This window comes from Amaranthus tricolor, chromosome 10, assembly GCF_026212465.1.
Source record: "Amaranthus tricolor cultivar Red isolate AtriRed21 chromosome 10, ASM2621246v1, whole genome shotgun sequence".
NCBI classification, from domain to species: domain Eukaryota; kingdom Viridiplantae; phylum Streptophyta; class Magnoliopsida; order Caryophyllales; family Amaranthaceae; genus Amaranthus; species Amaranthus tricolor.
Window position 1 is genome coordinate 7,674,148 of NC_080056.1, and position 119,961 is coordinate 7,794,108.

Consider the following 119,961-nt stretch of genomic DNA (forward strand, 5'->3'; position numbering starts at 1 on the left):
ATCGCAATCGAACTATTATTGTAAACAACACTTGTTACATGGGCAAGGAATCTCCCCGAGCAAAATTAATAAAGGCCTTAACACCAACTTTGAAATTTTCACTTCGATTCGAGCTTTTATCCAAGTTTTGTCCATTTCAATGTCTAGCAATAATTAAAACATCGTATGAAAATGACATCATCCCCTCATCTATGTTACCCATATTAATATTTTAAAAGAAGACTAAAATGGAACATATAATATCTACAATGTATTCAAATTGAAGAAACTAACATTAATTAGACTCAATAAAACCTAAAATACTTCCTTCAAAAGGCCTATAAATGGAGAGACTGTCTATCGGTGAGACTACTTCAAAACAATGAATCTAAATGCTAATAATTGTAATAATTAGACTACACAACCCATTTATAAATGGAGAGCATCTCACTGTGATACTGTATTGCACAACAATTTGTGCACTCATAATTATTTGCTAGTTTCTTTCTTCAATTTGTGAACTTCCCATGTCTTATTATCTCTGATAGTATAAATTATATTTCTCGATTGTCTTACCTTATCCTGAATCTTTCTCGAGCAGAGAAATTCTTTGGCCGCTTTGTCTTTTATGGGTATAAGTTATCGTCTTCCTACCCTTTCCAGACCCTGATCATCATTTCTTATGAGCGGGATACATTGAATACGATAATGATGGATCCTTTAGCTAGTGATGTAGAAGGTTTGTGTATTTTTTTTTCTAATGTTGTGATGGTTTAGTTCTTTTATAGGAGCAGTTGTGTGGTGAAGTGAGGGATGTCTTAATTGTATAGATGTACTTTATGCTTCAGCAAGTCTTTAGTGCAGGTTTAGACAATTTTGCATATTTCCAACGATACTAAATGACTCTCACCTAAGTATAGGTTGGTGTAACTTTACTTTTATAATAACAGAAGATTGTTTCCTTTTTTGAGGGTCGGAGGTCCAAAGGGCTCGGTCCCCCTAAAAATTTGTTTAGAGACTTCATATAAAACCAAAATGGTTTAAAACTTCTAAAGTAAAAAATGTCGGTGGGTTGAGAATCGGGTCTTACTTCAGTTGTAGAGCAGGTATCGCTTTACAAGAAAGGTTTTGGTTTTGAGTCTCACTTTGTTCTCCCCTTCTCCTCAGCTTACCCTATAATCTAAAAAAATGCGACTAGTTAGTAGTTAAGAGTATACTAATAGTATCATTAATTATTAACATTCTAGATGGCATTCTTTTAGTTTAGATTTGGCATATTCAACTCAGCACATGAGATTGTTAACAGATATTTGAAAAATCTTTAGCACTTGTTCTCCTGATTAGATAATGAATCAGTTTTAATAATGTCGATGCAATAGATATACCAAATCATATTTTCACATGTTTTGTATATAATACAATCTAGGTCTTATTCGAGGATCTTTATTTTGCAGTGATGTGAGCAATAGTAATGACGATGATGATTCAGATTCTTGCTTCTGTACAATCATGTAGATGTTATTTCGATACTAAATATACTAGTTTTTAGATAATATAGATGCTTTTTTTCGACGGTAAGGTAAGTTGAGAGATAGAAAAGACTCTAAAAAGGACACAACGTCGAACGCAGAATCTTATCTAAAAATGAAAATGTAAGCTCTAATTAAGATAAAATTTAATTCTCGTGTAACAATGTTATGCTACATTCCACGAATTTATTACTTCCAGTTGTGATTTTTGTTACATGGAGCCAACTTTAATTTTTGAGCCATGGAATAAATATTTGGACATAGGCGGATGGAGGTTGCGAAAGTTGTATAGCTTTTCCCAGCTAAATCAACTTTACGGAGTTTTCATGGCGGATGGAGGTTGTAAAGCCATTTTTATTTGCTAGATTAACTTGTTAAAATATAATTTATTCATAAAAAATAAATTATTTCATCTAACAAAATTAGATAATGGTCATCCAACCATCAATTACAGTCAAATTAAGAAATTAAGCTAAAATTGTTCAATAAGATATTTAACCAAACACTTATACTCCATAGTCTTGTTGGACAAGAGGAAGATGAATGATAATTTGTGTTAACGTTAAGAAAACGTTTGAGTTCCAATAAGTTTGCAATGACCGATTGAATTCACATTTGCATTTGAAAATGTCAAATTATGTGTGTGATTCAACCAATTTGATAGTAATAACATCAAATAAGGGTCAATTAAAATAACTTCCCTTTATGAGCAATTAAAATAACACACAAGCACAAAACTACTCAAGATACACCTTGGCAAGCTATGCCTGCTAAGAGAGGCTTTGATGCATTCAAGCACATAAATTGATTTTTATGTACATATATTTTTTATTACATAAGACCAAGAGAAAAGGAAGCTATTTGGCCCAACAAAAACGAAAATCATCTCTTTTTGATTTGTGTAATGGAAACAGGATATTCAGCTTTGTAAAACTGATCAGATTAACATTCAATGCTGAATTTTGAGGAAGGTGGGTAATTGATAAAAATTGAAAGCTACCTGCCTAATATAGTACTCAATTTGCTACAATTTAAACGGAGACCGCACACGGCAAGGATGAAACAAATTGGCAGGTAAAATCCCACAGGTAACAGGACTTTACGAAAGGATCTGCCCAAAAAATTGTGTATTAAAGTTCTATACTAGTCTATGCGTCTTCTAAACCAGAATACTTCAAGTAATTCCATTATCACACAAGACAACTATGAACTATAATCTGGTCTAAACATAACTTGCACTACTCTGACAATATTTCAAGGGCTACAATCGCGCTATGAAACTGTATCAATGGTCAAGTACACAATTCTTCAATAACTTGCAGACAGGAATATATACTCTACCTCAACTTCAAGAGCCCATTTCAGTTCGAGAAACCATGCATAACAAATAACAATTCTCATCCTTTCTATTTGACAAACCAAGATTTACTAGTCAAAATCTCCTAATTTAACAGTCAGAAAGGATCCTTAACTCAGTTTCAACATACCCTACAGAGATCAACTTATATATTTCCATCAGCGCACCACAACTGAATAGAAGATTAGAACTGAAGTGGACTTCCTTGGGTTGATCAATCTCACAAAATGCTAACCATCCGCAGCAAACTTGCATTTAGTTGTGTGAAAGCCCCTCACTTCAGAACCTGAGCAGCTCTCCTGTACAACACAAAGGGCAAATACAGGGAGAAATGGTTATGCCAACTTTAAAGCTTCAACTACCACTATGTTATCTCTATCCATTACCAACTGATCAACCCAACTTGTCTACAGCTCCAATGTCTACCAGTACGAGAAATGAGATGCTCGACTAAATCTTTCTACTTCATGTTTCACACATCAAACACAAGGTAACTACAAGAGAACTATGCTTATCAGCTTATCAAACACCATGCATAGGTTTTCTTCCTGCTAAGCAAATTCAACAAGGTACTTATATGAAAAAAGCAATTCAGTAAGCCCAAGGTAGAAAGCAACCAAAGAAACAGATCAATATAAGCTTATACAGCCTAGACACTTAAGGACAGTAATAGAGCAGCAGTAATAGCAAATAAACAACAATCAGCACACCAAATACATAACTAAACTCAAAACGACAATAAAATGAACAGCTAGTACTCTGATAAACAAATTGTTTAAAAAAAGACCATCAAGAACAATAAGGTGAACTACAGGAAATCAACAAGCCAACCATACAGCAGCATGCTTGAGACAGAAAGAGGATTCCCTCATCACTTGGAAAACAAACTTCCAGGGTCCAAGATAATTAAGCTACTGAGCTTGTCAATTTTAGGCACCACCATATCCACTATTGTAACCCATTTGTGAACCGGCCTGAGTCCCATAACCACCAGCACCATATCCACCATGACCATTAGCATCACCATATCCACTACTATAGCCCCCTTGCCTCTCTCCTGCACCACCAGATCCATTGTTACCGGTGGCCCCACCAGAACGATTACCTCCGTTACCATATCCATCACCACCGCCGTAACCCCCATATCCATAAGCTTGACTCCCATACCCAGAGCCTACACTGGGAGATTGACCAGTCGGGCCACCATTACCTGCACCAGCAGCACCCCAAGGACCTGCATTTCCATAACCAGCTGCACCATAACCAGAAGCTGCCTGTGCATTCCATGAACTCCTTTGAGCATTTGGATTCCCATACACTGCACTGGCAGGGCCTCCATATCCAGGATACGCACCATAGCCCATGCCAGCATTAGCAGGCGCATATCCATAACCCGCTGCACCATAGCCAGAACTATACGGTGGAAAAGCACCACCTGCATTTTGACCCTGCATATATCTATTAGAACCCATCCTGTTATCATAAGCATTCTGGTCACCACCAGAATTATAACCACCACCACCCCCACGGTTGCCCATACCAGGGTTGGCGTCCTTGGGTAGAGCACGCTTAACCTCAACTTGCTTCCCGTTTAAATCATGGAAGGTATTCTGTAAAACTCTATCTACTGCATCCTCGTTGTCAAAAGAAATGAATCCAAAACCACGGGGTCTATTTGTATTCTGATCATACATAATAACCACATCAGTTACACTACCATAGTTCTCAAAGTACTGCCGAAACCCTTCGTCAGTTAAAGTAGGAGGTAATCCTCCAACAAATATCTTCTTGGTTCTAATGTTTCCTCCACCTACGTCTCTACCACCATTGTTTCCTCTTCCAGAGTTCTGCTGATCTTCTCTTGACATTGCTCGCTTAGCCTCGACCTGAAGTAAAACTAAAACTTATACAAGGAACAAAGTACTGAAAACATTTGTTGCAATTTGCAAGCATCAAAAATCCTAATATAAGACAGATTTACCACCAAACGAGATAAGCAGTCCCAAATGTAACAAATGTCTCGCTTACCCTAATGCATTAAGTCCCTCCCACCTAGGTTAAAGTTTGGAGGGATGGAATCTCCGCAACCTTACCCCTAACAAAAAAGTAGGTTCCAATTGAGTCTGGTAGCAAACGACTCAAGTCCATTGATGTACAAGAAATTTTTTTTAAAAAGGGCACTAAAGAGAAATAGTAACAATTTTCTAGGGTTTGTCCACATACATACCAAAAAATCAAAATTAACGAACCAATAGATTAACAAATAAACAACAATATAAACTGAAGGGAATAAAAAAAGAAGACAAAGAGATTGGGAAATACCGTTCTACCATCGATGGTATGTTTATCCTGAAGAACTCTATCAACAACAGAAGGATCTGAAAAAAGAACAAATCCAAAACCTCTAGGTCTACCAGTTGTTTTATCTCTCATAATATTAGCCTGATAAACATCTCCATACTGCCCAAAATATTCTTTAAGCTTTTCTTCATCCGTTTCCCATGAAATCCCACCTACAAACAATTTCCCTTGATCTGAATCCATCCTTAATTTGTATTACGATCTAAACCTAATGTAAACAAATTCAAAACCTCTCTCTCGTTTTTCTGTCACCAATTAGATTGATGAGGAGAGAGAAAGATAGGGTTGTAGAGAGAGAAAGTCGGGAGAACTGAGAAGGAAAGATGATAAGGGTTTTGTTGGGGGCGAAAGGAGGGATGGAACTGGAAGGTTTGCAAGTGAGTAAACAATACGGGGTTTTTGACTATTTTGTGAGAAGGATGGATCAGATTTCCTTGTTTTAACGGTTAGGATTTTTCATCTTTACAATTTTTTTTTCCTTTCATCATCATTTGTCAATGGGGTGTGAACTCTCATCTCTACCCTCTAGATTGAAAGTAGGCATGTAAAACTAAACCAGTTGGATCGGATTCGGGTTTAGGTTCAGAGAATATATAAATAAGTTAGAAAATTAGATAATATAATATACTGCATAATATGTAACATCCCGTATAAATTCAATTCGATAAAAGAAATATATTTTAAATAAAATAAGAGTCCGAGTTAATCAAGAATGTTATATTAGAATAGTAAACTAAAGTTTAAATTGAAAATGACTTAGCGGATCGAGTTCTACTAGTGTCATCAAGGTTGTATTAAAATTTAAAATCTAGCAGCGGAAATTAAAGTAAAATAGTATGAGGCATTAGTTAACGGTAAATGAAATACAACTCGAGAGCGTTGACGCCTCTTATCCCAAAAATGTTTAAGGACTCAAAATGAAAGGTTTAAAGTTTGATCCTCCCACTTAAGCAAATTTTTATTTTTCACATGTGTAAACCTCACTTCCCGACCTGCAACTTAATTAACTACTAGTTGTTAACCCCAAGATGAACAACATTATCGCAGGATCGTTAAGATCAAAGGTGCAAGTCAGCAAAAATACCACCCAAAGTAAGCCATAACATTTCTTATAAGCTTGACCCATCATAGTTATTTTAGTTATTCTTTGACTAATGTCAACTTCATGGTTTCTGAATAATTCACTTATAAATAAGTTAGTTAGCCGTACTAGTGTAACTACCCAGCCATACTACCCGAACAAACCCGTCATACTATGAAAACTACCCAAACTCCAAGTATAAGAACAATACATTAGGGGGAGCTAACCCCTAAGCATGTCTCTATCATTAAGATGACACATCATACTTCGGTGCCTATAGTTAAGTGCGTATACCCCCGCGATGGCTCATAATGTCCCCATATACTGTGAGTGAAAACAATCCACCAATTGATGTCATACTACGTCCACTTATTATTTTAGTGAGGACATACTACCTCTACTTATCAAATTATTGAAATCTTATTTCTTGTTTAAAGGGAACATACTATCATCTTGTATACTACATCCATTTCCCCAATAAAACAATTAACGTGATGTAGTATTTTATTGTGTGTATGTACCTAATTTAGAAGACAAGAGCAATTCTAAACGTACTTATCAACTTCTAGTCACAAATCGAGATTCTACATGATTTAATCGTACATACTTGGAAAGCACATTTTCATGCTAACTTAAATCACAAACCACTCCACACACGTTGTCTCAAGTCATCCTATACTAATCACAAACTCATCGAGATCCATTTCCCCAATAAAACAATTAACATGATATAGTATTTTACTGTATGTATGTACCTTTAGAAGACAAGAGCAACTCTAAATATACATATCAACTTCCAGTCACAAATCGAGATCCTTCATGATTTAATCTTACATATTTGGATAAGCATACATTCATGCTAACTTAAATCACAAACGACTACACACACGTCGTATAATCACATTATTATACACTACACACACGTCGTATAATCACATTATTATACACACACGTCGTATAATCACATTATCATATTTGGATAAGCATACATTCATTGTATATCAATCACAAGCTCATCTTATACACTTCATATAATCACATTATTAAATTATAGTTTAGATTGGAGAATCTGTCCAAAATAATATGTTAGGACTGTCAAATTGAAATTTTGACTTCGCCATCGCGTTTTAAAGGTATCAACACCCCTGGTACTAAATTTCATAATAATTAAAGCACTGTAAGTATTTTTAACATATTTTAAGGACAAAAAGTCTCCGAATGGTTACTTTTTCGGTTAATTAAGACTACTTACGAAATTGTTGCAAAACTCCCTCAAATTTCTTGATATACCACACTAATACTTGCTCCCCATAATCCTTTATGATTAAACTATCAATCAAACCAATTTCATTTAAGGAAAAACTCACCTATGTTAATTTCTATTATGTCAATCGTTTTTTTCTGACCAATTCACAAAACTTTTAATCTACATAAATTTTTCCATCACCAAATATGAAATTTCTATGTGCATAGTCTTACTACCACAACACATACTTAATTAATTAGAATCTGATCATAATTTACATACACAAATCAATTCATAAAACAAAAACAATGTCACACACAATTTACATCAAAATTCCATGAATTATTTAAACTATACTACTATCAAGAACAATACTAACAACAAATAAAACATCACATATAATTCATATTTTCAAATTTCTTAAGTATATAAATCAGTCATGATAAAGATACAAAAACATGCTTAATTATATATTAAAAAAAAATTCATAAATCAAAGATGAACACTTACTTGAAATTGGTAAAAGATGAAGAAAATTCAATGGTGAAATGTTAGAGGTGATGGATGAAATTGGGGGAAGAGAAAGAGTGGATTTGCTTGATTTTTCTTATATTTATGGTAAAAGATAAGTTATTTAGCAAAATACTGTTAATCTTTGAATTTTCAAATGGATATTACAAAAATTTGAACACAAATCCTTGTATAAGACGGTTTTATTGTAAAACATACCTCATATTTAGGTTAAATAGTCCAATAATAGAAATTTTTTGTTTATGTGCTTCTTGTTTTGAGGTCGTCTTATAGTAAGAATGCACAAACCTCTCACCTTCACCTCCCCTTGCCATGACCCCTTCTTCAACTCCCGTTTTTTTATTTTTTTACACAAATTGTTGTATGATACGGTCTATTCGAGAGATGCACCTTATACATAGATCAAATAGCTCATCTCATACATATTATAAGAATATAAGTTCCTTATTTGAAGTCCTCTCACCGAGAGACGGCGTCTCACAAGAATAGCTATTTTTTTTTATTTGTTTAAGGTTTTGGGCTAAAGGTTTGGGTTGAAATTATAGAAAATTTGAAACCATTAAGCGAAAAATTAAAAAAAATGAACTAAATAATCTAAGTTTTAAAAATATTCCAAAAGTAAGCGTAAAATCCCAAACCTGAGGTTTGAAGCTATTCGCAGTACTGCGAACAGATATTTAATATTTTTTTCCTTAATTTTAAGTTGTTATTTGTTGTATTTGCATTAGAGACATTAGAATAAGTAATTACAAGTCAATGTATGTTTCAGGCGGCATGATTCATCGCTAAAACTCCGATCATTCGTAAGTGAAAGTTTGGAGGCTATGATAAAGTAATTAACATATATACACAACAAAATATATACAAATGTTTGAAATATACAACTCAATAAATATATATATATATATATATATATATATATATATATATATATATATATATATATATATATATATATATATATATATATATATATATATATACATAGTCGATCCAAATACACAAAAGTTAAACGTTAACGCTCACGACCCTCATCTACCCTATCCAACTGAGTTGGTCTCCTACGCCTCCTACGATAGTAAGAGCGTTCGGGTGTCGCTCTGGCAGTGGAGAGGACTGGTACTGTGATGGTTGTAATGGCCCAGCCTACGAGGTCCTTGCAACGTCAACGGAGTATGAATGGTTCATCCTCCAAATGATAGTCATAAGCAGAAGAAGAGACGTGCGTATGGGCAGTAGTCGGTGAGGACTCTGCAGCGACTTCCGGTATGAAGTGCTGGAACTGCGAGTCAACGAGCATGCCATGCGCAATCTCCCTCATCGGCTCCTCGTGGTTGTACCGTATCACTGCTGTCGCACCTTGTGCCTGCAATTAATATTTAGTTAATGTAACATTATATTATTTAATCGGCAACTTAATCATATAAATGCAAATGAAGACTTACAAATTGGGTCATCGTAGGCGCAGCAGGTGCGTAATGAGCTGCTACGAAGATGGCACGTGGTGTCATCCATCGGCACGTGATGGAGAGGAACCACGGCATGTAGTCCGGTGTAGCAGGTGAGCCATGAACATCGATCGGCGCACCTTGTGCCAGCAGCTCCAGTCTACCATCCCAACGAGCGATCTGACGCCAGTTGATGTCCATCCAGTGTCACAAGGCGGTGGAATGCCCTGTACCAACCCATATTGGCGCAGTATGCGCTCTGGTAGATGTACTTCGACAGTGTCGAAGCATATGAGTGGCACAGAAGCCCTCCACGCACCTGAATGAATCCCCAAGTGTTCAGGTATAGCTGCGTAGGCTTCCGCAGGGTATGGGTCCCACAAAAACTAAAATACATGTTATGAAAATGCAAGTGATTTGTTAATTAAATTGTACTAATGTTAATGAGTACCAAAATATTTACCTGGTTGGGTCGTAGCAGGTCTAACTAATCTCGGTAGAATCCGAGACCGGTGCCGGTGTGCTTGCGCGTCCGGCGTGCAAAATTCCACCTTGAATCGTACGCAACATCTGGTGGGGGTTGTGGTGGAGGAGCAGTATCACCACGACCAACGGTTCTGTAAGGTTGGCCGATAAGAATATGCTCCCACTCCCACAGCTGAACATTGGAAATGTAATTAGTATGTAATTCAACTACACCGGATTAGAGTTAAATATTAATTTTATTACCTGTTATATGACTATTGGCCCCGCAATCTCCATGACATACTTTTGGGCAGCACCACATAGCCTCCTATACAAGTATCCAAGGACTGCGGAGCCCCAGCTTTACTCGGCGATGCGCTCCCACGGGTCGTGAAGTAAAGTTAAGTAAAGGAGCTGTATATGGTTGTTTGTTTTATCAGCAAACAACACAGCTCCTATCAAGTATAAGAGGTACGCTTTGGTGTACCTCGAAATGGTGCCTTCATTAGCATCTTCGGGGAGATGCGAGAAGGTCTGAACTAACAACGTGCAGCGCAAACCGCGCCCCTGATCACTTCCGGTGGAGGGCGCTCTCCCAATATGCGATGCACCATGTCACGCCAGCCTGATAGCTGGCGTCCGGCTGTACACACGGCACGTCCCTCGATGGGAAGTCGCGTTAGTAAGGCTACATCAATCAATGTGATGATAGCCTCACCTAGAGGTAGATGAAATGTATGCGTCTCCTGACGCCATCTCTCGACCAGTGTTGTGATAATGGCACGGTCAACTCTGCCGTATGCAACGAGGTGAAATTCGTATAAGCTCGCTAACTCTAAGTACGGGATGATCCTATCATCGATCACCCATGGAACGGAATCTGGATGCTTGGTGCCTAGCGTTTCTGCATCGGACACCTATGAATATTGACATATAAATAAGTTACTTGTATGTTAGCATTAGTAAAATGCAAATCACAAGTATCGTACACCTAACCTGGGCATCCCAAATAGCAGTACTCCTGTGCTCATGCTGCATAGTCAAGACACTAGGATCTAAGGGTGCTGGAGCTGCTGGATCCATCTCCTCTACTGCTTTGTTCGCAGTAGCTTTAGTTAATATTACAATTATGTAATTATGTATAATATATATAACATATTACCTTGAGTTACAGATTATCATGCTAGTATAATATATATAACATATTACCTTGAGTTCCAGGTTCTAGTGTTGTGACCTTTACTCCCATAACGACGACAATTAGATCGTTTCTTTCTACCCTTACCCATTTCGTTGGCAATTCTCCTAGACTTAGGCCTCCCTTTACCCCGAATTTGATTGGGATCATGTCTAAGTTCAAAGCCCGTGTATTGCGGCCAAGACCTCTTATCGATCATTGGCATAAATGTAACACCCTGATATTTTTCCCGATATTTTTCCCCGATAAATTTAATAGTTTACTAGTAATATTATTGTTATTATTATTCTTTTTAGAAGAGTGTATTTTTTTTATTTGTTATTGGGTTAGACCATGAGATTTCAACTCTTTAAGGCAATTAAAACCATTTTAAGCCCAAACCTTTTTCCCTAACCTATCTTTATTTTCAAAAAGGAAAAAAAAAACAAAAGAGGGAAATGGCAAGGGTTTTGGCCGGCCATATGGGGTTTTGGTGGGATTTTGTAACTCCCATTTGGGTAATTGAAAGTTTAAGGCAATTAGCACATATAATAAATCTCACATATTTCCTTAATTATTTTCTTACCTTGTATCCTTTCATTTCAAAAAAAATTTGCAAGAAAACTCACTCAAATTCCTCCTACCACACGCCTAGTATCATCATCCTTCATCAATTGGTGTTTTGTTCTTTTGCAAATTGTGAGTAAAATTCTCAATCTAATTTTATTTTTAAGTTTTAATTTAAATTTCTATGATTATTATATGTGTTATGTTATAATTTATGATTAGTTTATTATTTAAAATTATTATATGAAAGTGTGAAGTACTTTTCTATCTAAATTAATGTATGGTTTTTAGGGTTTTAGATATGTATGTATGTGTGTGAAGGATTTGTTCGATGGATGATTGTAAAGTATGAATATAAAAATGGATGCTCATAGAAAAATGTATGTGGTGTTAGAAATTTATTTTATTGTTTAATAGGAGGAATTTATAATGTTGCTAGATATATATATATATATATATATATATATATATGTGTGTGTGTGTGTGTGTGTGTGTGTGTGTGTGTGTGTACATTTTTGTAAAAAGAATTATTGTTGAGGGATGAAAATTAATTTCATAGATGGTCATGAAAATTATGTAAATATTATCATTTAGATTTAATAGGAAATAAAGCATTGAAATTTGTATGTATTTGTAAAAAAAAAAAAATGACAAAAATACCGTAGGTTTTGAAAATGGTGAAAAAAGGGTGATTTTGGAACATTTTTGGCTTTGAAATTAGGTTAAAAATACTTACACTATGTTATAAATTATGGAAATTGGTACCCGGGGGTTTTGATGCCTTCCGGACGCAACGGTGAAGTCGGATTTTCAATTTGACAGTTTTAAATTGCGTTTCTGGACAGATTATGTATGCTGTCATGTTTTGTGCGTTTACCATATTATAGTATGTGATGAATGTTCATGATGTGTGTGGTATTCTAGGTGTGGTTGTAATTGTATGTGTGTGTTATGGTTGATTTGAGGAAAGTGTGTATGTGTGCTTATTTCCTGAATACGATTGAACCTTGTATTTCCTGAACCGGGAATTGAATAGGACGCTTGAGAGTTGGTTATCTTGCTTAAGGTATGTACACGCAGCGAAGTTCGCATTTAGTCCGATGTATCATATAATAATGGTAAACAAAAGTAAAGTATGGATATATAGTATGAATAATGTTATCTTTCCGAATAAATAATTTTGATACATTGTTTGGATAAGCAGAGGTAGTATGACCTCACTAACCTTAAAGTGGACGTAGTATGACGTCAATTGGTGGAAATGAATTACTCGCGATATATGGGGGCATTATGAGCCACCGCGGGGGTATGCATACTTAACCATAGGCACCGAAGTAAGGCGAGTGTCTATGGTAGAGACTTGCTTAGGGGTTAGCTTCCCCTAATGTAATGTCTCACTTATGGAGATTGGATTTGTACCGGCAGTATGGCTGGATAGTACAGTAGTATGGCTGACTAACCCTTACATAAAATTGATTATTATTTATTAGCGTGATTGAAGCGTATTTTTCTAAAACTGACAGCTATTAAATTAAATCTTTCTCTTGTTGTAATTAATCAATTGGTATGCGACGTTGCTGACGTGTACTTTTGGTCTTAACGACCCAGCGATGATGTTGTTTCCTTTCTGGGCGATGACTAGCAGTAAGTTAAGTTGCAGGTCTGGGGAGTGAGGATTGAACTTGGAGAAAGAAATCGTTAAGATACAGAAGTCTTGATAAGAATTCGAATAAAGTTTAAAGAACATTTGGTTTTATGAGGCGATTTCGTTCTCAAGTTGTAATAAGTAGATTTAATTTTACATACTTATCCGCTGCTAAAAATTTCTTATATCTAGTAGTTTATAATGACACTAATAGAACTCGATCCGCAAGCTTTCCTTGATTTCAAATTCGTTTTATAACTGCCTTCTAACATCCTAGTTTGACTCGGACTTTATTTACCTTTCTTAAAAAAAAGGCCGTCTTCTCTTTTCAAACAAATCCGAGTTTTTCCGAGATGTTACATTAAAGTAATGTTCGTATGTACTTGCATAACTTTGAGATGTATAGCACGGACCCACATACCTCTCATATGAAAGGTGTCGTTTGATGCAAACAGCAAGTATATGTGAACAAAGAAGGTGGTATATCTCAAGTTTGTTATATGTGCACTTCATTTGATTCAAGTCTACATGTTGAATCTTACCCCCCTTGGACGATCCTCTAGTTCCCCTCCCAGTCTTAACTTCGAATACACTACTTCTATAATCAAATGCGATTATGTCATGGACTTTGCCTTCTCAGTATTTCTATTGATAATCCTAGTGGCATGCGCTGTGTACATGTGTCCTCAAAGTAACCATGTGCTAGCACGTTCATGTCTTTGAACAAAGTAGTTGTTTACCCTATAAAAGGTGAATTCAACAAGTGTTGTCAAAGGTAAGAAACGTACACCCTTCATCACATTGTTGAAAACTTCAACTAAGTTCGTGTTAGTAACGCCATACCTATAACCTCCATCATGACACAATGAACACTTAGACATATCACCCACGTCATCAATCCAGAAAATTGCCTCTCGTTTTGCAGTCGCAATTACCTTTAAACCATTCATTACCTTAACTTGTTCTCTTTGTTCAGCTGTTTTACCAAACAACTTCTTCAACTGAACATTTTCATAGCACGATTGAAGTTGCTAAGCAAATGGCGTAAGCAAAACCTATGATAAGCATTAGGTGGTTGCCACTCCGGCTCTTCCATGGTTGCTAAAATACCAGCGTGTCTATCAGAAATAACACATAAACCCATCCTCTGTGTGACATGCTTACGAATACAAGCCATAAACCACGACCATGCACTTATATTCTCCTTCTCTACCAAGGCAAAGGCCAATGGAAAGATTCCCTTATCACCATCTTGGGCAATGGCAGTCAATAAGGTATGACGATATTTACCATACAAGTGTGTGCCGTCAATGGTGATAAGAGGTTTACAATAATTGAAGCCTTCAATGCAAGGTTTAAAGGCCCAAAAGACACGTTGGAAGGTCCTAATATTAAGTCTCACATATACACCCGTGTCATTGTCCTCCTTAAAATACCACTCAAGTACTAACCTCAGGTTGGAATGTTGCAAAGCTTCTAAAAAGCATGGAAGGAGTGAGTAAGAACCTTCCCAGGTCCCGTAAATGGACAACAAGGCTTGTTGCTTTGCACACCACGCTCGCTTATAATTCACATCCACACCAAAACGATCTTTAACCATATGCTGTACGACAGATACCTTAATGGATGGGTCTTTAGCAACACAATTTCTAATGACTTTGTTAATGACAGAAGATGTTAGAAGAGTGTGTCCAGCCGAAACAGTTCACTACCCAATACACAAGAACCATGCTTACCCTTATAGGTAATAATACGCCATGAAGATAAATAAGAATCAAACGTAGCCCTAAGTCTCCACGAACAACCCCGCTTGCACTTCAAGGTAAGGACAGTTTGGTTCGAGGTCTCCGTTCTGTACTCCACATTTCTGCGAATATGATACACTCTGATAGCTTCCAACAACGATTCCTTGCTATCAAACATCATACCCTTCTCAAACTCTCCGTCTTCGATGTATGTGGTATCACAAGCCCAAGTCCTCCATGAGTTGTCCTCGTCATACTCGTCTAAAGGTAAACAAAGGGCATAAGGTGTAAGAGGAATGATTATAGGAAAGTTTCCTAGGGTCATGTCATTTGCTAGCGCATCCTCATCGACATCCACATCGTCCTCAGAAAGATCGTCAATGAGCTCATTACTCTCATTTCCATCATCCCAAGGTCCCATCTCAGCAGTTTCTCCTAAGTTAACCATTGAATCAATTGGAACTTGATTCGTAGGGGGTTGAGAAAAAGTACAAGATGCGGAGGAAACGACAGGATTTACAGTTTCCTGAGTTAATATAGGCATAGGGGTAGGAGTAAGATTAGAAGCAACTACATTCCCTAATGGTACTTCTTCTATGTATAACTCCAAAGAAGGAATTTGGGTGGACTTTGAATGCTCCCACATAGAATCTATAGTCTCATCATCCTCAACAGGAAAGGCAAGCAATTCTCCACTCATGTCATATTTAAAGCTTATGTTTACGGTACTTCTAGTAGGGTCCAATCCAATCTTAGAACATATAAAACGTTTAAAGTGATTCAAATCCATGTTCGAATTGCAAGCAAACAACTTACGTCTTCCCCAACATAATGAACTTTGCCACTACTTTCTCGAATACAACCATTCCAAAAGCATACTATAGTCACGCGAAATGATGCCATTTTCTACATTAATACAAAGAAAATCAACATCATCATCAACTTCATGCCCATACAAGTACATTATATTCATTTAATTATAATTTTTTTTGGTCTAAAAATTATTAAAATCCATAATGTAAGTAAGGTCATACATATAAAATCAAAATAATAAATCAATTCATAAGTTCATAAATAATATTTCTAATACAAACATCAACATCAACATTTCTAATAATATTATCAACATTGAATTCAACTAATTCAACAACATTATTTCAAAAAACAACATAAAGCTATAAAAATAATTAAAAATTACCTTCAATACTTATGGATGATTAAAAATAGTCTTGATTTAACAACTAGTAACCTACATATGAAAAAATAAGAAAATTTGATTATAACCCTAAAAAATTACATATACACCAAAAAAACACAAACAAGTTTACCTTTGACCAAGCTAGAGTATCCCACACTAAATTTGAAGTACCAAATTGAAAGAGGAATGCAAGAATTGATGGATTGAATCAATGGTTTTAGAGGGAGAATGTCGAGTGTGAAGGTAGGGTTTTGAGAAAAAGGAAAAAATGGGAAAAATGGGAAAAAAACAAAAAAAAAAAAAAAAAAAAAAAAAAAAAAAACTGATGCGTGCTTTTGTGCAGCAGGTCTGTTCGTATTTACTAACTGCGAACAGCTCCAAACCACAGGTTTGGGATTTTCACATTAACTGTTGGAATGTTTTTGAAACTTAGATTATTTTGTTTATTTTTTTTATTTTTGCACTTATTGATTTTAAATTTTCGAAATTATACAAGTTAGCCCACATTCATGCAAAGGTGTAAACTTACAATATCACTAAAATTATTTTTAAAATATTTTTTTTAAATTGATATTAGTAAGTAAAATATTTATAAAAAAGATATCGTAGTGTTATATAATATGTTTTTGACAATTTTCAAAATTATAGAGATAATTTATACACATACATGTCAAAATTGAGCGTTTCTACAATTTGATATCTACAACTTTGTATTCTAATATCATACGTTATATGTCGACGTGTTAAAAAACCGTGCATTGCTTTGGTTTCTACACTAATAATCTTTAATGTTTTATGAAAAATTCAAAGAGAATAAGCCAAACCAATAAATTGTGGTGAATATCTAGCATACTAATTATCATCATACATTATACTAAAAAGTTTGAAAATTTTCAAGTGTCACAACTAAAGAAAATTGCCAAATGAAACTCATTTATTGATTAAAGAAAAATGACATGACTTATGATCTTAACTACGGATGTTCAAAAATATCCGGTTTTAAAAACCCGACCCAAATAAATCCGATATCCGAATTTAAAAACGGATAATTTACCCGGTTAAAAAATTCCAGATAATCGGGGTCGAGTACCCGATTTTAAAATCAAGTATTCGGGTCGGATACGTGTCACGTTTTTTAACAATCCAGGTACCCGGAATATATATATATATATATATATATATATATATATATATATATATATATATATATATATATATATGTATATATATATTAATATATATATATATATGTATATATATATATATATGTATATATATGTATATATATATATATATATATATGTATATATATATATATATATATATATGTATATATATATATATATATATATATATATATATATATATATATATATATATATATATGTATATATATGTATATATATGTATATATATATATATATGTATATATATATATATATATATATATATATATATATATATATATATATATATATATATATATATATATTTATGTATATATATATATATATATATATATATATATATATATATATATATATATATATATATATTTATGTATATATATATATATATATGTGTGTGTGTGTGTGTGTGTGTGTGTGTGTGTGTGTGTGTGTGTGTGTGTGTGTGTGTGTGTGTGTGTATATATGTATATATATATATATATATATATATATATATATATATATATATATATATATATATATATATATGTATATATATATATATATATATATGTATATATATATATATATATATGTATATATATGTATATATATAAATATATATATATATATATATATATATATATATATATATATATATATATATATATATATGTATATATATATAGACACACACACACACACACACACATATATATATATATATATATATATAATTTTTTTATACTTGTTTTGGAAAATAAAAACCCTAATGTAAAGTAAGATGGGAGTTGGGCCTAATGTATTAGTTTACTGTCTTACCGGCACACGATACCTCTTCTAATCACTTGCATTTAGTTTTTAATAGTTTGATATGGAACTTTGTGGTTGTATTTCAATGACTTATGGTTGTATTCTAATTTTTAAACTTGCTCTATCCCTTACCCCATGATTTGTCTTTTATGAATTATGACTAATTAAGTTAAGTCTTTTAGATTCTAATAGTTTGTCTTTTAGTATTTGAATTTTATATAAAAAATATTCTAAAACAAATAAGAGAAAAAAGCACATATTTAAGGAAATAAACAAAAACGGATATCCGTTTCCGACCCAGTTTAAACCGGGTATCCAGAATCCGGATACTCGATTTAAACTGGGTCAGAACCAGGTCGCATTTTTAGATACACGGATTTTCGGATTTGGGTCAACTCGGTACCCGATTTTGAACACCCCTTATCTTAACTACTCTACCATTAAAGTATCTTTGACGACTAGCATTTATTTATACTTAGATATAGTAAACTAGAGAATATAAAAAACAACATAATATATTGTTATCAATTTTCAAAATTACAGAGTTAATTTATATATATCAAGTTGAGTGTTTCTAGTGCATAATATCTCTGACTTTTTTTTTACTTATTTGTAATTATGTTAATTGTCATTTCATAATTTAAATTCAAATAATCGTTTATGAAAAATTCAAAGAGAATAAGCCAAACCAATAAATTGTGACGAATGTCTAGCATACTAATCATTTCAATTATTTGTAACTACTTTCTTCGTTCTGAAATACTCGCTACATAACAATTTTTAACACTGTTCATCATTCAAGTTTATTTATATATTGTGGCCAATGTGTTAGAAAAAAATATAAGCAAGTGGAATCTTGTTTGAATCATCTAATCGCATACTTTCGTAATATTAATTTTTTATAATTTTTAGATGTGCAGTTCAATATATAAATAATAAGAATAATACATTAAAATGTGTAAAACATCAAATATAGCAAGTATTATAGAACGGAAGAAGTATGTTAATTTTGGTTTCATAATTTAATTCAAATAATCATTAGCGTTTTATGACAAATTCAAAGAGAAAAAGTCAAAACAATAAATTGTAACGAATATCTAGTATACTAATCATTTCAATTATTTGTAATTGTGTTAATTTCCGTTTTATAATTTAATCAGCCCAAGAGACCCTATTTTTAAAGATATCTCTACGATCCAACCTATTAAAGATTAGTTAAATCAAAAAATAATAATAGGCTCATCAAATTAGAGATGGTTTGTCAAAAAGACTGTCTTTTACAAAAATTTGTGTAATTAATTCATATAATCGTTATGTTTTATGAAATATTAAAAGAGAAAAAGCCAAACAGCTCCACAAAATGTTGCAAAATGGCCATAAAATACCATCAAAATGTACTTTGTAAAATTATAGTTAGGTAGGTCATTGAATATAATAAAAAAATATTTTTATCCTTTAATTTATTTGTTAGATTTTTTTATGTTTTTGTTAATTTGTATAAAAATTTAGTGTCTTATGTATTTGATTTTATTTTTATCGTTTTATTGTTTTGTTTGATCGATAATTTATTTTATTGATAAAATAATACACCTGGTCAAATGTTGTCAAAATCATTGACCACATTTGACCAGATTAATTATTTTAATAATTAAATATTCTGACTAAATACGACTAACTATTAGTAGCAAATCGGTCACAAAATGCTTTTCTTGGTAAAATCAAGTCAATTTCATGTTTGACTTTTTCAACTAAATTCCTACTATCTTTTAGTTGGTAAATGGTCGGAATCATTAACCACCCTTTTCTGGAAAGATCGAGTCAAATTTGAATTTTGACTTTTCCGGCTAAATTCCTACTATTTATTAGTCGGAAAATAGTGGAAAAATAAATTAATATTTAATATCCTATTTTCTAAAAAAACAGGTGAATTTGGGTTTTTTGATTTTCCGACTAAATTTCAACCGCCTGTTTGTCAGAATGTTCCGACTAAAATCTAGTAGGAAGGCAGTTGGAAATTCTGACCAAATGCCCACCAACACCAGCGCTTTCAGTCGTAATTCCAACTAAATTTCAGCTAAAATTCCGACCAATTGCATTTTCTGAGCATTCTAATCCGACTGGATCAAGATAGTCGGAATTTAGTCGGTACCGACAGTTTTGGCAGTCAGAATAGAGTTTTTTTTGTAGTGAATTAAGTGTTTCCACCGCATAATATCTGTGGCTTTTTTTAATATCATTTGTTAATATATGTCGATGCTAAAAAAAAATCGTACATCACCGATTTCTACACCAGTTTCAATTATTTGTAACTGTGCTAATTTTCGTTTCATAATGTAATTCAAATAATCGTTTATGACAAATTCAAAGTGGATAAGTTAAAAAAAAATTCAAAGAAAATAAGCCAAACCAATAAATTGTGGCGAATGTCTAGCATACTAATCATTTCAATTATTTGTAACTATGTAAATTTTCGTTTCATAATTTAATTCAAATAATCATGTAAATTTTCGTTTCATAATTTAATTCAAATAATCATTAGTGTTTTATGACAAATTTAAAGAGAAAAAGCCAAAATAATAAATTGTGACGAATCTAGTATACTAATCATTTCAATTATTTGTATTTGTGTTAATTTCCGTTTTATAATTTAATGAGTCCAGGAGATCTTATTTTTAAAGACATCTCTCCGATCCAATTTATTAAAGATTAGTTAAATTAAATAATAATAATAGGCTCATCAAATTGGAGATAATTTGTCAAAAAGACTGTCTTTCATAAAAATTTGTATAATTTAATTCATATAATCGTAATGTTTTATAAAAGATTAATAGAGAAAAAGCCAAATACCTCTACAAAATGTTGCGAAAAGGCCACAAATTACCATCAAAATGTACTTTGTAGAATTATAGTTAGGTTAGGTCATTGAATATAATTGAAAAATATTTTTATCGTTTAATTTATTTGTCAAATACTTTTATGTTTTTGTTAATTTGTATAAAAATTTAGTGTTATTCGTATTTGATCTTATTTTTATCGTTTTATTGTTTTGCTTGATCAATAATTTATTTATCGATAAAATAATACATCTGGTCACCAGATTAATTATTTTAATAATTAATCATTTCGATTAAATACCGACTAACTTTTAGTAGCAAATCGGACGGAAAATGCTTTTCTTGGTAAAATCAAGTCAAATTTCATGTTTGACTTTTTCGACTAAATTTCTACTATCTTTTAGTCGGTAAATGGTCGGAATCTTTAACCGCCCTTTTCTGGAATGATCAAGTAAAATTTGAAGTTTGACTTTTCTGACGAAAATCCTACTATTTGTTAGTCAGAAAATAGGAAAATAAATTAATATTTTAATACCCTATTTTCTAAAAAATCAGGTGAATTTGGGTTTTTTGATTTTCCGACTAATCTCTGACCACCTGTTTGTCGGAATGTTCCGACTAAAATCTATTAGGAGATCAGCCTGAAATTCCGACCAAATGCCAACCAGCGCTTTCAGTCATAATTCCGACTAATTTTCCAACCAACTGCATTTTTCGACCATTCTGATTCGACTGTATCAAGACAGTCGGAATTTAGTTGGTATAGGGTTATACCGACTAAACACCGATAGTTTTGGGCAATCAGAATAGGTCTGTTTTTTTGCAGTGAATTGAGTGTTTTTACTGTATATAATATCTGTAACTTTTTTTTAATATCATTTGTTTATATATGTTGATATTAAAAAAATTCGTATATTGCACGAATTTCTACACTAGTTTCAATTATTTGTAACTGTGCTAATTTGCAAATTGTGGCGAATGTCTAGCATACTAATCATTTCAATTATTTGTAACTAGGTTAATTTTCGTTTTCATAATTTAATTCAAATAAGGAAAATTTACTCAGAATAATCCAACCTATTTACGATTTTCCTACAACAATCTCAACTATTGACTCACTTAACCTGTGCTGTTGTTGCTCTTGTTTTTACCGGTGCAACAGGTAATTTTCTGGCATTTAGTCAATAGTTGGGATTATTGTAGGAAAATCGTAAATAGGTTGGATTATTCTGGGTAAATTTTTCATTTTTTAAAATATTTATCTTTTTTTTATTTCAAAATGACTTGCTACAATAGGTAGCAGGTCACCCGGGTGTACCCAAGGCAAAGACCCTCCTAAGTTCGGATTATTCATGGTTAATCGATAGTTGGGATTATTGTAGGAAAATCGTGAATAGGTTGGATTATTCTGGGTAAATTTTCCTTCAAATAATCATTAGCGTTTTATGACAATTTCAAAGAGAAAAAGCTAAAACGATAAATTGTAGGCTCATGATTATGAGATAGATCTATATAATAGCTTATTTCTTCAATTGATTACATTAAGATAATAAGTAATCGTTTTAAGGTTACAAAAAATCATTCTAAGACTATAAAAAGTAATTATATTAAAATTATAAATAATTACTTTAACGTAAGACCGTCTTATTTAAGAATTAGTCTTCATATGAAAGATTAAAGGAGAAAAAGCCAAACAGGTCCACAAAATGTTGCGAAATGGCCATAAATTACCATCAAAGTGTACGTTGTAGAATTATAGTTAGGTTAGGTCATCGAATATAATAAAAGAATATCTTTAAAATATAAATTTCCTCAAATGTAACACGTTTTAATTTCCTTAAATGTAACGCATTACCGAACAATATATAAATATCTCCTCTATTTTATTATATTTGCTACTGATAATAATATTTTTTCACTCAATGTGAAATGATCAGTATTTTTAGAATGAATAAATTATATCTTTTTGAAGTATCCTATCCCAAACTATATTTTGTGTTCATCTTCGGAATATTGAGATTAAAACAGATTGTTGATCATCCTGTACTATCGATGTCAGGTTCTTTAATTGTACGTATTCTTCTATTTACTATATTTTATTTGTTTGTCAATTTTTTAATTTATGAAAATTATTCTGTATTCTAGTGTCCCATTTAATTTATACCAAGCAAATTAAATAAGACAATTAAAAACTAGCTATTAGAAACTTTATTTGATGACTAAGATATTTTTTGTTGTTTTGATTGAGTCAGTGATTTATTTTCTTTCTTTTTTTTGCGTTAAAATATGAAGTTGAAGACTAAGTTATTAAGTTATTAAGAGTATTATACTCCATCCAATTCAATTTAGTTGTTCCATATGATTTGAACATAAATATTAAGAAAATGAGGAGATCACTTTCAATAGTAAACTCATGTGTAATATTGGATGTTTTTAATGTTAAGAATTGAAGGGGACCACTTAAAATAGTAGATTCATGTGCAATATTGGTATTTTTAATATTAAGAAAATAAGGGGACCACCTATAAATGTAGATTTTAAAATAGGAATGAGACAAGTAAGGTGAACTTACCTAAAAGACAAGTAAAAAGATTATAGGGAGTGTTTTTTTTAGGGAAAGCTACTCATTATGTTCCCTTTTGTTTGTCGACTTAAAGTTTTTTCATTTTAGAAGAGAGAAATTCAAATTTGATTTTTAAAATATATAATGAAAATAAAATAGATATATGTGAGATCTTGTTAGATTCGTCTTGATGCAAAGAATTTTAATATATAGTTTTTAGAATTTTTTACAATGCGTACTAAGAGATATTGAGGCTCAAAATTTACTTATGCGTGCAAAAAATAAAGTGAACAAATAAAACGAACAAAGAGAGTAATTAATATTGACAAAAATATTATACGACATCTACAACAAGACTCCAAACGCTAACTAGAATAGCTCTATCATATAAAGAGAATGGACTTTATTTGTAATAAAAAACCAAAAAAGCAAAAATAAAGAGATTGAAAGCTTATCATCAATCATAATAAAATTAATAATAGTCCAAAATAAATTATAGAGATTAGGATTTTTTAGAAAAAAAAAAAGAGAGAGAGGAGAGAGAAAATTATTTCCCTATAATTACGTTACGTACGTACAATATAGCATCAACTCATCTAATACTAAGTTATACTCCCTCCGTTCTTTTTTGATCTTCTACATTACTATAACGGGTAGTTTTAAAAGTTCTTCCACTTTAAAATACTTTCTATTTTTAGAAAATTTTTATCCCACTTTTACCCCTTAAAACCCCCCTTTTCTTTTAATGTACCCCGTTTCTTTTATTTATAATTATTTTCTCTCTCATACTTCCAATAAAATCATTACTTCACCCTACAATTTAATTAAAATAATACCCACTACAACCTCATACTTCCAATACAATCATTACTTCACACTACTATTTAATTAAAATAATACCCACTACAACCCAAAGATTCTATCTTTCTTAATATGTGTGAAAAATCCAAAGTAGAAGATCAAAAAAAACGGAGGGAGTACTATTTAATGATTAAGATATTTTCTGTTATTTTAAATTATATTTAATTTGATGATTATATTATTTGTCATTTTGATTGAGACAAAAATTTATAATTTTTTGATTTAAAATTAAATTATAAATGAAATTGCATTATTTAATGACTATGGTCCGTAAATATTATTTTATGACTATTGTCAGTTGTTTGTTAATTCTGTCACGTGCATTTCGTATTTATGCAGATGATATTTGTATGTAGAGATATCCTAACACTAGCTAAAAAAGTGTTCTGATGAATGCTAAGAGTGTTGAATTATTTGCAAAATTTTAACGTCATTCATTCTAATAGACATATGAATCAAATTAAAATTTTTAATTTTCTTGAATATCATAATTTAGGTATATTTGGCTTAATTTAAAATTTTGAATTGCTTAATAAGGGTTTAAGTGAGGTATTTCAAAAAAAAAAAAAAAAAAAAAAAATTCTACCATTGGAGGAGTTCTTTAGAATAGCTCTAAAAAAGGTCATATACGTTTGCTATAGTTTTTATTTTGAAACTAATATAATTCATGGGTTAGTACTAATACGATATCTACATTATAATTAATAATAAATAAATACATTAAATTTAAGATTAAATAACAAAATATATTAATAAAATCACGATCGTTAAAGAAAATGATCGATACTTTTACATACTCTTTTTTACATCTTTATTTAATACAAATCTTTTAACATAATTTGATGTAGTTTTTCCTGTAGAATCAAATTGGATACAAATTTTGCAATTGCGCGAGCCAAGATATATATCTTTCTCGACAATATGAAGATTTTTTTTATCAGTAAATCAATATTTACCGTTAGCTTAACCCTATGACCTACTCTCTCGCATAAAGAGACGTAGAGAAGAGTTATTTGATATATGATTTTTGAGTTGAATTTTTAATGGCTTTATTGTTAGTTCGTTAAAATGTCAATAAATATTTTATAATTGACTTTTCAATGAGATAAGATGCTCACTTTTAGACTAAATGTAAAAGCTACTTCTATTAGTTTTTTTAATGGTTCTTGTTTATTGGCCAATTAAACAATCTATAGGGCTCCACAAAAATATCTAATGATCTTAAAAAATTGATGTTTGATCAGATATCCGATTTGAATCTTAGGATATCCAATTCGAAATTATAATTTGGATTAGGTAACCTATTCGAATAGTTGGATTCCGAATACAAACTGGAATATCAAGCACTTTCAAATAGTTGGACTTATGCAGCTAGTTTAAAAAGCCAACAAAATCAGCAAATACTTTCAATTAGTCAAAGAAGCCAATAAAAGCAAAACCATTAATAGAGTACACTAATTGTCGTGTAAAGAGAAGATGGAGTTTTAAAATGAACATATCAGAAAAAAAAGAAATAAAGAAATAAATGAGCTTATTGTAATATTTGGAATATTTTCAAAATAAAAATAAATAAATAAATCGATAAAATAAATATTGAAAAATAGAAAAATAAATAATTAATAATGTAAAATAAAAAAAAAAAAAATTGTTAAAACTTAAAACGTTACATGTTTTAACAAAAAACTAAATAAATATATAGATTTGTTAAAAAAATACTAAGAAACACGACTTAAAAAAACAGAAAATTAATTTAAAACAAAAAAAAAAGAAATTCAGATTTGATTAAAAATAAAAAAATAATTAAATTTGAAAACTTAAAGTACACCATTACTTTTAAAATTTCAAAACATCCCACCCACTCCCTAATATAACTCCTTATTTAACTCCATTATTTTTCCCACTCTTCCCTCTAATTCTAACCAATATTATTCCTCTATTATAAATTAAGCAATTTACTCTTTAAATTATTTCATCGTATCAATTTTCTCATTCTCATTATAATTCTTTTTCTCTCGTTAACCATTTTTCTTTCTTTATACCTATTATCAATTTTTTTTCCTTTATAATATTTTATTTGCAATCTTTAGCCATTATTTATCTAAAATTACAAACAACAATTATACTTTAAATGTCAAATTCATAGACGAAAGCTACGAGAAACGTATATTCATATTCTAGAGTCGTTTCACAAGGTAATTCTCAATGTCCATCCAATTAGGATTATCCCATTAGTATTACGTGATAGTTGATGTGTTTAAATGAGAAGCGTAATTTTGTATGATATTATACTTTTTATATTTTATATCAAATTATATTTAGTACTTTTGTTAACAGTTTAATTTATAATATTATTTTGATGAAATTTATATTATTATAATGATTTAAAAATATGGTTGAATTTAAAAGAGAAATATTTATGATATTAATTTCTATTGACACCAATTCATATTAAAATGGTGATTTGAAAAATGAGACTACAATTGAATATTATTGAGCTATATTTTTTTTTGGAAAAATTTATGATCATAAAATAAAACATATAATGAATGTTTGATTATGTGTTGGTGTGCTTGCGACTTATTATTAAAATTAATCACGTAAAGTGAAACACGAGGGAAGTGAAACTCTAATATTTGTTGTGATCCAAGTATAAAGGTGATGAATTGGTTGCCTTGTTTGGTTAGTATAGCTACCGACAGGTATTATTATTTCTGCTACGTGATACGATATTTGGTTTTCCTTCTATTTTTTGTGATCCAAGTAGAAGGGATGTGCACACTAGGATTACCTGAGACTACTCTGTTGACCTTGAATTATTTGAGGTGACGACCTCTTGATGAAGGAGGTATAGGGGTAAAGCCTTAGCCTACTGGCGTTTTCTCGTTCTCTCAAATTAATAATTGGATATATGTGTTTGTCATTATTAACTATCAAATTAATAATTGAATATAGGTTGGCCATTATTAAATATTAAATTAATTAATTGGTTAATGTGAATTTATATTATTTTCACAAATTGATTATTTACTCTATTATATAAAATTATTTTCAACTCCATTATACTTTATTTTCTTAAACTAATTTAAACTTAACTGTTTTACGGTATGAAGTTAGAATTACTCAATTTGCTGATTTTGAGAGTTTTTCCCTTGTTTTTCTTGCATTCTTATTTTGCAGGTTATTTATCGCGTGGGGTTTGTGGAGTGAGATTTACCTAGAAATTAGTTTTATTATATCAATGTCTCAGTTAAATTTCACTTTCATTGTAGAATTATTTAGTTCTTAAAGTGTATAAAATGATTTTATAGTTGTGTAGCCTTATATTTATTTCTTATCACTAATAGATGTAGTAGTAATGCTACCGTGAATAGAATTTGATTTAAGTTTTCTTTTAAAATATGTTTTAAAATTAGACCTAATTATGGGGTGTTACACTTATCATCAACCAAAAAATATTAATAGTAATCCAAAACTAACAAAGAAAATTAGGGTTCCAGAGAAAAAAAAACTAATTTTACTATGGATTATTATAGGATCTTTAGCTCTTTCCATGTTTATATTAATTTTTAAAAGTTTTTCATTATTTAACATCACATAATTAAAAGGATATAGAAAATATTCTTATTTTTGCATCACTACAAATAAAAGGGAAAAGGGCGATGTCATGTGGTCTTGCCATTTTGTTGTTAAATTGAAAAATCGGATTAGGCGACAATCGGGCAACGGAAAAAATGGATGACACTGATTTTGTAGACGCTAAAAGCAAAACGGATGCCAGGGCGAACATTTGAAGTGCATTCTACATTGTAATTCCATTTTCTAACCAAAATCCATCCTTTCACGGGAGGTGGTAGAAGAAAAAAAGCAGAAAGAGAGATATGAGTAGCCATGGATAACTCTAATGAGAGTTTTACGCCATATTTAGATAATAATTTTAGAGAAAAAAGAAAGAAAAGGAAGGAAAAAAAAAATAGGAGAATATAATTTTTATTTGTTTAGGAGAGAAGGGAAGGGAAGGAAAGGGAAAAAAAGGAAGATGAGATTTTTCAACTTTGAAAATATATATATCTTAACAAAAATCATCTATCTAATCCTTTCGAATTCTTCCCATACAAATCCCTTTCCTTTCATTTTGTTATTCAAATAAGATATTTCTCATCCCTCAAAATTCTTTCTTTTCCTTTCCTTCCATTTTCTTCCATCTAAACATAATGTTAAGGAGGGAGAAAAGGAATTGAAGGAGGGTTTCATTTGTTATAACTAAATGACATAATTAAAGCTAAAGTTCATTTAGGCTAATCATTTTCGATACATTGGTAGTTGTAATTTACAAAAACACAAAAACAGCCTTGAGGCAGTAGTTGTCAAAAGCCCATAAGTTGAAAATTATAATTTGAAAATTATTCTAATTTTTATTTTATGAGTATTAATTTTGTAATATTTTTATTTTCATTTGTAGGATGAAATTTGTGATACGGATATATCAAGCTTTTTTGATATGGATATATTTCAAGACACGGTAGGAAATTCTGATCTTACGTCGCATCCTACTTATCCCCAACACAAAAAACAAAAAATCTCTCATACCAACAACAATAACATTAGCACCAACACCACCTCCACAATCACAACCGTAGTCACAAACAAAATAAGCGGCAGCAACAACAACCATGGACAAGGCTTAACCACCAATATTCTTGATGACTTAAGGCCTTTTCCACCCTATTCTACTATCCCACAATGCAATCTCAACCCAACAAACAACACTAACAATTATTATCATCATACCCAGTGTATCCCGCTCATAGAAAACTATGGTCAGGGTTTGGAGAGGGAAAAAAGACGGCAGCTCATACCCATAGAGAAGAGTGCGGTCAAAGAGTCTCTCGGCTTAAAAAGGGTCTTCAAAGAGAGAGAAACTTGCAACTACCTAGAAGCCTGCAACTTACAGCCCATGTTGACCATGAAAAACAACACTAACAATGACCTAAACAAATACCAACTAAACTCTTTACATAGTGTTACAAGGCTTCCTATGGAGGCTAGGCCGCAACAATTTGGACCAACCACACCTTTGCCATTGTCAGTCCCTCCAGCACCAGCTGATACATCATCCAATGTTTCTTCTTTTATTGACCTTGGTTCAATGACTAATTCTTTCTTATCAGGGAATATGAATCATGGGAATTTCCTTGGAAGTTCGCCGCCAATGGGCTTAGAATTATCCCCACAAAGAGTGCTGGATATTCAATCTGCAAATACTGGGATTTCTGGCCTTGAACCATTGCCTTGTTATTCAGATATAAGTCTGAAGTATCCCCAGAATGTAAGCTTTATTTTTCCTAATAATGAGGTGTTTGGCAAACGGCTAATAATTAATCACAATGGTTGATTTGACCAGCTTATTTTGAACCTGTTGCTATGAACACGTTAGAGTATATAACATGGGGCCTCAGCCATTAGCTTAAGCTTTTGGTTGAGTTAATTCCTTGACATGGTACAGAGCCAGCGTGATAAGAGGTCACAGGTTCAAATCTCAACCACCCCTCATTGAAAGTGGAATATTTCGTATCAGGTATGAGAAGGGCATGCGTTGCATTCACACTTATGCTTTCGTGTGAGGGGTGTGTTAGAGTATATAACATATTTTGGGGCCTCAACCATCAGCTTAAGCACTCGGTTGAGTTGATTCCTTGACAGAGCAACTTGTTCAAAAACAGCTTATTCATAATAATAAGTTATTTCAACTTACTAAATTTCCAAACATTAATAGAAGGGTTTGACCATCCAATTCTTTATTTATATAAGAAAATGATAATAAAAAAATTTTTTTTGCCCTAATAATATGTTTTATTTTTGTCTTTAAGCAAACAAATCACTTAAGCTGGAGCTGATAGTTGAGGCTTCAGGATATATTATATATTCAAACTCGTCCCCTCACACGAGAGGTATGGCTAGCGGAATATTCTATGTTAAAAAGGCGGGTGAGTGAGATTTGAAACCATGATCTCATATCACGGTTGCTTCTAATACAAAATTCAACTAAAAATAAAGTTTACACTAGTGATTGAGGCCATGGTATGTTACCGGTTATATTATTGATAATCTAATGTGGGTTATGTTTGTTGCTTGAAGGCATTTAATGACGTCAGCTCACAGTTGGTAAGTGGAGCAACGAACTCTGCTCCTACGTTTAATGAGATACCAAGTTCAAAAGATCCATCCTTTATAGTTGAGAAATTGTCCAGTGAACAGAGAAAAGAGAAGATTAATAGATACTTGAAAAAACGAAAAGAGAGGACTTTCGGCAAGAAAATCAAGGTCAGTGAATTCTTTAGACTTCAAAGCCATGTTTAAACAAATATATATAATATATCAATTAGTCTTCTATTAGACCGTCAAATTATGAAACAAGTCTATATAATTAGTGTATTTTTTTAAGGGACCACTTTAAAATTATAAGTAATCACTTTAAGGTTATAAATAATCACTTTAAGATTACAAGTCAGTGTGTCTAGATCTTCAGCTAAAGCCGAGTATCGCTCTATGGCTGCAGCCACATGTGAACTTAAATGGTTGAAAGTTTTGCTTCTGAGCTTAGAGGTACATAATCCAAAAGCCATGAAATTATATTGTGATAGTCTGATAAGTCCTTTTCATGTTCCTACTACAATGCAATTAGCTAACATTTTTACTAAGGCTCTTGGTCATAATTAGTTTTAATTTTTTCTTTATAAGTTGGATGTTTATGACCTTTATACTCCAACTTAAAAGAGTATTAGAATTAATATTGTATTTAGGGTATATTACTCTGCCATTGTATAATTAACCCAATATAGAGAGTTTATTTTTGTTACATTGTTGATAATCAAGGGAAATAATTTTCTCAAACACCTACTCATTTAAAAGTGAACTTAACTTTCATTCATGTAACTAATTTCATTTATCTATGATATATTTATATAATAATTATTTAAGAGAATAAAAAATAATAATTTAATTCATAAAATTAATGTGACTAATTTTATTCTTATCGAATAACTCCATTAGTTTTTTAACATGAATCACATTTTTATGATAAGGTGTCATTATTTTGTTGGTCTTTTTTTTAAGCAAAAGTGTTGATCAATATTGTAATAATTGTTACAGTATGCATGCCGCAAAACATTGGCGGATAGCCGGCCTAGAGTACAAGGAAGGTTTGTCAAGAATGATGATTCTGGAAATTCTGATAGCAGAGACATCCGATGAGACGAATAAAATGTGGGTTAAATTATAAAAAATTGATATTAGGAAAGATGCGAATGAGACAAATAAAATAAGATCTTATATGACTATATTTTTTCATAAATTGTTGAGTGATGGGCTAAATAGCCTAATTTACACAACTTAAAGAGAAAATTAAAATGTGGGCTTTATATTTTGAGGTCTTTTTTTGAGAGATGGTCTCTCACAAGAATAGTTGATATTTCTTTTCTCGTATTAATAATAGTCGAAATGTGTAAATTACCATAGAATGATGAATAGTGTAAAAGTTGATTTGGTGCAAGTAATATAGAACGGAAGAAACATGATTATTTTAAATATTTTATATGCATTTTAATCAATTTATTAATTATACCAATAGTTGAGATTGTATGATTATGATAATTGGTTTTAAAAATTAATCTCCATAGAATAATTTATAAAATTAAGCAAATTCAATTAATAGTAAAACATAACTAGTGTCTACTCGCGTTTTTAAACTTGTTGAACAAATAATATATTACTCCCTCTATTTAATATTATTGGTTACATTTCAAATATTTTATACATAGAGAGCAAAATTTTTAATTAATTGACTTTTAATAGATATAAATATTAAAATTTATTCAAGTAGATCTTGTTGGATTCGTGGCGACGTATAAAGTCTAATTTGTATTGTTTATAATTTTAAAGTGTATATTTATAGATCTTAAGGTTTATATTATACTTATAAAATGTGAAAAAAAGGCAAATATAATCAATATTGTGAAATAGAAGATTATTTTTGAGGATGAAAAGAAGAGATGTAACTGATTAGTGTTTTTAACTTGAATGAATTACAGGCTGACATGAAAGCGTAGGATGATATGGCCTGGTAGATTGTTCAGATATACTTCCTGTGGTTATGAAATACTCACATCTAATTATGAAATGTTGTGTGGATAAATGTCACTATTAATAGAAAGTATAATAGAACAGAGGATGTTCAACATGTTTAACTGCATATAACCCCAAAAAGTTAAAGGGCTTTAATATTAGATTAGGTTGTATTTCATATTGAGTGTTTAAAGATATGAAGTTGTTAGAAAAATATCATTTTTAAAATTATACAAAACCTTAAAGTTTTTATCAATTTTGCTCACCCTGGAGAAGAAGTATTAGAAGTAGTATGAATTTTTTGAAATGCAGTTGGAAGACATCGAATTTTGAATTTGATGATTAAAAGAACCTTTTTTAGAGATGATTCAAAGAATCTTGAATTCATGATTCAAATACAATTTATTTTTCATGAGTGTGCGCTATCTAATTAGAGTCTGAGAGACCGTCTTCCGGTGAGAAAATGATCTCATAATATAAAGCTCATATGCTTATAAATTGTTAGGTTATTCAACACATGCATGAAGCGCGTTTCACAGTAACATCGTCTCATACAAGAATTTGTGAATTTTTAAGCACACTTCTCTTTCTATCTTTAATCAATATTATTTTTAAAGCTTGAAAAAGAATCATTATGGAAATATGGTTGAATTTTCAAAAGTCTAAATCAATTATCGATTAATTAATTTTACAATTACTTGTAATTGAAAATTATAAATATTAGTATAATGCTCAACTACTTAAATAAAGTATTTTATATATAAATATAAAATAATTGTTAGGGTTTAATTAGTTTTTTACTCGATGCTTCTTTAAATTTTTTATATGAAGTGTCATCCTTTTGTAAATCTAGCTTGGTTTTAGCAACATTTAACGTTGAACGACATTGAAATACAATTCTTCCCTTTCTAGTTTATTAATCCTATTTAGTGATGTTCTTTAATTTGATAGCTTTAATTTGCTTAAATTCTTGTAGTATTTCATGTTCTTGTTTGTTTAGTTAATTTGTTAATTCGAACTAGCAAGTGATCCCTGAAGGCTGAAGTACAGTCAGTCCAAACATTCAGAAAAATTACAGACAAATGAATCATTAACACAAAATTCCCTGTGTCATGTTTGAGAACTAACAATTTCATTTGAATATTATCGAAATAGCTCAAATTTATTATTTGATAAATTAAAAATTTTCAAATTTAGATTTGAATAAATTCCACCATTGTTTATAAAGTAGTTAAAGTTGAAAATTTGAGAATAACTATCCAAACCTAGTTACACTCAAATTCTTCATTTATGATTTCATAATTAAAATCCATAATTTAAAATGAAATACTTATTTCCAAACACAACATTAGGCAACTTAACAAGTTCAGTAATTTGCATCAGATTTCATAATCAGAAGATAGTAAAAACATGAATAGGATTTCAACCAAAATAAAGTATTTTAATGTCCATCTGTAGTCTATAAATTATATTCAAAACTCGAATAATTTCAATTATCCTACCAAATCCGTGTTTGTAAAAATAACAAAATTTGGGAACATTTGAATGTCATCATTTAGACAATAGCATTTGCAGCACTTGCAATCCTTGGCCATAAATCAGCACACTCCTTTCCAATGGGGCCAGTAATAGCAGAACCTGAAAAGAACAATATTTGATCAAATAGGGTAATGACAAGTTGGTAAAACCTAATAAGCATATACACTCCACCGTGTAGCTGATTACAAAAGTAAGAGTCAATTTGTGATCTGTAGCACGCTTTTACTTGGATAATGTTATGCGTCGTGTATGGAGGTCTAGACAAAACTAAGCAGAGATAATTCTAAAACACTTGCGAAATGATCGACAATACTTGATATCCAATAAGTTGAGCTTTGTTAGGTTTCGGACCGGACAGCTGGAATAATATGTGAACACACAACAGGGAAAGTTGTGCAAATGGAGAGCTACAATAGATTTTTACATAATTGAAGTCGTCTTCACCCATTTCATCATCAATAAACATGCTTTACCAGTAATTACAGGAACTAAATAGCATAAAATTTGTTCTAAAAATTAAAAATGTACCAAAACATTCTGACTTCTAAAACAGGAAGATTCCAACTATGATATGGAGTTCATGTTATCACTTACCTTTCATTTCACCCTTGGGATTGACAATCACTCCAGCATTATCTGAAACATTAAAGAATTACATATTAGAAGCCCATACAGGTTCAAAACGTCTAAAATGTATATTGTTCAAGATGTATATGACACTAGTTCAACAAAGCAAGAGCTAAAAGATGTCACGGATGACATATCACAGGATTATAAGTCAACTTAAATTTTAACAATGCTAAACTTAAAACATGATGTAAAATTCTACAAGTGCAAGAGCAGTAACCATGTGTCCTTAAAGTTGCTTTAGATGTCGAGCAGAATATATCAATAAAGAGGAAAAAGCAACTACAAAGTACAAATTAGAAACACATAGTAGTCACATACTAAACACAAAGATGGGCACCATCACAAATATCAGCATATATGAATGGGAAGCTTATGCAAATGAATTGAAACTTAATGCATGGTCTACTGAGGATATCAAGGGACCATACTCCATTTTTTCCTAGTTGTGCACAGTTAAATTTCCAAGAAAGCTATCAATAGATAAACCTCACCAAGAATATTTAAAGTCTAGAGAGAGTATTAACTATTAACTAAGCACAAAATCATAATAAAACAAAATAACAACCTTCAAAATACATGTAGACACCATCCTTTCGGCGCCAAGGCTTGCGTTGTCTGACAATAACAGCAGGCATGACCTTCTTACGGAGATCAGGTTTCCCTTTCTTAACAGTAGCCATAACCATGTCACCAACACAAGCAGAAGGCAACCTGTTGAGTCTACCCTTAATTCCCTTGACGGAAATAATGTAAAGGTTCTTAGCCCCAGTGTTGTCAGCGCAGTTTACTGTGGCTGCCACTGGGAGACCCAGTGACATCCTGAACTTATTACCAGCACTTCCTCCACGTCCTGAAAAACACAATATTAGCACCATAAATCAGAGAAAATCTCAGGTTAGTTTCAACTCCCTAATTCTAGTATAGCTGACGCAAAAGCTACTTGAAATAAATGCCCAGAAATTTTTCCCAAATGAAATGATGTAATTATCCAGAGAGATATTTCACTTGATACCAATATCCATATCCAATCCTTATACTCAACAATTTTCTTAACAGGTCCGTGTAAGTTGTAACAGGGTTTATACAGAGTACTTCACATTATAATTATCCCCATTAAGAACATATACAAGGTAATTTACTTACTAGAGTGTCAATATATCTACTATACAATTCCCAGATTTAGCTATTGTCCGTCCTGTAGCTGATTTGGTTTAATCCATCTACCTATTAATTTCGTGTTTTTCCTAATATCAAATTATTAACCCCTCAGGGAAAACAATTTCATGGAAATATATGAACTGTAATCTTCATTCATTAACCAGTTCTCAGCCGAAATCAATCATAATTTTAGAGCTAAATACATGTGATAACTACCAAAGTTATACTTAAGATTCTACACTTATCATCGAATAACATATTATCGGTAGAGATGTACACTATTCACTGGAATTAACGAAATTGCATTTCAAATAATTGTATAACAGATTTGCAGCCAAGTTAATGGAGAAAGTAATTTAGAGGTTCAATCAAAATAACTACTCAAAAGTCAAAACGCACAATGATCAAATATATTTGTTAACGAATATATTAAATCCAAATTCATAAGAACTGATTTCAGATCCATACACATATAGCTTAGTCTGAATAGCTTTGAAATCAGAATGATCAATACATCAAAGCGACGAATATAAGAAAGAAAACAGAATGATAATATTGAAAACGTACCTCGCTTCGACATTACTGCCGCTTGAGAAAAAACAAGAGGAAAAAAATTGAAAAAGGGCGAAGAAGATGACGATTAGGGTTTTTGGGGTATATATGGGAGTCCAATAAATAGGGTTTTTACATTTTAGCTACTTAGCTGACTCACCATTTCTAAACGTGCAACTTATATTTGAAAACAAAATCCAACCGAATGGAATGAGTAATTTGGCTTCGCATAACATGATCCTTAAATTTTGCATAAATCAAGTTATACTTTGTTTATTGTTTGTAAAATATCTATTAACATTCGTTATAAAATAAGAAAAATTATTTAGAATAATTTAATATTTTCATAATTTTTTACAATAATCTCAATTATTGATTAATCATGAGTAGTTCTAATTTTATGGGGTATTTGGCTAAAATAAACTTAAGTATCCGAATGACCTGCAATAATAGAATAAACTGAATCTTCATTCCTCAAGACATTTGAAACTTCTAAATCTTCATTCCTCAAAACTTCTTCAAGCAACTAGGTTAGCTTGACAGTCCACGGCCATCGACACTCGACTGGGTAAGTTCAAGTTCACCGTCTTTTGTTATTTTTTACAAAGGATTGTTGAAATTATTCACATATTCTACCTCTTTTTTAGATCTCTTCTCAATTTGAACTTGAATCTTCATGGAATCGCACCCACCACCACCTGGATTTTCGGTATTTCTTTTTTTTTTAATTTTTTTGCCATTTTCGATTAAGTTAATACTTTTTTGAATTTTATTCTGAAATTTTATTCTAAAATTTTATGCCATTTTCGATGTAGTCCATTTATTCTGAAACTTTATGCGTTGAAGGTTCATGTTCTTTGTTTGAAATTAGATATGAGATTGGATATTCTGAAATTTAATGCTTGAATGTTCATGTTCTTTGTTTGAGTTTGGATATGAGAATAAATCTAGTCTATTTTGGGTAATTTATACTTCTAATTTTTGTTCAAAAAAGTACCACAACAAATATTGTTGCCCATTTAGATTATAACAATTTAATTAGCCCATGTAAAACTTCCAACTATGTTTGTTTTGTGAAGAAAATTCAGTGGACTTATATATTACCTGTTTTTGTAATGGTTTGCGTTAAATATAAATTATAGGATAATTTTTTTCAATTAAATATTTAAGTGTAAAAATATCGTTCCTTTAACCTTATATTGTTCATAACTTTAGTTTAGATAATGCATTGACTTTGGAGCATTCGGAGGTCATAATTGATAAAACCATTGACGTAATAAAGATGATTAATGGAGCTTATAGTTTTAAGTAGTTCGATGTGTAATTTTATGGTTATATTTCAATTGACTTATGATTGTATTTTAATTTCTAAACTCTCCCTATTCCTTACCCCATGATTTATCTTTCATGACTAATTAAGTTAAGTATTTCTAGAAAATTTGAATTTGAATTTTATATAAAAAAATTCTAAAAGAAATAAGGAAAAAAACGCATGGTTTAGGAAATCAGTAAAAATGGATATCCGGTTTTCGACCCAGTTTAAACCGGGTACTTGAATTCCGTGTTCCCTTTGAACCGGGTCGGAACCAGGTCACATTTTTAAGTATCCAAAAAAGCGGGTACCCGGATTTTCGAATCCGGGTCGACCCAATATCCGATTTTAAACAACACTAACCGTGAGACATCCATTACAAGAAGCTCAATCCAATATTTTAAAAAATTGAAAAATGCAATAAACAACCTATTTAAATATTTCAACCATTTCCAAAATAACAAACTTTGTTCCCCACGTAAAACTCTTTCACATACCATAAACATTTACTTTACATAACATAAATACATACCTCACATACTATAATCACCTACTTTGCATACCATAAATACCTATTTCACATAATATTAACTACTTTACATACCATAAAGATCTACTTCACATACCATAAAGACTTGCTTCACATAACATAAACACCTATTTCACAAACGCATAATGGTTAAATTTTCATACTCACACCTGGCAACTTAGGTGCGTATTCAAACTAATCTCTACCCACTATGCCCAACTAGGTATATCCAACACGGTTATACCCACCTTATACATGCCTTATATATTTGTCTCATATTCACTCTATGTTTGCCTTGTATGCGCCCCATACAATCGTAATTTTTTACAAATTTTATTATATATTTAAATTTCATATAAATTATGCAATATAATAAAATAACGGAAAAAATATCCTGAATAATCTAACTTATTGTCCATCTACTATGAATAATCCCTACTTATGATTATTTATAAATAATCTAACCTTTGTATATTTTTTGCTAACAACGCTCATTTTCACATTTAATAGGCTATTGTAGGTACCTACTAGTCGTTACACTAACTTCTTCTTCCTCCTCATACTTTTTTATTGGTCTAGCCCTACTCCTCTTTGTTAGTAAGCAAATGGCTCCTTCTAACCACTACCACTTTCATTCATTGCCTTTATAATACCATTGTGCCTATCAGAAATGACATAAATGCCTTACCTTTGAGTTACAGAATGTCGAATACATATCATGAACCATTTCCAACTATCTCCGTTCTATTCTTCAACAATGACAAAAGCAAGAGGAAATAGTTGGAAGTTTGCATCCGTGGCCATAGCAATTAGCAACGTACCCTTATACTTTCCATAAAGATGAGTTCCATCCACAGTTATGAGAGATCGACAATATTGAAATCCATCAATAGAAGGCTTGAATGCCCAAAACACTCTCTTGAACACTTGTACAGAAGGATCTACATGTTGTGCTGTGCACCAATAAACTACGGTGCTCACATTTGATTCTTTCAATGCCTGCATGAACCGCGAAAGCTCTTCAAATGATTTATCCCAATCATCAAAAACCTTTATGATTCCCTTTTGCTTTTATAGCCATGCCCTCTTGTATGTAATTGTGTAGTGAAAAGTTTTTTTTAACCAATTCAATAATATGAGATATTTTCAATGAAGGACGTACTCCTATGAGATGCACTATAAAATTGCACACAAAATCGCAAGTAAGATGACGATGATCAGTATTCAGTGGAATTAACTATGCTTACACAAGTATTTGCATGTGGCCCACCATACTTAACGATTTTAAATGTAGGCAACTTCGAGTCTTTTGTTGCACGTAACTCCATGGACACTTGCACATATCTTTTCTTGTGAACTCCACGACATACTTCATGGAATCACTCTTAATTACCTTAACGGCCCGTTTGGTACATGGTATTAGAGGGCGGTAATGGTAATAAAATTAAGTAATAAAAAATTTGGTTGTTTAGATGTCTTCAATGGTAATGGATGGTAATAAAATAAGGTAATGAAATTACCAAAAAGGGCCATTTCTTTACCATCAAACAACCTAGTATTAGGCTGTAATAGTAATGAAGTATTACTGTGGCAATAAAATAAGGTAATGTTGTTTCGAGCTGAAGAAAAAAAATAATGAAGACAAAAAGGTAATTTATGTAATTATCCAAAAAAATATTATTATTAAAAAAAATCATTAGATATAATAATTTAAATACAACAATGCTTTTAGATACAAATATACAATAATGAAACTAAGAGTCATTACCATTTTTTATTACTAACAACCAAATGCAATCAATGGAATATTATTTTCCATTACCATTCTTTAGTCATGCACACCAAACAAAAGAATCTTCATTACCAATTCTCATATCCATTCCTTCATTACTATTGCCATTACAACATTTCATTCCCATTACTTCATTAACATCAACCAAACGGGCCGTAAATGTTTGATTTCTTGGCCAATAGCAAATTCACTATTAAATGTATTATTCTTTAATATTGATCTCCAAGTGTCCATCAACATGAGTAGCAAACCTGAGATGGAGCATTTTTCTTTAAAATACTATCATTAGCCTCCCTAACATCATCATCTTCATCTTCATCGGTAGCAAAACCCAAGTCATTATACCCAAACAAATCTATGTCAGACACTAACGAATCAAATATACGAGACACATGATTACCACTTGAAGCTCCTAAATGTAAAGATGGTGGCTAAGAAGAAAAAGGATGACAATGGGGAAGAAAAAGGACCATGATTTTCTCAAAATTTAACTACTTTATATATTCAAATGTAAGCAAGAAAGAAAAAAATTCAATCCTCTAAAACGATATGTGCAAGTTTCTCAAAAGCAAGCAAACAAACAAGTTCCATTAAAGACATCTTACTCTAATTATCTTCAATCAAATTCAATCCAAAACATTCATATAACATCAAAAATTGAACTAACAATGACAAATTTAGGGTGTTTTCCCTTTTAACCTTTCATAAAACTATCAAGAGTATATATACATGATCAATCAAAAATAATTGGGCCAAAGTTAAAACAAAGCCCATATGCAAAATACATCGAAATTAAATGTAAATTGTTCAACACCCCCCCTCAAGTTGGAGCAGACGGATCACAAATGCCCAACTTGCGTAGGAGGAATGTAAACTGTCGTTGACCCAAAGCTTTAGTAAAGATATCACCCAACTGCTCATGCGTAGAAACATGAGAAGTAGAAAGAAGACCCTCCTGAATCGCATCCCGTATGTAATGGCAATCAACCTCGATATATTTCGTCCGCTCATGAAAAACAGGATTCTGGGCGATATGCAAAGCAGACTTACTATCACAGTACAACATCATAGGAGCAGAATGATCAACACCCAAACTAGAAAGCAGACCCTTTAACCATTTGAGTTCACAAGTGATAGAAGCCATTGAACGATATTCAGCCTCAGCCGATGAACGAGAAACCGTATGTTGTTTCTTGGTTTTCCAAGAAATTGGAGAACCACCAAGAAACACGATCCATCCAGTCAATGAGCGGCGAGTAAGAGGGCAACTAGCCCAGTCAGAGTCGCACCATCCAACAAGATGTAAGTCACAGCTAGAGGGAAGAAGTATACCTTGACCAGGAGAACCTTTGAGATAGCGGACAACACGTAATGCCGCATCCCAATGCTCCACACGAGGCGCCTGCATAAATTGAGCAAGAATATGAACTGCGTAGGCCAAATCAGGCCGAGTGAAAGAAAGATATATAAGACGACCAACTAGTCGACGATAGCGTTCTGGAACCTCTAACAAATTACCACATGCAAGAGCCAAAGAGTGATTTTGTTCAATTGGGAAAGGAGACGGCTTTGCACCCAACAAACCGGCCTCGGAAATGATATCAAGAGCATATTTACGTTGACATAATAAAATACCCTCATCATTACGAGCCACCTCAACCCCGAGAAAATACTTCAACCGCCCAAGATCTTTCATGTGAAAGCACGTACACAAATATTGTTTGAATGCAGAAAGAGCAGAAGAATCATTGCCAGAGATGATCAAATCATCGACATAAATGAGAACATTAAGTTGAATAGAACTACTCCGATAGGTAAACAAGGAATAATCAGAGTACGATTGACAGAAGCCATAGTGTTTTAAAGAAGCAGACAATTTAGCATACCAACATCTCGGAGCCTGTTTCAGACCATACAAAGATTTTAATAAGCGGCACACCTTACCGTGTGATGAAAAACCAGGAGGGGGTTTCATGTACACCTCCTCTGTCAAATCACCATGTAGAAAAGTATTATGAACATCTATCTGATGCAACTCCCAGTTTTTAGCGGCTGCAACAGCTAGAAAAGCACGCACGGTCACCATTTTCGCAACAGGAGCAAAAGTCTCATGATAATCAATCCCTTCAACCTGATGATTACCAAAGACAACTAAGCGAGCCTTTAGACGCTCAATCGAACCATCAGCATTATATTTGACTTTGTACACCCAACGACTGCCAAGAGCCTTCTTACCTGGAGGCAGCGCAGTTAGTTCCCATGTGTTATTATCCTCTAAAGCAGTAATTTCCGTTTTCATCGCCTCTTTCCATCCATTATCCTGCATAGCCTCGCGAAAAGAGCGAGGCTCAGAGCCAGAGAGAAGCGCTGCAAGAAACGAACGATGTGGCATAGAAAAGTTATCACAATTAACATAATGCGCTATAGGATAGGGAGTACCGGAGAGACTAGTAGAACAGGAAGCAACAGAAGAAGAGCCTTTATCCGTAGAGGTGTGTGTGGTAATATTATTAACAACAAAATCACGTAGAAGAACTGATGGGCGCTTGTCACGAAAGCCACGACCCAAATTCTCATTATCAAAGGAGGCAACATCATCAGATTCATGGGTGCTGGATGAACTGCTGGGCCCAGAAGTTCGTGGACTGTACGGCGGGGTAGCAGGAGATGATTGGTTAGTGAGCGGGCCGATATTGGTGAGAGTCTCATGTTGTATTGGAGGAATAGGATTAGTAGACAGTGGACCAATATCATCGAGAATTAGAGCATTGTTATTATGTTCCTGAAGCTCATTACATAAGGAGGTATCAACATTAGTGGTAAAGGGAAATTCATTTTCATAAAATTTTACATCCCGCGAAACAAAAATTTCACCAGTTTCCATGTCATAGACCTTCCAACCCTTCTTAGTAGCCGGATACCCCACAAAAATACACTTACGACTACGAGAAGCAAATTTATCACCTCGTGTCTTTTTATTATGAGCAAAGCAAAGACAACCAAAAACTCGTAGTGTATTGAAATTAGGAGGTGTGTTATACAACATTTCAAAAGGAGTCTTATTACCCAACAAAGGCGTAGGAGTTCGATTAATAATATAAACGGCAGCCAATATACACTCCCCCCAAAATGAAATTGGTAAATTAGCCTGAAACCGCAGAGCCCTACCCACATTAAGAATGTGTTGGTGTTTTCTCTCAACTCGACCATTTTGTTGTGGGGTGCTAACACACGAAGTTTGAAAAATAATGCCATGAGAATCAAAATAAGGCACCATACAATTAAATTCCGTTCCGTTATCACTTCGAACATATTTCACATGCACTTCAAATTGACAAGTGTCCATAGCAAAAAAAGAATGAAATGAAGAAAAAACTTCAGTTTTATTTTGTAACAAATAAACCCAAACGCCACGAGAGTAATCATCCACAATAGTCAAAAAATAAACTGCATTACACGAAGAAGGGGTAGAGTAAGGGCCCCAAAGATCACAATGAATCAATTCAAAAGCTCTAATAGCATGAAAAAGACTAACAGGAAAAGGTTCACGAGTTTGTTTCGCTTGTGGACAAACAACACATGCTTTATTCAAAATTTTTCTATGAGAACTGGAACTAATAGCAGGAATTAACTGAAGAATCTTATCAGACGGATGACCCATACGACGATGCCAAAGTTCAAATTCGCAAACCCCCGCAACAGTAACCACACACACCGCAGGAACATCACGGAAGAAATAAAGGCCATCACGTTGCTCACCTGCTCCAATCAGCGTCCCCGAGCATGGGTCCTGTATAGCACATACTGTTTTAGTGAAACGAACAAAACATTCACAATCATGAAGAAGGCAGGAAACAGACAGCAAGTTACAATGTAGACCCGGAACATAGAGTACATTAGAGAGAGTAATAGACGACGAAAGCCTAACACTGCCACTAAGAGTAGCAGACACACGCCTACCATCAGGTAGTCTAACTGACCATTCGGGAATGCGTTCGACATTATCTAAACAAGAGTAGATTCCGGTGACGTGGTGGGAAGCCCCACTATCAATAATCCAATCAAAGCAAGAATGCTTACCAATCATACGATCATCCGAGTGCTTAGGAGTGGGAGCATGTAAAATAGAGTGCACCTGAGCAGTACCAAGAGTAGAAACATCAGGCTCTTTCGATGGAGCAGATGAGGCAGGGACAGTAGCCCACCTTTAAGAGAAGAGACAGCAGTAGGTTGGGCTCCCCGAGTCCGAGGCACCAAAGCAGCAGCAGACTTAGCATTACCATAGCGCTCATGCCACCAAGAAGGCTTACCATGTAATTCGAAACAAGTACCACGCTCATGACCACGCTTCTTACAATAAGAACAAAGAAGAGCAGATTTATCAAGCACAGGAGGTCTTGAACGAGACTGAGAATGAACATTCGAGAGAGCAAACACATGGGTCTCGATGTCAGTAGACTTTGTGCGAGCAATGGAGCGTGATCGTTCCTCTTGAAGGAAGGTTTGATAAGCACGATCAATGTCCGGGGAAGGCATCTGAGACAAGAGATTAGTGCGAACCGTACCATAAATGTCATCATCAATTCCAATATAAAACTGATGTAATATTTCTTCATCCCGATCTTGGCGAAATTTATTTACAACACCACAAGTACACAGACCACAACTACAATGAGGAATAGGTTTCAAACGATCAAGTTCATCATAGAGCCCCATAAGTTTAGTATAATAGTCCTCAACTGTCATAGATTTCAATTGACGACAATCCGTAATTTGCGCTCGAAGTTGTTGAATACGCGGGCCATTAGCAACACAGTAACGTTTTTCAAGATACAACCACAGAGCCCGAGCCGTATCATGAAAGGGTATAGAAGAAATAATTTTAGGGTCAAGAGTACGATTAATCCAAGATACAATCATGGAATTAACAGTGTCCCAATCAAGAATATCATGAGCAGCAGTCGGTTTAACAATGGAACCATCAACAAAACCAAATTTACGACGGGATTTTAAAGATAAAGTAATAGCACGAGACCAAGAAAGATAATTATCACCTTTGAGAATGATATGAGAGATGAAATTACCCGGTTGATTGCCGGAGCCAAGGTAGAATGGAGAAGTAATATCAATCACTTGTAAATCGGTGGACTTCGGTTCACCCGACATGACGTAATAGCAAGCTGTGATCAATAGAAGAAGAAACCAGCAGAAGAAACCAAAAGAAACCAAGAAACGCAAAGAAGAAACCAGAAGAAAATCAAAAGAGGAAACCAAATCAATCGCTGAAACCAAACAATCGAAGAAACCAGAAGCAGCAAAAGGACGACGAAAACGCAATCAAAAGAGGAAACCAAATCAATCGCTGAAACCAAATCAATCGAAGAAACCAGAAGCAAGCAAGAAACGCAATTGAAATCAATCGAAATCAAAAGAGGAAACCAAATCAATCGCTGAAACCAAACAATCGAAGAAATCAATCGCAGAAGAAGGACGACGAAAACGCAATTGAAATCAAAAGAAAATCAATCGCTGAAAGGAGAAGAAACGCAGGGAAAAACAAGAATTTAGGGCAGGGAAAAACCAGAGGAGAAAGCAAGGGAAAGAAGAAGAATTATGTAGAAGAGGAATGATGTTGTCAGCCTTTCAAAAGCTATCTGATACCATGACAAATTTAGGGTGTTTTCCCTTTTAACCTTTCATAAAACTATCAAGAGTATATATACATGATCAATCAAAAATAATTGGGCCAAAGTTAAAACAAAGCCCATATGCAAAATACATCGAAATTAAATGTAAATTGTTCAACAAACAAGGAGATAGATTTGAAAGATAACTTACACATAGAATGTATATTTTGCCCTAATTATCTTCAATCCAATTCTCAAGACTCTATGAAGCCCAATTGAGATTTATGAAATGCCCCTTTTCAGAAAAATGTTGGTTTGATTGGTAATTCTTCAATGGATAATGTTGATTTCATAAAGATAACTTACCCACTGTTCTTGGTTAGTAATTTTTCAATGGAAATATTGGTAGATTTCGGAAAAATGATTTGGATTTCTAAGATTCACAGTAACATGAAGAAGAAAGGGGAAGAAGTGGGTTTAAGTAATAAATAGTCCTACGTGGACATTAAATTGGGAAAAAAATTATTGAGCATTATAATGGGAAAAAAAATTTCTTAATGGGAGAAAAAATTTTAACTGATTTTTATTAATTTTCTTTTAATATTTTTTTAATGTTTGTTAAATTTATTATTCAATTAAATAATATATCTATTTATATAAATATTTTATTTTTTAAATTTGTATAAATATTTATTTTGAGAACTTTATTAGAAAACAGAGAAAATAGTTAATATAAAGGTAACGATAAGTGTGAAAAGGAAAATATGTACGTAGAAGTCTTCGAGCGACTCTCGAACGGACTCTATAGTCCCCCCCTAAACCACTATATATAGAGACAGGTTCCCACAAAAACACAAATCAAAAACTAGTATAACAAGTTAACAACGCCTAACCAAAAGACCAATATACTTACTGATCACACTTCCTTCTTGAGAACGGGTCACGCGAGTCATATCATTACATATTTCAAATTTCGTATTATCATATACTAAAAACTGTAAAAGTTATTTATGTAGCATCGCTATATTAATTTTGGGAAGGTGTCTTCACCAAATGCAGTTTGATTATGTGAAATTTTTTTCATAAACTACTTTTTTAGTATTTAATATTTATCAATCTATTTTTATATAAAAATAGAATATTAAACTATATTAAATATTAATTTAAATATAAAAATAAACCTATTTAAATCAAATCAAGTTCAAAAATTTATATCCAAACACAAAAAATAATAGAGTGTTTGGTAAATTAGCTTATTGCGCAATTTTAACTTATTTTGATATAAATGGAGAGTTGAGTGGTTAAACCAGTTAATGTTAGTAGCTAATATTAGTGTTTGATGAATTAGCTGGTTAAAACAATTTATTGATACGAATGAGCTGTTTTTGAACTAGCTGCTTATAGCAACGGATTCAAAATCAGCTGATCAAACCAGTTAATAGAATCAATTTGTCAAATCAACCACTATAATCAACTACCAGTTATCAGTCATTTACCAAACATTTTCTATCATTTTTCGGAAATAAATTTCCAAGTTAGTAAAGCTAGTAGAATTAGTTCAAGCGCTATTATAAGTTCAAAAAATGCTGACGTGCTAATCCGCCATAGTCCCACCACCGACTACTCTCAGATTCCTCAAATCAAACGTTTTTTTCTTCCTTCTTTCTGCGGTGCTCCGTTCTTCTCTTTCATTTTCTATTTATTCTCCTTTCCTCCTTTCTTTTTCCTTTACTCTTTACACATTTCTCTCTTTACCAACTTTAGGGTTAGGGTTTCATATGATTGCGTTCTGAACAAATCGTCAATTTCTTCCTGGATCATTTCACTTTGTAGAGTGCAGTTTTGCAATGTTCACATTGAAAGAGAAAGTTACAGAGAAATTATCTCGACTTTTAGCGGATTCTCCTTCTCCTTCACCTCGCCCTTTGCCGGAATTTCCTCAGGTTCTTTTACTTCCAAATTTTCAGTTTTTTTACGGTTTAATTTTCGTTTTGATGTTGAGATGCGATCTATACAATGCAGGTTTTTTTTGTTGCTGATTTTGTATTTATCGCGATTTTAGATGTGAATAAGTGGAAAAATTATTGTATGCATGATTTTTTAAACGAATTGTAGTCAATGCGATGTGGATTCAAGTCATCTGGAGTTGAATTTTGTCAATCATAGATAATTATTTAGTATTAAGTGCTTGATTTTTGTTTGCTTGAGGTTGTTATAATTATGTGTACATCTATAAATCTTTTGTAATTTGCAATTAGTTTTCAAATTTTAAATTGTTGTTGGTTTGTTCAGAGTTACTTATTATTGTCATAACTGGAACTTTCCATTTGAAAGGATCGGAGGTGATATTTTTGTTTGTGGATTTTAATTTTTTTTTTTAACTTAGCCATAGTTTAAGAAGTAATGCAACTGCTGAGTGTTGAGGGACGGTAAAAATCACTCTTAACCTTCAGTGTTTGAACTTTCACACCTACATTGCTAGATCTCAATGCATATGACCCTCGACCCTATTGTTATATATAATAGGCATAGCTATAAGGAGTCCTACTTGATCCTAGATTCCTAAAACTAGAAGACCAACTACTTTTCTTGACATGTTATGAATCATTAACAATCATTTAGTGAACCCAATTCTGCGAAGTACAATAGCTTTTAGTGACTTGATTAGCTTCCTGGTTGAAATTGTGCTATGCCTAGCACCAAATCTTCCTTGCTAGGATATTCAATTTTTCTTCAAAATTTCAACTCCTATGATACTATCTTGCTCAAAGTTCTTTGGAAATCTGCTCTACTTATTATTATCTGCAACTTAGCTTAGTGTTTTCTTATGATGATATTTTATCTGAAGCTTAAAGACAAGGAATTTTACAATGAAATGTGGAATAGCTTTTAGTGTTTTAATGAACTATGGAAAAACACTCAGAGCAGAAAATTTTAGCAAACAGTGTGTAGTGTGTCCCAAGGTCTTGGCTCGTTCTGCATATTTGCTCATCCCTTACACAACTGATCAAAATTTTGAGTTGTGAATTCCTAAAGTTATTTGTAGATTTGCAGTGATTTGTGATGCCTCTGTATACCTGTCCTACAGCACGCCATTGAACAACCATTGATCAAGGGTGCACATTTTTTTTATTAATTCTTTCGATTTGTGTTCAAATTATAAACCACTAACCTTATGTCTAGAATTAACTTAAATATCCCTATGAATATATATTTGTTCACCTCTTCTATTTATGTGTATTTTGCCTTTTCATTTTCGTTTATTGTAGTCATAATGATTGGGGAATTGCAGGCCAACTCTTACTTCAAGGGAGGGAAGACTTTGTCATCATTGTTTACTTATATCCACCCTTCAACTCCCATTAAAGATTCTCAGAGTGAATTGAAAACAATACAATCTTCTCCGACCAGATGGAGAAGTAATAATCTTTGGCAAAGTCAAAACATTGATTGTGAGCTAGAAGCCATTCCAAGTGATGAATGCAGAGAAATAACTATGCCTGAAAATGAGAATTCTAAACCTGCCACACGTACATGTGCATATGAGGTTTTTGAGGATACACATGAGCCACAGAGCCCTTGGAAGCTTATGCCTAATCTGACAAATGATTCGTCATTTATTAACATGGAATTATACGAGTTTCTTCAAGCATCCCTTCCTAACATTGTGAAAGGTTGTCAATGGGTATTGCTATATAGGTAATTGCTTATCCTCCTATTTTTCTTTATGTTCTTTATCACCTGCTTCAATGCTTTGCACTAATTTCATCATAGTTTCTTTTTGTTTCTTTCCACTGAAGGGCAGTACTTTGAAACATGGTATATCACTTCGTACACTTATACGAAAGAGTGCTGATCTTTCTGGTCCAGGGCTATTGGTATGGCGAAGACATCTTTGTTTTGAAGGTGTAATGTATGGAACTTCTAGTTAATGTCTTATGGAAATTGTTATTGGTTTTCAGATTGTTGGAGACAGAAAGGGTGCTGTATTTGGCGGTCTCCTTGATTGTCCTCTTAAACCATGCCCGAAGAGGAAATATCAAGTGAGTTGATAAGAAGTGCTTACCTTTTTAGTTGGTGCTATTTCTGTACCATAGTTATGCTAATTTAGTTAAATCTGTGACAGGGTACGAACCAGACGTTCGTTTTTACGACTAAATATGGTGAACCCAGACTGTTTAGATCAACAGGTAAAGGACCTGTGCTTGGGCTTTATGTGAGCTATAATTTGCTATTAGGTGTTTGGTAGATCTTGCTTTGTTAACTTGATTAGCATAACTATGGTAGATTCCCATCTTTACCTTGCTAAACAAGTCATAGATCTTCGTTATAAATTTTTTCTAAACTGTCTAAATTACCATTATTAACTTGATTTTGTATCGCACATACTTAACAAATGAAGCGGAAAGTTTGCTTTTTATTAATGTAAGAAAATTGCAAAATTATATTGGCTTTATAAGTATTTTGATCAAATATAAATTATTAACTTTACAACTAATCCCTTATCTAGCCCCATGTTACTTAAAACATAGGAACTCATTATTTGATATGGGTACATGTCGAGAGTCCGACTCAACTCCAAAATAAAGTGTACAAAAGACGTACCCATGTTTGAAAATCGAGGATCTGACCTGAGTACTTGAGGTAAATGCTTCGTTTGACACAAGTAATTTAGGTGAAATGAAGAATCTAGGTGACAATGCTTAAAACAAAATAAGGTTGTCGCGCTTATGTGTCAATTATAGCTCTTGACAAAGAAACAATGCTGGATAAATTTTATATTTTCATTATTGATGAACTCATTGAAGTGCACAAAACGCAGAATACCCCATCAATTTTCATTCTGAACCGTTTGTATCGAATCAGTATTGAAATGCGACCTGGGATGCCTACGGTGGTGTTCCAGTTCTACCTAGGACAAAAACATATGGAAGGTGGAAGAAAAAGGACTAAACTTACGTGGCTAACTTTGTTGAAGAAAGGAAAAGAAGGAAGTAGAAGATGAATGGAAAAGAGATGTTAAAAAAGAACTATGCTGCGTCTAATCTGTTGTTGCTACAATTCTATCTGCGATGCTTTAGGTTACAATCAACCTAACCCTAAGTCTACATGACAAGTTGGTAACATGTCTTCTTTGTTCCCAGGAACTTGATAATTTTGAAGTCATACTAGTCAATGTCATTGTGTAAATGTGTAAAGCAATTATCTGTTGCTTATTTTTGCTCATGTGTTTTATTTTGGTCTTCAACATCTTGCTACTTACTAATTCTAATGATAATGTTTTGTATATTAGGTGCCAACCGATACTTCTATTTGTGTTTGAATGACTTAATAGCATTTGGTGGGGGAGGCAGCTTTGCTTTGTCATTAGATGGAGATTTGTAAGTTCCGTTTATTTTTTTATGATAAACTAAGCATGTATTTTTTAAAAGACGTTATGCTATATTGTTTATTAGGTTGTATGGTAGCAGTGGACCTTGCGAGACTTTTGGAAATTTATGCTTGGCTCAGGATCCAGAGTTTGAATTGAAAGCTGTCGAGGTACTTCATTTAGGTCTTGTAGGCATCAATTGTCACTGAAGTGTTGTATTATATCTTGAAAGAAGTCCGCTATAGCTCACCTTTTATGTGTCTTGTTTTAATTTTGATCTGAAGGGAGTGTGAGTTGTGTAGGGTGAAACATATGAAATTGTTGATTTTATTTACTTGTTTACTTAGATTAGCTGCATGGATAATTGGATATGATAATTTTCTGTAGTCTTTGTTTTAGTCGTCGCCTAATGTTTAGCATTGATTCCTTTTACATAGCTGATTACATTCTTTACCTTACTATCTAGGAAATGATTACTCTGATAACTTGGCTGAATTTCTTGTTTTCATCTTGTATGCAGCTGTGGGGTTTCACTCATTCATCCCGATACCTTACTTGACGTGTAATTGTTGGATGATGGTGTAGCAGACTGCAGACGTCTATTCGTTATTTCGATCTCAATTGTTGGATGATGGCTGAAATTCATGTGGTGTTTATTGTTGCTTATTGTTTCCCTTCTCATCACTGGTTAAATTATGTAATATTTTTGGGGTGTATATTTTGTACAACAGTACGCTTTTGTTGGTTTTTATTTATAAAAATAGATATAGAATATATGTTTCTGGAAATCTTGTGCAATGATGTATAGCCTTTATATTACCTTGGAAGTAAGACAGCACATCGTTGTGGGGAATTATGTTAAAGTATTGATCATGTCCAGGATATCATACCAGATGTGACTCGAGTTTCACTGGTGAGATACTTCAGCTTCTTCTAGGCTTTCAGCTTTTTTTTTGAATGTCGGTTACGTTCTATTTTCAAATTTACATGTCTTATATGGCCATTGTTTTCATGTAAAAATTTTAGATGTGATAATTCATTTTTGAATGTAAAATTTAAAAGATTGAGGAAGGAATAAGAAACTAGCAAGCTGAGAATTCATTCACAGTGGCAGTCAAAATGAATATTGCACCGCCGCCACCCCCCATTACGGTTATTACGTGGTTGGGAGTTGGATTTGTATTGTATTGTCAATTCACTCTAGCATTCTATTAGAATTATTGTAGAATTTATATTTTTTCAATCTTTTCAAACTTGTACTTTGAAATCGTCAAAGCAAAAAGAACTCCATAATCGTATCTCTTTACAACTTCTTATATTTGGTCTCATCGTACCTTAAAATAATGACAATTAATGATATTCAAGTTAATAATAAATTAATAGGAAAAAACACATCTTGTTTGGGAAAAATTGCATTAATTGTGTGATCTTTCCATGACAAAAACGCACTAGAGGTGCATTTGTACCGGCATAAAACGCACAACTTTGATTCTGAATTTGAAAAATTCGAATCAAATTTGAAGATTTGAGTATATAATACTTATGGAAATTCATTTGTGTTTTCCTTTAAGTTGAAGATGCGTTGATTTTGAAATCTAAAGTCTAGAGTTGAAAAAAGCAAAATTGAACACTAGATGTCAATTTCCAAAATCTAATTTAATCATGTCAAACAAATTATATTGGGTTGTGTTTGCCTTCAGGTCATATAAGTAGGTTAAAATCTCTTGACTTAAACTTAACCCGTTTAATTTTTTTTAGTAAAAAATTACAATCCTGACCTATTAAATTAAGTCCGCTTTATTTATTTAGAGTTTTTTGTTTTCAATTTAGGGTTTCCAATATTGACTATATCTTTTTTTTAGGTCTTAATTTCAAACTTTTTGTTTATGTGTTGTTTATTTTGTATTTATTATGAAAAATAAGAAATTATTAATTGAATTGAGTTATACATATTTATTTAAGGTTTTAAATTTTGTCCTTAATCTAATACATTTAATAAAAAGTTCAATTCGATACATTTAATTAATTGGGTTTAAAATCTCAAATTCATTTATTGTAGATTAGATTCAGACTATATAGCAAGTTAGATTAGCTTTTGCGACACACCGACACCTATTTAATCTAAATTTGTCAAATATTGGATTAGATGCACGTTTATCTTACAACATTATTGCTGAAATATCATAACAATTTCAATTTAATGTATAATCTATATTCTGCCTTAAATATCACATTTAAATAAAACTCAAAATTCAATCAGAGAATTGAAAAATTATTGCTTAAAATATAGGGAGGAATAAGGTCATAATTTTATTCTTATACCTTAAATACTCCAAATTAAAATAAATAAGATAATTATGCTTTAATTAGTGCTTTTATAATTCTCTACAATCTCATATTGATAATTTGCTGAAATCATCATCTTCAATTAAAGTTTAAAAATATTTCTTTATTACTCCAATGCACAATACTTCAGAAGATGCAAATATGCAAATACGAAAGATTAATCTTAGTTTCAGGCATACTTTTCTCCTTCCAAGTTTGCAAATATCTTTGTAATATCAAAACTATTTCAATTTAACGTATAATCAATTTTTTGACTTAAATATCACAGTTAAATCAAAATAAAAAATTAAATCAGAGAATTAAAAAATTATGGGAAAAAATAAGGTCATATTTTTATTCTTATTATACCTTAAATACTCCAAATCAAAATAAATGAGATATTTATGCCTTAATTAGTGCTTTTATAATTCTCTACAGTCCTATATTTTGATAATATAGTGAAATTATCATCATCAATCAAAGCCAGAATTTTAAATATAATCCTTTATTACTTCAATTTACAATACTCCAGAAGATGCAAATATGATCAAGATTAACCTTAATTTCAGGCTCAAATCCTTCATATCAATATGCTATATTAACATAACGTTAGAATACTTCCTAAATATAACACCTAATTAATAAAGAATTTTTAAATAAAAAAATGAATAAATCCTTCATTACCAAATCTCTCCATTTTTTTTTTCATTTTATGATATGATTAAATTGGCCATAATCAACTAAAATTAAACCTATTTCAAGATATATAAGATCATATACCATATAATACTACAAGTTACTATATAAACCATTATCAGTACATTAAATAATTATTAATTTTTTATTTTATTTGAATAATTAATAATTTTTTTATTTTATTTAAATAATTAATGGAAGTAATTAATAATTATGTTAAAAAAATTATCAAAATAATTAAATTACTATATACATAAAACATAAAAATTTTAAAAATCGGTATATTACACGGCATTACACATACAGTAGTCTAATCTAAATTTGTCAAATATTGGAGTTTAAAATTCTCAAAAGTTGATTTAAGGCCGATTAAAATTGTTGGTTTACCGCCCGCCTTGGCAACACTCCCTTAATCCCTGTCTCTTCTCCTTGTGTCGCTCAGTACTTCATCTTGGCTTCCATTTTCGAAGCTTCAGAGAAATTTGAATACTCTGCTTCTTTACGACGATGAATTGCTCAAGTAATAATCTTTCTATTTTAACTTGTTTTTCCTTCTTTATTATACTTCCTTGATTTTATTTTTTTTAGATTTAGGGTTTAGTTTGTTTGATTTTTTTTTCTATGTTTTCTTCTTTAATGTCTTTGCAGTCTCCGGTGAAGTGCCGGAAGAGCCTACTGTGTCCATTAAATCTGGACTTTTCTTCGAGAAGCGTCTCATCAGCCGTCACATTTCGGTATTTTTATCTTCGTCTTTATTGCTCCTTTTTACCGTTTAGGGTTCAGTGGAATATGAATCTTATTAGTTCAGTAAGTTCAATTTTACTTGCTACAGAGTTAAACTATTGCGAAATTGTACATGTTTTGAAGTTTATTGATTATTCTGATGTATTTTGTGGAGTATTTTGGTAGTGTTGTTTTAGGATTTTGCATATATGCTTCATGGAATATTCCATGTCTCAAATTTTGGGAAGTCAAATGGTTAATTTGAAAAACTTAAAGCTTTCTGATTATCTATTTGTAATGAACGGATTGTATTTTGTTTTCTCTTTTAGAAGCATATTGAAATGTATGAGACTTGAAAGGTGGAGAATACCTTGCATTTTGTCTCTGTTCTGAGATGTTATTATTAATGGTCTCTTTGGGCTAAATTTTTTGCAAGCATTTTGACGTTTTTTTGGGAAAAAAAAAGGACTGCAGTGATATATTTTGCTTATGCAATTTTAAGTTCCCAAGTTATTCGGAGTCTTGGAGCCTTCTGCATTTGGATAATAGATTTAAAATATATAATTATTTTGACTCAAGTGAAAGGTAAACACTTTGCGAAGGTTAGAAGAGAAGAGTTGATCCAAAGATGATTTTGGTAACATGAGCAAAGGATGATATGAAAAAAAATGAGATTTATAGCAGTTAAAACAATCTATAGAAGTGAATGGAGAAGGGAAATACAAGTAGATGATCATTGGAATTGATTTTGTTAGATATGATATATAGATTAGTATTAGATAGGTCCGATATAATATATATTTTTGTCACGACAATTTCTCATGTCGATTTGTTTCGGCCGAGGTGATTGACCTCACATTGTTTAGTATTGTTTTTGTTGTGACTCCTGGTCTCTTTTGATGAATCATTTTGAAATGAAATTTCTTAATCTTGGTCCTTTGAATTTTGTAATTAATAGATTGTAATGATCTTTTCTTTTTCTGGTCTTTGTCAAGGATTATGGAAAATGTCCTATTACAGGAGAACCATTAAGTTTAGATGATATTGTTGAAGTTAAAGCAGGAAAGGTATCTACTTTGCTCTGTCTTTAGACTATTTTGTTCTTATGGAATTGTTTATGCCTACTTATGTGTGATGCTTGAATTGCAGATAGTGAAGCCTAGACCTGTTCAGGCGGCTAGTATTCCTGGAATGATTGGCATGTTCCAAAATGTATGTCCCAATACCATTAATGGAGTTTTGTTCTTCTCTACTTAATTATTTGTTAACAATTTATTTTGTTATCACTCTATTATACATTTGTTATTGTTGGTTTAGCAACTTGATTTTTTCTTCTCTATGTGCTTCTATGATTGCGCATTACTGACTTCCCACATTTCCTCTCTCCCATTATGTAGATTATCTATTAAAACAATTTTATAGCTGTTCGACTCCCCACAAACCATATAAGTCCCAAGTATTTTCTATTTAGAAAATCAACTTTGTATGACTCTTCAATAAACATGCAAGAGCAATAGCAAGAATTGCTGAGAAAGAAACCGTACTTCAAAATAACGTTGGATACTTCAAAATAACATCCAATATTATTGAACCAGTAGAAATCTAGGCCTTTTGTCTGATACGATGGTACAAATAGACCATTCTCCTATATGTAATTTAGAATACCATTACTATCGCCCTATGGGAGTTGACTTGACCTAGAGTCTGCACTATGTATGAACGTGTCATAGGTGTAAAAGATATGAATTTTTATATGGTTATTAGGTTAAAGGAGCTCATAAGGAGGCATATGTAATTACATATCAATTTTTAAAAATTAGAATCCTTAAAGAATCTTGTATACACATCTCATGGAAGTTTGCAATATAGTCTAAGCAAGTGAGAAGCATTGTTTTCCTGCTATATTATTGTTTATTCCAAATGGGTTTGTAAAACTACAAGGTGTATTCTTGTTGGTCAAGTGATATTTGATCTTGAAGTTCAAACGGAATCTTTGAAATCAATATTATTATTTGTAAGAATATCTTTTCTCAGTGCTTTCTTAGCCATTCTTCACAATTTGTTCCATGGATAATATTTTTATTAAACTTTTCCTTTGGAATGAATTGTAATTTGTAACCCTTGTAAATGTGTATTTTTGGGCCAGCTTGGTGACACTTAATTACACTCTATAAAGTGTGAGAGGAATTTATTTATAGAATGCTATTGCCCATTTGAAGTAGTTTGTTGGAAATTTTTGATCACTCTCATCGCCTTTCCCTTTGACAATGTGCATTCATGGAGGAAAAAAGATGAGCAAAAATCTAGAACTCCATTGTTTTGGCCTTTTTTGCCTTTTGGCCAATGAAAATTGATTGAAGTATGATCCTCTCGCTTGGCGTTTCTTCTTTTGTAAACTCTTGTAGAAACTAAGTATTTATATTAATGTAATATTAATCGGACGAACTAGTCTTCTTGGATTGAAAATTTTTTTCTTGTCCTATTCAACAAAAGCTTAGTGTGGATCTAGTATATGATGAACTCAGTTGAACAATATTATTTTGTCTAGGTGTTTTGGAAAGGTATGAGGTGCTTTCTAGAAGACTTGGTGACTACTGAGTAGGTGTTTTGGAAGGAGCTAGAGATAAAAGTTAAGATTCATAGAAGTTAGTAACCAATACTTTCGTGTTATCTCTATTCTTTCCTTTGTATTTAGGCTTATTAGGTGACCTTTATTTGAAAACACATTGTAACTTACTTCAAATTTTGATCGACCCAAACACTTGACCGAATCTGTAAAGAATGAGGTGCTTTTTAGAAAACTTGGTGACTCGGTAGTTTGGAAGGAGCTAGTGATAAAAAATTATAAAACATAGAAGTTAGTAACCATTACTTTCGTATTATCTTTATTCTTACCTCCGTATTTAGGCTTTTTAGTGACCCTTTTTTTTAAAACACATTGTAACTTACATCTTTACTAGACATTAGTCACAGACTCACAATGTCAAATTTTGATTGACCCAAACACCCGAATGAATCAACCTATTTCCATGAAATTTAGTGAATTTTGGGGTCTATATAAATATCTTCGAGTTATAAACCACTATCTTTTTCGTAAATTTTTTCTGAGTTAATACTATACGACTATGACTTGAAAAGTTATTTTTGGCCTAAAATAATAAGAAACTTTTTTTAAAAAATTAACAAAAAAATTGATGTTATATTTTTAGCTATTTTTTTAGCGATATAAGTAAAATATTAATGAATCTATGGCTAGTTGGGTCTAACCCGACTCATACTGACTCGACCACACCAAGCATTATAATAAATTGTTGAAGACATTATGTGATTATTTATGTAAGTTTATTTTATGTTACATAAAGAAAAATTATCACTTATCACTCATATTTGAACTACTTATAATGGAGCAAGTTGTTAACGATAAACAATTTGAAGCATAATACGGAAAATTTCTAGTTTTTCAAGCACCATGACGTGTGCAAAAACAACTAAATTGGTTACAAGGAACCATTTAATGTGACACCGCATTCATGAACCTAATGAGTAATAAGAGCAATTTAATGGTACTTTTTTCATATATGTGATAAAGCAAAACAATTTCCATGAAGGCTATCTCTGAACTTGTGTCCAACTTTTGGTAATTTCTATATTTGAAATGTTATGCGTTTGTGTGTTGTATACTCGTGGATGCTCATCCTATGTGCTAGAAATTATACCGCATCTATGTTTTAAGTTGTATAGTGCTTACAAATTAATTGCATGTTCAACTATATTTTTGTGGTTCAAGACGCAGCGTTCTGATTGTTGTTAATTGTTTCAAAAAGTATTGCCAAATAGCGAATAGTTTGTCCTATTTGAGTGCATAAGTTGCGATATGCAAACAAAGCATCATATTCACGTATAAATATCTGATTAAATCTTTGTTGCAGGTCTTGAATTTCTAATCTAAGATCTGTTATCTAGTGTCTAAATTCTAAGTTCTATTGGTTGTTTGTTTGTAATTAATGATCTCATTCGTATGCTGGATATTCATTGTTTGTGAGTTTTGTGGATTGTTAATGGCTTTGCAGCTACTGTTTGCTCATCTTATTATTTTGAACCTCTCTAATTTATTATCTTCTAAAGAGTGGTCTATTGAAATTCAGGAATGGGATAGTCTCATGCTCTCCAATTTTGCTTTGGAGCAACAATTACATAAAGCCAGGCAAGAACTAAGCCATGCTCTGTACCAGGTACTATATATTGTATTTTCTTTGAATGTTTTGTTTTAGTAGCTTGTATAATATTTTTTCAGCAATGCTGAGCTCTGAAGAAACAGGAGTGTCTGATGTACTCACTCAAAGCTTTGCTAGATTTTTTCTTTCGCTTTTTTAAGGTTTTAAGTCTCTAGTTGGGAAGTTGATATTGGTTTGGATATGGAAAGACATCATTTTTCATCTGGGGGAATACTGTGCAGATCTTCCACCAACTATGACATAATATGTGTGTCTGTATGAGAGAGAGGAGGAAGAGATATTTTATCTTTGGAGTTCGTAAGTTCATTAATTCATGGCTGCTGTCCCCTTGACGTTAGCTGATAAGCCTGTTAATGGGGTTTCTAAGTCAGGCACTGTGAATTATGGATGAGTTACCAGATGATCTTTGGGTATTTCTAGGGTTGTTTAACAATTGCCATTTGAATGTTGGGTATAATTGCACCAATTATAATTCAAATCTAATTGATCTACAACTACCCTAGAATGGGACAACTGAATGAGACTTAGCTATTATTAATGTCTACATTCTCCCAGATGTATTTTTTGGATGTTGTGCGCCAAATGATTTGCATGAGTCGATCTTTATCAGTGTTGGTTCCAATGAATTTGCATTTTCCATCTGCAGCATGATGCTGCTTGCCGTGTAATTGCAAGGCTAAAGAAGGAAAGAGACGAGGCAATGTCACTACTGGCTCAGGCAGAAAGGCAGATACCTATATCAGGAGCAGCAGGCAATGCATTACATCCACCTGCTTTGAGTAATGGAAAACGAGGCAAGTAAATATTTCTTTATGTTTTAAGTTTACTTCATTGGTCATTTGTACTGAATATGTGTGGACTGCAGGTCCAGAGGAAGAGGATCTGGACCATGGTGGAAAGAAAGCCCGAGTAGGAATTTCTGCTGATATCATTGCTGAGATGACTGAATGCAACTTAGAACTTTCACAGCAGCGTAAAAAACGAACGGTATGATTTTGATGAGTATAAGTGCTATATTAAGATCTCCATATGGTGAGATAGTTATATGAAATAACAAATTGTCTTAAATCTTAATCCCACCCACAATGACCAAAACTCAAACCTATCTTATTACTTGGGAATTTTACAGGAAATACCCTTGAAATTGGTCATTGCATATTAACATTGTCACTAACTGAGCATGTTTCTCTAGGTGCTGGGTTGGTGTTTTGCTAATTTGGTTTTGTGGTGTTAAACATGATTCTAAACACTCATTTCTTTCTTTTACCTTGAACCCATGCCCCATGGAGCTTTAGATATTAGAAGCAAAGCAGAAGAGTCTATATTGTTAATTCCTCTTCACTCACTTGTTTTATGTATCTGAATTTCAGGTACCTCCAACCTTGGCTCCTATTGCAGATTTGGAGCTCTACACCCAGATTTCTAGCTATCCCCTTCATAAGACCAGTAAACCTGGCATTCTATCTGTTGATATCAATTACTCTAAGGTAAGCTAGATTCTGTTTCATTGATGATAGTGCTAAGCGGTGTTACTCAGCTTATCATTCACTTTTGGCTACTATTAAATTTTTTTTCTGGGGTCTTGTTAATAGCTTATTATTTATATATAATTCTATCATTTTTCACTATCCTCCTTTTGTTCCAAGTGATCCTGTCTTTTTGGTTATGCTGATATTTGCCTGTATGGACATTCAATATGCTGGAGCTGTTAGTTTCCTTTTCCAAATATTTTTACTTATAACTAATGGATGTATTCATGCTTTTCAAGGATATTATTGCCACCGCAGGGATCGATACAAATGCTATTGTCTTTGATCGACCTTCTGGACAAATTGTCTCTACTCTTAGCGGTCACTCAAAGAAGGTCTGTCTATTCTTTCTTATCTATAGTGAAAACCAAATGGAGTTGCTAGGTATTGATTGTTTACACATCACTAACTGTTATTTTGGCAGGTTACAAGTGTCAAAATTGTTCAGCAAGATGAAAGTTTAATTATAACCGGATCAGCGGACAAGGTGAAACCTTGTGCTTTTGTTGTCCTTACACTATTTGAAATGCATTTTTATCATTTTAACAGGCTCTGTCTTAAGTTCAATCATACATTTTGTAATAAACTTTTGTCAAGACTAAGAGCTTTGTTTTTCTTCTTGTTCATGTTCTTTTCTTTGTTGTTTATATGGCCGTTGCAGAGGACAGTGGTTGTGTCGATTGTAAAGTATAAGTGATACTTAGTGAGTCAATACACAATCCCTCCTATTCTAGTCGAATGTCCCATTTGTTGTTTTGGCATTATTCACCAATCACTCTTAGTTTGTATTTTGTTCTCAATTTATAAGTTAAAACATACACAAGTGGGATCTTGTTTAATTCGTCTCAATATAAATTATATTATTATCAACTTTTTAATTTTTAATGATGCATAATTAGATTGAATTCTAACATCAGCAAATGTGCAAAATCAAGTGGGACATTTGACTAGAATAGGAGGGAGTAGTTCCTAAGAAGCTTGGATTTGAGTTTGGTATCTTAGTGTATTGAATATCTATGTGGTTGTGCAAAGGGTCGAACTTGCTTGGATGACGCTGTTCCTTATTGAAAATTTGGTGCTTGCCCAGACTGTAAGATTATGGCAAGGGTCAGAGCATGGGAATTATGGTTGCAGGCATGTTTTAAGAGACCACACAGCAGAGGTAAAATATATTCTAATACTCTTGCACGTATTCGTGTATATTCCTGGGCTTCTGTAGTTTTTTAAAAACACTAAATTTGTTGCGCAAGGATCTCAGTGATGTGGAAACAGTTTTACTTTTTCTGGCGTTTGTTCTAGCTGAAAATAAATCAAGATTCAAAAAACAATTTATAGAATATTGTGTTGCGTATTAAAATTTTTTTTGTGCACTTAAATAATCAATAATTTATTATAGCCACATCAGCTTCAGGACAGCTAAGGGTCAAACCTATATATTTTTTATTTTATATGGCCCGAGTCTGAAATACTTATTTGATCATTGTTTTGTTTATAAACTGAAAATTTTCTGCTCTATTGATTTATGACAGGTGCAAGCTGTTACAGTTCATGCAACAAACAAATTCTTTGTAACTGCTTCCCTTGATAATTCATGGTGTTTCTATGATCTTGCAAGTGGCCTTTGTCTTCAACAGGTTTGCCACCTCTAGTACACTTTTTTCTGCTGTGATTTGTCTTCAGTAATTGGAGAATTTTTCAGATTGCTTCTCCCTTCTTAGCTGTGTTTTCTATGGAGGAACAGGTTTTAGACTCTTCAGGATCTGAGGGGTATACATCTGCAGCTTTTCATCCCGATGGTCTAATCCTTGGAACAGGAACAACAGGTGCAGTTGCTAAGATTTGGGATGTTAAGACTCAGGTAGTGGCTGCACTTTTTTCTACTTTTTGGAGTCTGTCGTCGTCCGATGCTTGAAAATTCTGTAATTCATATATCTAATAGTGCAACTGTTTGCTGTGCAGAATAGTGTTGCTCAATTTGACGGGCATACCGGCCCTGTCACAGCAATGTGTTTCTCAGAAAATGGCTACTTTCTTGCAGTAGGATTCTTCTCTTTTGAAACCACCTGTTTGCTATCGTGCTTGTTCTGCTCTGATTTGCTTTTTTAAATTGCATAGACTGCAGCTCACGATGGAGTCAAGCTTTGGGATCTGCGTAAACTGAAAAATTTCCGGTCGTTCCCTTCTCCTGACCCAGACACACCTACCAATTATGGTATTTGAATATGTGATTGTTTTATGTTGTTTTTGTTTCCCTCTTCCTGTAGAAAGCATTGTGTGGAGTACTTGCTACATTGTCCCTGATGTCGTGGTGCATATTCCTTCTCTCCTTAGGGAATATGCTGATAAATTGTGATGCACCCCAGTCTTGCACAACAGTATAATTATCATGTTATCTGAACCGGTTTCCTTCTCTCCTTAGGGAATATGCTGATAAATTGTGATGCACCACAGTCTTGCACAACAGTATAATTATCATGTTATCTGAACCGGTTGGTTGATTTTTTTTTTCAGTTGATTTTGATCATAGTGGGAGTTACCTTGCTGTTGCGAGCTCAGATATAAGGTCAGTATAATATCTCCCTTGAACGGTTTGTCTGGTATGTGGACATGATCTAAGTTGTAAATGCGGTAATCGACAGCTTTTAACAACAGACAAGACAAAACATAGTGAAGAGATATGCAACAAGTTATTGCCTATCTCTTTCACCAAGTGTTAGCGGTGGTTAAGAACCTGGAAGAGGTCATGACCTCATGGAAACTGATCTTTTGATATGTAGGAGCAATTTAACCACATCAATATTCAAATTTCTCCTAATTACAGACAGATCCCTTCAAATCGAGAATAGTTTTCCACTCATAGCAAAAGATCAGTTTCCATGAGGTCAACAACCTTTTTCCCTGTTTCTTATGATCTAGAGACGAGAATCTATCCCTCATTGTTTGGGTTTCGTGCTGAGAGGATGAATGAAATGGGAATGAAAAACATTGCTAAAAAGATTTTAATTTGGCATTCGTAAGATAATTTTTGCTACATCATGGTTACCTATATACTGAATTTGTGTTTGCTGCAGAGTGTACCAAGTTGCAAGTGTCAAGGCAGAATGGAATTGTCTCAAGACCCTACCTGATTTATCTGGCACAGGTTTCCAATTTCACCTTCTTGTTCCAATTCTCTCGTGTCAATATAACTTATAGCCATAGTGTTTCAGTGCCGGTGTTCTGGTTTACCTAATTATGCGGCCCTTGACTACAGGGAAAGCAACCACTGTAAAGTTTGGTCCAGATGCAAAATATATAGCAGTGGGATCATTGGATCGGAACCTTCGGATATTTGGCTTGCCAGGGGAAGATGGTGCGCCAGAATCTTGAAGTACTGGTGGGTTGCGAATCCTGGAACTTTATCAGCTGTAGCTATATGCAGTTTTCGGGGGCTTGAGTGATCCCCAGTTAGTAGATGTATTCTATTTCTTTCTCGCCTGTACTAAACGTTCAAAGTGAGGCTGATTTAACCAATGCTAGTTTTGACTTTGAGGTTGAGTCAAATACTAGTATAAGACATAGAGAGACTACTAATTTTTTGTCATATTTCGTTAGAAAATTAGTATATTGTACGATACCTAATGAGCCGATATGACAAATCGTTTTTGCATATTGCAATTAGTCTATCTAAAGTGATTTGTAGTGGCCAGATATTACCTTTCCCCTCTCAAGAGCTAAGATGACTTGTATTCATTTTTATAGAAATATATATTTTGGTGATCTTGTTTAATGGTATTCGTTTGAAAGCGGTTTTGTTCTCCTTGAGGGCTGGGGTGGGGGTGCGGTTCTGTAAAACACTGGCTGATGATATGTATGGCTCCGTCCGCTGCTCCCCTGACCCTTGGAGATAACTTGTTTTTGGCCCTTTGTTATATTTGTGTGATGGTATTCCTTCATAGTTGCTAAACTTCGGATTTGTTTTCTTCTCGAGTAGGTGTAATTGTAAGCTAAATTATGATCAACCTCTTCAGTTATAGATAAAAACCAGGTAAAATGTAAACTTTAGAAATTTTTTGTTGAAAGTACCAAAACAGACCAAATTTTCTAAGGTTATGTTTGGGGAATAAATCAATTCATTATAAATTATAGATTTTAATATAAAATCATAGTTAAAAATTTTGAGAATTATAAGGTTTTGTTAGTTTATTAGATTTTCTACTTTAATTACATTAGAAATAAAGGTGAAATTGGCTTAAATTTAAATTTGAATTTTTTTGTTAAGCAAAACACTAAATTTGAGTCAATTATGGATTTTCAATTGATATCATGTTTTGCAAACACCACAAATAAACTTTTCATTGCACATTGGAGTTTTTGTTATCTTTATTTATTTTATACGAAAATCTATATAAGTGTATGTTTGAAAATTTGTTCATAAACAGCAATACAACACAATGATCTAACTAATTATTAACAACGAAATTTTAAGTAAGAAATGTAAAAATTAATTATACAAAAACATGCATTATTAAACTAATTTGGGGCCCTTAATTTTTGGGCTAAGCGATTGGGCTTTTTGAATGTGTTTAGAACCGTCCATGCCTATTGTAATACTTTTTTGTTTCCTTTTGTTCACATAAATATGTTTTTTATATAAATTTTGGAAAATTTGTAATTAAAATTTGATTTTATAAATTAAAAATTCTATTTGAGAAAAGAATATTGAATAAAATGAAAGTGATTTACAACTTGTTTATAAATATACAAGTATTATGATAATGACATTAGAATTTTCTATACTTATGACACTACAAAGAGATTTTCTAAGTAGTACTTTTACTCCATTTTCTTTGTTTCAAAGATATACCCTCAAATAATACAAGGTGAAAATCAAAAATACATATATATATATATATATATATATATATATATATATATATATATATATATATATATATATATATATATATATATATATATATATATATATATATATTCTATGAAAAAAATAGAAAACTTTGCGATTAAATGAAAAAATTTAAATTTAAGGATGAATTTTCTATTTTTTTCATAGAATATATATATATATATATATATATATATATATATATATATATATATATATATATATATATATATATATATATATATATATATATATATATATATATATATATATATATATATATATATATATATATATGATAAAAAGTGTTATTTATAATCAAAATAAAAATACAATAAATTCAATGAAAATTTGTCAAAATTAAACCTACTTTACTCGATTGATCGAAAATATGCATATTTATTGTTTATCTTTAAATAAATCCACCTATCAGTATAGTTGCTGAAAATAAATCCACCTATTAGTATAGTTGTTGAAAATAAATCCAACTAATGTTTATTCTCAATTCCTGATTTACAACGAAACTTTGAAGATTTGTTTAAAGAAAAGGTGGGTTTATTTTAGCAAATATACTAATAGATGAATTTGTCTAAAAATAAATAATATATACTTCCTCTGATTTTTATTTTTGCTATATTTCTATTTTTCACGCTATTCAATGCACAATTTTAATCTTTAATATCTTTAATTTTATATGATAAAAATTTCTAAAAAGTTAATATTATGAAAATATGCATTATGATGAATCAAGCAAGATCTCACTTAACTATGTTTTACATTATACTTAGAGAAATATAAATGAAATAAAATCAATTGATAAACAGTAGTTACTATAGAAACTGTAACAACTATTAAAATTCAAAAAAAAATATTTATTTTCGACAGATATTGTTTTTGTTAGTAAATTTTTTTTACTGTTATTTTTAAATATTGTTTTTGTTTCTATTGTTATTATTATTATTATTATTATTATTATTATTATTATTATTATTATTATTATTATTGTTATTATTATTAGTAATTTAAATAATTTATAATTTATATTATTAATATTATTTTAATTTTATGCATGTTATTTTAATTTTAGATTATTTTTTATGTTAATTTCGCTTGTATGCAGGTGAAATAGACTCCGTACATGACTTCTCCAAGGGCGTTGCTAAATGAGCACCCACACACCGCCTACATCGGGGGTATCACTTGCTTTGATATCGTCGAGGTGTATTTGCCGGAGAGGACAATGCGACAACTGGGCTTTGTGCAGGCTATTCCCCCCTATGAGACCCACTCACGCTCTACGACCGGCTCACGGTACCTATTTCGTGACCTTTGCTTCTCCGTCTATTTACACGAAGGCATGAAGTAGGTTCCCCTTTTGTGGCCGCATTGGTGATCAGACACTTTGTCAGACATCTGTTCCATCAGAGGTTGATCCTAGTTACGTTGACTGGTACAGAGTGTCTTCCCACCCATATCTCCTCCCCGGCGAAGGACCGAGTGCCGGTTTTGGTCCAGCTGATAGCAGAGTTGAATACGTTTGTTTTTTCAATTTAATTGTTTTCTATTATGTTTTTTTGTTATTTAGATATTGTTTAATATCTTGTTCACACCCTTTTTTTTGTTTTTTTTTTTACAGTTTCTAAATGAATGGTCGAGTCGAGTCGCTCCATTGCTGAGATTGCCTCCTATTGCGGAAATGATCCCCCGGAAAAAGACAGGTTGTTGATCTATACGTTGATGATGTTAGAGATTTATTTGCCGAATGGCAAGCTTTTAAGGGGCATGGCCCTTCATAGACTGTTTGTTTTTGTAATTTAAAACTAATTTACATCAATGCTTTTATTTATTTACATCAATGCTTTTTACATTATAGTTAAATTAATTTACATCAATGCTTTTATTAATTTACATCAATTCTATACATATTGAATTCTATCCACGTATTGAATCTCATCTATATATATTGTTAAACTAAATAATGATGTACACAATAGTAACACTATGAACTATCTACAAATTGAATCCCATCTACATATATAGTTAGACTAAATATTGATGTACACAATAGTAACACTATAGACTATCTACAAAATGAATTCTATCTACATGTATAGTTAAACTAAATAATGATGTACACAATGGTTACTCTATGGACTATCTAAATTTACAGCATCTTCAGCGGTGTTATTACGTTGTGGTAGTTGTGGCCCGTATAGTCTATTCCAAAGCAAAATCCTACTACTAAAATGTGTTTCTATATGTCTAGAAGAATTGTCAACTGCTTCTCTCCATTATTGTTGGACTGGCGGCAGTGGAGATGAATCATCGTTCATTAATAGTTGAACAAAATAATTTATATTCACCCAACATATATGTATAACTTTATTTACACTATGCACACCCGCTGCTTTCTTTAACAGAAGAATTAAACAGTCATAGTATGGATTACCGTCAGTAGAACCATAATAAGCAATGCTAATGTTAAGAAACGTTGCTGCAGAGTACAATGCCATCGGTGCATCCAACCAGTGTATAAACGAAGCAGGTCCATTGCTATGCGAACCAATACTGAATATAGCGTTATCTAACGCCTCTGCCGATAGATATACGCGTAGGTATTGCTCTCTGTTCATTTGCATTTCCATACACATTGCACGTCTTAAAAGAGGCCATGTCTCCTCGCCTCCCAACTCTGTGACAACAATAGCTCTAAATCCACAATTACCGTCACCTATAACATCAATCCAATCAAACAAGTAAGGAGGGAAAATATACGGGATGAGATTCGGCCATGAAAACAGTGAAAAAAATTACGACCTACTGAACCATCTGCAATTATTAAAAATAAAGTTAGTAACATTAAGCTGTAATAAACGTATGTGAATAACGGAGAGGAAAGTCATGTACCGGATAAGTTGAAACTAAACTTAATTCCAACTGAGGATTGCGTTTCTCGACCACTAGATCTCCCGCGGGATGAAGATCTAGACCCTCGACCACGAGAAGATGATCTGCTATATTCAAATGCGCTTTTATTTCTTCTAAGGGTTTTGCTTGTGGTTGGTCTTCCCTTTCTAGGTGGACTTGCGTAAGGCTCAGGTATATCAGCTCCATCAGGGTGTGATTCATCTTCAAGTACTTGAGACAAGCGTCGTATAACTGTGGGATCAACTTTTAAGACTTCATCGACCAACGATTGAAAGTACTCTTTGTCTTCGGCGTTTGCATGCCGTACTCCTTCGTTGGTGTCAGCCCCTACCTTTGTGTACGTCAAAGTTTTCCAAAATTGATGAATGTCATCCAAATACAAAGAACCATGTGACCTGAGCGACAGATAGAAATAACAACGGCAATCCATGGGTGCGTTGAAGTGTACAATTGCATTTGTCAAATAGATAATTACCCAAATCTAACATACGATTATGCTCAAGCCGCAATTGCTCCAAGGCAAAAATAGATACATGGCGATATAAAGGTCTAAAGAAATGATGTCGCAACGACGTTGAAATAGAATTCATGGATTCTTGAAGCGCTTGTCGGATCCTGGCTTGCTGATTTGTAATCTGTGCGTGTGCCCTTTTAATAAGGGTGTCAAATGAGCTATTACCGCTACCAAGATAATACTTGAAAGAAGAGTGTTGGCTTTCAACTCTGCTGGTAGTCTGGTTACCCATGTGTAAACAGACATTCGTCCATGCACGCACGAATTTCTCTTTAAGTGGAATCCATGTTCCAGCCAAATATCGAACCACCTTTTAGTTCCTAACCGACCAGGTAATCACAATCGATTGCCATCTATCTTCAAATTCGGCGAGTGTAGAACTAGCAACCAAGGGGTTTCATCTACTTATCCTGAATACTTGCCCTTGTTGATTTCTTTTCTCGCCACACAACTTGTCCACCATATTTTCAACGCCGTTGGCAATATGCCATACACATAACAAATGTCGCACATCTACATTAAACACAACATTGAACGTAATTAAGACATATTCAATAAATCGAACGACAATAATTAATCAACAAAAACTTTTTATCTGGGAAGACATCCCCGAATAGCTACATATAAACCCTCATCTTGATCAGTTACAATGACGCTAGGAGTCTGAGCTGTGCCAAAAATATCTCTCAATCCCTGCAACACCCACGAATATGACACAGCCGCCTCATCTCGCATCAAACAAAACACAACTAAGAAGTTGTGATTGGTTGGCGTCATTCCGATTACTTCACACGGTGGCCATTTTTGTTTGTTTGTTTGTACGTTGTATCTATCAACACAACATACGGCCACGTACGTATCATCTGGATGGAGGTAGGATTTGCAACTAATAATCTGCTCAATTCCCCCTTGCTATCCAAGTCTGTCCAAATCACATAATTATGCTCTGTGGCCATATAAAGACAATGTTGAAGGGGATTACTAAATAAATAAAAAATAAAAAAATTGGGTCGCGTGCGACTGAATCAAGGATGAGTCGCACGTTTTATGCGACTTATCCGTGGTTCAGTCGCATATTTTTTGCGACTTTAATTTTTTTTAAAAAAAAACACCCATTTGAATCGATTAAAGTACGTACCCAATCGAATTCGTAGTCGCTTTCGTTAGCTATTGCATATCGATTCTAACTTTTAGCTTGTTTAAACTCAAAGCACGTTTTTAGAGAGATTTTAGAGAAGTATTACCGTATTTAAATTCGTATATTATGCAGAGGTAACGAAGAATAATAATAATGCCCATTCAATAGTGTGAGCATGTAGGTACTACAGTACTACTGTACTAGTGTGCATAATGCACTGCTTTTGAGGGTGAAGAGGGGCAATCTCCAGTCCACCAAACTCTTTCTCATCCCAAAAGCTGCAGAAGCTTAAACTCATCCATCCCTAAAAAGTAAAAACAAAACTCCATGAAACTCTTTTCTTTTCACTTCACATCAAAAAACAGAGCAAAATCATCAAATTCTACTTTTAACAACCTAATTAATCAATAAGCCAATCTCATTTTTAACCATTTTTCCAAACCCACTTTTCATTTTCACTCAAAAATCATGATTTTTATTCTCTTCACAAAATCCTCCTTCAAATTCCAGTATTGGATTCTTCAAACCACCCTCTAAACCTAATCAAAAATGGGTTTTTCCTTATTTATTCTTCTTATATTCTTCGCAATTTTAAAACTTTCCAAATCTGCCCCAGATTACACCACTTTAGTATACAAGGGTTGTGCTAAACAACCCTTATCAGATCCAAATGGATTATACTCTCAATCACTTTCTGCCCTTTTCTCATCCCTAATCCAACAATCATCAAGATTCAAGTACTACAAAACCAGCTCTGGTGGGTCCCAATCCACAATTTATGGCCTTTACCAATGTAGAGGGGACTTAAGCTATGCAGATTGCCACAATTGTGTAAGTAAATTACCCCAATTAAGTGATCAATTATGTGGGAAAGTTTCATCTGCTAGGGTTCAACTTTTGGGATGTTATATGGTCTATGAAGTTTCTGGATCCACCCAAATTTCAGGGTTACAAATGTTGTTTAAAGCTTGTAGTGCAACAAATGTGGCTGGTTCTGGGTTTGAGATGAGAAGGGATAGTGCACTTACTTTAATGGAAAATGGGATTGGTAATGGAAATGGTAATGGGTTTTATACAACAAATTATGAAGGGGTTTATGTAACGGGTCAATGTCAAGGGGATTTGAGTACAACTGATTGTGCACAGTGTATTAAATCTGCTGTGCAAAAGGCTCAAATTGAGTGTGGAAGTTCATTATCTGGTCAAGTTTATTTGTATAAGTGCTTCATTACTTATAACTATTATCCTAATGGAGTTCCTACAAAATCTTCATCTTATTCATCTGGTGGTTATTCAGGTAACTAGTGCTTCCTTCTATCCCTCCTATTTGTTCTATCTGAATTTACACGTTTGTCAATGCGTTAATATAAGATAGTCAAAAAATTAATATTGATAAAATTTCAAATGAATATTATTTGTTAAGAGTTTATAATATATGTCGAGGTTTCAACCATTAGTTTTAAGCTATTTTATGAGTTAGTATTTTAACATGGTATCAGAGCTAATATGACGAGAAATCAAGTGAAATATTTAGCGGTAGTTATGAAGAAATTCTAGCCCAAAAAGTTGTCGTGTAGAAGGGCGTGCTAGAGTATATAATATATCGTAGGCTTCAACTATAACTTAAGTTTTTAGTTGAGTTGGTTCCTTTACATTATTACTTTTAAAATGAGACAAATATGAAAATTATAAGTTGACTTAGTGGTTAAAAACTTTTTTTTTTTCGTATTATAAATTTAATTCTCATGTACCCCTCAATGGAATAATGAAAAGGGACAAATAGTAGTAATAAATGGAATATTTATTAATGATTTGATTTAGTCTAATTGTTTGAGCTATCTTTTTAAAAGAATTAGGATTTTGGTAGAATGATGAAACATCATTAATCCTTATTATCAGATGTATCATGGAGTATAAAACTCATTGATTAGATCTTCATCTTTTGTTTAGGCATTTTGTTAAGGTGGGCACCTTAAATGTAAAAAGTATTTCTAATAGAATTATGGGCCTTTTGTTGATATTTTTTGTGATACTTTCCTATATTTTTTGTAAGTTATAGTAGATATGGCATTCAATTTCATGACTTTGGGTTTCCTTATGCAATGCTTTTTGTGCAAGTTACTCACTTTATTATTTTCCTCCCTTATTTACTTCACCTTTTGATGAGGATTGAGACTAATAAATAATAAGTGTGGCCATGTGTAGTATTCAAGTTCACCCCAATGGAGCAAAGTTTTGATCTTTATTTGTGGAATGATTTTGTTTGGAGCTTAGTTCTCTTTGATTAAGTTGTATAACTTATATCGGGTCTTATTTTAGTTGGTACCACTCTTCTTAATTAGATCCTTAATTCGATTCTCACTTAACCCTTTTCTTTACTCAACCTATCTTATAATTACAAAAATACTCGTATAACATACGAGTTAATAAGCTAAAATATTAACATTTTCTAAAATAGTTATATTTTGATAATTGCTGACAAAATCACATAGAGGAGGCGTTAAAGATATCTATTTAATTAAAAAGTATTGTTAATAAGAACTGGTTGAGGGACAGCTGTTTTGAGAGCTACATCCGGTCCTTTAACTTGATGTTGGTCCTAGGTTGTATTTCATGGTTAAGGAATGCAAATTGGTTTTGAATCCATTTGAATTTGTTACTGATAATGATATATTCTAAGTGTAAGTTTTGGCTGCTTCAATTGATTTGTTTGACTTACTGATAGCATTGATTATTTTTATAAGCCGATTGTTAATGAAAATATTTGGTAAAGTTAGTTATTGATTGTTGGCTATTTATTAGAAAAAAAGTGAGTCCAATAAGTTAAAAGAGTGAATGAAGCTAACGAGAACAACTTTTTTCATTTTGTATTTTAAAGGCAACTTTTGAAATGGCTTAAAGGTCATTTATTTTACAAGTTTTTTTGTTTGTCGATCAATCAATAAGTCAAACGTCAAACGTGTATTAAAATCCAACCAAAAAAATTCATCCCAGAAGCATAAATATTCTTGTCAATACTAAACAAGAGTTGGACTAAAGATGGAAGTGGATTAGGCTAGCATGCGTAAGCACGAGATAACACGACAAAATACTGTTCACAACGTAATCTAGCATGAGTCATGATGGTACAACACATGAATAGTTCAACATGACATTATTTCCATGGTTAAACCTCGTTACTGAGTGGACAAATATGATATGACAAGACTTGACAAGGTACGATTTGGCACACAACATGACAACCACAACAGGTGAGCAGCCCCACATGACGCGATTTCCATGGTTAAACCAGAGTTGACTAGCAATAAGCCATCAATCACCCTTATTTGGAGCTCTTAGACCTTGTAGTCTTGTTCAATGTATTACTTATGCAAATATTATTATCAAGCAAGCAATATTCCTAATTTCTAATCTTTTGGGTGTAGGAGGATCAGGACAAACAACAGGAAAAACTGTTGCTATAATCGTAGGAGTAACAGCTGGTGTAGGATTCTTAATTATTTTGGTACTTTTTCTAAGAGGGTTGAAGAAGAAGGACGATGGTATGTCATAATTTTTTTTATTATTTATATTGTGTTTTTTCTAAGGAACCATCTTAGTCAAAAGTTTGGAGAATATTCCATTTTTAGTGAGAGGTCGTTGAGATTCAAATCATTGAATTCTTATCACACCGATTTTTGATACCATGTTAAGGAACTAGCTCAACCAAAAACTTAAGCTGATATTTAAGACCCCATGATCAGAATATGTCGTTATATACTCTAACAATTTTGTATTACTTTCTTGGGAGCAATCTTTTGAGATTAAGGCCCCGACATTGTTGTTGTGTTGTCGGAGAATTTTTCTGTTCTTGATTCTCATACTACAAACCTGTTTTGTTATTTTTTTGCAGATTATTGAGGTCAATAGCTGGTTTAATTTGGGAATTTTTCTTGTTTTTATTTAAGGTGAGAAGAATCAAAATTTTGTGAATCTTGTTTTTAAGCTATGTTTTTCCCTTAAAATTTTTTATATAAAAATAGAATTATGAAAAATTCTACCATACGTGATAAAAGCCATAGCTCGAAGAACTGATCCCGTAACAAGATGAGCAGTTGTATTCTATGATCGATTTTGTAGGATAATCATAATATGTTATGAACAATAATTTTTTTCTTTTAATTTGGTGAATAATTTTTATTAGGGAGAAAATTGTACAACTTTTTTGGTAGTTAGAATTTGGGGGGAATCATTCAGTGTATGTGGGTTGTAACAAATGTTCATTCATGTATACTAAATGTTTTTTGTCATTTCATTTAATGGCAATTTGGCATGCTGAGTGATGAGTATTCTTATTTATAAATTTTCTTACTTTAAGTTGAATATAAATGTAGAGCATTGTCTTTATTTGGGTATAATTAATTATCTGAAGGGAGTACGAGTATAGATTATTTAATTAGCTTTTCCCATCTAGATCCTGCTTTTAAACGGGAAATTGGAATGATGACTATGACAAGAGTTGCATATAATGCAGTCGATAACATTTTCGATCTCTCGTTGATAGTAGAGGCTAAAATAAGTTTTTATTTTTTTTATTTTTTTTTATTTTTTATTACAATATATGATAGGTTGAGGGAAAATGAAGATTAGGTGAAAATGGAATTCAGTTTTTTTTTTTTTTGTTTTTTTTTTAAAATGGTACTTAATTTCTAATTGACGTGGTTCTCCGAAAATGAGTATTTGATAGTCCATGAAAGGGGTAAATTGGTAGGAAAAGTGAAATGAACGGTTTTTTTACGTTTCATAACAAATATATTAACTATGTGATTTTTTATAACAAGGTAGACTAAGAGAAAGAATAAGTGGCAATGAAATTTTAAAATCTTTTCTAAAAATTGCAATTTATTATCAAATTGAGACAATACCTGATTTTATATGTGCTATATAATTTTAGTTTTAACTATTATTCTTATGGCCTGTTTGGTAGGTGGTAATAAACAGTAGTAATGAAAATGAAAAATTAGTGTAATTTTGGTTGAAAAATCTCTTGGCTACCTTGATGGTCATGCTTGTCCAACTTCCATCATTTCATTTTCTTCATAAAATTTATTTCAAGGCATTACCATTGGAAGAAATGGTATTAAATGGTAATGGAAATTTGTAAACAAAAAATTTTTTTTGTGATGAAAGTTTCATTACTGTGGGAATGATATGGAATTTTTGATGAAATTTTACACTATAAATTATTCCTATTACCACCATTTAATACCACTAACCAAACGAATCATTAGAGTCCTACTTTATTTGAGAAAGGACTTGTAGTTAGGAAGACTTTCATGATATTGTAGATTTACATGGGTCCAAGGAGTATTCCTATATCCTTAAGATCGAAAGTATAAAGATCAATTAGCTAGTTGAGAGATAGTCTCTTGAGAGACCATTTCTTTGAGAAATATATTTCAGGTCCAACTCATTAAAGATTAATGCCTACTTATATTATCCTTAATGTTTACTTATTGTATGCTCAATACCTATTTTTAATATCTTAAATGTCTACTTACATCATCAAAAAATATATAATAGGGCGGCGGGCGGCCCAGTAAGAGACCGTCTTTCACCCGTTGTGGAGTTTAATAATGTGCTATTAGACGAAGTTTTCCACTTGCAACACATGATCCTAAATGGTTGCACGGAATGCAAATTGCAATGTTATGGTTTAATCTTCATTAGTTGGTTGTAGCTTTTAGCTGAGTTAGTTACGAGCAAAATTTATGGTGTTTAAGGGCTGGTTTGCAAAGATTTTCAAATAAAATCTAATTAGATTAGGGATAGTCATTGGTCCAAGATCCTATTAGACCTGCTTTAGATTCACCCCTATTTTTAGGGATTGAATTTAATTTTTTGAGATGCTAAAGACCTGGATCCAAAAATATAAATGGGTCTGGGTCAGGAACCAGGGTCTTCATACCCAAACACGACCCAAACCCTCTCTTCGAAACCATTTACGATCGAAATCTGTTAGATCCATCAAACCTGCTCTAGGCCCGACATATTATGCAATTCAAAATCAATTTTAAGTTCCTTTTAAACCTATTATTATATTTATTTGGACTCAATTTAGACCTATACAACCCATAGAAATCTTTAAAATACAAAAATAATTAAAGTATTAATAATTAAGTCAAGACCTATTTGGGACCCTAGACCCATTAAACTTGACGAGCCTGAGTTCAGATCCAATTTTCCCAGACTCTAAGAATTCAGGTCCAAATCATCATAAAATAATGGATTCGAATTCAAGTCCGATTGAACTCGATCTGTGACCATTTCTAAGTCAGACTGTATGCAACTATACTTGAGGATGTTATAAAGTTATTAGTTGTAGACTTGTAGTTCAATTGACATTGTTTCGGCGAGAATGTTAGTTTCATTCAATCATAACATATACTAACTGAATAGTAAAATGACAAATGATATTTTTCAACAGCTTTGCCAAATGTTATTTTTTAATAGGCTAATTTAGTTGATATAATATTATATTTTAAATATAAATCTCTAAAAATTTTATATAAAAAAAAAGTGATTATAAAATAATTGATAAAATTAAAATGTAAAGTATGATGAATCTTTCATTGAACCATAAATTAGCAATAATACATTTATACTAAAATTCATTATGCATTTAGCCTTGATTAGCAATTGACATAAGTATGATGTTCAATTTTAGTAGGTTTTTATTCTTGAAACATAATAAATACAACAACAATCTTGCAATGCAACATTAATTATTTGAAAGTTAGTTCTGCAATTTGGCCTTGATTTTTATTATGATGCAAACAATAACAATATCAATCTTGCTTATTTAAAATTAATTATCTACAATTTACCCATATTAGTAGTATTTATAATTAAAAATAATTAAAATCAACTTTTACGCATAATGTTAATTATTATGAACCTTAAAAGACATTTATGACATATTTGTTACCAAACTTACCCATAAACATATATTTCCTCGGTTTCACTATACTTGCTACATTTGACTTTTTACGTAATCTAATGTATTATTTTGATCTATATATTGAACTATACACATTTAAAAATTATAAAACTTACTATTATAAAAGTATACAATTAGAAAATTCAAACAAGATCTCACTTAAATATATTTTTTCTAACACATTAGCCGAAATATATAAAATAAGCTTGAACGATGAATTGTGTCAAAAACCATTATGTAGTGAGTATTTCAGAACGGAGGAAGTACTTCGATATAAACAACTTTATTGTATATCTTTATTTTATTAGTGTTCATTTTTAATATATATGTAGAATAATTGTCTTTTATCAAATTGTTTTAACATTATTGTATCAAATATTACACATTAATGTTAAAATTTGATCGCTTAATTATTTATTTATTTTAAGATAAGTTAAAATTGTGAAACAAACTCTTTTTAGCAAATATATACTTTTATGAATGGAGTTTTAGGCTCTAGTGGTACTCTCTATCTCTCCCTATTCCCTACCTATAAGGGATTATGAGAAGCAATATAAAGAGTTAAAAGACCATATACAAACAATATCAACCAAAATCTCTCTACTATGAGTAGTTATTTTGACACACTAACATCCAATTCCAATGACCCAAGAACAATCCACGCCCACATAATTAAAACAACAAACACAAACATCCCATGTTCTCTTCCTCTCCTCAATAGGTTGATCACTTTATACTCAAAATCCAATCATTTCTCCGAAGCTTTTGCAGTTTTCCGGCAAATCCCATGTCCCAACGTCGTCTCATGGACTTCCTTAATCTCTGGCAACCCAAATTCTCCAGCCTCTCTGCGCCATTTCATCTCTATGCTTCGCCATCCTACTCGCCCAAATCAGCGTACTTTAGCCTCCATTATCAAGACTTGTGCTACTCTTTCTCTCCTTTCCTTTGGGTACCAACTCCATTGTCTCTCCTTGAAGCTCTGTATCTCTTCCCAACCCTTTTGCGCTTCGGCCCTCGTTCATTTTTATTCGAAATGCAGGTTTCCTGATCATGCCCGCAAAGTGTTCGATGAAATGCCTGAGGTGGACGAGATTTGTTATTCGTCTATGGTTGTTGGGTTTTCTCAGAACTCACGTCCTGTTGAAGCTTTAAACCTTTTTTCTGAAATGGTGTCCAGAAATGTGCGTTCTACTGTGTATAGTGTTTCAGGTGCAATCGCTGCTAGTTCCGAACTTGCTTCTTTTGAGCAATGTAGGGTAATTCATGGTCATGGAATTGTTACTGGGCTTATCAAAGCTGTTTATGTGAGTACTGGGTTGGTTACGGCCTATGGTAAGTGTGGTATGGTGTTGGAAGCTAGAAGGGTGTTTGATGAGTCTTTGCAAGTTATGAATGTTGTGGGATGGAATGCAATGATGGCTTCTTATGCTCAACAAGGAGATAATGCTTCAGTTCTTGAGCTTTTCGATTCAATTGAATCTCGAGGACTTGTTGCTGATGACTTTAGTTTCTTAGCTATCTTGACAGCTTTGTACAATGCAGGTTTGGCTGATGAGACGGAGTGTTGGATCAAACTTATGAAAGAAAAATATGGTGTTATTCCGTCTTTAGAGCATTATACATGTTTAGTGGGTGTATTAGGTAGAGTTGGTAGATTGGATGATGCAGAGAGGATTGCTATGACAATGCCAGTTAAGCCGGATGCTGGGGTTTGGCGGGTTTTACTCTCAGCAAGTGCAGCTCATGGTAATGCTGATGTTGCTTGGAGGATGAGTAAACGACTATTGAAACTCGACCCTTACGATGATTCTGCATATGTTATTGCAGCTAATACATTTTCAGCTTCAGGGAGGTGGAATGAAGCTGCAAATGTTAGGAAGATGATGAATAATGTGAGGGTAAAGAAGGAAGGAGGGAGAAGTTGGATGGAAGTTCGAGGTAAAGTACATGTGTTTTTAGCAGGGGACAATGAGCATGAAAGGATAGAAGACATTTATGCAAAACTTGCTGAACTTATGAAGGGGATTGAAAAATTGGGTTATGTACCAAATTGGAGTGAGATGTTACATGATGTAGAGCAAGGGGAGAAAAGAGAAGGGCTTTCATATCATAGTGAAAAGTTGGCATTGGCATTTGGGGTATTAAGTGGGGCAGCACCTTCTGGGAAGCCTTTGAGAATTTTGAAGAATCTAAGAATTTGCAGGGATTGTCATGAAGCCTTCAAGTATTTTAGCAGGCTTTTAGAAAGGGAAATTATTGTACGAGATGTTAATAGATACCATAGATTTGTTGGTGGAAGTTGTACTTGTGGAGATTATTGGTAACTTATTTAGATCATAGGGCACGGTGTAAAATGCGGTTTCTATATTGATGGTTTCACGATGGTTTGACGGTCGTTGCAACCTATATTAGGGTCGTGATGAGCTCAAAATCCTTTACAATAAGTTCGCAATATAGTGATGCTGACGAAATTTTGTACTATGCTATAGAGGGTTAGAATGTTACCAGCTATGGATATTGGCAAATTGCTTGTTGTTTCCAACCAGTTGGTAATTGCTTTGTAACTTTTTATTTTAAGAAAAATTACCTGGAATAATCCAACCTATTCATATGATTTTTCTACAATGATACCACCTATTGATTAATCATGAATAATCCTAATTTTTGCCTAGAGTAAACTTAAGTAACCCATTGACCTGCTATAGCAGGTAATTCACCAAGAAAAAGTAAACTGAAAATTGAGAAAAATTTTGAAAATGCACATAAAAAATTCTAAATGATAAAAAATCATAAATTTTTTAAAACATTCTTCTAACATTTTTTTGACATTTTATTTTAATTTATCTTTTTTTTTTAAAAAAAATTTGCTATAGCAAGTCATCCGGTCTTCGGGTTTACTCTAGAAAAATATCCTCAAAATTTGATAAATAGGTTGGATTATTCTTGATAATTTTTCCTTTATTTTATTTCATTTCATAAGAGTAATTATGTCCATTTTTGATTGGGCAAGATTCATAATTTTGGTCTTGGATTATAATGGACTATTAAAACAATTTATTAAATCATGTAATTTTCTTATTGGTGTGAAGTTGCAGACATATTTTCTACTAAGGTTTAATTGGAAACATCTTCTTTAAGATCAATAACAAGGGTATATGATAGCCTATTTTCGACCATCCAGTGAAAATCACTTAATGGCATTGGGGTTAGTGGCATGTTGTGCTATTACATAGGAATAATTGGAACCAAAAGTGAATTAATCTCTAATCTTTGCTAATTTTATTATTTAATATTCTAAACGATCACAATTTTTCCAGTTTAACAACCAGCAAATGCTAAATTTTGTCCACAAATTTTTCCAAGTAAGCAGCTTGCATATCTTTCTGGGTCCAACTGTCCAAGTTGTCCTCCTATGTTAACTTGTTGACCCTTCTTAGAGACAGCTGGCAAATTATTGGCCATGTTTTTTGTATTTAGATCCAGAATAATGCTGCAATTGCTTTTGGATTAGTTTAAGGAGAAAGTAGATTCTCATTTGGTCTTTGGCTTTCTTATTCGCTACAATGTTGTCTACATCCTGATATTTTATATTGCTGATTTACCTTGCATCATATCACACATGGACCATACTCTTTAAAAATAGTTTTAAACCAAGAAAAGCTTATCTTCATACTAAATTATGTACCACTGAGTTGATAGTTTCAACTAAACATTATTATAGTCTTATCAATCTATGTTTGCCCACTTACCTCATTAAATTAAGCTTCATTTCATGTCAGCAAAACTCCATTAGCCGACTTTGAATTAAATATTGTATGAGATTAGTTGAGCTTGTATATAACTTCCAAAACTGCTTGCTAAAGGAAGTAACCATTCCGGTAGTTCAATGCTATAGCGTCATTGTTAACACTAGAATATAGACATTTTATGGGCTGTGTTTTAACAGTTAACGTGTTGATCACTGATGACCACTTTTAGGGTGCCAAAAAACCATGGATGCAGTGCGGTGGATACACAAGATTAGAACGTGAATTGCTTTCTTTGAAGAGTTTGAACGCGTTTTAGTCTCCTTGTTATATGATCAAATTTTCTGAGGGCTTCCTAAAGCATATTGTGATTTGCTTACGAAGCACAGGTAAGCCTTAAGTGACATATATATTGTTTTCTAGCATAGAAAGTTCAATATCTTGCAAGAACTCCTTGGGATTTCTGTTTATAGGAATATAGATTAATGGCTTTATTCACTTACATGTTAGCTATGCTTTTAGATTTCTGTCTTTGCAAGTTTTATGTACATGTTTTTGTTTCCTTACTACTTAGAGCTAAGTTTATGTATCTTTAAGGTCTGCCTGCTGTGTGATCATATTATGTTGTTAAGAAGTCATGAGTTATAGTTTTTCTAAAATTGGGAACTGAGCTGATTTTGTTGCTTATAATCTCCACCTGCATCCTTAACACGTAATTCATAAGTAAGCATGAATAGGAGCAACTTCAGGAAATCAAGTTTAAATCTGGAAGATGCCATTTGATTTTCAAAGTATTATTTTGCAGAACCATGGTGCAATTTTCCTCTATATTTGAGGGACTGGCAAGGAGTGTTTCATCTAAGCCTAGAAACGTTAAGAATGATGAGGGAAGGGAAGCGGTTGAGTTATTGGCAGGTGAAGCAAAGAAGAATCATCTTATATTAAGATGTCCTGGTGTTACAAGTGCAAGGTCTAATGGTAATGCATCAGTTTTCTCCAGGAAAGGAGAGAAAGGAATTAATCAAGATTGCTTGACAGTATGGGAGGTGTGTTTACAAAACAATTTCAGTAATTAATTTGTCTTTTGTCTTATTTTGGGAGCAATAGTAGATTTTGGGCCATAAATTAGAGGGGGCCTAAGTTATTTACCAAATAAAAAGGGGCCAAAGATTTGAATTCCAACCTCCAATTCAAAAACTATACTCTTAAACCACTAAGCCACATCTTTTTATTTGTAAAGGTTAGACAATTTTTGATTTTTATATAATGACCCTGAAAAATTTCAGCGGCAAGGCCCATTTGAGCCTCAATGAAGAAGATCAGCCATTCTTAGGGAGGATGAGGTGGGAAGAAGTTTCATACTTTGTATTCTGAATCGCATAGTAGTTTAGAGTGTAGAATGAAATGGTAAATAGTTCTATAAAAAAATAATAAAGTAGCTTTCGTACCATTTGTAGTTGTTTCCTAATTGACTTGATATATGTTCTAATTTTAATGTAGGAGTTTGGCTGCCAAGAAGATATGACTTTCTGTGGAATTTTTGATGGTCATGGTCCCTTGGGTCATTTTGTTGCTAAATTTGTCAGCAAACTGTTGCCGTCTATGTTGCTGCGCAATTGGCAGGAAATACTTGCTGTCCATTCACTTGAACATGATATTGACGTGGAACTAAATCAATTGGCTAAGGATGCCCAAGAGTTTCACATATGGAAGCAAACATATTTGAGAACGTGTTCTGTCATTGATCAAGAGCTAAAGCACCATCCAAGAGTCGACTCATTTGATAGTGGAACTACGGCTTTGGCAATTGTGAAGCAGGTATTGGCGGAAAATTTGATTTTATATAACCTTCTAATTCAATTGTGTAGTTGGTCCCTTAATCAAATTTTTTTTCTAAGGATTTAGAGCTACCACATGTCAATTTCTTCGTACTGAGCTTACATTTTTTACTTTTCTTATTACTGGGTCTTTTTTTATGCATGCATGTTATGGAATTTTCTTTTTCATGAAATTGAGCTTCTTCTTAAAGCTTAAGGACCATGGAATAAAAACTCGTTACCTTATGTAACGGCTGTTATGTAACTTGTTTGAGAGTTGCAGATCCCATTATATTACAACACATGAAATTTCACTATAATGCTCGATATTTCACCATTAATGGGTATTGATGAAATTTGGTTGTATCACAGATGAGATTGTTCAGAATCTGGGCAACTGTGGAGAATGTAAAAAAATCAATAAAAAAACCTTATTTTTTATGTTTCTTCTGTCCAAGAGGTTGATAGTTTCTTTGCTGCAAAGAGTAAGATTTTATTACTGACACTTACAGTTATGCATTCAATTTCCAGGGTGAACTTCTTACTGTAGCGAATGTTGGAGACTCTCGTGCTGTATTAGCTACAATGGGTGAAAGTGGGAACTTGGTCCCAATTCAACTGACAATTGACTTCAAGCCCAACTTACCAGGTTAGAGCTCATCCCCCTCCCCCCTTTTGTCCTATAATGTTGTATATGTATTTTTTTTCATTTTTATCATTAGAGTTTGACATCCTTCCATGTATGCCATTAACAGAAGAAGAAGAAAGAATAGTGTTGTCAAAAGGACGAGTATTTTGTTCTCAAGATGAACCAGGGGTTTATAGGCTCTGGCAGCCAAATAAAGCAACTCCAGGGCTGGCACTATCACGAGCTTTGGGAGATCATTGCATGAAAGATTTTGGGCTTATTTCTGAACCTGAAGTTACTCAAAGGCACATTACAAACAGAGACCAATTTGCCATATTGGCAACAGATGGGGTAAGCTTCTTTTCTTTCAATGATGTGTTTTTTCAAAAGTTTATTCTGTGTCTATCCCTTTTTTTCACCTGAATAATTTGGATCAAGTCTTAGGCGTTGTTGTATACATCTCTAGTTCTGTTACTTTATCATTTCTTATGTCGTTTGCTTTTAATTTTCTTTATTTTCTTGTGATAAATAATTGGAAGATATAAGCTTACGAACCCATGGTGCAGTTAGGGTGCATGCTAAGTTGCTGCACCTTACAGCATCACAGTTTGCAAAGCTATGAATAACTGAAATGATCAAAGGCTTTTAGAACATAGCTGATGAAATGTCAATAAGAACTCTTCCTCTGATGATGATCAAATGGATCCGAATTTTCTTATAACCTTGACAATCCCAGTTGCTTTGATAGATTTTCATGTGTCCACAGTTTAGCTATTAACAGTAAATCAACCCAACCCCAATCCTGAGTCTGACTTGGGGGAATCCCATAAACGGTGTATGGTGTGAATACTATTATATTGGTAGAAAAGGGACATAGCTTCAAACAATCAAACTCAATGAGCAGACCTGTCCAGTTTCCCTCATCGCGAGTCCAAGTTGGGTGCAACTCTGACATTTACCTGGCCTGGATCTCAATTAGTCGGATTAGCCTGAGGACAGTTATTTCTTACTTTTGTCCTCCAAACACGACCCGACCATAGTGCCAAATCTCACCCACATCACCTTATCACAATCAAAGAAGACAGACACATCAAAGAAGAAGAAAATTGAAAGAAAATATAAAGAGGGAAGTAAAAAGAAAAAACCAATAGATTCAAATAGGCAGAAGATCGAAGAACGGAAAAGTTAAAACTTAAAGAAATAAAAATTAGAAGAAAGAAGACAGAAAATAGAAAATGGAAGAACCCAAAGGAAGATCAAAGAAAGGGTAAAGAATCTAGAAAAAGATAAAAAAAAAATATATCCACAAGAAAGAAGATATACAATAGAAAAGAAAAACAAATAAACGACCTAGAGTAGAGGCAATAAGATTGAATTATGCTTACTTTTAGGAGTCCGTGCAATCTTTACTTTTCCTTTTTTGCTTCATCTCATAAAAAACAAGAGAAAATCCCTTTTTCTTTTTTATCTTCCTTCAAATAAGAAAAAGCTCCTTATTGTCCGATTGTTCTATGACATATTATAAAAGGCATATCTCCAAAGAAACAAAAGTGTAATAATTGCAAAAAGCACAAGGCGCAAAAAGCTGCACAAAAGCGTGCGGGTATCTAGCAAGGCCCAAACTAAGCAAAGCAACTTTTTCTAGAGCCTAACATGTTAAAATTAGAGCTTACCGCCCAAAATTTAGGCAGAGAGGCCTGAGACAACCGAGAAACCATCAGCATCGACCGTGAAAGACCATGAAAGCCATTTTGCAACCTTATTCAAATTCATATTTTTCCCCATGGACTCACCATTCTTTATCCTTGCCTATGACCACCTTTACTTGTGCTTTCTTGGAACTTGGCATCACCAAAAATCAAAACAGGATTGACATTTACACCCAAGAAGATCCCAATCAACAAAAAAAAAACCCCATTACTTTTTGAGCAAGATGGTTTCATGCCATCACGAAGAGAAGAACTTTTATGATAAATATATTTTTAGCCAAGGACGACAATATGGTTTCATGTCATCACGAAGAGAAGAACATAAGATGAGGAGCGAAATTCACGGGTTTCTGACAGTCGTTAGAATAGGAAACTTCTCTCTTGAGTCTGACATGATTTGTCACTATCCATTTGGTTTTGTGCAACTCTACACAATTTTCAGCCAAGGACTTTGCTAATGATCAAATTTGGTGAGTTATACTCGTGTGAAATGAGGATTTGAGTTGAATCATGAGTTTTAATCATAACCTTATACGATTGTGACTGATGCCATAACGACACATAACTTTTTCAAAAAATTTATTAAGTTTTTAAGATTTAATTTGGCATATTGAAATAACTAATGGGGTGTTACATGGACTGTGATGTGATTTTTTTCCTATAGTGTGTTTAAATATCATATGAAGGAAAAGAAGAGGAAGGGAAGAGGAGGTGAGGGATAGAGAGTGGAGGGGATAGTGAGTATTCCTTTCAAATCTTTCCAGTGTTGGAGGGATCTCTTTGTTATAAAATTTTAAGAAATTCATTCTATCAGTTTCGTCTTCTCCATTTCCCTCACCTCTTCATACCTCTTCATTTCCCTTCCCTTTCTTTCCCTTTGAATCCTAGTGCACTATACTTTTTTGTTTCCCATCAATTGAAAAACTTGTGTAAAGGAGCAGAACAAAATACCTAATGCAAAGTAGTTTGGTCAGAATTGGTAATGGTGCAGAAGCTGATAGTTCATCTATATTTTATGCCTTTTCATTCTTCATCCTTTATTTTTTTTTGTTCACTTTAGTCTTTCTATTTGTGAAGATAAAATGGGTAAGATAGCTGAACCTTCTAAAACCTGGGGCTGCTAAGGTCTTATGGATGACCATGAATTGTAAAACTGCTCAAGAGCTTACCGAAAAAAATATTGGAATATTGCCCTTGCCCAGTCTTTGATCTATACATGTTAAGCTGTTTGAGTGATTTTTTAAGGTTGATGGAACATATCTGTAAAGTTCTACTCTTTATAATTTCGATGTGGAGTCCCCTCTTATAATAGTAGTACACCATAAATAAAGGCCTTATATGTTAAGGGTCAAGTCACAAGTGTCGGGAACTAACTGTTTGCGGAAAGAAAAGAAGTTAGTGTTTGATTCTTCTTCCAACATCTTAGTTCCTATTTGACAATATCTAGATCAGGAGGTGGTCAGAGTGGGACTTCTATTTTTGTTAGAATATGAGTACTTTTCACATCAAAAGTTGGAACTTAGAAGATTTAGAACAAGGACGAGGAAGACTGAAAACAAAAGTGGGAAATGATATGATAGATTTAGAGGTTGGAATGGTAGAAAACAATAATGAACGGATAAAGAGAATCCATGTGGACCATCATTGGAACTGATGCATTAATTCATGTAGCTGACTGTAATCTTTTGGGATTAAGGCTCTAGCATTTGTTGGTATTTTATTCATTATCATTCAGGTCCGAAAACAATGAACTATGCAAAACTTACGCTATTTTTTCAGCTATTTTATGGAAACGACGTATGGTCAAGCATATATACATCTGTGGAAATTTGTTTTATGAACCAATCTGTAACCATATCCACAAAACCGTGTGATGCCCTTCAAGTTCAGCTTCCAAAGTCAACTTCTTTCGTCTTATGGGAAGTAGGTTTCCCATACGCTATTGTGTACATGTGGATTAAGAACCAAGTACAAATGTATGATTATTTATACTACTTAAATCTTCTAGGGCTTAATAGGTACGTTGTTATGAATCAGGTGTGGGATGTAATCTCCAACGAAGAAGCCGTGCAGATAGTTTCTTCAGCGCCAAAAAGGGAAAAATCTGCCAAGATGCTAGTAAAACGCGCAGCTCATGCATGGAAATCTAAACGACCTGGTGTAGCAGTCGATGACATCTCTGCCATCTGCATGTTCTTCCACAGTTCCTCGACATCTTATCATGTACAGACGGGACATAAAAGTATCAAATAAATGTAACATAATACACTCCATCCTATCCCATGAAGTTTTTTCGGTTTTTTTTTTTTTTAGAACTGTAATCAATATAAATGTTTGCAGTTTTACAAAAAAAATTATAGGACTTCTGAAATGGAGGAAGTAAATGTTTGTAGCATCGAGTTTATAGGTGAACGTCTCAAAATCGACCCCAGGTTTTTTGCGAGGCTGCTGTCCCTGTGATATTAGGGAATTGCCTTGTTAATCTGACATGATAAATGGTATTGTGATCCCTTACCCTTTTGGGTTATCCTTTACTTGTAATTCTGTAATATTATAGTAGTATGTGTGTACTTCTTTTTTCCATGTACTTTTAAATAGAAGTAATGTATACTCTCTCCGTTCCTTTACAATTGCATCAAAAAAGAAAAGGAGTGAATTTTAAGGGGAGTATAAAGAGTTGTAATATTTTGTTTTTAGCGTATGCTATTTTAGTGGGGACGGAGGGAGTATGTAATAGACTGGAATAGGCGCTACGTATGCCATGTTAGAGAGCAATATGAAAAATACAGATGTAGCTATGAAGCTGTAAAAGTAGTAAATGCGTGATTAAGATGGAAATGTAAATGGATAGCAATGTATTCGTGAGGCTTGTACTACAATAAAAGAGCCAAAAGCTGGCTATTAGGTGAAGATGAATGAAAACTAGACTTCAGCATGCAAACGATGCATTATAACAGTTGATCCAAAGTCTTAACCAACATGTAACAACACAAACTTAAGGGAAAACACAAGACAAAACTAAGGCTCGAGACACTATAAAACAAATAAAACATATAAACGAGCCTTAGCATACACACACGACACAAACGTAGAGAATATGGGTTAAAAGTAGCCAAAAAAGACTCAAAGGTGCTTATAAAGCACCCAAACGAGCCAAATAACTTGACATAAGATGCAATGATCAAAAGCATTAGTTAATATTGAAGAAAAAAAAAATATACGAAATAAAGCATTGTATTGCAAATGGATGCACTAATCAAGGATGCTCAAGTGAGCGCACCTTCAAATATAAGCATCAGAACATTATGCCTCAAGTAGCAGTAAAATGCTCAAACGAGTACATGTTGTTCTGAGTTCCTTCGCTTTATTTTGTTCTTACTTTGTACTTTAAGCACTTGGACTCTCTAGCCTTAAAGTTATATTTGTCCCACTATATTATAGTATTTTAGAGATATTTAACATGCTCTAAATGTTCTAACAAAATACACGTAATATATCTAAATCTTATTGTTGATAGATTCATGCTATTACAGAATGAAAATTTTGAATGGTAGATTAGCACTCAATTCTAAAATCCAACAATTAGATCCTACAATATTAGTGTCAATCACATTGAATTTTCTCTTAGGGTAAATTGTCAATAATAAATCATCCTATTTTTGATCCGCTGAAAACAAACTTGCCTATCATTTAATTTTAAATAAACCACCTATTAGGTATATTTGTTAAAAATAAATCGAGCTATTGTTTATAACCTTCTTCAAAGCTTCTTTATAAGTCAAAAATTAAAAATAAACAATATTAAGTTTATTTTTAACTATCATATCAAATAGATAATTTTATTTAAAAATAAACAATAATTTAATTTATTTTGAGCAAAACGGGTGTCGTAATAAAAAAAAAAAAAAAAAAACAACTTCTCTTTCAATCCCCAAGGATCAGAAGTTGTTCTCAAGCAAGCAACAGACTGCCTGCTTCTCTCCCTTTTAATATATCTGTCGCCCATCTTTCACCGACCACCGCCATTATTGCTCCTCCGCAATTTCTTCTTCACTTTCCGCCATCATCGCTGTATTGATCTCCATCTTTTGTTCTTTGCTGCGGTGTTTCATCACCCAAATTCATTTCCATCATTGCTTCTATTAACTTTACGTCTCTGATTTATTTGTTCGGATCTTCTTAAAGGTACATACATTTTCATTTTCCACTTTTTTTGTGTTTATTCTCGTAATTTTATTACTTTCATATGATTCTTCAGAGCTCTTTGTATGATCTCGCGGTATTGGATGCTATTCAAGTCTAAATCTTCGGAAAATTGTAGTGTTAAAGTTTTGAGGAATTTGTAAATGATATGCTTATTCCAGTTATATTGGAGATTTTTATAAAGTTAAGTATGTGTGAACAATTCTGGATCTGAATTTTCATATATAATCTGAATTTTATACTATGAAATATGAATTGCCACTTCCACCACCTTAACCCAGCCCCCCAGCCCCTTCGGCCTTCAGCACCAACCCTTCCCCAACAGTTCACTAAATATATCCTACAAATTTTCAAATGAGATGGTCTCACAATCACAATGAGATTATCTCTATAATGTATACTTAAAGTCTTAAATTTATCACTTATAACCTTGAAGTGACTTACAGTTCTAAAATGATCACTTTTTTAGAGTGATCATTTATAATATAAATGGTCTAATAAGTAAATATATAGGCACATCTCATGATGAGATGGTTTCATACAAAACTTGGTGTATATATTTTATGCTTGTCTTAAATAAGGTAGAACTATTAGCAATTTCCTTGGAGGGTATTTAATTTACTCTGCCTTTTTATTTGCTCCAATATGTACCATTTATTTTAGAGTTGTTTATGTAGGCTGCAAGAAACCCTCCTAGAATTCAACTACCTTAACCCATCCATTATGTCGAATATCTTAGTATCTATGTCAAAAGAAAATGAGCTCAATAGATGGGACAAAGGAGTAAAGAAGTAATTGCACTTAATCTACGAGTGAACTGTGAGCATATAGCAAGAATACCGACTAGCTTAGTAGCCATTTTTTTTGCATCTAGTGGCCAAGTCTTTTATCACTTCATGAAATCCTTCAAGGTTTGTGGATATGACTACACCCTTTTCCTCTCTCTCTTGCATTGTTTTGTGGACCTCACTTATGGTGAAGTGAAATCCCCACCACTGCGCACCAAGTGTTCGTTAAAATTGCTCAATGAAACAAGCTACTAAATACTAAATTTGTCATTCATAATATATCTATATTCATTTACCTTCTGCCTTCAGCAGACCGCAAACTTAATCTTGTTTTATATTTTCAACACAACCAAATCCTGGGGATTACACGTTAAATATGGGTCATTTGAATTGATCAACTCTAGAAAAGTTCATATTTTTTCTTTTATGATAGAGTATAAAATCAATCATGTATCTGCAACTTTTACCCAACCAAAAATATCAATTTCTTAGACATGTTCTCTAGTATATTACATTTCTTAAACATTTTGGGTACTCAATGCCACTAGCAATTGTTTGTTTGTTGAAAGTAGTAATGTTCCAGTGTTTTCAATGTTGCTAGGAGGTAACTAGTGGTACAAGGAACCAACCCAATCGCTAATTTAAATTATTGTATAAATACTTGAATTTCGTGACATTTTTACAACCAAACATTTTTGACCAGTTTGGTTGTCGGTAACAAATGGTAGGAATAGTGATGGAAAGTTAGTATAAGTTTATTAGGAAAATATGCTGACAAGTTTAATGGTCATGCTTGTTATATTTCAATCAACTCATGTTTTTCGCAAAACACATTCTGTTACATTACTATTTTTAGAAAGTGGTATTTGGTGGTAATAAAAAATTGTGAAGAAAATCAAACATTTTAGGATCAAAATTTCATCACCATGAGAATTTCATGGTATATTTCGTTAAAAAATTACACTACAATTATGCTCATTACCACCGTTTAGTACCATTAATTAAACGTATCATTTGTGTACCCCTATTACTTGGAGAAAACTAGTGATAGAACTCTTTTATGCTTTGTTTGCTAGACCTAATTTTATTGGCATTTTTATTTTTGTCAAATTATCAGTCATTAGCGTCCTTCTATCCCGGTTGAATTTTTGGTTTGAGGGTTAGATTTTTATTTATATTTTCCTCTCTAATGATATCGGGGTAATGTAATGTTGTTGGCGTTGTTGTATTCCTCTTCCTTGATACATGCTTATTTCAGCGGGCAATGATATATCTGTTGATGCCATGTTCCAGAAATGTTAACTCTTCGAGGTAAGCAAGAAAAATGGGGAACTTTTGTCCTTCATTTATGGATGAATAATTGGAGTGTTTTTAGGGGTTATTTTAAAAACAAAGGGAGTTTCCTTGCATCCGAAGCATATGTATCCACATTATTTTCTTTTCAATTCAGGGGTTTTACTCCACATAGACTAAAAGAAAGAAATGATTTCAAAAGTCTGAATAAGGCACTGAGAATTGTAAATCTTGTGTCACCAAAATTAACTATTGGTAACAACTCAAATCGCCATATTCAACTTATTCAGGACTTACAACAAACTCATTCTAAGAATCTTCACAGAGAAAGATCATCTGATCATTTCTATATCCCAAATTCAGGAAACCAAAATTCATCTGAACAAAAGTTTCCTTTTTCTTTCAAATATGATGGACTTTCTGAGGTTTTTGAATTGCATAGAAAAGGGTTGAGAATTGATGTTGTAGTGCTCTCATACGCACTAAGTGTTTGTGGTTATCGACAGAACCTCCGGTATGGAACTCAACTACAGTGCTTAGCTGTCAAGAATAGGTCATGTGTGAATGTTTATGTTGGAAGTTCTTTGATTACCATGTACACAAGGTATGGGGATTTATGCTCCGCTTGTATGGTGTTTGAGGAGATGCCTGTGAGAAATGTTGTATCTTGGACTGCTCTTATTTCTGGATTTGCAGAGAAATACCAAGTTGATGTCTGCGTGGAGCTTTATAACAAGATGAGACATTCAACTGTTAGACCTAATGATTTTACATTAACAAGTCTCTTGAGTGCGCTTGTTAGTAATGGTTCTCTTGGACAAGGAAAAGCCGTCCATTGTGTGGCTATTGTATGTGGTTTTGATTCATATGTCCATGTTGCTAATGCTCTTATTTCAATGTATTGCAAATGTGGTGATCTTGTAGATGCATTTTGTGTGTTTGAAGTGATGCATCATAAAGATCTTGTTTCATGGAATTCCATGATTTCTGGATATGCATTGCATGGACTAGCTTGGAAAGCAATTGATCTCTTTGAGGAGATGAGCCTGCAGAAAATAAAGCCCGACAGTATCACATTCCTAGGTGTACTCTCATCATGTCGTCATGCCGGGCTTGTTGAACAAGGTCATATGTATTTTAAATCTATGGCAGAGTATGGTGTTGAGCCCGAGTTGGGTCATTACTCTTGCATTATTGATCTTCTTGGTCGAGCTGGCTTGGTTGAGGAGGGAAGAAATTTTATTTTACGCATGCCAATACAGCCGAATGCCATAATATGGGGCTCACTTCTTTCCTCTTGTAGACTTCATAATAATATTTGGATCGGAATAGAGGCTGCTGAAAACAGGCTTGCATTGGAACCTTCATGTGCTGCCACCCACTTGCAGCTTGCAAAGTTGTATGCGAGAGTGGGTATGTGGGATCAAGTAGCAAAATCATGGAAAATGATGAAGGACACATCATTTAGAACAAATCCTGGATGTAGCTGGATTGAGATAGGAAATGAAGTCATAAGCTTTCAAGCAGATGATGCGACCAACTCCAGAATGAATGAGGTTCTCTATATGTTGGAGGGTTTAAATGGGCAGATGACATCTGATCAAGAGACTGAATCTTGTGAAAATTTTGATTCTTATTCTTGTTCTTAGCTTCCCGATAATTTGATTAAACAATGCTGAAGCACCAATTTCTAAATTTGTATGCAAACATCTTCTAATTGGTTCTGTGAGGTACATGCATCCTTCTGTCTCTATGACCACAACTTTTTGTATGAATGGGGGTAATGAGCATAATTTGTAGTGTAAATTTTCACGAAATATACCATGTAATTTTTATGGTGATGACATTTTGATCCTAAAAATGTTTTTTTTTTTACAATTTTCCATTACCACCTAATACCACTTTTCGAAATAATAATGTATCAGAATGTATTTTGTGAATAAAATGAGATGATTATAATAGAGCAAGCATGACCATTGAACTTAACAAGAGATTTTCAGACTAAATGTAAACCAATTTTCCATTACTATTAATACCGTTTATTACAGTGAACCATACCGGTCGAAAATGTTTGGTTGTTGAAAATGTTTCAAATATTTATACCAACAATACAAGTTAGCAATTTGGTTGATTCCTTGTACCACTAGCTACCCCTGGCAACATTGAAAACTATTGGCACATTTCTACTTTCCAGAACAAACAATTGCTAGTTGCATTGACTACCCAAAATGTTTAAGAAATGTGGTATACTAAAGAACATGTCTAAGAAATTGATACTTTTGGTTGGGTAAAAGCTGCACAAATAGGATTGTTTTTATATTCTATCATAAAAGAAAAAATATGAATTTTTTTAGAGTTGATAAATTCAAATGACCCTTATCAATCGTGTAATCCTAGAAGTTGGTTTGTTGAAAACTATAAAACAAGACTAAGTTTGTAGTGTGAAGAGGGTGGAAGGTAAATGAATATAGATACATTATACATGGCAAATTTACTATTTTGTAATATTGTTTCATTCAGCAGTTTTAAGAAACGCTAGGTGTTTTTCTTTATTGATTGATTTGTGAGTTGGTTGTTGGAAATTATGATTCATTTGTGATTTAATTGTTGGAAATTATGATTTATTTGTGAGATATATGGCTTTAATTATTTCTTTATTGATGTAAAGGATGCTTGAGTAATTTAGGGTGTTTGTTGGAATGACTTGGGGTTGTTCTTGGCAGCTAGAGTGTTTTTCTAGGTTGTTTAAGGTCGAGTAGGTGATGTTGTATGTTTTAAGTGGATCATGGTAGACTAGCGTGGGGATTAGCTAGTGTGTGTACAATAACAACAATAATGTCAAAGCCTTAATCTCAAAAGTTTGAGGTAGGCTACATGAACTAATATATCGGTTTCAATGGTCATCCTCATGGATTTTTCTCCGCTCATTCCAATTTTCTATCTTCTCAATTAGCTAGGGTGTGTAAGGGGATATATTGGGATTGCGTGCCGCGGGTGTTGTGGAGCGTGAGGGATTTGCATGACGTTTCTCAGTTAGGAAGAGCATCTCTTGTCAGGCGGCAGTAATTGTGATTTTTGTTTCTTGTGTGTGGTAATGGAAATTTGTGTTTCTTTTGGTGGGCAATAATGGAGATTTATCTTTTATCATATAGAGCATTAATGGAGATGATTGAAGGAAGAGTTGTTAATAGTGATTATTTATTTTTTTTATTTTCTTTATCAGTTTCTTATGAAAAACAGAATAACCTGTAATTGCAGTTCATTTTTATTTTCCTTTTTTTCAAAGGAACAACCTGTAACGTTACCAAAATGGCTAAGTCCTTTAAAAGTAGACATTAACAAAAGGTGAGAATTTAAAAAATAGCGCAAATGTGGGAGTTTTAGAAATAGATCACCTTAGGGTGGGTGTTTCCTTTTCAATTTTTCCTGATTTTAAATAGCAAGTTGAAATTTTCAACTATTGCAGGAATAAAAGCATTTGGCTATTTGCATTATATTGGGTTCACTTTATATTTAAACAATGAGGCATGAGCTAGTGATGTTTATTTGGTTTCCTTTTTCCCATGTCTGTGTTGACAAGAGCCTGTATCTCTCTTTGTTTTCATTCAAATTAGATTAGAAGGCGGATGTGTTAATATTTAAAGCAATAAATAATGGTTTGAGGAAAGCCCTTTTTTTAATACCAATTTCACACTGTCCAACTTCCACTGGGCTACATTTAGTATTTTTGTCTGTAAAGGTGACACCAATTCTTGTTTATTTTATCATTGCATTACTATTTTTTTAATTTTTTAATTTGGAATGGTATCAGTAAGTAAATTATACAAGTATAATAATACTAGTCTTGTTGAATGATAAGTCTCACATTTAACTCCTATGATGCCTGCAGTGCGCTTGCTGTATTTTACCTACCTGTATCAAGCATCAATCATGTGGAAGTTTAAGCCCTTTGTGCAAAAGGAACACACAGGACTTGAGGGCCGCTACATCGATATTGGTGACATTAAAGTGCATGTCAAGAATGCCATTGCCGAGGGAGGATTCTCTTGTGTTTACTTAGCTAAAGATGCATTGAATGCATCAAAGCAGTATGCTTTAAAGCATATGATTTGCAATGACCAGGAATCATTGGATCTGGTAATGAAGGAGATCCAAGTGTTTAAATCTCTCAAAGGACATCCTAATATAGTTACCCTTGAGTCTCATACTATTTTGGACATGGGTAGGACAAAAGAAGCACTTCTACTGATGGAATATTGTGAGAATTCTCTGGTAAATGTTTTGGAAAGTAGAGGAGCTGGTTTCTTTGATGATAAACAAGTGCTGACAATTTTTAGAGATGTTTGTAATGCGGTCTTTGCAATGCATTGCCATTCTCCACCGATTGCCCACCGGTAAGTGACATTCCTATGAAGTTATTGTTTGATCATTTTTTAGAAGTCCCGTATTGCAATCTTGTTTCTATTATTCTATAAAAATAGGCAATGAGAAGCGCAATATAAGATGCAAGGGAAGAGCGTGTGCCGAGAAAAGCTTGGATATTATGCAACTATTTTAGCTATTCCAAACTTTTGGGACCAAAGCTTTGGCATTTTTATTTTCAGCTACTATATTGATACGAGAACAATACTCCATATACAAAGCCATATGGAGAGAGGGATGAACCATTTAGGATGGTACCCTCCCAAAGCCCTTACAAAAAAAAAAAAAAAAAGAACCACAAGGGGATGGAAGAAGAACTATCTAAGATGAACCCCCTTCCAAAGCCCTAATGGGGACAAAACCCAACAGCCATTGGAAAAAAACAAAAAACTAAATAAAAGGGAACGATACCCTCCTAAACTAAAGGCGAGAACAAACATGGCTTTAAGAAAGCCTATAACTGCAATTTGGAGGGCAAAACAAATAAGAAATTACAACAATAAACATAGCTTGTCAAACCAAACTTTATCAACATTACTAAATTTCCAAATAGTAAAATCCACCCATATCTTCAATGATTTTTTAAGCTGGCGAAGAATGTAATCGATAGACCATACCATGCCTTCCCGAACGTAAAACTCCTTGCAATAAGACAATCATGGTTTAGTCTAGTGGTGGTTCCTTTCCCTTTCACCCCTGTGACAAGGGTTCGATTCTCACCACCTAGTAGAGATAAATTATCTCTTCATCTTGCTTGTAGGGATTCTCTAACCCACCCCGAAATGTAAAAAAAAAAAAGAAAAAAAGAAAAGAAAAAAAGACTCTTTGCAATAAGATCCCAACAAGCTCCTTTGTATACCCAGAATGGATCCATTGTACCCACAAAAAAATTTTATTACATGCTCAATGCTAAACTGATTTCTGCAACATAGTGCCAAAGGTGAATGTTTTTAATCCTTAGGCCACCATGTTTCTTAGAAGTGCAATTTGAGTTTCAAGACACGAGGTCAGGAGATTGATCATAATAAGAACCAAAGCATAAGAAAGACCTGCAAATGGCATTAATACGTTTCAACAATTTTTTCGGAAATGTCATAATTTTATAGGAAAGACTTGCCAACGTTTTGCATCTTGGCGACTGGTGTCATGGCTTATCACTACTCTTTGCATTAGATGAGTATTGATGTCTTACATGTCTGTTTCCATATAACGTTCCAAGTCAATTCTCTCTTTATTATTGGACAATTATTATTGCTTATCCTCTCTGCACGCTACTGTTGTGTTGGAATAGCTTTTTCTGGTTACTTTCAATTATTGTTGAAAGACAAAGGTCCAGTTTGGATGATACATTGATTATTTCTCCTCCATCCCTAATTTGCTTCTTAGACCGTAGCAGGCACGAAAGCTCACACATGGGAAACTAAAGTTGGCGATCTCATAGGGATGGAGGGAGTGTGTTATATTTGTACGCTTTTAATATTTATTCTAAAGCTGCTGACTCTTCCGTCATTATGCTCTGCAGCGACTTAAAAGCAGAGAATCTTTTGCAGGGCTCAAATGGGTCATGGAAATTGTGCGACTTTGGAAGCACTTCTACCAATCACAAACGTTTTGAGAAGCCTGAAGAAATGGGCATTGAAGAAGACATCATCAGGAAGCACACTACACCTGCTTATAGAGCACCTGAGGTTTAGTGAACTTGCATGTATTCATCCTTTGCATTTTAGTGTAACGTTAAATGATTTTGGTGTTTTATGTGGACTAGATGTGGGATCTGTTCCGAAGAGATCTTATAAGTGAAAAGGTGGACATTTGGGTAAGTTTTTTTTTTTATCATATCTTTGTTTATATTTTTATAAGCATGAAGATGCAATCGTATGAGTTTATCTGAGTTCAAATTCTTTGTTTTGATAGGCTCTTGGTTGTTTGCTGTACCGTATTTGCTATCTCAAACCTGCATTTGATGGTGAGTCAAAGCTACAGATTCTGAATGGAAATTATCGCATCCCAGATTTACCAAAATACAGTTCGCATATTGTTGATTTAATTCGAGATATGCTTCACTCCTCTCCAGATTGTAGACCAGACATTACACAGGCAAGAACTTTGTTTCCTTGACATTCATCCTTGAGAATTAAGTTTATTTAAGATCATTCATATCCATAAATATATAGGTACTGTATTTTTAATTTATTTGCATTATTGTCACAGGCAGACGTAGCGTAGAACAAGGAGTTGCGTATGCAACCTTGTTAAAAAAATTAAAAATCAAGATTATTATATTACAATGCCTTGAACCCGCAACCTCAATGTCCATGATACAGCTTACTACAACCCGCATCACTACCACTGAACTACAACACTAGTATTGATATATAATACCTTCACTTTTACTTGTGATTATAACTAATTTTAGAAAGCAAGAAACTATAATTTCCCTCACTTGACACTACATTGGTAAATTTTTGATAATTAATGAGGAGTATATGCTATTTATTGTTTATAAAGGTGATCTTGAATTTCTACATTTGATAATTGGGATCCATTGTTGTGTACTTGTGATAAGCTAATGTATTTAATAAATTTATTGCAAGCTAATTCAAAAATATGAAAACTCGTCGAAATGACCATGTGTAAAGGTACTATTATGTTTGAATGTAAGTTATTATGTAGCATATTTGTGTGCATGTTTCGTTATTTTACATCCTTAATTAACTTGTGATGAGGGCTTGGTGATCACAAAAATTTAGTGTACTGGGTATCAACAATCAAGCTGCTCTATTGTTAATTCTTGTTATGGTTTAGTGAAGTTTTGTAATTGTTCTACTTTATTTATGCTCATGTCATTCAGGTTATGCTTTGCTATTTAATGTAAATTTAAAACTTATTCTTAATATATCGTATAATACATATTTAATTAGGCTCCGCAACCCCATGTTTCAAATTCTGGGTTCGCCACTGATTATTGTCATGAATGTCGAAGTTTAGCTTTTCTAATTGTGATGCTCATGATTTTAGGTCTGGTTTCGGGTCAATGACCAACTGCCAGTTGGATCTCAGAAGTCATTAACTGATCGGCCACCCAATATGCGTCATACAGCTTCAGACTTGACTGAAGGTACCTACAGTAGTAGTCAGTAAATATGATGTGTGCAAAGAATGGGATAAGCCAACTATCTGTGTACACAGCATTTATTATGAGATTAGTTGTTATGTCAGTTCATTTTCTTAACATTTTTTAAGCTATTTATTCTTCTAGGAATCTCCAAGACGTCTAGAGCTTCAAATCCCATACCTCGTAGAAACCCGCTGCTTGTGCCATCATTAAGTGAAACATCTCATTTGACCAATTCAAATCCTTCTGGGGATGGTTTTAGAGGGGCTGCACCACTTGGTGCTTTTTGGTCAACTGAGCATGCTAAGGACACTCTTGCCCCACAGGAAAGAGGTGCATCAATATTTGACGATGAATCTCCAGTCTTGAAAAAGGATAGGAGTCGAGTAGAGAAACATAATTCGCCTGGAACTGGTCCTTCTGGGAGGGAAAACAGTCAGGCTAACCCAATGAAATCTAATACTGCAACTTTTGGAAACGAGACCTTGAACACCTTTGTTGCTGAGTTCGATACAGCTGAATTCAACCCAACTGCTACCAGCAGTTGCATGAAATCAGAGGTGAGCTCCTTGGAGGCTGAGATAGATAGACTACGGGAGCAATTGAAGCAAACTACTGCAGATAAAGCAGATATGACTTCAAAATATGAAAAGCTTGCTGCAATTTGTAGATCACAACGTCAAGAATTACAGGAGCTAAAGCAGGCTTTGTCGGCCAAAACTCCATCACCGAAAAAGGAGTCTGTGAGGAGTGAGTCATCCTCTATTAATCAAGCTGCCACTTCTCAGGTACCACCCCTACCCTTGAGGATTTACATCTAGGATTTACCCCTTGACATGAAGAATTGTTTGGTTATGAGTCTACTGTTCTGTTTATTGAAATTTGTTCGTAAACAAGCCAAACATTCTTAACTTGACAATCAAAAGCCAGGCATACATCTTCTGAAACAACTAGCAAAACAACTTTTTTATGTGATGTGGACTTTATCGGCTGTGTTTCCGTATTTAATTATCCTGGGAATTCATCCTTTTGTTTTAAATTTTCATTTATGTCAGGGAGCAAAACACGAAGGAACAGTGTGGGAGCTCCAACAAGGTGTGTTCGACAAAAATCCCACAAGTTCTGGACTGAAGCCTTGGCAAGCTTTTGCGAATGTTACCAACACACAAACATCTATAGTTGACCCTCCGAAGTCTGTAAGGACTAGAAATGGTCACTCGAAGAAGCAAGATGTTTCAGCTGGATTAACCAAAGATGCATGGGGCTTTGGTAATGATAACTTCACCGCAGCTCCTGCTGCTAGCTCTCATATCTCTAAACCTAGTGAAGGCAGTACTTCCCAACGGTTTGGGGATTCAAATAAGTTTTCAAGCAAGACTACGACTTCTCAACCAGCTGGGTGGGCTGGTTTCTAAATGATTTTGGAAGGAAATGTAGTTATTTTGTTGTAATTCTTCTACTTTTGTTCATATAATATTAAATGATGAAACATCTTGATTCATTATTGTATGTAGAGAATGTCCGGAGTCAAGCAATGTTTCATTGTTTGGCTAGTGACCAACTTAAACTCAGTTATAATCTAGAGTATATAATCACTTATTCAGTAACCGGTTACCCTTATTTGTCACATTGAATAATGCAGGAGCATCCTTTACTTGGTCAACTAAAGTCAAACTAAGTAGAACTAGCTAATCATCATCTTACCTATTGTATCTCGTTCATAGCATTTATGATTAGGGTTTGGGAAGGAGAGAAAAGCAGCAACTCGTACCCATAAGGAAGATACATCCAAAGAGTCTCTCAGCTCAAAAAAGATCATCACAATAATCCTCAATATAAAGGTTTCTATAATGAAAAAAACCGAATGAAGCTGAAATTGCAAGCCCAAGGCTAACACATGGCTTAAACATAGTATTAAAAATAAAAAAACAAACAAAATTAAAATAATTAGGTAGATCAGCTAATGGCAGATATACATATAAGCATTTTTTCGAAGTCCAACTTTACAAGTTAGGGTTAGTGGTGTGTAGGGTGGGAATAGTTGCACAATAATTTTTGTATACCAAATCTAATTAGACTTCTACTACCAACATTACTTCTGGGAGATTTTGATTATTAAGAACTATCCTCAACATTCTAAGGTACTCATCAAAACTCAAAACGTGTTCCATGAGTTTGCTCGAGCAACCCTACAAAGCTCTCGCATAGAGCGGTCAACAAACTCAGATTGAGAACAGATGAAACATAATGCAGTTGCAACCTAATGAAGGGAGTAATATGGGTGAAAATAAGAGGGGCTTCAGCAGTAAAAGTCCGAACTGAAATTGTACCAAAATGATGTGGAAATTCTTAGATGGCTTCCTTTTTCATTTTCTTATATAGAATTCAAGACGGAACAAGTTTGTAAGACTTTTGTAAAAAAACTACATAATTATCTCAAAATATACACCACCAGATCAAAATTTCAGGGTACAACTGCTAAAACCAACTGGACAAATTCTTGAGCTTCGGACGCTTATCGTTGTGTCATATCCATAAAACCACCTTCGTATGAGCGAGCAGTTCTTCAGGATACTGTAGAATAATAGTTGGGTTTTTCCCATTGTAGAATGGTAGTGAAGGTAAACCCTATTTCTCTAATGGTTTAGTCTCAGGAATTTTGAGAACACCGCCATCTATTAGAGGCTGCAGCTCTTTGCTTGCCAACTCCCTAACCTTCGGATCTGATGACTCCATGAATGCTGCAACAACCTTAGCGCTGAAGGCACACCAAAAAAAAGGACCAGTAAGTCATCGGGAAAATATAGTTCTTAAAAGGTCAGGGCTAGAACTTAGAAGCAGAGGATACCTGTGACCTTCTGCCCATATCTTTGAATTCCCATTTAGCGCTGTTTTCCATAGAATTGAGGCAAAGTCTGGACAGTCCAACACAAGTTTTCTGATGGTTCTACTGGAGTGGAAGTTCTCAAGAACATGTTCTGATTCTTCTGATTTTGGCTCGGCTGCAAGTGTTGCCATTTTCTCATATAGGCTCGTCAATTTATCATCCAAAGTTGGACGAAGAATATTGTCAACACCCCCAGTAGCAACCTAAGAAGACAATATATCAGTGTGTTGTAAACAAAAATATAGTGATTTACAACATTTCAATATCCCAATGTTATTAAGTGGATCCCACTTAGGCGGGTCGATGTAAAAAACTTATCCTTGTAAAACGAAAAAAGTTGTTTCTGATTCCAGTATATTATAATTTATACAAAATGGCCGAAAATAGCATACAAATGATTAATGCCAAAATGAGAGACGTGTGGATGGAAAAAAGAAAATAGCCGTTCATACTATTACACACACAAAACAATGACTTGATAGAGATCAGTACCTCATACAGAACTTCTCTACCAAAATTCGATTTGAGTAATTCTTCTGCGCTCTCAATGCAGACATCAACAAGGCTCTGCAAGATTCGTCAAGTTAGTTCATATGTTGACACGCTTAATATATAAACTCATATTATATTATATATATATATATATGTAAAGGAAGACAATATTAAACTTTATCAAGGGCCCGATCCACGCAAAAGGAAGCAGGAGCTGGAAAAACACCACTGCTCTAGATCCATGGCCGGCTCTAAGGCTATCCGGGGTAACCGATTGTCTACAGCCCCCAAATATAAAGAGCCTCAAATATTAAATGGTGCTATTTAGGCCCCGTTCTAAGCAAGAATTTTTTGAAGTGATTTGTTTGTAAACCTTTTGTATATTTGAAGTAATATAAAGTTACAATACATTTTGTCTTAAATTATTTTTCTCCAAGTGGAAATTTTTTATCTTTTAATATAATGAAGGGCCCCGTTTTAAAAGACATCGCAAAAATGAATATGGCCTCAAAATATTTGCTCTGCCCTTACTAGATCCCTTTCCAATTGGATGTCAAAGAAACAAGAAAGAGGGGAACATTCCAAAATTTGTTTCCTAGATTATCACTGACAATTTTCAGCAAAAACAGAATCACTAAATTACGGCTCCCATTTCTCATCGTACCAGTTCAAAAGCAAATTCTAAGCAATGCTTGTTTGAAACAGAATCACAGAAGTGAACAAGTTTAGATAAGGAAATATCCCCCAGTAACAAGTTGACCAACAAACCTCAGCAAGCCCGCTTTTCACCAGCAACTCTTGCCTCCTGACAAAAGGATCCTTTTTACCTCCCTTGACCAAGTGAATGTCTTCCTCAGCTTCCATGTGTTCATCGACTTCCTTCTCATCACCTTCACCATAATCTTTAGATTCAGCTAACTTATCCTCGCCGTGATTTTCATCATCCTCAACTTCCTAAAAGATAATTTTTAGATCAGAGGCTGCACAATGCTAATGCAATTAATATGATTCAAAATTATTTCAAGAAAAATGGACTTGCCTTTGCGGAGAGCGAAGGAATAGAAGCATTCAAAGAAGCCAAGTCATCAAGACTTAAATATCGTTGACAATATGGATGCAGTAGCTGCAAAATTGGACGCCTCCCACTCTAGAGCACCGAAAAAGTAAACAAAATATCAGTCTGGAACTCGTAAATATATGCAGCTGGGTAATACAGAGGAGTAAGAACTATCTTCCAAACAATTGATACAGCTGCTCCTTTCTCTCAAGACCATTGAGGTGCTCAAACATGAATGATATAAGCAAAAAAGCATTCAATCACAGAAATAAACTCATCTTCTTGTGTACTACTCAAAGCCAAAAGGGTAGAAGTCGATTTTTTGAAACAGAAATAAACGGAAATGGGTGAATTTCGTATTATCCCCTCCTGCTCCTGGACAAGCAAAAAATATTAAAATCAAAAAGGGATAAAGGTGCACCTTATCATAAACAAGTTCCTTCAGGATCGGCTGTAGTTCACGAATGATAATCTGTTTGGGGGAAAATTAGCATAGAAATTCAGAGGTGATGCATGCAAATGTAAATTGTCTAGAGAGCTGTACATCTTCACATAAGCCATGAATCGAAACAATACACACCCCATTGACAAAGAGAAAAGGACCAAACCTTTGTAACAAGTTTTGTGTCATCAACAATTGATAGAGCAGAGACCAGAACCTGAAACGTATTCAAAGTAAACAGCTTTAAAAGGGAGGAGAAAAAAAGCAAAAAGTAATTTAAAAATTAGCAATACTAATAAATGTCAAAGAGACAAGTCTAGCATGCCAAATGAAACGAATAGGAAGAAGCACCAATGGCACTCCTCTTATTTATAGCTAACAACGAAACTAAAATTACTTTTCTATAGCCATCTATAAGATTAAGCCTTTAACCTAGCTCTTCAATAATGAACACACCCTAAACATGCATATATAAAAAAATAAAACACCACACAAAATATGTTGTACAAACCTAAATCCTACACAACTAAGATCCACCTTTTCACATCAACTGAACAATCTCACTTCTCTTTCAACACACACCCCTCTCCATAAATTTAAAATGTGTTGGCGATCGGGATCGCAGTAATGGAACAATGATGTGCTAGCAGGAGTGATGCATTATCATAACGCCTAAATATCGTTCGAATTATTAGATATCCCTAGATATAGCACAAAACGCAAGAGTTTTACACCTTTATAACGTGGGAAATATCGGCTCGTTTGCTTTGAAAACTTCTACAACGCGATCGATGCATGCAATGTGATCTTGTTTTTACACTGTGCCCCCCTTGTTATAAAAACCTTCTAATTCCAATGACCTTTTTCTAAATTTGAGTTATAAGTATGCCAAAGCTCGATCATACAACATATTCTTTAATAGGATGACTATCATCTATTGCATAGTCATCTAACTACAAAGATTTCTATTTGCATCAAATTTTATATACTCGTTATATTTAGATGACATGGTAGAATTTTATGAGTTTTGCACCGGGCATGTATCGGTATGAATATGGTGGGTAGTGAGTGGATATGAGCATGAAAAGTCTAACTTGCCATGGGTAGTGAGTATTACCTTTGTTTTAAAAAGTGCAGCCAAGGTGCACATAAGCACAAGGCGCACCAAGGTGAGCTCCAAATCACCTCCAAGAGTCAAGGTGCAGCGCATATCAAGAGGCGCTCCTTTCTTGCCTCCTTTGACAGCAATACATGGGTTTTAGATTTGAACAAAAATAATTTTAGGACTCTGAAAATTCATAACTTTGCCTAATAATACTGATATACCCTTCAAGTATAGGTAAGAAAACAAAAAAAAACTAATCTTGCCCTGAAAATTGAAAGTCAACAACTCCTCTTTCTTCTTCTTTTCTTCTCTGTTGAACCGCCAGCAATCCCACCGTCGACCTCCAGGTACCATATAACATGGGAGCAAGTTGCTAGAGCTTCTAGTGCTAATGATCCGAGTTATTTTACTAGAACTTCAAGGATGAGAGATTGTACGGGTCCATCCTCTAGAAAGGATAGAGATTGCTTATGAAAATGATAATACTAACGTTGTTTTAGTTGATGATGAGGATGAAGAAAAGGATATCATTGATGATAACTATACATGAGATGGTGAAGATGCTAATGAGGGAGATGATTCTGATTTTAGATTTTTAGTATTTGTTACTTTGTTAAAGTATGTCAAAAATCATTTCAACCATCATGAACTATGTTTGTTATTTGTACCTTTATCTTTTGTTTTAATTTTTATTTCTTTTGTTAGCTCAAGACTACATTATTGACTTATTGAGTTATCATGTGACTATATGTGCTAAATATGTACTTATAAGTTATTATAAAATGACTTTCATGTTGTTTTAAGTATTAAATATGTTTTTAAATTGATTTTGGAGCCTTTTAGCGAAATAGTGCGCCTCGTATACAAAAAGTTCACGCCTTGCGTGCATCTCTTAAAACTAAGGGCATGACATCTTACCCGTCCCATATCCACCCACCCTGGCTTAGACCCACTCAACCCGCCCCACCCCATACCTACTTGCCTCATATCTAGATTATGCTACTTAATAATGATTTTATGTAAATTCACTAAAAATTATTTTCAAAAATTTAAGAAAACTAATTTTTCTAAAATGTCATAGTTAAAAGTTTTGTTTTTAATAATAAATAAAATTTTATCAAAAATATGATTGTAAATATTAGTTTATAGATAAATGATATGATGAATTATTGACCATAAAGTTTGGTTTTATTTTATCACATTGCATTATCTAAATAAAATTAGATAAACAATTAATTTGTTAGGAATAACAATAGTAAAGGATGCATATAATGCGTACATAGAAGGATATGAGGCACATATAAGGTGGGTAAACTGTGATGGTATTATACTCACTTAGCCATAGTGGATGGGAATGAGATTGAATACATACCCACATGTGTACGTGTGGGTATGAAAATTTTCCTCCGTCATGGTCGTGGCGTGTATGAAAATTTTAGGTAGATATAGGTATGTAGGAGGACATACCGCATCCACCTGCCCATTTTTCCATCCCTAGTCTTCTAGAGATGAAATAATTCTTCACAACTCTTGGGAATATAGTTTGAAATGATTATTTCAAACAAAAGTTGTCTCTAGTTGGAGCGTGAAAGCTACACGGCAGAGTGTAAAGCTTTATTATTGACTAGAAGCAATAAAAAATTGTTCTAAAAATGTTCTGAAAAGAAAATATGTAAGATTTAACTTCTAAAAGTCATATTTCATGCAAGCTTCCATGCAAGTATCACATATTTCTAAGGCATGTCAGGGGTATTAAACTAAAATAAGCAATTTACAACAAAGAAGGATCTATCAAACCAATGCACAGGCTACATATTTTTAATTGCGGAAAAATGAAAGTTGCGACAATGTTCAATCGACACGTAAAAGAATTCAATTATTATCATACCAAGCTTCCACAGTGATCTTGAGCAATCTTGCCGACGTGTCCCTTCACTCCCTTAACAAGCTTCTTTCTTTCCTATAAAAGATGTAAAGCACAGTACATGTGCATAAGAATGTCAGTTCAAGTCTCTAATCTATTACATCTACATGCATCATGATTCTTCTTTAACACTAAATTCGTTCGTTTCAGCATACCTTAGCACTACCATGCTTGACACAGAGCATCCCAATTCTTGATCCCTCCTTGGTGTGAATCATCCGAACAAGAAGTGCTCCAGATAGTTGCTTTATGATGTCCTCTGCCGATAACTACACAAACTCGATGAGGAAGAAGGAAAAACTAAGCAACAAGTGAACAGACAATAGGTAAATATCACTATTTTTTAGAAAAAAAAAACAGAAAGAAAACAAATTTACAAAAGAAGTGTTTCAATGAGTTTTGTGAGATATACCTTATCAGCAATGCTTAAAAACTCAAGCAAAGCTTTATGAATGATGGAGTGATCAACTATTCCTTTCTCCAGGACTGGCTGAAGCACAGTAGACATATGACGCAAAACAGACGACTTTTTAAGCCCTAGTTTAGACATTAAGTCAATTATCCTGAAAACAAAAAAAAAACATATGAATTTGATTCTGTATGATGTAAGATATAGCAATAGACAGAACAAAAACTTAAATAAGAGTACCACATGTACTATATTTTGGAGTGTAGACCTCCATTATAACCCATGATTGTGAAGTTTGAAACACAATATATCTAGAATTTTATCAAATTGCTATGCCATACAATCATTTCATTCATCTTATGTCACAGTTTTCTCATGGGCACCTGTACAATCATATATCTGATACATATTTTAACAATTTTCAGTGCTAAAATTGGCCCTTTGGAACTTAAATTATAAATTTCTTCAAATTGTAATTCCATTTACTCCAAAGTCAAAATTTAGGATCAGCAATGTGATATTGTCTCATCTTTAACTGCGATTCAGTTTAAAAAAAGGTCTAAACATCAACCATCCAAATCCACCACCTATGTAACCAGGAAGCTGAATAGGTAAATAAATTAAAAATCACATCAATGATGACACAGGATCGGAACAAAAAGACTAATAGTTTCACCATTAACTTTTTCTTAAAATACAATCGATTTTAACAACCTCAGAACAAACGCAAACCAGCATGGTAACTATATGTAACCTGCACACTGCTAATATACTTTGACTTTTTACCATTATTAACTTGATGCATCAAGAAGATTAAAAAATTGATGCACTACAAAAGAAGTGTTACAATCAATTGCAACTAAGGCATAGTCAAATGACTACATGGAAATGAAACTCACTTGTTCTCTTTCATATTTGCCAAATCCTTGAACAATTGGAGCTCAGTAGAATAGAGTTCCATCAAAAGCTCTCGTTTGTGAGTTGCATTTCCCATTTGATATGCATGCTCAACAACTGAGAAAAAAATGTGTAAGCAAGCTTATTAAATAAATTCATCAGTTGATGCATGATAAAAAGAATTCAATCAAGTTGGTGGTGAAATAACATCAACAAAATACTTCTCTATGACATTTTCACAACCTTGTACACCGTGTCTAGTTTCAATAGAGCAAAGATCAATATATCAACTAGAAAAGAGGTAACATATAGCAATGAAAAAGAGATAACTTCTCCAAATCTTAGAGAAATTCTAAAATAAGCATCAATTGACAATTTCACGCTACACAGTTAAGCATATGAAGATGTTTTCACGATGTACGACTGTACAGATACAGCTGCTTGTGTGTAGCATGTTCATGGGTTAAGTTTCAACTTCACTTGTAGTTGTTGATGACTCAGGGGTCAAGAAAGATGCTGGTGTAGTTTGAACTTGAGTGGGGCAACGTGTAGCTAAATGCACAGGGGAATGAATCTTGGTTCTCGAGTGTGTTCAAGATACTCAAGGGGCAACAAGATATCAAGAAGCGATCTTGCAGCTTCAACATCAAGGGGTTGAAAACAGGCCATGGGATTCATGTTACTTGACTTGATGTATATCCAATATGCAAGCAATATTGTTAGCATTAGTTTCCTATTATTAATACTCCCTTCTATTCAATCTACTTGACCCATTTGCTTTTTAGAAACTATTTAATAATCACTCTTAATTTGTATTGTAATCTTAAACTATAAGTTAAAATATGGTCAAATAGAATCTTGTTCTATTCGTCTAAATGTAAGAATTATTAATATAGACTTTTTAAAATTTTAATTATGCACAATTAGAGAAATTAATGGTTAAAATGTTGTCTCGGCAAGTATGAAAAAGTAAATGGGACATGTAGGTTGAATAAGAGGGAGTAGTATTTCGGAACAACAATGTCAAAGTCTTAATCCAACAAATATTGAGACAGCTAAGTGTATTTAAAAAGATGAGATAATACTTTAGCATATAATTCTATCTAGGATTATTACTAGCTAGTAGCTTCGGAGCAAGTAGTATAGTCCTAGTTTCCTATGTGAGGTAGATTGTTCCTAGCTGACAGTGTTTGTCTAGAAAGAAAAATAACTAGTGAAGAAAAATAGATAAGCCAAAAAGTAGTTTAAGCGACAAACACAGTAATCAAAGAACACTTATGTGCTCACGAAGGATAAAAGTTTTACGGTAGGTTAGATCAATAGAGACTTATTCATCATCCTTGTAAGACACATAGTATATACATCAATGAATGTCCTGTTTCATTATTTGGTGATTTTCTACTAACTCTTGATTTAGGACACTAACTTCTTGTGTCCCTTTGTTGATGTTTCTTGTGTTTAATTCCATATTACTGTTGCTTAGAGATTGCACAATCGAGGTTGCAGCAATCCTAACATACACAAACTCATGTTTATCTAGGAACTAGAAAACTAAAACAGTGTTAGCACAAAAAAAAAGAAAAAATCTAGCAAATATTATATATTACATAGTACATACCAATGGAACCCACACTATGTCTTAAAAGTGAAGCAACATGCCCATGAAGTAGGGAAATTAACTTTGGTAGCTGAGATTTAGAAGCTGCAAAAGAATATAAACAAAAGTAATTTAAAAGAGCTTGTTTAAATCCAATGTTTGCCATATTTCTTTGATTAACCCCCCAAAAAAAATATACCATTGTCAAACATTTTGGTCACTAGATGTACAGCATAGGGGCTTGCGGAAAGAGTAAGTAAGTGTGGTTTCAGTTCCTCATATATTGCATCTCTCTCAGCATCTGAGCAATACTTAACGCATGTCTGAAAAAGAAAAATCAAGATCACGAAAAACGAAATTAATAAAATGTTTAAAGCTCTATAAAATGATCTTAATGACTTATTCCAATAAATTGGTGCAAATGATCTCACATCACCTGCAATACACGTGATGAGATATGGGAGCCGGCAATTTCTGGAATTTTACCCTTCATCTTCTCCAAAGCCTCGGATACAAACCTAGTAAAAGCGAATGCGCATATTAATGAGTGAACATATAACAATCAAGACTAAAACATCACAAAAAATACATAGAACTCATCATCGGAAACACACTTTGATCTTTCTTCCTTGGAAATATTACGCCGTCTCATTTTCTCCCATAATAAAGCAAGCTCCTGCACAAAGGTGTATATAAATTTAAACGTAATCACTTGATGTGAAGAAACTAGCTAAATAACAGGTTATCACTTTCATCAACGGCATTTACATATCAGCTTTTATGCCTTTTCCTACTGCAATTCTAAATCCCAATATCAAAAGTGGACCAACATCGACTAATCAATTACATTTCGCTAATTATTAATTATAGTAACATATATAGAAATAATTGGGTGCTAATAAGTGATAAATCATTCAAAATAATTTCCACAGGACTACTTCAACAAATTATCAAACAATATGGAATCTCCTAAAGTAGAAAGCATTATAGACCATTCTGAGCACAATAAAAAAAGTACCGGAATTTATTAACTCTCAAACATGTCATAACCTAGATTTGTGGACATGGTGATTTTAAATTGGGTGTGGTGACATCGCATTCAACAACAATAATTATATTTTGATAGAGTTGAAGGAGTAATATTTTCATACCTATTCTTCAGCAAACTGATCTTACATAAACATCCTTCCATACTCCTACACATGGCCAAAGAAAATACAGTATATACTTTTCTAACTTTTCAATTTATCTCAATTGCTTGTGTTGAGCTTCTGTGACTTCAAAATGGGCATGAATTTCATTCAATCTGCCTTTATACTGATGAAAGCTTTTCTTATGTCTACAGAAAGGGAAAGAGCGGAGTCACCAATCACCTTACAACCTATTTACTGAGCAATTTCCCCCCCCCCCCCCCCCCCCCCCCCCCCCCCCGCACACACACACACACAAAAAAAAAAGGATGAACATAACAAGTAAATGTCACAAATCATCAAGTGAATGTCACAAACACAAAAATGACATTAATAAATAAATTTTGAATGACTCACTTGCTCAAGTGTAAAATGACGCTTTCTCTTCTTCTTCCTCGCCTCTGCTCTCTCCTGCAAAATACCAAAATGCAAAAAATTAAATCAAATGTCAAATTACAACCATTTACAACACTGAAACTGCCAGCACAACCAGAAAAAATCCATATTGTTTCTCAAATTAAATTCGAAACCCATAACCCTTATTAACAGTGTTTCGTGATTCATCTAATTATTACCTTGGCAACCTTAAGAAGCTCTCTCTTGGACAATTGACCATCCTTGGCTTGAATCTCTGGTTTCTTCTTGACGGGTTTCCCAGAAACAGGTTTGCCAGAAACGGATTTTCCAGAAACGGGTTTACCGAGCTGTTTGGATTTCTTCTTAAAATTGGAGATTTCTGTTGCATCATCTTTACTTCCTGCAATTCGTTTCCTCTTCTTTAATGTCTGGGATTTATCATTTGGTGCCATTGATATTCAAGTTTTAGACTTTCGTCTTCTGTTGGGTATAAATTAGAATTAGGGTTTAGGGAAGGGTTTTTGGGGGTGGTTTTTGCTAGCTGCTAATAAGGCTTGGGAGTTCAAAAGCATCAGCATTCGGGTACGGGTTTGCAAATTGCTATATGTTAGTTTATACGTCTCAACGTAAGATGAGTTTCCAAAAGAGTTTAAATCATTTATATTTAAAATAAAATTAATTGAGTTAAACTATTTAAAATAAAATTAATTGATAAAATTTACAAAGTAATAAACTAAATTAAAACTGTTTATAAATTTTAAAGAAAATAAAAATTTGGTCAGCGCGATGTCTTACGGTAAGACAATCTTTATAAAAAAATTACCAAAATAAGTTTCAAGTGTAAAAAGACAAAAAGAATGACAACGTCATGAAAAAGGTGACGATATTTAACAATGCCCTAACATGAAAGAATTTAAACCTTAATAAAACTACACTAATTTTCAATGGAAACTAGTAGAGGTGTTCATTCGGGTCATCGAGTCGGTTTCGGACGGGAGTAATTCGGCTCGGTTGGTTTTCGAATCGGTAAATTTTCGGTTGTGTACAACAACGGGTCATACTCGGGTCAGATCGGTTAGTTACGGGTCGGTTTAACAACGGTTGTTCGCATTATCGGGTTCAAACCGGTTTGTTATCGGTTGAAATTCGAGTCGCGTGTCAATCGAGTTCGGGTTGTCATCGGTCTTACATTAGTTCGGTTTTTTCGGGCACAAATCGGGTTCGAGCTTTATTTTTCGAGTAGTTATCGGTTACGGACAACTATTGATCGGGTCAATATCGAAATAAGTTAATAGTCGGGTTTTTAATTGATGTATGCTCATTTTATGGCAGATCAATTTATTTCAATTAGTTTACATATATATATATATATATATATATATATATATATATATATATATATATATATATATATTTGAGACTATTATTTAATAATGCATCATGTTGCTACTTTTAATAATTGATTGAATATTAAAACTCGATAATCGAAACTCGATTTGTTTGAATGAATAAGAATAATCTAAACTATCTCATAAGCTATTAGTTACGTACTTAGACTTATTAGCTTTATTGAGTACTCGGCTAAACTAATAGTCTCTCCAATTCAGAGTAATTATCTCGATTTTCTTTTTAGGCTTGTAATTAACTTATTAGAAATTTAGAATATATTACTAGAGGGAGAATTTATGCAAATTCCAAATGAGACATTTGTTTTTAATTCGAGGGAGTATAAGCTATTAGAATATACATTACTCTATTACACTAATAATCGATTGTATTTCTAAGTTTGATAATTGAAACTTATTATATATAATAAAGTGAATTAGATTAATCAAGTAATCATAACCATTTTATATGATATTATGTATTTATACTTATTAGTGACCTTGAATACTTTAAAATAATAAATCTATTACACTAATAATTGATCGTATTTAATTTAAAGCTTAATAATGTTCGGAACTAGACCTATTGGAGTGAATGAAACTAATACAAACTATCTTATAGAGTTATAGAGTTATAGTTATAGACTATCATTGACAGTTAACTCAATGTTATTACTGATCTTAGGGCTGGCAAAAGCTGACCCAACCTGCTAACCTGATCTGAAACCGATCCAAAATTAGCGGGTTTGGGTTTAGATTTTTGACCCAATTAATTAAATGGGTCAACCCAACCTGATCTGTTTATTAAATGGGTTAGGTTCAGGTTGAATTTTTAAACCCGAAAAAAACATGTTTAACCCATTTATTAAATTGGTCAATCAGGTCAGGTCGACCCATATTTTAACCCATTTATTAACCCATTAAAAATTTTGTAAATTCAGTTTTATTACTACTCATCCTAACTTACTCTAATGTAAATATCAGTTAACAAGGGATTTCTTATTTCTAATTCTCAAAATACTACATTTTTGGAGTACTTTCCAAAAAAAAATTGTTGTAGAGATTAGTGAAAGCACAATATCCCACATCGGTCAAGAAAAAATAGCAAGGTAATGCTATGCATATAAATAACAAAACCTGCTTCTCTTTATTCTCACGCTACCATGCAGTGAGCACAAAGCGAACTATTCTTTCGCCTTTTACTAAAGAATACCATGTGCTCGCTTAATTAAGTGGCATACGTTTATTTCTAGAGGAAGCCTTTATAGGCTATTAATAATTTATAGGCTATTAATAATCGATCGTAATTCAAAGTTTATTTATTGTAATTTGATCTATTATAGTAAATGAAAATAGTACCCCATCTTTTGTTACTTTGAATTAAATAGCCTAAATTATGCAATTTGATCAAATTCAATAATAAAAATATTTAATATTTGATATAAAATATTTATATACTCAAATAAATTATTTTAGATAACTAATTGTCCAATTTGATGAATATATTACTCAATTGATACATTACTTATTCTAAGTCGTTGATCTTTGTATATAGACGTGTGAGATCTTACTAATTGTCCAATTTTTGTAATGTGCTTATTGGTTTATAATTGATTTTAATATCATGGGGAATCTTATTTATTTATATATAATCTTGTTTACAATGTTTCAATATTAGAAATTAGTTTTCAAATATTCAAAAAATCATAATTAGAAAATTGAAATTGGACCTAATTTGCTGAAATTAGGTGAAAAATTGATTCGGATTTATAACAGTTCGATTAACAATCGGTTCGGGTTTGTATCAGTTCGGATTAAAAACATTTCGATTAATAATCGATTGGGGTTTGTATCAGTTCGATCTTAATCGGTTTTAGTCAGGTTGCATTCGGTTACGTGCATAGTTCGGGTCGGATTTGACTCGGGTCGATCACTGTTGAGTTCGGGTAACATCGATTAACGTTTATATGTCGGTTATAAAATTCGGTTGCAGCTCGAGTTCTATTTTGCCCTTTTCGGTTATCAAACGATTCGAGTGCAGTATCGGTTCGGATAATTCCGGTTCGGTAAACCTAAAAATTTAACATTTTTTCGGGTCGGATAATTTTCAATTCCGGGTCGGGTTTGTTTTGAACAACTCTAATCTTTCATGATATCTAAGCCTTCAGATACTTCCTTATCTGGTAGAAGTGCCGTAATAACTGATCCATCAGAATGTGGATGAACTCCATAAACACGATCAGGACACGAACAACGAGGATACATTGCAAATCTTGTTGCTATGGCTCCTTCATCCATCTCATTCAACAAACTATCTTCATCTATTTTTATAGACCTTGACATGGCTTTAAGGAGGACTCCCAGCATAATTTTTAACCTCAAATTGTATTCCTTGACCAATTCTCTGCATCATAATTGATTAACAGTTTTTCATTTGTAGATAACAATAACACATTTAAGTAAATACTCAACTTTACTTAATTATTTTACCCGATCTGTCTAAACTAAATCCAATTCAATTTCTTCACAATCTTCTTCCTCTACTTTTTAATCAAAATCAAAATTAAATTGAAAAAGAAATTGAAGATGAGAAAGAAGAGTTTTCGATTTTGACCAGTTAACCGTAGAAAACGTTACTTGGTACTCATTGAAAAAGAAAAAAATTTATTAGGAATTTTTTGACAAAACTTTTTCTATAGAGTACAAAACTTTTTCTATAGAGTACCTTTTGGGAAAAAAAATTTATGTAGTACTTTTTAACAATTTTTATTTTAAAAATAGCGTTTTATTAATTTATAACTGGATAACTAACTCAATAACTAAACGAGTTATTTAGTTTGAGGTGAAAAGATATTTGTTTGATATGCCAAGCTAAATTTACCTGAAATTGTGTGGTTTTTGAGGCCAAAATTGGAATTTACAAAAATTGTCAGGATGAGTAACAAGAATATGTAAACACGATCAGGTAAAAGTGCTGTAATAGTTGATCCATCAGTATGTGGATGAATGCCGTAAACACGATCAGGAGATGAACAGCGAGGATACATTGCAAATGTTGTTGCGATAACTCCTCCATCCATTTGATTTAACAAGCTATTTTCATCTAATCGTATAGACTTCGCCATCGCTTTTAGGAGAACATCAAACATCATTTTTAGCTTCAAACTGTATTCCTTTACCAATTCTCTGCATCAATAATTGATTACCATTATTTCATTTTTAGACAATAACATTACATTTGTATAAATCTCTATATTTTGGGGCTAACACTAAAATAAAATCGAATGATGTCCATAATAATTAAAAAATTATACTTAAAGAGGTTTGGGCTTAGGTCAGCATTGACATAACAAATTTTAACCAACACATGCATATCGTAATATCTTTTAAGTATACCATTTTATATATAAGTAAAATATTGTCAGTTGGCATTATTAAATGACATTAGATACACCCCTATTGTATTACTTTACAAAAATAAATTATGTTTTAGCCTTCAGTGCTTGAAAACGTACAATAATAAATTTAATTTCACTCATTCTTTAAAAATAAATTCAATCTAGTAAATTTTAAGTCAACGATTAAATAGATAGATTTTTATCTTTCCGTAATTTCTTATTATATTTTTATATTAATTTTTTATAAAATTAGTTTTGTCCAAAATTTACGATATAATTAGATAGATTACTCATATGAACAATAATAATAAAAACTAAAGCAAAATAACAATTAAAAACGATAACTTTAAGGAACGGAGGAACTATATAGGTGTAATGATTAGTAGATTAAGAAAATATAAGGTTTTATGCCATAAAAACCTCCTCGCATGCAAACCGTGTTAAATTCCTACGTGGAAGTAATTAATAATTAGGTTAAGAATATCATCCTTTTTGGACCTAGCTATCATGTAATTTTTAATCGAACTTCGACTCTGACATTATATTTAAGTTTAGACTTGACTCATTTTGAACGTCAGCATATATAATCGGAAAACACAAGATGATGCTCACACTTCATAAGCCAAATAGATACCATATCAAATCCATATATGAGGACAGTGGGAGAAAAATCTCCAATGACCTATAAAATATGCAAATCATCTTTAATTTGTAAAAACAACCCAACAATACACACCAAGAAAGTTATGCAAGTCATATATATACCTGAAGTTGTGTGGTTTTTGAGGCCAAAATCGGAGTTTACGATATTTGTCAGGATGAGCTATGAGAAATAATCTATCATTCCAGTTCAAAGATTTCTCATCTCCTGCAATAAAGGAGGAATTTGCATACCCATTGAAGTATTTGGTAGTGTTCTTCGATGGAATTGGGCAATATTTCAGTTTCTCATCTAAAGGAAGCCCAAAAAATTGCTTGGAAACATTTAGCAATTCATCCAAGAATGAACTCGTCATCCCATGATTTATCACCTAATCAATAATTACCACAAGAATTAATCCCTCATTTTGATTTTGTTAGACAATAGTTAGATACTCCCTCCGTTCTTTTTTGATCTTCCACTTTAAGTTTTTCACACATATTAAGGAAGATATAATCTTTGGGTTGTAGTGGGTATTATTTTAATTAAATAGTAGTGTGAAGTAATGATTGTATTGGAAGTATGAGGTTGTAGTGAGAATTATTTTAATTATATAGTAGTGTGAAGTAATAATTGTATTGAAAGTATGAGAGAGAAAATAATTATAAATAAAAGCAACGGGGTACATTAAAAGAAAAGAGGGTTTTAAGGGGTAAAAGTGGGATAAAAACTTTCTAAAAATAGAAAGTATTCTAAAGTGGAAGAACTTTTGAAACTACCCGTTATAGTAATGTGGAAGATCAAAAAAGAACGGAGGGATTATTAATTTATCATTTTATGGATGAATTATAAACAACAAATGAATGGTCAATAACACTATCAATAATAATATTAAAACATTGTACAATACAAGTACTTTTATTCAATGCAACATAATGGCTCTAATGATGGACAATTCTAAGATGAGGCCCTGAATCACAACTCATGGTGTTCATGCTATTCAGCCAGGCTTAGTGGGGTTAATTTCCAAAAAAGAAAATAATTTAAAATAAGTAGAACAAAATAAATTGAAAATTGATACAAATTTTTGCTACTCTATATGTCCTCATGATTTTGGAACATACGCTATTGCAGTGTGTGGATAAGATAAATATTAATAGACTGTTTGGTTAATGGTACTAAATGGTGGTAATGAGAATGATTTATAGTGTAAAAATTCATCAAAAGTTCCATAGCATTTCCATGGTAATGAAACTTTGATCACAAAAAAGTTTTTTTGTTTACAAATTTCCATTACCACCTAATATCACATCTCCCAATGATAATGCATTGAAATGAATTTTATAAAGAAAATAAGATGATTAAAGTTGGACAAGTATGACCTTTAAGGTAGCCAAAAGATTTTTCAACTAAAATTATATTAATTTTTCATTTTCAATACCACCCTCTATTATCATCTATCAAATGGATCGTAAATAAAATAAGAGAATATAAATATTTGTGAGGAGTCAAAATAAAAATTAAATGCAAATTAAATAGAAATGAGAATATATGGCAGCTGAATTAAGTCTCGGTAAAGTTAGATGTGTTATGAGTACATGAGTAGCTTTCAATCTGAGTTGGCAGTCACGTGCCTTTATGAATAACTAAAAGATTGCAAACAAATGATGATGGTATGATGAATAAGAATACAACATGATACGCATTTGCTCAAATTTCTACGACTTATTTGTTTCACATATTTTTTTTTGACTAATTGGGTGAGTTAAGCTTTAATGGGTTGAACTTAAGAGATGTTTCCCACAAAGAAGATCTCTCAAAAGATAGGTTGTATTTTTTTTTATACTAGACCCATTACATGATAATTACATCATTTTGACATTGTACCAAGTATTAAGAACTGATAGTAAAATAGAATAAAAGTTAATGATGACAAAAATATAAAAATTAATAAAATATGAAGTAAGATAAAATAAAATAAATAAGACAATTTATAAGTTACTTCCTTTATTATGACATGCTCCCTCATATAATATTCTAACCAAATGTGAAATGTTTCATTTAGTTTTGCACACTTATCGATTTTTAGATCGTAAATATCTCTAATCATGCTTCTTTAAAAACTATACTCCCTCTATTTTTAAATGTTCTTCTCATTCGCTTTTTTCGTATATCTCAATGTAAACTTTAAATCAAATAATGTAAATTGTAAGTTTTTAAAAATTCTAAAAAGTTGATATTTAAAAGTATATATTTTGAAACAAATCTAACAAGATACCACATGAATATGTTTTTTCTTATAGATCGATTGAAAATCATAGTCAAAATTTAACACTAAAATTCGTAAATTACATATGAAAATGGAATGAGTAAAAGTTAAATATTAATAAAATTAACATTTAATCATGATAGGAGTGAATATATAGCAATACAGCATATATTGTGAAACTGATGTAATTAAAAATATAGCAAACATTATGACACAAAGGTGGTATATAATGTTTTTAAATTAATTTTAAAAGAAATAGATGTAGAAATATTAGTTTTGAAAGAGAAAAAAATATCAATTATGAAATGAGGAGGGATATTATGATGTGAAAAGTAATTGTATGATGTGATTGATTGTCTTCTTAGCCTACTCCTTTAAATGATTAGGATGTCAACTATGCTTATTTTGACTAGGGCCGATCAAAGTTTGATTTAAATTGTAAATCAAATCGGATCAAACCGTAATTTAAGTATTTAGTTTAGTCTACGGTCTAAATGGCCTGATCAGTTTTTTTTAAATTACAGTTTCCGATCCGATCTAAGTTTTAAAAATTTTAGACCAGACCGGACCGAAAAACCATAATATATTCTGGTCTGGTGTAAACCGTGTGACTCAAACTCAGACTCAAGTTCAAATCCACAACCAAAGTCTTATACTTCATATTTGAATTCAAACCTATCGAGTTTAATGGGTTTAGGATTTTAAAAGTGTACCTAATGACTTATAGATGGATTGTATTTAATCATTTATTTTACCTTTTTTTAACATGGTTGGATCATAAATTAAGTTTAAGAAAAGTTTGAGTCGAATCTAAGTTAAATAAATAGTCAAAAGCACCAATATAGAGAGAGTGAATGATAATCATTTTCAATAACACAAAAGTCATGACTCATGAGTCGGCCGCCACATTAAGAAGATATCAACTTATTTAATACCTAATTTTATATTTATATAAAGTCATTTTAAAATATATAAGGACTATATACATCAAAAAATGTTAAACTAAGGATATTTTCAAGGTTAAGTAAACAAACAA

At 32.9% G+C, this 119,961-nt stretch overlaps 11 protein-coding genes and 1 non-coding gene across 19 annotated transcripts; 8 read left to right on the forward strand and 4 right to left on the reverse strand.

Moving 5' to 3' along the window:
- Positions 1 to 3,471: 3,471 nt before the first annotated feature.
- LOC130825689 (heterogeneous nuclear ribonucleoprotein 1-like) lies at positions 3,472 to 5,777 on the reverse strand. The gene is made up of 2 exons (XM_057691033.1): positions 5,188 to 5,777; positions 3,472 to 4,751 (listed from the first exon to the last, which is right to left on the reverse strand). The coding sequence occupies exons 1-2, from the start codon at positions 5,407 to 5,409 to the stop codon at positions 3,795 to 3,797; spliced, it is 1,179 nt and encodes a 392-aa protein (XP_057547016.1). The 5' UTR covers positions 5,410 to 5,777; the 3' UTR covers positions 3,472 to 3,794.
- A 28,276-nt stretch (positions 5,778 to 34,053) lies between these two features.
- LOC130825690 (60S ribosomal protein L23) lies at positions 34,054 to 36,733 on the reverse strand. Its single transcript, XM_057691035.1, has 4 exons — positions 36,585 to 36,733; positions 35,425 to 35,709; positions 34,824 to 34,865; positions 34,054 to 34,328 (listed from the first exon to the last, which is right to left on the reverse strand). Exons 1-4 carry the CDS (start codon positions 36,595 to 36,597, stop codon positions 34,246 to 34,248), a joined length of 423 nt encoding a protein of 140 aa, XP_057547018.1. The 5' UTR covers positions 36,598 to 36,733; the 3' UTR covers positions 34,054 to 34,245.
- A 10,694-nt stretch (positions 36,734 to 47,427) lies between these two features.
- Positions 47,428 to 52,073, forward strand: LOC130825691 (uncharacterized). Of its 3 annotated transcripts, none has more exons than XR_009046914.1 (8): positions 47,428 to 47,772; positions 49,122 to 49,528; positions 49,635 to 49,707; positions 49,792 to 49,872; positions 49,956 to 50,019; positions 50,652 to 50,949; positions 51,123 to 51,210; positions 51,286 to 51,300. XR_009046914.1 is itself a non-coding variant. In XM_057691036.1 (8 exons), exons 1-8 carry the CDS (start codon positions 47,677 to 47,679, stop codon positions 51,757 to 51,759), a joined length of 933 nt encoding a protein of 310 aa, XP_057547019.1. In that variant the 5' UTR covers positions 47,430 to 47,676; the 3' UTR covers positions 51,760 to 52,073. The 3 variants fall into 3 exon arrangements, 1 of the variants encoding a protein (XP_057547019.1); XR_009046915.1 differs by having other exon boundaries at positions 50,696 to 50,949; XM_057691036.1 differs by lacking the exon at positions 50,652 to 50,949 and adding an exon at positions 51,721 to 52,073 and having other exon boundaries at positions 47,430 to 47,772; positions 51,286 to 51,370.
- A 2,473-nt stretch (positions 52,074 to 54,546) lies between these two features.
- On the forward strand, positions 54,547 to 64,493 carry LOC130825692 (pre-mRNA-processing factor 19-like). The gene is made up of 18 exons (XM_057691037.1): positions 54,547 to 54,741; positions 54,870 to 54,955; positions 55,940 to 56,011; positions 56,094 to 56,156; positions 59,090 to 59,176; positions 59,826 to 59,973; positions 60,045 to 60,166; positions 60,550 to 60,666; positions 60,948 to 61,043; positions 61,133 to 61,195; positions 61,796 to 61,870; positions 62,238 to 62,342; positions 62,450 to 62,566; positions 62,668 to 62,745; positions 62,824 to 62,920; positions 63,220 to 63,271; positions 63,780 to 63,850; positions 63,962 to 64,493. Exons 1-18 carry the CDS (start codon positions 54,729 to 54,731, stop codon positions 64,075 to 64,077), a joined length of 1,578 nt encoding a protein of 525 aa, XP_057547020.1. The 5' UTR covers positions 54,547 to 54,728; the 3' UTR covers positions 64,078 to 64,493.
- A 6,229-nt stretch (positions 64,494 to 70,722) lies between these two features.
- Positions 70,723 to 74,073, forward strand: LOC130824788 (plasmodesmata-located protein 3-like). The gene is made up of 3 exons (XM_057689805.1): positions 70,723 to 71,470; positions 73,599 to 73,715; positions 74,066 to 74,073. Exons 1-3 carry the CDS (start codon positions 70,723 to 70,725, stop codon positions 74,071 to 74,073), a joined length of 873 nt encoding a protein of 290 aa, XP_057545788.1.
- A 3,547-nt stretch (positions 74,074 to 77,620) lies between these two features.
- Positions 77,621 to 81,271, forward strand: LOC130825693 (putative pentatricopeptide repeat-containing protein At5g52630). 2 transcript variants are annotated; one of them, XR_009046916.1, is made up of 2 exons: positions 77,621 to 79,704; positions 81,134 to 81,271. XR_009046916.1 is itself a non-coding variant. In XM_057691038.1 (1 exon), exon 1 carries the CDS (start codon positions 77,758 to 77,760, stop codon positions 79,477 to 79,479), a length of 1,722 nt encoding a protein of 573 aa, XP_057547021.1. In that variant the 5' UTR covers positions 77,621 to 77,757; the 3' UTR covers positions 79,480 to 79,705. The 2 variants fall into 2 exon arrangements, 1 of the variants encoding a protein (XP_057547021.1); XM_057691038.1 differs by lacking the exon at positions 81,134 to 81,271 and having other exon boundaries at positions 77,621 to 79,705.
- Positions 80,683 to 87,854, forward strand: LOC130825694 (probable protein phosphatase 2C 34). Its single transcript, XM_057691039.1, has 6 exons — positions 80,683 to 81,290; positions 81,707 to 81,947; positions 82,402 to 82,719; positions 83,250 to 83,367; positions 83,474 to 83,697; positions 87,093 to 87,854. Exons 2-6 carry the CDS (start codon positions 81,711 to 81,713, stop codon positions 87,306 to 87,308), a joined length of 1,113 nt encoding a protein of 370 aa, XP_057547022.1. The 5' UTR covers positions 80,683 to 81,290; positions 81,707 to 81,710; the 3' UTR covers positions 87,309 to 87,854.
- LOC130824789 (pentatricopeptide repeat-containing protein At2g37320) lies at positions 87,426 to 92,988 on the forward strand. Its single transcript, XM_057689806.1, has 6 exons — positions 87,426 to 87,487; positions 88,589 to 88,684; positions 89,314 to 89,383; positions 90,029 to 90,169; positions 91,305 to 91,357; positions 91,497 to 92,988. The coding sequence occupies exons 1-6, from the start codon at positions 87,426 to 87,428 to the stop codon at positions 92,986 to 92,988; spliced, it is 1,914 nt and encodes a 637-aa protein (XP_057545789.1).
- Positions 88,957 to 100,503, forward strand: LOC130825695 (uncharacterized). Of its 3 annotated transcripts, none has more exons than XM_057691043.1 (9): positions 88,957 to 89,240; positions 91,305 to 93,069; positions 95,229 to 95,733; positions 97,284 to 97,449; positions 97,527 to 97,577; positions 97,676 to 97,858; positions 98,780 to 98,879; positions 99,021 to 99,664; positions 99,932 to 100,503. In XM_057691043.1, exons 3-9 carry the CDS (start codon positions 95,270 to 95,272, stop codon positions 100,289 to 100,291), a joined length of 1,968 nt encoding a protein of 655 aa, XP_057547026.1. In that variant the 5' UTR covers positions 88,957 to 89,240; positions 91,305 to 93,069; positions 95,229 to 95,269; the 3' UTR covers positions 100,292 to 100,503. The 3 variants fall into 3 exon arrangements, with proteins under 3 accessions (XP_057547026.1, XP_057547025.1, XP_057547023.1); XM_057691042.1 differs by having other exon boundaries at positions 91,340 to 93,069; XM_057691040.1 differs by lacking the exon at positions 91,305 to 93,069.
- Positions 100,504 to 101,195: 692 nt separating this feature from the next.
- LOC130825696 (pumilio homolog 24) lies at positions 101,196 to 111,830 on the reverse strand. 3 transcript variants are annotated; one of them, XM_057691046.1, is made up of 18 exons: positions 111,452 to 111,508; positions 111,234 to 111,287; positions 110,838 to 111,025; positions 110,301 to 110,362; positions 110,123 to 110,204; positions 109,886 to 110,009; positions 109,708 to 109,791; positions 108,092 to 108,206; positions 107,196 to 107,346; positions 106,939 to 107,052; positions 106,748 to 106,819; positions 103,921 to 103,971; positions 103,734 to 103,784; positions 103,295 to 103,402; positions 103,024 to 103,209; positions 102,256 to 102,330; positions 101,725 to 101,966; positions 101,196 to 101,634 (listed from the first exon to the last, which is right to left on the reverse strand). In XM_057691046.1, the coding sequence occupies exons 4-18, from the start codon at positions 110,336 to 110,338 to the stop codon at positions 101,505 to 101,507; spliced, it is 1,623 nt and encodes a 540-aa protein (XP_057547029.1). In that variant the 5' UTR covers positions 110,339 to 110,362; positions 110,838 to 111,025; positions 111,234 to 111,287; positions 111,452 to 111,508; the 3' UTR covers positions 101,196 to 101,504. The 3 variants fall into 3 exon arrangements, with proteins under 3 accessions (XP_057547029.1, XP_057547027.1, XP_057547028.1); XM_057691044.1 differs by lacking the exon at positions 110,838 to 111,025 and having other exon boundaries at positions 111,452 to 111,830; XM_057691045.1 differs by lacking the exon at positions 110,838 to 111,025 and having other exon boundaries at positions 103,024 to 103,205; positions 103,291 to 103,402; positions 111,452 to 111,822.
- A 1,947-nt stretch (positions 111,831 to 113,777) lies between these two features.
- LOC130826380 (U5 spliceosomal RNA) lies at positions 113,778 to 113,892 on the forward strand. Its single transcript, XR_009047083.1, has one exon. It is a non-coding gene; the product is annotated as a U5 spliceosomal RNA (small nuclear RNA).
- An 865-nt stretch (positions 113,893 to 114,757) lies between these two features.
- Positions 114,758 to 119,586, reverse strand: LOC130824790 (2-oxoglutarate-dependent dioxygenase 11-like). The gene is made up of 5 exons (XM_057689807.1): positions 119,503 to 119,586; positions 116,782 to 117,047; positions 116,543 to 116,629; positions 115,562 to 115,804; positions 114,758 to 115,022 (listed from the first exon to the last, which is right to left on the reverse strand). The coding sequence occupies exons 1-5, from the start codon at positions 119,584 to 119,586 to the stop codon at positions 114,758 to 114,760; spliced, it is 945 nt and encodes a 314-aa protein (XP_057545790.1).
- Between the last annotated feature and the right edge of the window lie 375 nt (positions 119,587 to 119,961).

Coding starts and splice junctions, on each gene's coding strand:
- LOC130825689 (XM_057691033.1), bottom strand. CDS start 5,409: ATGGATTCAGATCAAGGGAAATTGTTTGTAGGTGGGATTTCATGGGAA. Junction 4,752..5,187: donor ATACCATCGATGGTAGAACG/GTATTTCCCAAT, acceptor GTTTTACTTCAG/GTCGAGGCTAAGCGAGCAAT.
- LOC130825690 (XM_057691035.1), bottom strand. Junction 34,866..35,424: donor TGTCTACATGTATTTTGAAG/GTTGTTATTTTG, acceptor TTAATGTTTCAG/ATAATGCTGGAGTGATTGTC. Junction 34,329..34,823: donor TCCCAAGGGTGAAATGAAAG/GTAAGTGATAAC, acceptor TGTTCTTTTCAG/GTTCTGCTATTACTGGCCCC.
- LOC130825691 (XM_057691036.1), top strand. CDS start 47,677: ATGTTCACATTGAAAGAGAAAGTTACAGAGAAATTATCTCGACTTTTA. Junction 49,529..49,634: donor CAATGGGTATTGCTATATAG/GTAATTGCTTAT, acceptor ACTGAAGGGCAG/TACTTTGAAACATGGTATAT. Junction 51,371..51,720: donor TTGAATTGAAAGCTGTCGAG/GTACTTCATTTA, acceptor TCTTGTATGCAG/CTGTGGGGTTTCACTCATTC.
- LOC130825692 (XM_057691037.1), top strand. Junction 59,177..59,825: donor TAAGCCATGCTCTGTACCAG/GTACTATATATT, acceptor TTCCATCTGCAG/CATGATGCTGCTTGCCGTGT. Junction 60,667..60,947: donor TTGATATCAATTACTCTAAG/GTAAGCTAGATT, acceptor ATGCTTTTCAAG/GATATTATTGCCACCGCAGG.
- LOC130824788 (XM_057689805.1), top strand. CDS start 70,723: ATGGGTTTTTCCTTATTTATTCTTCTTATATTCTTCGCAATTTTAAAA. Junction 71,471..73,598: donor TTCATCTGGTGGTTATTCAG/GTAACTAGTGCT, acceptor TTTTGGGTGTAG/GAGGATCAGGACAAACAACA.
- LOC130825693 (XM_057691038.1), top strand. CDS start 77,758: ATGAGTAGTTATTTTGACACACTAACATCCAATTCCAATGACCCAAGA.
- LOC130825694 (XM_057691039.1), top strand. CDS start 81,711: ATGGTGCAATTTTCCTCTATATTTGAGGGACTGGCAAGGAGTGTTTCA. Junction 81,948..82,401: donor ATTGCTTGACAGTATGGGAG/GTGTGTTTACAA, acceptor ATTTTAATGTAG/GAGTTTGGCTGCCAAGAAGA. Junction 83,698..87,092: donor CCATATTGGCAACAGATGGG/GTAAGCTTCTTT, acceptor GTTATGAATCAG/GTGTGGGATGTAATCTCCAA.
- LOC130824789 (XM_057689806.1), top strand. CDS start 87,426: ATGGAGGAAGTAAATGTTTGTAGCATCGAGTTTATAGGTGAACGTCTC. Junction 88,685..89,313: donor ACATTGAATTTTCTCTTAGG/GTAAATTGTCAA, acceptor ATGATTCTTCAG/AGCTCTTTGTATGATCTCGC. Junction 89,384..90,028: donor CGGAAAATTGTAGTGTTAAA/GTTTTGAGGAAT, acceptor TGAGCTCAATAG/ATGGGACAAAGGAGTAAAGA.
- LOC130825695 (XM_057691043.1), top strand. CDS start 95,270: ATGTGGAAGTTTAAGCCCTTTGTGCAAAAGGAACACACAGGACTTGAG. Junction 98,880..99,020: donor AGCTTCAGACTTGACTGAAG/GTACCTACAGTA, acceptor TTATTCTTCTAG/GAATCTCCAAGACGTCTAGA. Junction 99,665..99,931: donor ATCAAGCTGCCACTTCTCAG/GTACCACCCCTA, acceptor CATTTATGTCAG/GGAGCAAAACACGAAGGAAC.
- LOC130825696 (XM_057691044.1), bottom strand. CDS start 111,685: ATGGCACCAAATGATAAATCCCAGACATTAAAGAAGAGGAAACGAATT. Junction 110,205..110,300: donor TCCAAGGAAGAAAGATCAAA/GTGTGTTTCCGA, acceptor CGCTTTTACTAG/GTTTGTATCCGAGGCTTTGG. Junction 106,820..106,938: donor TCAAGCATGGTAGTGCTAAG/GTATGCTGAAAC, acceptor CATCTTTTATAG/GAAAGAAAGAAGCTTGTTAA.
- LOC130824790 (XM_057689807.1), bottom strand. CDS start 119,586: ATGAAGTATAAGACTTTGGTTGTGGATTTGAACTTGAGTCTGAGTTTG. Junction 117,048..119,502: donor CCAGACCAGAATATATTATG/GTTTTTCGGTCC, acceptor ATTATTGATTAG/GTGATAAATCATGGGATGAC. Junction 115,023..115,561: donor GATCGTGTTTACATATTCTT/GTTACTCATCCT, acceptor ATTATGATGCAG/AGAATTGGTCAAGGAATACA.